Source organism: Copadichromis virginalis, linkage group LG7 (assembly GCF_057382275.1).
Source record: "Copadichromis virginalis isolate Kocher_CV1m ecotype Utaka linkage group LG7, C_Virginalis_male_GT1.1, whole genome shotgun sequence".
NCBI classification, from domain to species: Eukaryota; Metazoa; Chordata; class Actinopteri; order Cichliformes; family Cichlidae; genus Copadichromis; species Copadichromis virginalis.
The window spans coordinates 23,597,743-23,712,409 of record NC_140624.1 but is presented as its reverse complement, the minus strand read 5'-3'; the positions used below and the strand labels follow the sequence as shown (position 1 = coordinate 23,712,409).

The 114,667-nt window shown below is 39.2% G+C and overlaps 1 protein-coding gene across 2 annotated transcripts; it reads left to right on the top strand.

The window, feature by feature from the left end:
* The first annotated feature begins 504 nt into the window (after positions 1-504).
* LOC146705057 (copine-8-like) lies at positions 505-89,774 on the top strand. Of its 2 annotated transcripts, none has more exons than XM_085462596.1 (20): positions 505-783; positions 15,579-15,619; positions 22,630-22,676; positions 23,668-23,771; positions 38,822-38,861; positions 48,068-48,144; positions 54,247-54,310; positions 55,578-55,681; positions 56,333-56,437; positions 58,455-58,496; positions 59,331-59,406; positions 62,239-62,295; positions 63,849-63,910; positions 64,197-64,243; positions 68,261-68,442; positions 74,139-74,266; positions 85,510-85,612; positions 86,760-86,817; positions 87,533-87,606; positions 89,079-89,774. In XM_085462596.1, exons 1-20 carry the CDS (start codon positions 701-703, stop codon positions 89,289-89,291), a joined length of 1,707 nt encoding a protein of 568 aa, XP_085318722.1. In that variant the 5' UTR covers positions 505-700; the 3' UTR covers positions 89,292-89,774. The 2 variants fall into 2 exon arrangements, with proteins under 2 accessions (XP_085318722.1, XP_085318723.1); XM_085462597.1 differs by having other exon boundaries at positions 87,927-89,143.
* Positions 89,775-114,667: the final 24,893 nt, after the last annotated feature.

The following is a 114,667-nucleotide window of genomic DNA, read 5'->3' as shown; positions in this document are numbered from 1 at the left end:
ACAGGTCTGGCCCCCTGAGAGCTGGATTTCTTTCCCTGTGCTGTCCACACACAAACACAAACAAGCCTCCACCTATAACCCAAATTTGCCATAACCAGCCAGCCTGAACTAACTTGACATCACTGATTGGTTATCTTTTATAGAATCTGATGGCTGCCTCTCTGTGACCCATTTTTTGTTATTCTGAGCAGGATGCACACATTGAGGCTTTGCTGTGCTGAAGTCCTGACTGTCTTGGGTGTAACTGATTTTATTTAACATGTTTTATCGATTCCAGACCTTTAAAGATGATAGTTTCCCGAGTACTGCAATTTCAAACCAAAACAGAGCTTTACACATAACCCTGCACTCACCTCTAAATAGAAACGATCCTTCTTTTTGGTCCTCACAAATAGCTGTGGACTCCCACTTTGTGTGTGTGTGGTGTGTTTGTATATGTGTGTCTTCCCGCCCCTTCACACTGTCCTCTCTCCTCCGGAGCACAGAGCCGCACAGAGACCCGACTGTGGCACGCTGCAGGTCTGCGTCCGTGTGCTTTTCTCTCTCTCGCTCTCTGGTGTTTGGTTCTTCCAGGAAGCAAACGGCTCACTGAGCATCCATTGCGAGGTTTCCCCCCCTTCTATTTCTTTTACACCGCTTTTTCACATGCCGCCGTTACAGCGCTGGGGGTAGGGGACGCACTGTGACCGACCAAGCAGCGATGAATATGGCGTTTATTGGGGACGCGGACCCCTTCACCGCTTCGATACCTGCCACCAAAGTTGAACTGACGGTCTCGTGCAGGTGAGTGCTGACCACTTTTGCTTCACTGCGTTGAGATGTACAAAACAATAAATATTCCTTTCACTGTGATATCTGCCCGGGAGTTCCGTGCAGGCTGCATAGTAGGGAATAAACCCAGCACAAACTCGCTTTGCGCTCGTTGTTTCAATTTGATTTGTTTGTACAGTGCGGTGTGGAGTCACGCCACTTTTCTCTTTATACGAGAGCAGTGGCAGGTGAATGATTATATATTGGATTTGTGCAGGAAGGCACGTTTTCTTGCGCGTCTGTTGCCAGTAGTTTTCCTGTGGATGAGCGCCGGATGGAGGTCAGAGTTGACATGTCTTTACACTGCTGTCACGTTTCCGAGCTTCGGTGAAGCTGCCACTCGCAGAGCTGCAGAAATTTATGTTTGCGCCGAAGCAAAGTGACCACCTCACCACGTCATCATCCTTACGAAATATTTATTTCATGTGGGAATTTCCTGCAGGGAGGACGGGTGGAGGATGCTGGAGCAGGCTGTTTGATTCGCGCTGTGGCAGTTTTACTACAGTGGACACGTCCAGTCAGCTTTTAAAAACACACCGACCATTTTCAGGCTGCTGCTTCTTACGTGGAAGGATTTGCTGTTTGTAATGATATGAAATATGCTATATCTGTCACTCTATCCATCCAATCATTTCTCCTCTCCGTGTATCATCTGGGGTCTCTCAGCAGGACTGTCAGGACTGTTGAGAAGATTAGGATTAAATTTAGATTCAATGAAATTTTAAAGTTGAGAAAGTAAGGTGTCATCATGGGTTTTGAGCTCTTGGATTTTTTTTAAAAGCCAAGAAGACACATTTTAAATCCCATGACGCAATGAAAAGCAGCATGTGCTCTTCAATGACAAAAGTTTTTTTAAAATTGAAATATAGATCAGCGAGTAATTTTATGTTGATAGAATTGAATGTTTAGTGAACTACAAAGATCTACAGTACAGTGTGCTAATGCAGTGGATGGTAAAGCCCACTGTGTAAAGTGTCCAATCAAAGCAAAGCTTATGATTCACACATCACAGAATCTTTAAAATGGAGCAGAATGTGACTGAAGATTTACATAATAAAACAATCTGCATAAGCGCTAAATCGTTTAAGCCTCCTTTGAAGCATGAATTAAAAAGAATCAATCAATCAATTCAACACGATCAGTGCTGAATTGAAGCTGAATTTTTAATTTCTTTTTATTATGATCAAAGGTTCATTTGGTAACTTTTCAGGTGTGTGTGTGTGTGTGTGTGGGGGGGGGGGGGGGTGTGTGCATCCATTTTCTCTTCTTCAGTTTGTCGTCTGAATGTGTAAAATCAGTAACGTGTTTTGACACAATCTGGGGATTTTTAGTTATCCTGGTTTGTTTGCCCCTAAACTGAAGAGGCAGTCACGCCCCAAACAACTTTTCAATATCATAATGCTGTATAAGAGTAAGATAAGTGACAAGGAATTCAGGGCATGTCATAAAACATTTTATTTGATTTAGTCGGTCGTTCAGGTCTATGTTCAGGCTGAGATCATGTAGTCTTTAAATCTTTATTTCACTGCAAAACTTTAATTCTTGTAAACCTTATTTGAGACTTTTAATGAACAGAAGAACAAAGACTTTGGACTCATTTAAATTCCCGCTGACCTAAAATCTGCCAGCTGTTTATGCAGATGGAGCTTCTGTTGCTGTTTTAGTTCTAAGATAAAAGCTTTGCACAGCAAGTCAGCTTGGTAATGAACTTCATGATTTTGAGATCTGAACTTGTGAAGATATTTTGTGTTTGATTATGTATGTGTTTGTTTGTTTTAAGGGGAAAAAATGGCATCATAAAAGAAAAGCTCCCGCAAATTATGACTCATCTCCGCATTCTTATAAAAAGCTCTTTTTATTCATGCAAACATAATTTATGTGCTTTTCCTTATGCATATTCCTGACCGTGAAAAGGAGCAAGCAGTTATAGAAAATGGCATGGATGGAAAATGGACAAACTGCAGTGACATTTCTTTAATGCTTGCAAAGGCACTTTGAGTGACAGAGGCATTAGGTAATGCATTGTTTCTGTCACCACAAGCTTTCAAGCTTGTGGAGCCAAATGATAGACAAAATACACAAGTCACCTTTGACAAAATGAGTAAAGCTTCCAGGGAGCCAGTCGTGTATAGTGTTGGGATGTACAAGCTTTGCAGTTCACAACCAGCACAAAAATTATCCTAAAAAAGCTGTGCAATGGTGACGCATTAAACTGCACCACCTTTGGTTCGGGGCACTAACAACACTTGCAGTTTCATGTAGGCATTTGCTGTTATGTTTTTTCCTAATTGCAAAATTTCACCACTGTCTCATTGGAGCGTTAAACGAATTTTTAGGACTGACGACCAAAATCAAAAATAGATTCAGTTTTAGTGTCGTGTGTGTCAAAGAAAAAAGCCAAGTCCTGCATTGTAGGATTACTGCACTGCTTCATTGTTGTACACCAAACTGGCAGTCCTGGCATTTTCTTTTACCAAAGTTTGATATACTACATCATTTTGACACCGTTTTAGCTTGGTTTTCTTCTATGTTGATTTTAAAACAGGGGGAAAAAAACCTACAGAGACAGATTCCTTGGATGAACGCATGCATTTTGTCTGGTTCTCTGAGCAGCTGCCTTATATTGGACTGTGGCAGAAATCAAGAACAGAACACCTATCTGAATCAGGTTATAGCTTAATATTGTTTTACTGTTTTTGTTTGTTTTTTGGTTAAGTGGATATTGGCTGTTAAATGCATCTTTCGTGTGAAAATCTAGTCCAATAATTCACTGTACTAGTTCATTTTTTTTTTGACAGAACAAACATGCTTTAGCTTTTTGATCTGCCTGAGGTGAAACCATTAATAGCCACACCAAAACAAAATTTACCAGTCCTCAGCTTGTGGAGAGTGTGATTTTCCCACTTTTGTGTTGACGAAGCTACTGAAGCATTCAGCCCAGATAGAGTCCGTCGCTGAGTGAAAGCTCCCTCACTCAATAAATCCAAACCGTCTCCGGACCCGTCACATGTGCAGTGAAGCAGCAGAAGTGACAGATTGATTAACTCAAGACAAATATGGAGTGTTAGTGAGAAGAAAACTCCCGCACAGCCATTTGCCTGAGTTTCCTCACTCATGATCACGAGGCCTTGATGACACAAACACAAGTCAGTGGAGACAGTGAGCGTGGCGAGTCTGTAGAGCTGCACAGGCAAATGAACCTTGCAGACAGTTGGGCGTTTTGGGAAGTGTTTGTAGGGAATGATGTTGGTGTTCGCGTCAGCTCGGCTGTCTTGTGATCTGAGTGGTCCACAGCGGAGAGATAGTCATGACCTTTGGGCACAAAAGCTACGAAGTGTATCCCTTTGAAGAATTGACGTGCTCTGTGTAGCTGTATTGAAGCCGGACGCCGACCTGCTGAGAGGCTGGTCGATGTGTCACAGCTGATGTTGCACTTTCCACGAGGAAGGTGAAGAAAGAGACAGAAAGAGTTAGTGGAGCAGGGAAGGAAACTATAGCGTGCAGGTTTCTTAGATTTCTTTTGTTTTAGTTCTAAATACAAATGGCTTAAAACAAAAATAACTAGGTTTCTCTGGCTTTTATGAGAAGTGAAATAGCGTTGTTGTTTTTTCTCCAGTAAATTTAATGTCATTGGGAAGCACAGTTCAAGATTACTCAGCACCTGATGAAAGTGCAATCATCTGATTGGCTGCCTCTCGCAAACAGGTTTGAAATAGCAGGAGGGTGGAGCTTCTCTGCTTACAGCAGGAGCTCTGTGTCTGAAATGACCATATTAGGAATTTCCAGTGTCACCAACATCATAAAGAGGCAACAATAGAACAAAATGTGTGAAACAGTTTGAAACTTAAACTTTTGGCTGACAGGGATTTCTTTTATGCTGAATCTATTATTTTAAATGTTGTATTTAATATCAACATCCACCATAGTAACAGTAGCTGTATGACAGAAAACAGAGAAAAGTACAGCAGGTCCCCTTTAAAGCCTCTGTGTATGCTTTAAAAAGAAGCAATTTCTGGTACTGGTACTCAAATAACAGTAGCTTTCACTACCACTCTCACCCCAGGAGCCTGAGAAGAATGATGTGAAAGCAAAGAACACGCTGTGCTATTTTTCTTCAGTACGACTGTCTCATTTTCCACATACATAAACATGTAATCACACCAGCATTTTACACATTGAGGCTTTAAAGCTAGATAATGACTCCTTCACCGGAAGGCTCAGAATGGTACAGTCTCTGAAGATAAATTGTGGTTGGTGCTCTCGCTGTGGAGTCTGCAGAGATCTCCAACTGGTGCTGTGTTCTGCCAACAATTTAAACTCCTCTGTAATTACAAGAAAGAAAGCATGGCTGTGGTGAGGCTCATTTAGCAAACTAAAAGATGACACGTTTATTTGTCTGGTAACAGTGGAGCTTGATCTTTGTGTAGCACAGCTGATTGGGGCTGGTTAAAGAAATTAGACGAGGATAAATTAAAATCATTTGGTCCGGTAGAAATGAAGCTGACTGGTTTGACTGTGAATTACCTGTTAACCAGTTGGGGCTAATGATTAGAGCTAACATACAAAATGCTTTACGTCGTTGAAATATTATTTAGACATTTTGAGATTGCAGCAAAGCACCTAAGAAACAAGTTAAAAATATTAAAACATTTCAATTACATAAGATAAAAAATGTATAATTTGACCTTGACATATACAAAATGAAAAAGGCCAATTTATTTTGTATCAATATACCATCTTTCAACTTTGATAGTAAAATAAAACAGGACCAAAAAGGTACACAGTAGCCACAAAGTACAAGATAGCAGCGACATTGCTGCTGAAGATCAATCCGGTCGTTAAGTCTGACGTCACTAGCCGTGTCTGGGCCTAAACTCTGCTGCTGGTCCATATATCAAACGATCACTATGGCATTACTGAGCGTTGAAAAACTGTCTAAAGTCTTTCATCTTTAATAAAATGATCAGCGTTCTGCTCTACCAGGTGTAACAATTGAGTATAACATCCAGGCATCCATGAAAACGAAATTTATGACATTTAACAGAGTTAGAAGTTAGCAGGAAGTTAGCTCGCTAGCTTCTATCTAAATACAATATAGCATGTCCTGACTGCGGGGTTTTGGAAACAAATTAAAACGTACAGCTCTGTTATCACTTCCAACATATATGAAGACAGAAAACTAAACAGCAGTGACGTTTGTAGGGTTACTGAAGTTTGGCTAGCTGGTATATAATGATGTGCTACATGACCGCTAGCGACACAGCTATGTTAGCATAATATAAACAAGCTAACTTTTTTTCCACTCAATAAAAGTTAACGTGAGTGTTCTCGTGGTCAGGAACAAATGTAATCGCATGGCAGGATGCTGTAAAAGGACCAAACTTCAGCCAGGAGAACAACTGAGATAATCCATCCACAATACGAGGTTAGTCATTCATATACTGCTGCATGGGCTGGGCTGTAGTTACATCCTAAGGTTTTAAAAACTGAGCTTAAATAAATGATCAGCGGTAATAAAAGCCGAGGAAGGTCAACAGTGATCACTGACTGTTTTAGGAGCCTTTTGAGATTAAATAGAAGAAAATACATAGCATTAAACATGTTAACAACACAAAAGCCATATTAAACGCAGACTACTTTAGGCCCGGAAATAGGATTCGCCACGTCATCACTTAAGGACCGGATAGGGGCTTCAGCTGCCTGCTAGGATATGAATGTTCTGTGGTTTTCACAAACTGGGAAAAGCTATCAGAGAAAACAGAAGCGCTGGTCTTCATTGTTTAATTATGCATTATAATGTTCATTTACCCAGGAAATATCATAGATATCTAAATGTCAGTGGTGTGACTACACTGTATTCTACTTTGTATAATCACCATTTAGTTTACTTAACAATGAAAAGTTGCGTAAAATTATAGCTTGCCCACTTCAAATAACATCAGATCAAATGGAATGTGTTTACTATACAGTAATTACAATTTTCAAAGTCCAAAAAATGTCTGAAAAAACTGATTCAAATACAGACTAAAAGCCCAGGACTTAGTAAGCAATAAGCAAATAGTATCACATGAAGAAATAGAAAGATCAATATGGGTTTTTTTTGTAGCTTTTTTGTATAACCAATAAAGCTTTTTCCATTATAAAAGAACTGCACACAGTAGCAGGATCTCCAACTCTCACAGGTTATTTGCACATTGTTTCACAATCTAATCACAGGGCTAAAATGATTAAAAACAACAAAGAAAGTGTTGTCATGAGGGGGAGTATTTTCAAAGCAGCAAAGCTCTTTGTGGCTGTGCACACTCTTACTGTATAATGAGGTGCTAAAATTCCTTCGTTACAGTTTATGTAATTGATCATGTTTTGTACTTTTTGTTTCAGTACCCGTTATTGCATACATTTCCACTACTGTTGTTTCCTCTTAATTGCTGCTTAGATCCACTGATTGCTAGTTAGCTCTAAAGAATTACTATTAAATCTTTAGTTCAAATAAAACTCTAATGAAGCTAAATGAAATGAAATCCGGCTAAGCTAATGTCATGTTTCCCCTCTGCTTCACTTCATCCTGCTTTACCTTGTTTCTTTGCTCCGTTCCACCTAAATTGTGAAGGATTTAGGGAGCAAAGAGCACAAAGCCAACAGATCAAGTTGGTCTCAGGTGGCGAGTCCTAAACGCAGGAAGGGTCGTGCTGGGTGGCTGCATTAATGAGTTTTCTGAAGCAGTCATTTGGTCTAATGAAGGCACCAGACAGCTGTCGGCTCTCAGAGGTAACCAGCTTTACCTGGTTACCTCTGAGAGCCGACATGCCTCCATCACATTACTAACCATCCCCCTCCCTCCCCCCACCTTTGTTCCTCTGCTTTCATCTTTTCCACAGCCACTTTCCTGCATCTGCGTGATTGCTGTGGACAGATTTGAAGACATCATGTTGATTAGTGTCCAGTATTTGATGCCTTTCTACTGAGCGCAATAGAGGATTTTTATGCAGATTTATGCAGTATTCTAAGTTCTAAGAAGCATTACTTCCAGGCTGTAAATATTAAATACATTATATGGTATTTATTGCTAAAATCCATTAAAAGTCCTCTTCAGATAATATACAGATATGCACCTGTATCTATGGACTGCGTTGTTAAAGTGCGTGTATGACTGTCTCTTTGTTCTTAGATGATAAAAAGATTATGGCAGCGATGAAGAGGATGACCAGATCGGTGATCACAGACCAAATAAGACAGTTTCTAGTTTCTCGGAAGAAAATTGGTGTTGGCAGGTCACACTTAGGAAAAAAATAAAGAATCGGATAAAAAAAACAAAACTGCAATCAATGTAGCTGCATATATCAATAATTTATCAATTATTGTATTTATTTTATTTTTTGTCAAAAAGTCTATTCAAAAACCTGAAAAGGTTTCAGTTTACTTTGAAACAGGAAAACAGAAAATCAGTCCTCACAGTGGCATCCTCAGCTGGGTCTGAATATTTTGGTATTTTTGCTTAAAAATGACCTATAATCCTTAAAATGATTGCACATTAATATTCCGTTGATTGTCTCAATGGTTATTCAACAAATCGGCGGAGCTCTTCACAAAAACGGATACTCTTTCTCGACCAGTCTTAGAAACAAGTGTTGCTAAGTGCACCGAATGACCCGATTCAGTCGCTTGAATACAGATTCTTTGGCAGATTCATCATAAGCTATTATCAAAAATATATGGGCTAAAAATAGAATATGATGTAGCATGTGTGTAATGTAATTATGCAAATGACATTTAGAGGTTCTGGTGCAGCCTATAAAAAATGTCAGTACAATTAACATATAACCTCAGATTAATGTTTAGCTCCTGATTAAACTGCTGGAATCTTTGGGCTTTAAAAAACACAAAAACAAAAGTACAAATCGTACCTGAGAGGACATAAAACTTGACATTTCACAGCAGATTCACAAGAACTTGAAGGCATAAATCTTTGTAGTACCTGCCACATAGGTTCTGACCTTCACTCGAAGGAAATTTACCAGGACTTTGATCAAAAATGTAACCATCTTTTTTAAGTAGGGTGCTGTCATGGCAGCAGCTATTCTATTATATCTTGTCATAAATGACAAGGGAACCAGTTGAAATGCATAGTTCAGCTTACAAAAGTCCACAGCAGGAATGCACGCATATTGGATTGTGGTAGCAACATTCCTGCATTATTACTGGACTGAAGCTGGTTTGAAGCCGCCTCATTGGAGATATAAATGCCACCTTCTAATTGCATTAAAAAGACTGTTATCTTTGACCCCCCAAAAATCAGTTTCTCACCATTAGAGAAACTGTACTTTCACTAAAAGACATTAATAAGAGCATTGACCATGTTCTTCAGACTCATAAGTCATAGGTTAATTGTATCTTCCATCTATCATCTATAACACTCTTGTTTAATACTGGATCAATTTGTCATCTGAATTTAGGTTCCACCTTTGAACAGAGAGAGAAAATAGTTTGTTTGAAAAGTCTGGGTCCATATTAAACTGTTTTTCTTACCCACCTGTCTGGCCTGACATCCTGCCTACACTGAAGCTCTATAAAAATCTCACCTTTTATTTTGCTCCTTCTATGATCCACCGCACTCAAGTGTAGCTATGGCCCATAGGTTGTGCAAACAAACTCTGGGATCCTTAAGGATGGTCATTATAGAGGATTTATCATTCGTAGCAAGCAAAATATGCTTTGCTTGCTTTATAATAGCCATTAAAAATCTCCTTCTGTAACAATAGGAGCTTAAAGTGAAAGTGTTGTGAGACTTACTAATCTTTAGTTTGTAAAAAGCGTTCTCTTTAGTGGTAGCTCAACATTTAAAATATTAATAATGAAGCACACAACAAGGGAATTTTGTACCAGAAGAGCTTTTTTTAAAGGCATTAATTTCATTTATAACCCTATTACTATATAATAACTAATAATCGTTTGACTTTTGAACATAACAAGAAATCGGACTTTTGTCCCCAGTTGCCTGCACTGAAAACATATGAAGAAGAAATCGTTTCATAGCAAAGATAAGAGGAATGTCATTGTTCCAAAGCATTGTATGTTCACCTGAGGGGAATTTTCCTCTTATATGTTTTAACATCAGAAGAAGAAGAGGATGGATGGAACTTTGTAGTTCACATAAATATTTAAACTATGACAATGCAACACCATAGTTACAGTTTCAAATTTTACATAATTTCTTTAACACCTATTATTGTAATTATGTCATACAACTAACACAGACTACTCAAATTGTGGCTTCTTTTCGTAAAGCAGGACTCTCGTGGTTCATTATTGGGTGAACATCAGTTTCCCTTGAAGATACAAACCCCCCTCCCACTCAGAATCTGAGAAAATCGTTCATAGTTAAGAGAGTTTCTCAGGTGTTTCAAGGCTAAACTGATCAAACCAGCCGAGTAATCTCTGTAGCTTCGATTGACTGTATTGATCTGGAGTTATCCTCCTAGCAGCTTGTGCTGTTGGTTACAGCATCTTTCGTGGGAACTTCTTCATTAACTGATGTCACGGCTCTGCAGACGACTGCTGCTGCTCCGAAAAACACTCCACACTCTTGGAAGGCAGATGTCAAGCTCGTGTGCTTGCGTGAGGTTACGCTGTAAAAGTAACCACCCACTCCGCAGTTGCATGGTATCTGACTTTAAGACAGGGGTCGGCAACCCTAGGCATGCGTGCCACAGCTGGCACGCGAAGGGTTAACTGATGGCACGACCATAGCTGGACTGGCCATCCGGCATTTGCTCGGTGGGCCGATGGTGATTTTTCGTTTTTATGGGCCGATGATTTTTTTATTTTTTTTGTAACGGTATAAACAATGAAAGGTGGTGGATTGGCCAGATGCTGGCTGATGTGTAAAAATAACTCAGTTATTTGGTGGTGGCTGTGGCGGAGCTTCCACAGATTCAGTAACATTAGCAAGTGGTGGAGGCCAGCAGGTGGATGAGAGAAAGGGGAGGCAGGTGAACTGAACTTCAGGTAAGAAGTTATGACCTGCAGTCTATCTGGGTCAGATATAAACCAAGTTTAGGTGGAGTTTATTTTCGTTGTGCTGACTTTTTACCGTCAGTTACAATAACAAGTACTGCGTACTAGCTAGCATGACAGAGTTTCTATACAGCTGGGTGGGTGCTTTGATGTTATTGATAGTGAACTTTATTTTATTCATAAGGCTAATTATTAGAGTTGCCGACTGTCCTGTAAAAAACGGAATCGTCTGGTATTCAGAGAAAATATTACGTGTTTCATATTGAGCCGAAAAGGAACACAGTTTGTCCCGGACTTCAGCTACAATGAAAACGACACAAAGCTGGAGTTTTTCTGCATCTTTAAGCCGCACAGCTGCCTCTTCTTCTCTCATTCTCTCTCTCTCCCTCTCCTGTTGCTACTTCAATCATGAAACTGATCAATGATCAGCTGATCGGCTTTTCTCTCTTGTTTGTTTATCGTCCACTTTGTGCCAGAAAGAGGAAACTGCCGGATGCTAAACAACAGCAGCACGTTTAAGCTTGATCAGCTGTTGTTAGAATTTATTTAATATTACTTTCTAGTATCAGCTGATGTTTGCTGGAGCCACAGCTGTAAAAGCTGCTGGTCATGATGTTGGTTTGGATATGTGATGAGAGGGAAACATGAAGATGAAACCAGGAGATGTCCTTACTGAATCATCAGAGCTGTGATGGAGAAACAGGTTTACCTTTTAAGTGACATGAATGAGTTGAAGGGAAGTTATGAACTGTTTCTGAGAGACAAATAACACCAGGATCCTTTTCTAATTAGCTGACAGCTGGTAACTGTGCAGGGGCGGGTCTAGCAAGATGTTGCCAGGGGTCCATGTAGGGCATTAACAGGGAAAGGGGGGCACAAAGAAATACTTTCTTATTCTCATTTAAAATGTCTGGTTTTTATTAAATAATTATCTGAAGCTTACAATCAAAGTTTTTATCTGACGTAAAATGTATAAAAATCATACATATACCGACAAGACTGTACATCACTGTCACAACAGCGTTTGTTTTCATTCAAAGGCTTTATGGCTTTAATACCTGGTGGGCCGGTCTCTAGTCAAAATGCCCGGGCCGATTTTTTGTCCCAGTTCAGCCCTGGGCACGACAATCTGAGAAGGTGCATTAAAAAATACATGGCCGCAAATGAGCAAATTCGCTCGCATACACATTAGTTGTGCTGCGACTTAATGACGGTATCTTAGCTAACAACCCAGAGTACCAGATTCAACTTGTAATTGGCTAAAAATCACTTCGCCTATCGGTGAGAAGGACGTTGTTAGCTTTCTACATTCCGACACTTCAGAAGCTTCAGGAGCTTTCCGCTCAGCACAGCATCAGCACCACAGAAATACACGGATACATTTGTAGACTCGAGACAGAATTCACAATGCATTTTCAGGACTTTCAGGTGTATGGACCAATGTTTCTTTTCTGATCAAACCAGAAAGCTTTAATGAGCAGCTAGATTTGTTTCGCATTAACTGGCTGAGTTAATGCAACATTGAAGCAGCTGGAATCCACAGCTGTGCATGTTCATGGAGCTGCATTTTCACCTGCTGGACATCACTACCTGACAAGTTTAACTGTCTTCAGAACATTGCAGAGGCCTTATTGACAGTATCTCATGTTGTGACAGCCCTGTGGTCTCTCAAACTCTACGTGTACTTTTCTACTGAATTTGAGCAAGTTTTTATTTTGTTACTGTATCTGTTTATCATCTGTATCCTTAATATTAACCCCAAGAATCTTGTCGAAACTAAGGAACCATCATTTGAAGGTGAATAATAAGCAGATAAACTATCAGACTTTGTGGGAATGGGCTCTTCCTGAGGAGAGGAAGGTTTTCCACATTGCCCTGTGAACACTTTCACCATTTTATACGCTTTAAATATGGTAGAAATTGTTTACTTTGCTTTTAAAAAACCCCCCAACATCATTTGTGGTTAGAAATGCACGTGTGTCATTAGAAAAAGAATACTGGCTGATTTCCCCAGGCTAGCACTCTCACTGCTGAAGGAAAATTTAATCTCAGATGCTCTCAAAAGATGGAAGTCCCCCATCCCACCTGCACATGCAGGTATTTAAAGCTCCAGCTGCCATGTTTAGGTGCCTGTTACATAACTGGCGGGATTTCAAATGTAATTCTGGTGTTGAAGAGGGACTGCTAGCGTAAATGTTTGATGAACAACGAGGCACTCTGTTTTGACCACCCAGACGTTTGCAAGGCTGCCTGTGCAGGAAAGGGCTTTTTAAAGAGTCCCCCCTCTCTCTGAGGGGCAGGTGGAAGCCCTCGGGTGTGTATGACTCATAGGGAGGTTACCGTATCCATAGAAGTGTGTGTATGTCTGCCTACACACACACACACACACACACACACACACACACACACACACACACACACACGGTGCTGTCTTTAGACTCTTGAGACACTCTGTTTTTTTCTGCTGCTTTTTTTTCTTCACTGCATCTTGTTTCCTGCCTCCACGCGTACTCCTCTGGGAGACAATCGGGTATACTATCCTCTTTATTGGACATTTATCTCATTTGGCAGGTGAAGTTGCCCACTTCTCACTCCTACGCAATCTTCCAGACTATCTGCCAGTCATAAAATACATCCCCGATATGACTAGGCTCAGTTCCATCGCTTATTGTCATTTATTTAACATCTCAAAGCTCTCAAAGGGCCAGTGGGCATGCCCTGACAGAGAAGCAGCAGAGCGTAGCGTTTTACCATCTGGGTAGCAGTGGGATTAGCACAACACGAGTGCCTGATCTAGATACATCACTAGCCATCAATGGCTTCAAGTCACTCGCTGCTTGTCACACAGGACAGGATGGGCGACTGAGTGCTTACCCTGCAGCTAGCCCTTCAACTTTTGTTCCCTGTGAGCCGTGCACAATATGGACAAAGTCGTGCTGCTGTGATTATCACAGTTTAAATTCATACACCACACAGCCTTCTTTTAAAGAGTCTAAATCTGATTTTTGTTTCTTACGCACACGTTACAGTTGACCTCAACAATCATGCTATGACTCAGTTCAGCTTTAGTTCTTGTCAGTAATAATAGATTTCAGTGATGACCATTTCATAGTGGATCATGACCTCAAAAGCCTGTTAAAAACTTCTTTTTTTTTCTTTTCACAGCCTGAGACAGCACAAACGCTTGAGCTCATCATCCTTTTAAATCTGTCTGTAGGTGTGACTTGTTTTGTATTTATTTTTGTCTCCTATTGTATATTTGCCAGTCCCCACACTTTAGAAATGTGTAGTATTTCATTGCTCTAATTCTCTGCTAATTACAAGCTATTATTGATTTTTAAACTATGTTTTTCTTTTAAAATGCAGATAACATAATCCCATCCAACAAACCCGGTTGTTTGCTATAGACAAAAGTGTTAATCTGTCTGTGTCTCTTTGTTACACTGACTCTTGGTTTTAGATTGTACATTTGTGGGTTTTTTTCTTCTGATCATGCGAGTATTGAGCCCACATTATGCAAAAAATTGTCCAGTTTGAGAATAGAGTCGAAATTTTGAGATCAAACTCAAAAGGTTTTTCTGCAAATAAATTCAATATACCAAAAAGTCGAAATGTGGGGATCAAGTTGTTGTTCCCACGGCTGTTATACTCTCTGTGAAATGCTACAAAATACTTCAAATTTGGTTTTAGTAATAAGGAAATATTTCTCTTTTGTGCAAAGTCAGAAATGCTTTGATGCGACGATTACAGCCTCATGCCGTAAAGATGCAGTATGTTGTATCACAACACGCAGTAAGAGAGCTCTACACAAAGACTTTTGCATAATAACTTGACTTTATTCTGAAAATATTGTTCATAAAAAGCCAAGTAAACTTACGCATTACCAAGAATCTGAGTTACATTTAGTGCAAGACACTGGAAACTGGGTGGTGCTGTAAAATACTGTTGACCAGGCTACTCGTACTATTTAGCCTTTCTGGTTTGCTCAATGAAAGCTTTATGAAGTTCTAATGTAACATTTGGCAGGAGTACAAGCTGAGGGAATAAGCGAAGGGTTTGTTTTAGCCCCTTGGGTTGTTGTTGGACTTCTGACTACCTCCTCCTGAGACCTCAGGGCACTGTGAAGCAACTGACACACAGTTAAAACCACAAATGCTCCACCTCTGCTGACGTAACACGCCAGGTCTCCCTATCCTTATTCTGAGCTCGAGCTGCTTCTTGATTTCCTCATACACAGGTCTTAGGCATCTGCAACTTGTCATCTTCATTTGAATATTTAATTCCTTCAGAGCTGTCTTACTGTGGGATATCTCAGAAGCGCCGAGCATCTGCTTCGTGATGGAGCTCTTCGGTGCATTTATCCGTGCCCGTGCAGTGCTGGGAATGTCATGTAAATTTGATGGCAGCTTCCACAGTTGCTTCTGGCACTCCGGGAGAGTGCAAAAAAGTGAAAAATGCATCTTCTTTTCTGCTGCTTTTCCTGTATGTTTAAAATATAAATGGGCTGCACTTCAAGCTTGATTTGTACCGCTGCAGTGTGACTGGGTGAAATGGCTTTTGTTAATCAAGTCGTCGGAGGATTCTGAGAAAACCAGTTGTCGGGGTCAGAATGGGAGCTAATTAAGGAAAATTTAATGATGTAATAAATTTGTAGTTGCTCTTTATTTGTTGAAGTAGGACAGCTGAGTAATTAATTTTTTACGTTAATGGAAGTCTTTGTTTTCTTTCTCTCTCTGTCTTTCTCTTTTCTTTAGGAACCTGCTGGATAGAGACACGTTCTCCAAGTCAGATCCAAGTAAGCTTGTCTCTTATCACTCTCTCTGTGACACACATGTGCACACAAACAGATCAGTGCAACAGCTCCCAGTAGACCTAACACAAATCCACAGACACATATATATACGCACTCTCTCATGCACGTGTACAGGTGGATTTTAAATTCTACAGGCAAACAGACACAACCGCAGACAAACATCCACCACATGCAGGCAGATTTGGTACTGTGCAAACACAGCTTGCATGCACTACACATGGACACACACACTCTGCCTCGCCTGTGTGAATCAGTAGACATTTGCATATGTCAGGGGTCGTATTCGTCACTGTTCTCTGCTCCCAGTGTGAGTGAGGGGAACCAGATCATCTTCACACACAAACCAGCCGCTTCCCTCCTACAGATTAAACGGCACACATACACACTCCTCACTCACTTGATAGCAGGGGTTCAATTTGGCAACTGGTCCAGTGGTTTTTAAAGGCCCAGTGTGCAATCCAACAGCAATTTGCCTCAGTAGACGGACATTAAGAGCAGGATGAGAAGTCCATTTATTAAAAAAAAATTTTAATAAATGGACTTCTCATTTCAAAGAAGGGTTTTATGTTTAGGCAAACTGTTAACACACAGGCTCTCTATCAGAACTTCATTCTTTTCTGTTACTGATTGAAATGAATTGTCACATCAACACCAGTGAAAACAAGATAACCAAACAGACACGCTGCTTCAAAAATGGAAATTAATGTTGGTGGTATTTGTTCTTCATATCTCATACACTGTCACATTTGAACCCAGAGTCCTTCTATGGTGCATTTATAATATTAACGAATAGCAGGAATACAGGCATCATCTTCAGATGTACCTATAGAATTTTTAATTGGGGGAAAAACAGGCTTGGTTTTCTTAAATAAGTACTGCAGTGCATTTTTGTTATTTAGAGAAGACGAGCAATGTTGGTACAATTGCATCTTCCTATTTTGAAGTTTGGTGGGGGGGCTAAAACTATTGTTATATCAAGAAAATCAAAGCAATTCCTGTAAAATTTGGGGAAAACAAACAAAAGGAAGATATGAGCAAATGCTGGTTTGACCCTTCAATAAGCTTGTCTACATAGGGTTAGAGACCACAGGGTTAGATACCAGTCGGCAACCCCCAGCACAACCCAGTATCGTGGCCCACCGGCATGCAGAATCTGCATCAAGCTGCAGTACCAGCAGCGGTGAATGTTTTATGTTAAGTCAATATGAAAATAATGGCAGGAAAACATAAGAGACGATTAAGCCAGGTGGTTAAAATGTAAATATTAACCACAAGCATAATCGTTTGTGGCACAGAAGGACCCTGGAACCTACTTCATACTTTCCTTAGTCACGGCTGCTTGGCTATTGTTCCAATCTTGCTCTAAAAAATTAAAAAAAAAAAAGATTTCTCTTACTTTTTTATTTTTTCTATCAATTGATATCAGTATCAATTTTCCTCTGTATCAACTGGCACTGGTATCAAGTTTGAAATTCTTGTATTGTGACATCCTTGATAGGGGACGAATGGGGTTGTTGCTGTGAAAAGTGAATCCAAAGAGGAAGCACCTTAAATTTGGATTCTTTGTAACGGCTAGCTAGAGGTGACACCTCTGTTTTCAAAAAGAAGTCAGATTGCACAGAAGTCCAAGGAACAGACCAGTTTGGTTCCCTTGATCTCAGTCGAAGCTTGATGGTCTCATTCACTAGTTCCAAGTCTCCTTAAATATAACGTTTGTTTTTTAAATGATGTCTAATTTTAAAATCAAATACACAAGCAGAGTATGATTTAAGGCATTTCTGCTTTGACTGACAGTTGGATTAACAAATATGCATTTAATGACATTTACAAATCATCAAATGCAGATGGCAATGACTTGTTGATGATTGTTGTGATGGCCCATAATGGAAAGAATTGACAATATGTGATTCTAAACAATATCTGAGAAACTCAATAGCTTTGTTTGTCCTAAACACTGTGTACAGATCCTCTCATAGACAGACACACGTGCTCAGACAGGCTTAGGGATTGTAATGCATTTCCTTGTTGTTTTCATCTGTCATTCCTACTTTGTTTTCACCAGCAAACTGTGACACTCATGCCTGTTAACAGCCCGCTAAAAATAACCACGATTGAAAAAAAAAAAAACCTCCACATTTACATGAAATCTTAAAAGTTAAAATCATTTTTTAACTTCTGATCATCCGTGGTTTGTTTATCCTTCGTTTCTTTAGCTGAATTTCCTAAATATTAGCACTTTAGCACCTGAGCACTGCACAGCAAGCACTAGCATTTCTCCTTGGTTGGTGGTGTGTGAACCCATAATTGATGAGCTTCCAGAATTGCGGATTGGACCTTTAAATGTCAGATAGTGAGAAAGGAGGATGAGCATCCCTGCGTTTATGCAAGGAGGCACTTGTGCTGCGTCCATGTCTCTGCTCTGCTGACAGCACTGGCCCCAGTCACACAGCATTAGACCGCATCGGCAGAGCCACGCTCACACTCACATGCACACACAAAAGCGCACACATCCAGGGCCTCGGGCGAGCTCACGTACCATATTCATATTAGCTCATAAAACTGAACAACGGTCCAGTGTTTCTCTTTGGTGCATGCTTGTGTGCTTTTATGTGTGTTTGTGTTTTAGCAATTGTTCCCGCGGTGGGTGGATGTGCTTTGATCACACTGTTTCGACAATTGGGAAAAGCCCATTAAGAAGACGGGAACATTATCAAACTGTTTACGTTAAAAAAAGTTGCATTTGTGGTGCCTTTGTCAATCTCTTCCCCCCCTTAATTAAGGAAGAGTTAAAAGTACTGATGGTGAGGACGTATTGTGTACGGGTGTATGATCAATGGCTTTTTTTTCTCTGCACATTCACATGGAGACCATGTGTCATCCGGTCCTTCATAGCAAGATTAAAGGATGACAGTATATTCAACCAGCTGAGCCCTAGCGCACTGCACTCTGTACACTATGCAACTTATACAGACTCCAGACTGACAGACTGCCAAAACACAGCAAGTTTGAACACTTCTGCAGCCACACAGGAGGCGGGAATAAATTAGGACATGTTTTTTTTAAGTTTGTACTCAAATTCAGTGTGAAATTTGTGAGGTGGGGAAAATAAACCCATAAAATGTACAAAACATTATTAATAGCTTATCTTGATCTTGACTCGACTCCAGGTCTATTCTAAACGATTAAATGTCAGTTTTGTGGTGGGTGGGACTTTATCAGCAAATCAACCTAACCTGATGTTGCAGGAAGATTTCTAAATCTTCATTTGAAGCTAACAAAACAAAGATTTTCACTAACGGCCACGAATGCTAATGAATACATGATTGCACTAGTCATGTGATATCATCAGTTGATGACAGCTAATGCATTCACTTAGGCATAAATTTACAATTAATTAATGCTATAGTTAATTATAACGCAAGCCGTCTCAGTGGAAGGTGTTCCTTTAATAATCAGTTGTCACAAAAATAAGTCTCTGGTCTGTCTGATTGCGGTTTTTTTCTGTTATTTTTTTCCTGAGAGGACCTTTCTGTTTTTAAGCTTTTATAAATAGCAGCCTCAGACGTATTTATTTCCATCTTCACCCTTAATGCTTGATGATATCAAGAAAGTATCAGAAACTGCAAATTAATAAATATGTATACCTTCATTATATACAAATAACTGTTTATTTTACTGTATTTCATCTTATCTGTATTATGAACCTTTGAATTTAAGAGCTGTTGGTGCAAGTGAACCTCTTACAGAGTTTATATAGCTGATATATGCTTTACTTAGGTAGGTAAACTCACTGAGACCAAGTTCTCATTTGCAAGAGAGACCTGACTCAGCACATGAAATGAGAAGAGGAAATGTAGCTGTAAGCAGTGATCAGAGGGCCGACTGCATACTCCCTATCATTTTCCATGTGGGGAAAAAAGATGAAAGAAAGAAAGAGGCATATTTAAAAAAAAATGAGGATTACAATAATACTGGTCTGTGCGAATCCTGTTTGTTTCCTGAGCTTCTGGTGACTTAACTCATTTTCATTCTTGATAACATAGAGCCGTTAATGTAGAGTGCCACTGTTTCTATCTAGTTGTTGGTTGACTTTTGTCAGAGTCAAGAAAAACTTTTTTAGACACAAATAATCATGTTATCTTGTTAAATAGAGACTTCATGTTAATATTGCAGTTGGGCTGAACTCCATCTTTCTCTAGCATTAATGTTTTTGTTTAATTATTAGCCGTTAGCCAGTATATAATATTGCTAATAGTTAAACCACTAACAGTAAAACGGGAGCTGTAGTGGCCCTCAACGAATTTCTTATAAAAACTGGGGCATCAGTCCTTAACATGCTTTGCCGAGTTTGTTGCGCTGCTGTTTATGTGTTCAGCTGCTAGTGAGGGGAGGGGCTGTGTCCCCGCCTGTCTGCAGCAGTACTGTGTGGAGTTGTGTGTCAGCTGAAGGCATATCAAATAAAATAAAATAGATTAAATAAAATATTCTGTGTTGGTGTTGGTTTTGTGACATACCAATTGGAGACTTGTCAGGAGCTAGGCCTACCTTAATGCATAAACTGTTTCGTTGTTCTCTTTGAATCTAATGGAGAAAATACATTATATTTTCAAAGTGATGTTTTTAAGAGTTTTAAGTAGCGATTGAGCTTTCATCATTAGAAAAGCATTAACTGACGTCAAAAAGCAACTGAGGGTGGTTTAACGACTTCTGTGCAACCAACCAAACAGTGAAGCTTCCCCCTGCTGGCCGTTAGCAGGAATGCCAGTTAACGGCACTTTCACATCGGCTTCATTTTTCAGACCCGGACACAACATCCAACTTTTTATATACAGTCTGCATTTTTAAAATTCTGTGGTAATGCTCCTTTACTTGGTCAACCTCATCACCATGTCAGTACACAAAGCAGTTGCTGAGGTATGACCTCATTTTCAGTTTCATAGCTTTGCTGTTGGAATTGAAAACGTATCCATAACTTAAGTGCTTTGTCAGCATTAGTATTCCACCATTCAACTATTCACTCTTCAAACAAATTTACAAGTGTGTGAGCTCAGAGTTTTTATGCGCTGGTAGATGACAGGTGGGTGTAAGTACAGTATTGGCTGCTCGAATCCAAATGATATGTCATGTTATTGCTACACGATTGCCTCGCTCTCTTCCCACAAGTGGTCACTCATCAAAACACACTCAAGACTCCTTTGGATGAAGATCCTCAAATGTCAAAAGGAGGACTTTCCTGCATTCAAACTAGGGCTGAACGATTATGGAAAATAATCTAATTGCAATTTTTTGCCCCAATATTGCGATTGCGATGCGATATGCGATTATTTTTTAAGGTCTTTGTCTTCTGTATTATTAAACAAAGACAAGCAATACATCATATAGTATGGCCAATACTATATTACATTAATTTTAAACTGTTCTTTCCTGGAAGACAGACCTCTGTTATGATGACATGAGGTGATGCATGAATTGATGACTGACATTTTTATTTAACTTCTTCAATCACAACAGTATATTTGAACATACACAATAGTTTATTTTTAGCTTACAAACATCTGAGCATAAAGTGCTGACAAGGAACCCTGGTGTAAACATTAAAATGAAAGTCAGTACAATGTGCAGATTGCAGAAATATACATAAAAAAAATCAGTGGCTTTACCACACTCAGTTTTTCGACATCTGTGAACTACTAGACAGTCATTCAATTAAAAAATAATATTAAATAAATAAAACTAATAAATAAAAAATACACACATCTTACTGATCTCTGCAGTCAATAACATTACACATAAAGTGCAAACATAATAGCAATTGTATAAACACACACACAAACACGCCTTTAAAGTTTAAAGGCGTGAAATTGGACGGTCTAGCCTGCTGAATCAGAAGGCTAGTTCTGATTAGCGTCACCGCTGTCTCGGTGGAGTTTAATAAACTCGGCCGTCTGCTTCTTGCTATCTAAAATATAACCAGACACTGGTGTAAATTCTCGACTGTCTCATATTTCTGTTTAATAAGTTTTCTGTTTGACGTTTAGTCAGCTGTGTGAAAACCAAGGAGGAACCCACCCGGGGGATTAATAAAGTTTTATTTTATCTAATCTAATAACTTTAATCTCAGCCAAACCGATTTACTCACGAACAAACAAAACACTGAAAAAAGCCCAACAATAACATTTTTAGGTTGTCTAAGTGACTTATATATTACGTTTAACCCGAGCAGCGAAACTCCGCGGTGATCTGAAAATGATGTGCCGGGAGTTGTGCCGTTCTCGGCCGCATCAGTAACCCTCGAGCTCCCGGCTAGCTGTCGAGCTGGTGGGTAGCAGACGCCTCTGAAAACGTCGAAGCACTTTTACAAATATGGGATATCTTGATAAACCGAGCAGATATTTGATGTTTACACAACTACTTTCTCGCCTGAAAATATGTTAAAAGTTTATTTTGTGACCCAGAAAGATTAGTATGAGTAATTTTAAAACTTAGTAGCGGCCGCCATTTCTGGAAACTGGAGTTTGGCTGGGCCGCGCTATGAATTCTGGGATATGGTAGTAATTTGGACAGCCTTCGGCACGTCGCTGTGACGTAATCGGTCTACAAATGCGGCCTCAGGAGGATGCAGCCCATGAATTTGGACATGTCCAGAGTATAATCGCAGCCTTTGCGGTTAGAAAATTGCACTTGATCATGTCGCGATATTATCGCAAATGCGATATATCGTTCAGCCCTAATTCAAACACTCACCACTCCCAGCACCATCATCCTCATCCTCCTCTTCCCTCCTTCCTCTTCTCCTCTCTGAAATATCACCATGCTACAAGGCAAAAGTTCGAGTGACATTTAATTAGGGAGTTTTCCTCTCATGCTGGGGTCCAGAGGGGCGGACTAGCTCTCAGCTGACATCTTAGCATTGTTTTGTTCAGTGTTAAATACCCTTCAGTCAATCTGACTGTCTCCTGTCTCTTTTCCCCTCCCTGCTTCTAATTCAACAGTTTGTGTCCTGTACACTCAAGGAATAGCCAACAAGGAATGGAGAGAGGTGAGTACAGCGGTGGGATTGTGAAGGCATTGTGTATAAATGGCAGCAGTGCAGCTTTTCAGTGAGTCACGCTAAAGCCGTTTAAATCCTTTTTTTTTTCAAGTTTGCCTGTGGGCCATTTGTTGAATGATGAAACAATTGCTAGTAATGGTGTTTTTGGGACATTTGTGTTAGTTTGAATTGACCAAATTTAACCAAGCTCACTCTGTTCTTGTGCTTTCTTGTGTTAATGATAGAATCTTAACAGTTATGTGCAGACACTTCTTTTTGGAAAGCATGAAAATGTTTAATTATGTTGCTGTCATTTGGTGCGCATCCATATTTATCCATTTGTGTAATTAAACTAGCTTAGCGAGTGCTATGTGGGCTAGAGATCTTTACAGGCCATCTTTCAGGTGTCAGTGAGACCATGGCCTGATTTGGACTAATGCAATAAATCTATGCTGTAACTTTCCACATAACTTGAGATGCACTTCTCGAGAAATGTAACTACATGTCGGGTCGACGTTCAGTCTGCGACGACTGAATTACTTGTGCATGGGTCATAAAATTGTCTTTGCTACTATAAGATGAGACTATAAATATGAGTAAGGTTATGTTGCTGTGCTCCATCATTGCATGGAGATATTCCCGTGACAGTTAAGGAGAAAGGCACAGTTTCGGGAAACACTAATATGATTCCATTCACAAAACGTCTTCTTATCCCAAGTCAAATAACACACACAATATCTCATGTGACCAAGTTAGAGTTCCTGGTGAATAAATGAATGAACAAGAAAGCAGTTTTTAAAGGAGTGGCACATGTTGTGTATGTGCTGAAGGGGAAATTTAAATATTACTATAATTAGCCTAGTTTCATGAAAAAGTGTCTGACATGAAGCTGGTGTGCTTATATGCTGTATGATTCAGATTGTCAGTTGTCAATGTCAGTGTGTCCCGCCCCCTTATTGCTCCCAGTAATAAAATATCACCTCTGTCATTTCCCTTCTAGTTTGGTAGGACAGAAGTCATCGACAACACCCTCAACCCCGACTTTGTCCGCAAGTTCATCCTTGACTATTTCTTCGAGGAGAGACAGAATCTACGCTTTGACCTGTAAGTTAACAGCTGACTTATCCGTGCTAATGTGTGCGCGCGTGTGTTTGTTATTGTGTACTAGCGTGTGTTGCGCAGACACGGGTGCTGCTCTGTGTGAGGCGAAGTTGAGTTAGGACTGAAATATTCATGGCTTGCGCTGAGGGAGATGTACGTCTTCTCTCTTCTAAATAAAAGACAAGTTTTCGTGCCACTTTTTCACCAGCGTTTTCATTTTGAACTCATCCCATTTGTTCATTGCTTTGTGACAAAATAGGGCCAGATGGCCACGGTGAATCACACATTTTTTGATGTCTATGATTCGCTTGTTGTTGGTTATTTCATCTTGGGTTCTACTAAAAAGACAAGTTTGTCATAGAGATATTTTAAGAGCGTCAACATACCACATCTGCCTTTTTTTTTTTTTAAGCCCCAGCCTTATTTTTCTAAATGTGAAGTTCTGTGTGGTGTGCATAAAAGCCCTTATGAGAGTAACAAATGACCTCCTTTTAACAGCAGATGCAGAAGATTGCTCGGTCCTAATCCTTTTAGACCTAAGTGCATCGTTTTACACAGTTGATCATACAATTTTAATTGACTGCCTTAAGCACTGGGCGGGTATCTCTGGGTCAGTGCAGAGTTTCTTGCCGCTCACATAGAAGTTGTTATGCTAAAGGAGCTGATTTTTCCATCTGCCACATCAGAAAACAACCGACACCTTCCCTCAAGACCCCCTCCTGTTCTTTCCCCCTCCCACCTTTCCTGCATGTAATTTTGCACTCTTTGCAGACATAATTTGTACGCTCATTAAAATTCAGAATATTTCCTGGTGTGTGAGTTTGTGTCACAACAGGCAACACACAAATTTGACGAATACATTAATATTTTTTTAGTCCAGAGTTTTGATCTAAAAACATCGGCTCACTTTATGGCAACACTTTGAGGCCATGCTGTAGTTTTGACTCGCTGACTTTAGAGATCACACTAAACCTTCTACAAATCTTTTATAAATACATACTCCTGGGTTGGCTGTAGCTCAGGAGGTAGAGCAGGTCACCTACCGGTACTGATCGGGAGGTTGGAGGTTTGAGCCCAAGCTCCTCCAGTCTGCATGCCAAGTATCCTTGGGCAAGATACTAACCCCAAGTTGCTCTCCGTATGAATGTGTGTGAGTGTAGTTAGAAAGCACTCAGTATAGAGGTAGTGCTTGTGATAATGGGTGTGACTGGGTGAATGTGGTGTGTTGTATAGAGCGCTTTGAGTAGTCCGTTTTGAGAGTAGAAAAGCGCTATATAAGAATCAGTCCATTTACCATTTACAATATGTAATAATAAATTACCAGTGGGAAAAAGCTGACCTCAGAGGAGTGAGTTGTGGTGGTGGTGGACTGATCTGCATTGGCACACTGCATTGGTGCGGGTGGACCACAATAAACCATTTAATAAGTTTAATCCAAAGGCTGTGCTTGTGCGCATGTGACTGTGACTATGAGTAGGCATTGCTAGTCTGTTGGTAGAAAAGAAGCTGATGAATAACTGTGATTGCAAAGCATGAATCACATGGCTAAAGCAGATCATCTCTTTAAAGATTAAAAATTGTGAAACTAAATATAAAAAACCCCAAACATTTAAATCATCGCATTTATCCCTGCTGAGGCTGTGTTTTCACTGAGAGCCTTGTGTCAGGTTTGTTTCTTTGTACCAGGCTGAGTTTCATCAAACTACTACGGCCACAGAAAGAAGCCGATACGATGTGGCTCTGGATCATTTTTCTTTAACGTTGTGCTGGCTGGGTATTGGCTCTAGTGGAGATCTGCACTTTCAGAGTGCCCCTCTTTCATCTGACTCCCTGTCAGCAAGATTAGAGAAAACCACCAAGCTAAATTTAACAAAACTTGACGGAGAGGTCGAGTGTAGGCAGAGGACAAAGCCATTAAATCAGGGTGTCGAATCATTTCATTTTGTCAACCGCACACAGCTCGATTGGCTCTCTAGTGGGCTGACCAGTAAAACCGCTGCAGAATGACCGATTGAAAACACCTCTGAAGTTTTGCCTTTGTTTTAGTGCAAAGAATTAAAAGTACATGTTGAAACATTTGCATTTAATGAAGTTTAAAAAAAGTACCCAGATGAACAGCCTAAGATGTTTCTAGAAAAAAGAGAGCTCAGTCCTTTTTTTCCTCAGTCAGTCTTTTCACTTCTCCATTTCTATTGCTGTAAGTCAAAAACAGACATTTACACATCTCGGCTTAGCCACTTTACTTAAATGCGGTTTTATCTTTGTCAGTACGAGGCTGTAAAACTGATGGTTCGGACTCAGACTACCACTCTCCGAATACGAGGAGGGCCAGATTTGATCTGGTTCTGGTCCCTTTTTCTTTCACTTAATTGTGCTCTCTTTATATTTATGCATTTTTAAATGCACGTGGCTTTTTAAAAATGGTGTGGTACCACAGTATCTGGTAGAAAATACACAAAACAACACAAGGAAAATATAAAATATAGCTAGTACGTATGTCCCTCAAACAAATTTAATCAGTAGCTCAATGAACAAAAGAACAGTTTCCAAAATTTTCACAAGGCTGAGTTTTATTGAACACTTGTTTTACGTAAAGTTATTTCAGCTTAGTAAAATAGCTGGTGGACAATTGGCAGTTAGGCTTATTTGCATTATTGGCTATGAAGCCTGTGCAACAGTGTGAAAGTTGTCCTAGTTGGTTCATGAGGCATATTGACACTGACAGATTTTCTTATGAATTAGGAATCTGACAAAATCAAGCTGCTTATTATAGCTAATGGTATAACATGTACATGCTCTGTTATCCACACACATACTGTACATACATGCTGTATGCATCTCCAGCCGTGGTGTATGAAAATGAACAGAGAAATGGCATTAATAGACAAACTATCAAAGCAAGACTGCAGTGCATTTTTTTCCTATTGTGTTCAAGCCTCACACATCATCATTGTATTTTCCTGTGGTAGCTCATGAAATATGGAATGGCTCTTTTGTTTGTTCACTTGTTGGCCTGTCAGCATGGCCGCATGCTGCTCACAAGCTGTGGGAGGTTATAGTTAAGGTCAAGGAGGGATTCTGGGTGTGAGTTTGTGTGTAGATGCAAAGTGCTTGTGCAGGTAGTGTATTGTACTTTAAGTTGGTTAATGGTTTGTGTCAGACACTCTGGATTGTTTGAATACATTTAGTCATGTAGATATGCACTGTGTGTTCCACTTTGTTTGAGGTGTAAGTATTTATATGTGTGCGTTAGTGTTTTTTTTAAAGGGTACATGTTAAGAATATATGATGGGGCTGGGAGATGTATAGCTCTTTTATTCTTGTTAAAAATATTTACTGCTAAACAAAATTAAAGTAACACTTTGTAAAGACATCAGATCACAAAGGAAAGAAATATTATGCTGGATAGCTATACTGACATAGAGTGGGTAACAGTTTGGTAGAAATGAAAATGATCAGCCTACCGGCGGCTAAATTCAAAAACACCAAAAAATAAAAATGAAAAATGATGGACTAAAGCATAATGTCTCAGATATGTTCTATTGGATTTAAGTCAGGCAAGTGTGGGGGACAGTCAATGGTATCAGTTCCTTCATCCTCCAGGAACTGCCTGCATACTCTAGACCATAGGTGTCAAACTCTGGCTAATTACATTTGGCCCGCGAAGCCATACCAAATTTGCAAAACTTGTTTGAGTCCATAAGAAAAGATTCATTCTTATATCTGGAGGAATTTTTTTTTTTTTCAATAAATATTAATGTAAGCCCGCGACTTTGTTCCAGTTTTGAATTTTGGCCCACTGTGTATTTGAGTTTGACACCCCTGCTCTAGACACATGAGGCCAGGCCTTGTTGTGCACCAGGAGGAACCCAGGACCCACTGTACTAGCGTAGGATTTCATCCATGGCAGGCAGTCAGGGTGCCGCTGCCTTGCCTGTAGAGGTCTGTGCATCCCTCCGGAGATATGCCTCCCCTGACCATCACTGAACCACCACCAAACCAATCATGCTGAACGATGTTACAGGCAGTATAATGCTCTCCATGGCTTCTCCAGACCCTTTCACGGCTGTCACGTGTGTTCAGGGTTTTATATATACATATATATATATATATATATATATATATATATATATATATATATATATATATATATATATATATATATGTATGGGGTGCAACGATACTCGTATCGATATTGAACCGTTCGATACAGTGCTTTCGGTGCTTTCGGTTCGGTACGCATATGTATCGAACAATACAAAATTTGTAATTTATTTTATCAACTTTCCTTCTGACGATGCCGTCTGTGTTGAGCGCTCAGTGAATCTGCGTTCGACTACTCCGCCTAGGCTGCACTGTCGAGTGCAGATCCACTGAGCGTTCGACACAGACAGCATCATCAGAAGGAAGAGCGCAGGGCAAGCTAGCGAGACAGAAGTTAAGCTCTCCTTGCAATATGGCAAATTGAACCTTTCCCACCCTCATTCAGATCTGGCGTTTGGAATTATTTTGGTTTTCATGTGACGTATGACCCTGAAGGTAAGCGAGTCATGGACTAAAGTAAAACAGTATGTTGGATGTGCCATGCAATGCTCAATTACATGGGTGGGAGCTAGTGTGTTAGCGCAGTTAGCTCGTTAACGTGTTGGCCGTCTAGCCCCTCTGTATAGGGTAGCTTGTTAACGGAGATTTGCCGTGTTGTGGCGTTAAGGTTATTTCAACGAGATTAACCTGAAAGCACTAGTGGGAACACAACGAATATGACTGCACATTTACACCGACATCATCCTAGTGCAAAGACAAAAACAACAAGCATGCATGCTACAAACTTTAGCCGAGTCATTTAGACAGCTGTTAGCACAGGATTCTCCTTATGGAGACCTGATATGTTTAATATGCTGCTGAGAATATAGCCCAGAAGAAGCGGATAGTATAGCTTTTATTTTGGAAAGAGACATTTCTCTGTAATAAACTCTCTTTTCCAAAGATGAGTGATTCCTCAATCAGATACAGGGCTCGCAATATCGCCAGCCCAACGTCCCGGGGCTATCTCTGCCCTGCCTGTCGGGCTATTGTAGGAAGGAAAAATATATGTCAATGCTTTTGCATTCTTTCAGAAATGTAGCTGGGTAATTATGTCATTGGGTGAGCCACTGTCAATATGTGACATATTGAAATCGTGTTTGAATTTGCGCTTGTTTTTTTGCTTTCACTTTGCAATCGCGCGAACTGTGTATAGAGAGCGACAGCACTGATCTGTGAGTGATGATAATTTGTGCACCAATTCCTCTGACATCGTCTTATTAATTGTTAGCTTACTATGCAAACATGACAAGTGAAATCTCCCGCAGCTTAAACATGTGAGAGGTTGATCGCGCAGAGAATCGCTGAGCTTATGTGAGTGCGGCAGGATATATATTTCACTACGATGACCTGGATGATTGAGAACCTTCACAGACAGATATATATTTTAGTTCTGCTGAGCCAAATAAGACAGGTCAGGGTGAAGAAGTGACAGCCAAAGAAAAGCTTACCACAAAACGGAGAAGTTATGACAAATCAGACTATAAGGCAAAAAGAAAGTGCAGCTTTATGGTTTCATGGACAAAAGAATTTCTGTGGCTGCAATATGACGAGCTAAAAAACAACACGCACAAGGGTTAGGGTTAAATTTAAAAACTGTACTTTTGTGTTAAAATATATATTTATAATTTTAACACACATATATATATATGTGTATATATATATGTATATGTGTGTGTGTATATATATATATGTATATGTGTGTATATGTATATGTATATGTATATATATGTATATGTATATGTGTATATATATGTATATATATGTATATGTATATATATATATGTATATGTATATGTGTGTGTGTGTATATATATATATATATATATATATATATATATATATATATATATATATATATATATATATATATATATATATATATATATATATATATATATATATATATATATATATATATATATATGTCCCGCTCATGTATTGACCCATGTGCCTGTTCATCGGGACACAGAAAGGAATTGGCAAGAATACCAGAGGCGCAAAACACCAGCTACTGGTAGACAGAACAATCAGCCGAGACTGCAAGACCAGACTGACCCACCTGTGCACTGCCTGGATTGATTACAAGAAGGCCTATGACTCAATGCCCCACAGCTGGATACTGGAATGCCTAGAATTGTACAAGATCAATGGGACCCTAAGAGCCTTAATCAGGAACTCAATGGGGATGTGGTGTACAACACTAGAGGCCAACTCCAAGCCCATAGCACAAGTCACCATCAAGTGCGGGATCTACCAAGGAGATGCTCTGTCCCCACTGCTGTTCTGCATAGGCCTGAACCCCCTCAGTGAGATCATTAACAAGACTGGCTACGGATACCGACTACGGAACGGAGCAGTTGTCAGCCACCTCCTGTACATGGATGACATCAAGCTGTATGCCAAGAGTGAACGAGACATCGATTCACTGATCCACACTACCAGGCTATACAGCAATGACATTGGAATGTCGTTCGGACTGGAGAAGTGTAGTCGGATGGTAACAAAGAGAGGGAAGGTAGTCAGAACTGAGGGGATTGAACTACCAGAAGGCAACATTGCAGACATAGAGGACAGTTACAAGTACTTGGGGATCCCGCAGGCGAATGGGAACCATGAAGAGGCCGCTAGAAAGGCTGCAACCACCAAGTACCTGCAGAGGGTCAGGCAAGTCCTGAGGAGTCAGCTGAATGGTAAGAACAAGATCCGGGCCATCAACACGTACGCCCTGCCCGTGATCAGGTACCCTGCTGGGGTAATAGGCTGGCCAAAGGAGGAGATAGAAGCCACTGACATAAAGACAAGAAAGCTCCTTACCATGCATGGAGGGTTTCACCCCAAATCCAGCACCCTGAGGCTGTACGCTAAGCGGAAGGAAGGGGGCCGGGGACTGGTGAGTGTCAGCACCACAGTCCAGGATGAGACAACGAACATCCAAGAATACATTAGGAAGATGGCCCCAACTGACCGAGTGCTCAGTGAATACCTCAGGCAGCAGAAACCCAAGAAAGAGGAGGGAGACGAGGAACCATCATGGAAGGACAGGCCCCTGCACGGTATGTACCACCGGCAGATAGAGGAGGTGGCTGATATCCAGAAATCCTACCAGTGGCTGGACAAAGCTGGACTGAAAGACAGCACAGAGGCACTAATCATGGCAGCACAAGAACAAGCTCTGAGCACAAGATCCATAGAGGCTGGGGTCTATCACACCAGGCAAGACCCCAGGTGCAGGCTGTGTAAAGATGCCCCAGAGACAATCCAGCACACAAAAGCAGAGTGCAAGATGCTAGCAGGCAAGGCATACATGGAACGCCATAACCAAGTGGCCGGCATAGTGTACAGGAACATCTGTGCCGAGTATAACCTGGAAGTCCCGAGGTCAAAATGGGAGATGCCCCCAAGGGTGGTGGAGAATGACCGAGCTAAGATCCTGTGGGACTTCCAGATACAGACGGACAAAATGGTGGTGGCTAACCAACCGGACATAGTGGTGGTAGACAAACAGAAGAAGACGGCCGTAGTGATCGATGTAGCAGTTCCGAATGACAGCAATATCAGGAAGAAGGAACACGAGAAGCTGGAGAAATACCAAGGGCTCAGAGAAGAGCTCGAGAGGATGTGGATGGTGAAGGTTACGGTGGTCCCCGTGGTAATCGGAGCACTAGGTGCGGTGACTCCCAAGCTAGGCGAGTGGCTCCAGCAGATCCCGGGAACAACATCGGAGATCTCTGTCCAGAAGAGCGCAGTCCTGGGAACAGCTAAGATACTGCGCAGGAACCTCAAGCTCCCAGGCCTCTGGTAGAGGACCCGAGCTTGAAGGATAAACCGCCCGCAGGGGCGTGCTGGGTGTTTTTTATATATATATATATATATATATATATATATATACTAGTGCACGTGTTGTTGTTAATTTCATTAACACCAAAGCAGCTGAAACTGATTAACAACCTCCTCTTTTATTTAACTGATCAGATCAATATCCCACAAGTTTAACTGACTTGATGCTGTACTCTGATTTAAACATTTTTTTAAGCACTTCATATGCAGCCTGTCTTGACTAAAACAGATTGAGAAGTATTGGATTGAGATCTGGTGACTGTGGAGGACATTTGAGTACAGTGAACTATGCAGAACAGTGTTTTGTTCAGAAAGATATTTTGAGATGATCTAAGCTTATTCTGGTAACAGCAACCATTAGAAAATGGGTATGCTGTGGTTATAAAGCGATGTGGCCAGCAACAGTACTGTGTTAGCCTGTGGGATTTAAATTATGCTCAGTTGGTACTAAGGGGGCACTTGGAAAATACCCCCCAACCATTGATACAAAACAGGATGCATCCACTCTTACATATCCTGTCACACGTTCTCCTCTGACCTCTGGCATCAAAAGGGCATTTTCACCAGAGAACTGCTGCTCATTGAATATTTTCTCTTTTTCAGTCTATTTCTCTATAAATCCTCAAGATGGTTGTGGAAAAAATCCCAGAGTAGATCAGCATATATCTGAAGTACTCACATTTGCCTATCTGGCACTAACAACTGTTTCGTGTTCAAAGTTAACATGAAAACACATGTCGACATGCCCAGATGCATTGAGTTATGATATGAAACTAAACAATATATTGCATTGTATTTGAGTTGTAAAATACTGACTGTTGATGATAACCTCTCAACCTCACTTCATACCTTTACTGTATGAATCAAATGACATAAAGAAATGATTCTCATTTGACACACCAGTCTGTTTTAAAAGAACTGCTTGTAATATTTCTCACAGAAAATACAGACCTAAATATTCTGTACTGCACCATCTCACAATAAAAATAAGGAGAGATGATGTTCATCTATATCATTCAGCCATAGAGAATGTGTTTTTGAATGTCTCTGTTTGTAAAAGTATAAATAACTCAAGCATTTCTGTGCATGTGCTTTAACGTTTGTGTGTATATCCCTGTGGACCAGAGGAATGTAGTGCAGACTTTGCCAGAATATCATACAAGATGTTAAAAGCTGACAAGTAGTGAAGAGTGGGTGATGGGGAGTGTGTGTGTGTGTGTGTGTGTGTGTGCGTGTGTGTGCGTGCGTGCGCCGTCTAGCCGACTCCCTGTGGGGCTTCTTGTGAGTGGGTGAGCATCAGGCCCTTGTTACTGTCTTCTGGGCTGATGGTCCTGTGATCACTCGCAGCTAGGACATGGCGACGCCCACACACTGCCTGCCCTCAAACCAAGACAAATGTCCAGATACACACACACACACACACACACACACACACACACACACACACACACACACACTCATGCATACACTTTACTGCTCAAGCAGTCTTTTGCACTCATGTTGAGCTTTAACATGCATGTACACACACAGGTTCTTTCTCATTACGGGACCAGTAACTGCACTCGCCTCCTGCTTTGTCCTGAGGTCTGAAACTCATTTCATTGCTGCTCCTACACTCCTTCCTTACCTCCATCTTCTTTATAAAGCTTCAAATCCCTTCAATAGACCCATATAGCCAGCTAGCACTAAGCCCCCACAAACTGCCCTTATAGACGCTGGCCATGCCGAATGCTCCCCTACTTTATTTATTTATTTGATGGTTTGAGATGCTCCCCCTGGGTGGATGGTGGTCTAATCAAGTGTTGCAAATTGGATCAGACCTCAAAAAATGAAGTGAAATGCTCACCAAAAAAGGAATACAATAAAGATATAGCTATATAAAAATATTTAAGGTACTCAAGAATAAAAGAGTGGAACCAATTTCAAGGTCAGATTTGCTTAAATATATTAATGTTGAATATCTCCTGCAAAACAAAGACCTTTACAGAGCAGAAGAAGAAATTCACCATGAAGAATGCATGTCATGTTTCTTTTCCATTTTGGGGGAAGAAAAAAAACAATAAATATTGACTGAATTTGAACTGAAAAACAAAATAAATGATGGCACGGTGTGAAAGACACACAGCTTTATATATAAATGTAAAAGTTTGTGCATTAGAGGAAGCCTCTCTTTCACTGTGGTAATATTAATACTGCATTATTGCTGTAATCCAGAATGTTAACATTAAAATACGCTGAAAACAACAGGAAACATTGAGATTTAAAATATAGACAAGATGTGATTGGGACAAAGAAGCAGGCTGAAAACTAACATACAAACAATCCAAGATGAAAGAACAAAATATTCCCTGTGTATGTACACAAGGAATCGAACAAAAGAGTGTGAGAAGAATTGAATATAGTCTGTTTTATTCTGTGTTTAGTTGCAGAAGTTTTGAAGCCTATCCCAGCTACCATAGGGCAAGATGCAGTGTACACCCTGGTTAACATAGAGGGACAGACAAGCATTCACACTCACTCATCACATTAACATAGGAACACAGTAACAATTAACATAACAGAACCCACACGAACACGGACATGCAACTCCACACAGAAAAGCCCCGGCCAGATGGTGGAGTCCAACAAAGGTCCTTCATGCTGTGAGGCAATAGTGCTAATCGTGCCACAGTGCTGCACTGGGATGCGAACTTTTCTATCCAAAATTAATTATTTTTTGTAAATATAACATGCATGTCAATATTCTTAATCATAAAATACTTATAATGCATAATAATACGCATTTTAGAAGAAAAAACGGTGACTAGTGAAAATGCGCACATGCGTTGACACTAAAAACACTAGTAACAGTAGAAACAACAGCAAATAGAAAAATGTTGCAAAAGTACACAGAAAAATCGAGCTGATAAGCTAACAGTAGATAGACGTTTGCTAACTGTAACAAATATATAGTATTATACTTTTAAATGCAATCCTTTACAAGTTTTTTTTGACCTTTTAGAGCCACCATACTTTTCTCTAAGGCAACAGGGTCGGTGTCAAATAATGAGGTCAGTGTTGAATCTCTGAAAGCCAAAAGATCAGGTCTCAGGCTGCTTCTGAGAGTTTTTCTACTCTTGGTTTGGTATGATCTCAGTGAGCGGATATATCCTTAATGTCGTCATGGCAGACACATAACTCTGCAGCTCCACCCACCTGCTTTTTCAGAGCTTTTGTTTGTGAGGGGCAGCCAATCAGAAGAAAGCTTTCTGAAAGCAAAAGGGGAGAAAGATACAACTTAATAAAGTGGCCTTGGACTACATGAGCTGAAGGTCGGATGGTTTTTCACTTCCTTTTATAGCAGTATTTTTGGTAAAACATCATCTCGATCATGTGAGTGTAGAGGCCGCTAATAAAATATTTGTGTGATATCTTGTGTCAGTCAGCCTGAAAGCTTTTCAGTGGTTTATGAAGCTGTTAGGAAACAACGCTGAAGTGTCAGTGAGCCGTTGTCTGTTGTTTGCCTGCCTCTTCGGCCCCATTTATTTGTGCGCTGTCATTAGTCATCGTTGCTCAGTTCAAACAGAGCTCTGAGCAGCAACCCCCCACTCCCAAAGACAGACAGCGCAGGACCGAGAGAAATCCTGTCTGGCCCAGTGCCGATGCAGAGTGACGTCATCTACATAAACATTCACGCACGAACGTCCAGTCATACACAGCAAATGTGCACTCACAAGACGCCATGGGACATCTACTCTAGCACTCTTGTGTGTGTTCGTGTGTATGTGCGGGTGAACATGTGCCGCCAAATCATCATACATACATCTTTTTTTCCCCCGCTCTCCCTCTCGTGCTCCCTCTCTTTTTTTATCTCTTGCTCTCTTTGGGTCTCTTATAATTAAATAAAATTAAATGAGTCATTTATGAACCTTTGGGAGTGACAGAGGCAAGGGGTGAATAGAACATGAAGCGCACCTGTGCATTTTGCTGGCAGCGTGTTGCGTAACAGTAGCATGTCTTCCTTGCGCTTATGGAAATATATTAGTAATGGCACTGTACTCGAGCTCTCTTCCACATCCTGTAGTGACACACGGCATCTCCCCGTTTTGTCAGCAGGCGCCTTATCGTACATGGCATGCTGTCTGTAGAAAGAAACGCTCAGGCTCTTCCATTTACACACTCGGCTGCACACTGCTGCACATACACCGCACTCGCATATTGACACACACCTGACACACCGAAGGAGGTTTCGTGGTGCAGGAAATAAATAAAGGTGGATAAATTGCTCTGTGGGGAGCCAAGTAGATTAGATGGCATGCACAACATAGCTGCTGCGTTTGGTTTTGGACCAATGTTAGGATGGGCAAATACAGGAATTGCTCATTTCTGAATCCTTGAACTATCCACCATTTCAATGGTGGATAGTTACAAGTACTTGGGGGTTGTTCTTGATAAGACCCTGTCCTTTGAGTCACATCTTGCTGCTACAGTGAAAAAGGCCCAACAAAGACTGTACTTTTTAAGGAGGTTGAGAGGTTTTAATGTTTCATCTGAAATGATGACTCTCTTTTATAAAAGTTTTATTGAATCTGTTTTAACTTTCTGTATCATTGCTTGGTACGGTAGTATGTCCATGGATAATAAGACCAGACTTAACAATCTGGTTAAAGTGGCGGGCAAGATTTCAGGGAGGTCTCAGGTCCAGCTTGTGGACTTTTATAACAGGCAGGTGCTGAGGAAGGCAACCTCTGTCCTGTTGTGTTCAGATCATCCTCTCTTTAACGATTTTCAACTGCTTCCATCAGGTCGTCGTTATAAAATGACTGCAGTGAAGACAAAGCGACACAAATTGTCGTTTGTACCTAGTGCTATTATCTTAATTAACAACACTAAATTGTAAGTGTTGTTGCCATTGCACATTGCACTTTTTTCGATGGAATATCTAGGTTGTTTTATCAGGCTTATATTATATTATAGTATTTTTTTTTTTAATGAGTGTACGTGATGTGTTGGTTGTATGTTTGTTGTTTGTTTTGACATACTGCGAATCAATTTCCCATCAGGGACAATAAAGTTACCATTGATCATTGACCATTGATTGACCTTTACGAGCGTTTGTTGGGAAGCGGCAATCACAGATGGAAGTCATAAATCTGCAAGATCTGCCACATTTATTTTTTCATTTGACAACTGTAAGCTCGGTGGGCACCAGAAAATTAACACTGCATGCCTCAAGAGAAAGCCTGTTAGTTTTTAGTAAAACCTTCAACAGCATCAGAAGGAGCCAAGTGAAGCTTGTTAAGCTGCCTAAAGTGATTACATTTGAGTCGGTGTCTTTTGGGTCTGAATAAAAAGTGAAAACTGAGGGAGTTAGAACGAAGCTTCAGGGCTCTGTTTCAGGTTAATGGCTCAAGGCCACATTTCCTACCCACTAGTGTAACACAACCAAATATCCAGCTAAAAAACAAAACAAAACAAAACAAAAAATTATTGGTCCAATTTTTCCATTGAGTCAAAAAGTTTGTTATCAGATTGCCCCTGGTGGGATACTGATTTATCCAGACAACTCATTATAGATTAAGGGAAGAATGAATATTTAGTGATTGTACATCACCTTATATCATTTTCAGTTTGGACAGACTGTAAAAATGAATTGTTGCTTATAGTGCTACAGGCAGTGTCACAATCGCTCTGTTAATGTTTTTGTCATCTGGTGTTAGCATCCTCTCAGGTATTACCAAAGTCCAGGGGACTTGTGCATCCAATGCATTCTCTTACCATACATGAGATCTTGTTTGGTGTTGGTGCACTGACAGACTAGCTACAACAATACTGGGTGCCAAGAGCACTCCATCCATCCATCATATACTGCTGAAGTATGGTGGTGGTAGCAGCAGGCTAAGTAGAGTGTCCCCCGACCTGCAAGTAGGTTGCAGGTCTACCCCGTGGGGTTTCCTGTCACTTGCGTGAAGGGCTGTCAAACAAAATGATGCTCAGATACTAAATCAATACTGAAAATTACTATAAAAACTACTATATTTTAACCTGGTTCAAGTTGTTTAATTTTGACCTAATTTTTAATTTCATTTTTACTTGTTATTTAGATTTAGACACTAAATAAATTGTGTGGTTGGGTTTAGGCACTTAGATGCACTTGCTTATAGGTTAAGACTATAGTTTGGGTTGAAATACATCTGTATGAAAAATGACAAACCTAGAGTGACACGCTCATCATGTTAATACATGTACAATAACCTGATGCAGCAACAAAAACTGCAGGACTGGTGCCTCTCTGGCTGGTTCCAGACCTACCCAGACTCTACTCGAGAGTACATGTCTCGAGTAAAATCTCATTGGAGTTTCTTATTGCTTCAGTCAGTGGATTTGCGATTTAGCTGAAATAGAACAGCTAAACCTTGAGGCAATGCGGGGCCTTGTTGTGCTTTAAAGTTAACAATATTCCCAGATGCAAAAATCCTCCAAAAGCATTTAAGCACCTAATCACTATATTACTCATTATGAGTGTAAGAATGGACCACTGAGATCCATTAATCTGTGACGGGTGTGTTTGTGTATGTCTGACTGTGTGCAGGTGCATGTATGTGCATATGCATATATAATATAAATACTATAGATGATAGTTATATGAAGTTTTATAAATGTGGTGTTTATTGAATACAATACGTAGCATGCTGACTCTGGTTGATTCCCTGAATATTTCTCTGTGTTATTTCTTTCTTTTTGAAATATATTTTATGCAGTTTTTAAAATAATCTAATTGGCATTGTAGATACATACTGACTACAAACCAAAAGCTATTAAACCGTCATAATTGAAAGCTGGAAAATTTGGGTGGTAAAATTGCTGAAGCCTTCACCTGACCTAAAAGTACTGAGCCTGGTAATTATGTACCCACATGCATGAAATCGTTTTAGTGAAGCTTTTGGTCCCGCCATCACAAAACCTGTGTTAAGCATGAATAGCTTCTTTACAGTGATTAGTGAGAACTGCTGTACCTTGCATTAATGCCTCTAGATAATGAAGGCAAAAAAAATGACACTACGGTCCCCTTTCAGTCACATATCTGTCAGTCAGTTTGTGCTGCCACTGTCCATGTTCGGATATTTAATCTTTTTTCTTTTTCTCTGCAGGTATGATTTAGACTGCAAGAGTGACAACCTCTCCAGACATGTGAGTGTCTCTTTCACCTCAGCTGTTCAACAATCAGCCATGCATTCATTTAAATTTTATACAGCCACAGTTAACCTTCCAGAACAATAGCAGCCTGATTTGAATCTGAATGTTGGGGGTAAAAGTAGTGATCATAAACACACATGCAAAGCAACCAAAGAGCTTTTCAGGGTGACAAGGTGGACTATTCTTTACTGACCAAGTCAAGTAAATGATCTCAGTCTGACTGAACTTTGTTCCATTTACTGAAGGCCAGAATAAAGGCTGAGAGCCACACAACAACCAAGGGCTGAGGTTTAAAGTGTTTCCTTATGTCTGTAGGTCACCAAGACCTCACACCTCATAGATGCTGTTCATGTTTAAAAAACAAAGAAAAACAAAAAATATCAGCTGATTAGAGATAAATCAGGGCACTGAATTATGGGTGCATCTGCTACTTTGCATATACTCTTTCTTTTAATTCAAATTCAAATCAAATTCAAATTTTATTTGTCACGTACACAGTCATACACAGTACGATATGCAGTGAAATGCTTAGACAACTGCTCGTGACCTAAAGAAAAAAAAAGGAAAAGGCTATGAATAAGATAGGAAATAAATATGAAAAATTAAAAGGGGTAAATTTAACTAGGAAGGAATAAAATATAAAAAAAATTAAGGTTAAAAATGAAATAACTGTACAACACAAATTAGAATGAAGGGTAAATTTAACTGTGAAAGAATAAGATAAAATATATAAATTAAAGTTGAAAATAAAATAACTGTACAACAAAATACACAATACACAGTATAGAACTATAGAAATATAAATAAATAAATATATATATACACACAATAACAGCAGCTGTACAAGTATTAACTGGAAATGAAGAATAAAGTGACCAGTGTTGTGCAATCCACATTAAAATAATACTTTTTTGATACTTTGGGTTTTCTAGCACAAGTTAAATGCAAAGCGATCGAAAAGTTCCTGAAAGTTAAATACGAATTTATATTTTACCAGTCTTGCCGTTAAAGTCATCTTGTGCATTTTCCAGACCACGTTCAGTTCGGCTGATAATTTGAAATAGCTTTTTGGAAGCTGTGTTTTGACACATCTGGGAATTGACCGCAGTGCTTAATAAAAACAGACGGTCCCTGAAGGCAGCACATCAGTCAGGTGTTTGATTGTGAGCACACATTTGTTTTCACAAATGTAAAGAGAATCAGAGCAGAGGTAAAATGAATGATCCATGCAATGAGATCTATTGCACGGAAACAAAATATAAATGCCAGACATGCTAACATGTGAGGCGATCGTGGCTCAAGAGTTGGCCGTTCGTCTTGTAATCGGAAGGTTGCCGGTTCGAACCCCGGCTCTGATAGTCTCGATCGTTGTGTCCTTGGGCAAGACACTTCACCCATTGCCTACCCATTGTGGGTGGTGGTCAGAGGGCCCGGTGGCGCCAGTGTCCGGCAGCCTCGCCTCTGTCAGGGCGCCCCAGGGCAGCTCTGGCTACAATGTAGCTTGCCATCACCAGTGGGTGGATGACTGAATGTAGTGTAAAGCGCTTTGGGGTCCATAGGGACTAAGTAAATATGAGTTAAATACCGGCCATTTAACAAAGAGGAGCCTGAAGGGGAGATTGGACAAATTGAAATGAGGTATTGCTTTTTTATTATTTTATGGACTGATTTCCAGAACATTTTGGCCACAACTCATATGAGTTAGTGTGGCCTTAACTTCAAATAAATACATGTTGTTTGTCTTTCTTGTGATAGTACTTATGGAACTTACACTTTCTTTGAGGACTAGTTTAAATGGATAGTTATCAATCAATTTGCGCTGACCCCTAAACTTAGGCAGCAATGCTACAGAGGCTATATATCTTAAAGTTCTCATTCATGTAGGTTCCATTGTTTTGTTTCTAATTTAATATGTTGAACATGTCATCTTTATCAAAAGGTGGTTTATTAATATAACAAAGAGATTAAATTTGGAGAAAAACACTGTCCTGGGCATTAGACAGCAACTCCAGGAAATAGAAAAAGCTCAACAAAATGATCAAATAAAACGCATAAATATCAGACACAGCTTCTGATCAGCTTTGTTATTTCTGGTTTTGTTTTGTCATGCTGCTGCTGATTAAGGATTCTGCTTTTCTGAAATTTGATATATCCCTGGCTTAAAGCTACAACATTCCCTTTCAGTTCAAACAGAGGTTTGAGCAGCACTAGTTCAGTATAAAACTCTCTCTTCACCTCAACACCCAGCCCCATTTCCTATTACCCAGCTTCGACCTCACTGCCAACTGCTGGCGGAGCTCTTTTCCTCAGCCCCAACCTCAGCGTGCCCCGAGGCTTCCTCTGTGAGCAGTGAGCAATGTGAGTGCTGCAATTCACTCTAAGCATGAAGGCTGAGGACGCTTGGATGCGTCCTGTCGTCATTGTGGATGTGTGGGATAGGAGATCTGGCACACAGTGATGGCTCCATTGTCCAGTTCATTCCTAGTCGTGTGGCTAAAAATGAAGAAAAAATGCAAACGCACACAAGTACAGTATCTTTTTTGGCAGCTTCAGTGGCACCCTTAGAGGATGCCTCCCTTCTCCAATCAAAACAGATGTTTTCCCCCGTGCCATATGGTTCACATACCTTTAGTACTTAAAGCTGCAGGAAAAACAGTTCAGAAAGGGGACATACAGTAAAGTTGGATGTAAGGCTAGGGTATGACGTTCTTCCTAAGCGCTGCTTGTCACCACGCACAGTTATTCAACTCATGTTTTTTTGTGGAAAAATACACCAGTGCTTCTCACAAACAGCGGTCTCATTACAAAGTCTTTATTCAGCACTCGATGATAAGCAAATGAATCCAGGCGGAGAAATTGCTTTTTTGTTTGCAGGCAGTAATTAAATTAACTGGCTGGTGTTCCCTCATGACTGCTTGAGAGACGGCTGGATTTTACTGGAGCTTTTATTCCCTTTATTAAATGTCTTGTGGTTAGAAAAGCACATCACATCTTGTTATTTGTTTAACAGCTTTTAAAAGAATAGTGGCATTTCCTTTATTAGACTGTTCACAAGTGTGATGCAAGAAATACCTATTGAATGCAACAGGCTTAAAGCCCAAGGGTCCTTCAAACAAAGTTCTGTTCTACCTTTGGTGTTGTTTGGTGCTGATGACACACCTCTTATAGTTTTCTGAAGACTTAGGATTTTAATATTTTATGTGTATTTTTGTTTTGTTCAACATATTTTTCATATTATTCAAGCTAAATTTTTAGTCCATATTAAAACAATTTCTTGTAATGTGTGAGATTGTGCATATGATATGTACATATTGTATATACAATTCTGCCAAAATTCTAATTGGATCAGTAATATCCATCTACTCTCTTTAGATGGATGGATGAAGTCTATTCTAGCAGAATCTGTGTTCACTCTGGATAGCCTGCCAGTCCATCACAGACCAGACAGAGATAGAAAGTAATCATAATCACACCTACGGCTCAAATTAGGGCTGAACGATTATGGAAAATAATCTAATTGCGATTTTTTGCCCCAATATTGCGATTGCGATGCGATATGCGATTATTTTTTAAGGTCTTTGTCTTCTGTATTATTAAACAAAGACAAGCAATACATCATATAGTATGGCCAATACTATATTACATAAATTTTAAACTGTTCTTTCCTGGAAGACAGACCTCTGTTATGATGACATGAGGTGATGCATGAATTGATGACTGACATTTTTATTTAACTTCTTCAATCACAACAGTATATTTGAACATACACAATAGTTTATTTTTAGCTTACAAACATCTGAGCATAAAGTGCTGACAAGGAACCCTGGTGTAAACATTAAAATGAAAGTCAGTACAATGTGCAGATTGCAGAAATATACATAAAAAAAATCAGTGGCTTTACCACACTCAGTTTTTCGACATCTGTGAACTACTAGACAGTCATTCAATTAAAAAATAATATTAAATAAATAAAACGAATAAATAAAAAATACACACATCTTACTGATCTCTGCAGTCAGTAACATTACACATAAAGTGCAAACATAATAGCAATTGTATAAACACACACACAAACACGCCTTTAAAGTTTAAAGGCGTGAAATTGGACGGTCTAGCCTTCTGATTAGCGTCACCGCTGTCTCGGTGGAGTTTAATAAACTCGGCCGTCTGCTTCTTGCTATCTAAAATATAACCAGACACTGGTGTAAATTCTCGACTGTCTCATACTTCTGTTTAATAAGTTTTCTGTTTGACGTTTAGTCAGCTGTGTGAAAACCAAGGAGGAACCCACCCGGGGGATTAATAAAGTTTTATTTTATCTAATCTAATAACTTTAATCTCAGCCAAACCGATTAACTCACGAACAAACAAAACACTGAAAAAAGCCCAACAATAACATTTTTAGGTTGTCTAAGTGACTTATATATTACGTTTAACCCGAGCAGCGAAACTCCGCGGTGATCTGAAAATGATGTGCCGGGAGTTGTGCCGTTCTCGGCCGCATCAGTAATCCTTGAGCTCCCAGCTAGCTGTCGAGCTGGTGGGTAGCAGACGCCTCTGAACACGTCGAAGCACTTTTGCAAATATGGGATATCTTGATAAACCGAGCAGATATTTGATGTTTACACAACTACTTTCTCGCCTGAAAATATGTTAAAAGTTTATTTTGTGACCCAGAAAGATTAGTATGAGTAATTTTAAAACTTAGTAGCGGCCGCCATTGCTGGAAACTGGAGTTTGGCTGGGCCGCGCTATGAATTCTGGGATATGGTAGTAATTTGGACAGCCTTATAATCGCAGTATAATCGCAGCCTTTGCGGTTAGAAAATTGCACTTGATCATGTCGCGATATTATCGCAAATGCGATATATCGTTCAGCCCTAGCTCAAATCATCATTTAACCTAACAAACATCTCTTAGGGATGTGGGAGGACTATTGCGTACTTGGAGGAAACCCACGCAGGCACAGGAAGTTGTATTTATATAGCACCAATTTACAACAACAGTTGTTTTGAGAAAGGTACTGAGAGAGGAATCTTTAATGATCAGATTTTTTATGAACAAGTACTTGGTAATGTTGAGAAGGAAGAACTCCTGTTCAACAGGAAGACACCTCCAGCAGCCCCAGGATACAAGGAGGACAGGCATCTACTACAAACAATTGGAACTGAGGGGGAAGTCAAAAGAAGAGTACAGTGACCAAGGACAAAACAACTATGGAAGAAAAAGACTAAATTAATGACATGAAGTAGCGACATATACATGGGAAGATGACAAGTAATGCTCATGGGAAGTCCCCCCAACAGCCTGAGCCTATAGCCGTGTAACTTGGGAATGATTCATTCCTGACTGCAGGCAACAACAACAAAAACGTTTTTGAGGAATAATGTTATTATTGAACAACAACCATGTTCTCAATGAACCCAAAAAACTCATTAATATCAAAGCTGAATGTTTTTGGAAGTAGTTTTTAGTTTGTTTTTAGTTTTAGCTATTTTAGGGGGATATCTGTGTGTGCAGGTGACTATTACTGTGCATAATTATTAGGCAACTTAACAAAAAACAAATATATACCCATTTCAATTATTTATTTTTACCAGTGAAACCAATATAACATCTCCACATTCACAAATATACATTTCTGACATTCAAAAACAAAACAAAAACAAATCAGCGACCAATATAGCCACCTTTCTTTGCAAGGACACTCAAAAGCCTGCCATCCATGGATTCTGTCAGTGTTTTGATCTGTTCACCATCAACATTGCGTGCAGCAGCAACCACAGCCTCCCAGACACTGTTCAGAGAGGTGTACTGTTTTCCCTCCTTGTAAATCTCACATTTGATGATGGACCACAGGCTCTCAATGGGGTTCAGATCAGGTGAACAAGGTGGCCATGTCATTAGTTTTTCTTCTTTTATACCCTTTCTTGCCAGCCACGCTGTGGAGTACTTGGACGCGTGTGATGGAGCATTGTCCTGCATGAAAATCATGTTTTTCTTGAAGGATGCAGACTTCTTCCTGTACCACTGCTTGAAGAAGGTGTCTTCCAGAAACTGGCAGTAGGACTGGGAGTTGAGCTTGACTCCATCCTCAACCCGAAAAGGCCCCACAAGCTCATCTTTGATGATACCAGCCCAAACCAGTACTCTACCTCCACCTTGCTGGCGTCTGAGTCGGACTGGAGCTCTCTGCCCTTTACCAATCCAGCCACGGGCCCATCCATCTGGCCCATCAAGACTCACTCTCATTTCATCAGTCCATAAAACCTTAGAAAAACCAGTCTTGAGATATTTCTTGGCCCAGTCTTGACGTTTCAGCTTGTGTGTCTTGTTCAGTGGTGGTCGTCTTTCAGCCTTTCTTACCTTGGCCATGTCTCCGAGTATTGCACACCTTGTGCTTTTGGGCACTCCAGTGATGTTGCAGCTCTGAAATATGGCCAAACTGGTGGCAAGTGGCATCTTGGCAGCTGCACGCTTGACTTTTCTCAGTTCATGGGCAGTTATTTTGCGCCTTGGTTTTTCCACACGCTTCTTGCGACCCTGTTGACTATTTTGAATGAAACGCTTGATTGTTCGATGATCACGCTTCAGAAGCTTTGCAATTTTGAGACTGCTGCATCCCTCTGCAAGATATCTCACTATTTTTGACTTTTCTGAGCCTGTCAAGTCCTTCTTTTGACCCATTTTGCCAAAGGAAAGGATGTTGCCTAATAATTATGCACACCTGATATAGGGTGTTGATGTCATTAGACCACACCCCTTCTCATTACAGAGATGCACATCACCTAATATGCTTAATTGGTAGTAGGCTTTTGATACAGCTTGGAGTAAGACAACATGCATGAAGAGGATGATGTGGACAGAATACTCATTTGCCTAATAATTCTGCACTCCCTGTATACAGAAACATCTGTGCCGAGTATGGCCTGGAAGTCCAGAGTTCAAAATGGGAGATCCCCCCCGTAGGGTGGTCAAGAGTGACCAAACTAAGACCTTGTGGGACTTCCAGATACAGACATGCAAAATGGTGGTGGCTAACCAACCGGACATAGTGGTGATGGACAAGCAGAGGAAGACCGCCGTAGTGATAGATGTAGTGAGACCGAATGACAGCAACATCAGTAAGAAGGAACGTCACTACAAACTGCTCCCCGGGCGCTGGATTGGTAGCTGCCCACTGTTTCACTGGGCCTTGGTATAATCCCACACGTGGGACTATAAGGGGTTTGGAAGTACAGTAAAAAAAAAATATATATATAATTTTTTTTTATTAGAGAAACCCCTCAAACCTTTTCTCTCTGTACAGTGAATCTATAGCACCACAACTCCTAGCCTTAGACTTTCAATGGTGCAGCAGGCTAAGATAAGATAGAACTTTATTAATCCCTCGGGTGGGTTCCTCTGGGAAATTCGATTTCCAAAAAAGCACAGCACCGACAGAAGTTACAGAGTTATACACACACACATATATATAAATACAGAGACAATATAAATAAAATATACAAAGGGGATAAATAGAATAAATAGGAATAAAAATAAAAATACAAGTGAATTTTGCACATTTCAAGTATTGAGTCTATTGCACTGTTGACTATTTACAAAAGTATTGCACAAAAGGTATTGCACAGTGAGGTGAAGAGGCACTACAGCTTAGTTGTTGCCCCCTCCTTTGTCCTCCTGTTTCCCCTCCCTCTCCCCTCCAGAGAGGAGTTAAACAGTCTGATGGCGTGTGGGACAAAGGAGTTTTTAAGTCTGTTAGTTCTTGTCTTGGGGAGAAGCAACCTGTCACTGAACAGACTCTTCTGATTGTTTATGGCCGTGTGCAGAGGATGCCCAGCATTGTCCATAATGTCCATCAGTTTCTTTAATGTCCTTTTCTCTGCCACTGTCACCAGAGTGTCCAGCTTCATGCCGACCACAGAGCTAGCCTTCCTGATCAGTTTCTCCAGCCTGGATGAGTCCTTCTTTGCTGTGCTGCTCCCCCAGCACACCACAGCATAGAAAAGTACTCCAGCAACCACCGACTGGTAAAACATCCTCAGGAGCTTCCTGCAGATGTTAAAAGACCTCAGCCTCCTGAGGAAGTACAGTCGGCTTTGGGCTTTTTTATACAGGTGCTCTGTGTTGCATGACCAGTCCAGTTTATTGTCCACCCACAGCCCGAGGTACTTGTACTTGTTGACCACCTCCACCTCCTCCCCCTCTATCTGAACCGGCAGTGGACCTGCTCTAGACCTCCCGAAGTCCACAACCAGGCTAGGGCTCCTCGCTAGTAGCACACATGTTAAGGAAAGGCCAGAGTGTTTTTGTCATCCCTTTTTGTTTTGAGACCTCGGCTGGGGGAGAAATATACTGATATATATCAGTATAATATATCTTTGGAGCAGCTTTCTGCCCACTGGACTCAACACGACTCATCTGTCAAGCACTTTTATACGCGTGCATTCTCAGTCTCGTAGGGGAGGACTTAGTATCAGTGCATGAGCAGTCCACTTTTTATGCAAGAATTCTCTGTTTTGCTGGCCAAGGGCTCCTCATCTCTACACTGACTCCTCTCATGTGGTCACCCTGCAGTGATCAACAAGGACACTAGTCTCTTTGCACGGTGGGCTTAGATGTCAGTGTGCAAAATAAATGTGGATGGAGAAGGGAATGTGACATTTAATTTGAGTGATGTGTTTCTTTTTACCCTTCACTTTAAATCTGCTGGAGAAACAGCTTCAAATGAGATATTTCCAATGCAGGTGCAAATGCAACTTTGTTTACTTTGTTACTTAATTATTTTGTTTTACCTATAGCTTTTTGTTTTCTGTTTTCCACGTGGCGCTGCTGTGTGGTATCTCTGTATGATGGCTGTTTGTTCAGTCATGCTGAAGCCACAGCCAGTCACATAATCGGCTCAGCCTTGTTTGTTGCAGCTGAAAAAGATATTGCAATGATAAGTGGCAGGGTAAAATGGTACAAAATCCTATAATAAAGACTGAAATCACTGGATTTTGCAAGCTAAAAAATATAAGAGAATATGTTGTATTTTAGCCTATAAAATCACAAATTAATAATTAAATGTCTTGAATTAATATTAAACCGTCTTTAAGGACAGATTTAGGAAAAGGAACAAATGCAAAAGATGTATAAAGAAAATTGTAATGAATGTTCCTCTTTAACTCATAAACCTTCTTTTCCCTTGTTTAATGCAGGACTTCCTGGGCCAGGCCTTCTGCACACTGGGTGAAATTGTCGGCTCCCTGGGAAGCCGCTTAGAAAAACCTTTGACGTAAGTGGCACACACCACACAATGCACGCACAATGACCAACAGTCAGCACACTCTTGGAATATGATTTTTGCCATTTTAAAGTGATGGGCAAAAATATTTGTATTACATTACTCTAATCTGGGAGTCAATAGGTAGCTCAAAGAAGCTGTTAAAATTTTAGATCATGTAGGCGTGAACTGAAAAGCAGCATGTGATTTTAAGATTGCCATTGTTTGTCTTCGAAGTGAAGCAGCGGCATGAAAATGAGTAATGATGTTGATGAAAGCCTACGCTGCCTCCAACAGTCAAATGAGATGAACACTTTAACAGCAGTAGAGCTAATGACAGACTGCAAACATGCTGAGATGGTAAAAATCAAATATTGAAAAAGGACAGTTCACCCAAAGTGAATGTGTCAGTGATGAGCTCACACCTCCTTTTTGTAGAAGCCTTAACTGAACTTAAGACTTAAAGAATCTCATCAGAGATATTTTAAAATGAATGAATCTGTGATTTCATCTTCTCGGTTGCTAATTATAGCAGGAAAAAAAGCAGTGATTAGACCTGTAGCAGTTCATATCAGATTTACGCTCGATGGGGTGTTTATGTTAGCTTGGAAGCATCCTCTAGTGCACAGGAAGTCTGTCCCCTGCTAGCATTTTTGACAGTTTCTCTCCAGTATTAGCTAGTACTGACAAAAATAAACATAAACAGTGGAGTAGTACATTCAGAGGAAGAACCGAGCTGTTAGCCTAACTGCCAACATGCCTTCCATACTGAACAGAATTACAATTATCATCACACAAGGTTTGACATTACACAATCACAATTCAATCATCAATTTCAAAAAGTACTAACAAGTCTGGTTTGAAAACATTGTATTTTGAAGTAATGACTAATTGTCAAGGTTCCCAGCTTTTTAATCGTACTAGTTGTAGTAGGATTCATTATTCACCAGTAGATCAGCAGATTCAGGTTTATTTATCTCATAGGCATAAATTTGTTCACAACTGATCAAACCTGTGAATTGGTTCAAATTACAGGTGAAAACAACTTTGGAAGATACAGAACTATGCAAAGGTTTTAGCTACTTGAGGTATTTATATTATTATTAATCACATAATATAAAGTGTCCAAAGTATTAAAAATGGTTCTCTTTGCTGACGATACAAACATTTTTTGCTCTGGTGATGAACTGCAGAATTTATTGGAGGATATGACTAATGAAATAAGTAAAGTGAAGTTCTGGCTTGATAAAAATAAATTATCATTAAATTTGAATAAATCTAAACTTATGTTATTTGGAAATAGTAGTTTAAATACAAATGCAAAGATTCAAATAAATGGTGTTGATATTGAAATAGTCAGTGAAAATAAATTTCTGGGGATAATAATAGATGACAAACTTAACTGGAGAGCTCACGTAAGATATATTCATTCCAAAGTATCACGAAGCATTGCAGTACTAAACAAGGCAAAACAGGTATTCGACAGAACATCACTTCATATTCTATACTGTTCACTGGTTTCACCATACTTAAGCTATTGTGCAGAGGTCTGGGGCAATAACTATAAAACCACATTACATTCACTTTTTACTCTTCAAAAAAAAGCAATTCGAATCATCCACAATGCAGGTTATAGGGAACATACAAACTCCCTATTTTTGCAGTCTGAAATATTGAAAATTGACGATATAGTGAAATTCCAAACAGCACAAATTCTATTCAAAGCAAAAAATAAAGAACTGCCAGGTAATATTCAGAGTATGTTTTTTTTGAAAGAAGGAAGTTATAATTTAAGGGGTTTTTGTAACTTCAAAACAATGAAGGTACGTACTACAAGAAAAGGCTTTTGTGTTTCTGTTCATGGAGTGAAACTATGGAACAGGCTGAATATGGAATTAAAGCAATGTCCAAACATAAAACTGTTCAAAAAGAGTTATGAAAATATGATCTTCTCAAACGATAAAGACAAGGAAAATATTGAAATTAAGTGAATGTCTCTATTTAAAAACAAACAAACAAACAAAAAACTCATGATGTGATATTATAGTATAAAGTATATCAGAAATCTGTTCGCTATTTTTATTACAAATTATATCAGTAAGGAAGCTGACTAAATATTAACTGATAATTTATGGCAAAGGGGTGGGATTAAATAAGTGTGTACTTCTTCCCACTCCCTTTCAATATGTAAATTAATCAGAACGGTTTTTTTTGTATGTAATTTGCATAGTATTTTTTTCTCTCTTATTTTCTTTTCTAAATGTACTTGTATATTGTTCACTGTTTAGTGACAAGAAGAGCAAGTCCAGCAATTTCTTGGTTCAAATACAAATAATTTATCAGTATGTAGGGCAAAGGTTAGGAGAGAGGTACAACGGTGAGTATCCATAGCCATTTGTAAAACACGGTGGAGGCTCTGTCATGGTTTGAGGCTGCAATTTATCCAGCTCTGTTGAGGAGCTCATCTACTATCACACTCTGCCAATCCAGTAAAAACCATACCTGGGTAGAAAAGTGCATAATGGAACACTATCATTCATATTGGGCCTCCCCGGATCTTGGACATCAACGTAGGATCGTCTTAACAGAATAAATGGAACAGAAGGCAGCTAACATCCAGAAAGAAGTTTAATTTTTTTTTTCACGAAGAACAAAATACAATAATCAAATTGACTTCAGTGATGCACAGAATGCGTTTTAGTCTGCGACAATTTCAACTCCACGGGCACACTTTAAAAAACCATGGCAGTGGATTGTCAGACCTTTAGATGGAGTTGATCGGCTATCCAGATTTGTATCCAGATGTAAGTCTTAACTTAAATGGGGAAGTCAAAAGTACAGACATTTGCTAATATATTCTCATGAGTTTTGAATGCTTCATGGGTATTTAGAAAATCTAAAACAGTTCAAGGTTCTTTAAAAATATTTCATTAATAATACTTTAAATATAAACAAGGCGACTGCACGAATACAGCCCAATTTAAAATTACACAGAAGTGAGAGTTTTGTTTACTGCACGAAGGCTCCTCATAAATCATGGACCAAAGTTTCCTTGGAAAGCTTTCTTGTAAATTCTCCAAGAGGTCTTCAGACTTCTTTTTGGTTGTTAGCTGCATCCTGATATTATTGCAGCTTCAACCCACAGAGCAGAACTAAAGAACCTGTTCGTCTTGTTTTCATTTTCCACCAAAGACAGTGAGCCATCAGCTGTCCAACCATGGTCTGATCCCCACGTCCTCCAGTGGGTGTCCTTTTTGTGTGTGCATATGTGTGTGTTAGAGTGAGCGAAAGGGAGAAATTGAGTGAGCTGAAAGTAAGTGGCCATACTGGCATCTACATCCATTAGTGTGTGTCTCTCTCTGTCAGTGAGTGTGTGTCTGTGTGTGTCAGAATCAACGAGCGGTTGGAACTGAATGGGTTTCCTAAAGAATGATACACAAGAAATATGATGTAAGAATGTGTTGCTGTCACTAAGTTATGTAATCATCTCTGCCCGTAGTCATTCACTGTCTTTTAGATTTGTGATTGTGTGTGTTTATTTGTGTCTTTGTGCTTTCTTTCTAGCACCTACATGTTTTATTTGTAACTTTTTTAGGATTTGTGAAGATATTTTTAGATATTCGTCATTATTCTGCAATTGATATTTGCAAGTCTGGGCAGCTGTGTGTGTGTATGTGTGGGTGTGTTACTTTGTTTGTGCTCCTTCCCAAGTTGAAAGCATTTCACTCCTGCTCAGTCGAGTGGCTCTGGATCATACAAATAAAAATAAAGCAGCAACAACAACAAAAATAGAAGAACAACTGTAAACCATAGACTGTATATGGATGATGGACTATTTTTTTGGACTACCTCTTTGAACCCTTGAATGTGGCATTTTATTTGTTGTCATCTGGACTTCTGGATGCCAAAAGTGACAAAATTTGGATGAGAATGTAAAGTTATCGGCTGAAGTTAGCTTACTTTGTTAGCAAGGTGTTACGGCCCTAGCAGGGCCTCCTCCTGAAGGTGCCTGTGTGGGCGTGTCCTTCAATCTCTTCTGCCCGAGGTGCCACCCTTTCTCTTTTACACAGCTGACTCACATCAGTAATTAAAGGGATTTAAGCTCAGGGACAGGTGAGCTCTGGGCCAGAGTGCCATGTGAATGGTTACAGCGAGTGAGCTGCTCTCTCTTTTTGACTTACGTTTTACTTTATTGACCAACGCTTGAGTTTTGTTTTTCCTTAAATGGTGAAAGTGGCTTGTCCGTCTCTTTTAGCTGAATATTAATAGAAACTTTAATGAAACTCTTTAATTTATCCATTTTGCCTCTGTCTCCTTTTTCTGACCCGGACACATTTTGTTACTTCCCCCCCTCATCGCCTAGACCCCTTTTAGGTGAACGTAACACAAGGCACATCCAGCAACTGTATTGGTGTATGGCACAGATCCAGATACTTGGTAATTAAAGCTAACATAAATGTAATCATTGAAAAAGCTCAGCACAGATGTTTTGGAAAGCCAATTCCAAAAATGGAATACTGTGTAAACTGCAAATTTCATAAATCCATATTTTATTAATAACAGAACAGAAGTGAGAAAATGCACAATTTTTAAGAAGTATTTTTGGGGAATTCTTAGCCTTTATTATGATAGGAGAGTTGAGAGTGCAAAAGGAAAGCTGGGAGAGAGAGCAAGTGGAAGATGGAGAGAAAATGGCCCGGGGAGGATACAAACCCAGCTCTCTGCAATACCCTCACAGCATATGGGTCATTTGCTTAGTGACAACCAGAACATGTACCATTTTAAGAAAAATATTAGCTCATTTTGAATCTTTGTGTACTTAAGTTTGTAAAAACAGCACATGTTCACTAAACAGCCTCGATTTTGCAGCTTCTATATACAAATACACAGAAAAAAACCTGCACTTTTTATTCAAAGTAAATGTTGAGTCAATCACCATATTGATGCTACATACCCTGGGTAATTTATGTGCCAGTTTCATCAAGATTGAATCAGTTTTTTAGGAGTGAAGGTGTAGTTGCTTTATAGCATATAGCTTTATCAGTAAAGAACATAAGATTGAGGCTAATTTACACACGTGTAAGATACTGACTGTGAGCACTGAAGGGGATCACAGACTAAAATTCCATTTCAGTGACACTTGTGATGTCACGCACTGATGGTGTCAGGCTTCCTCTACAGTTTTTTGTACTCCATGATTTATGCACTGTGTTCTTCCACTGTTTCTCTCTGTGGCTCTGTCCATCTCTTTTTTGTTCTTTGTCTCACCATTTCTTCCATCTGGCCCCTTACTGAGCAATCTCTCCATGTACAGTGGCTTCATTTCACTGAAGCTTCCCTGTTCATCCAAAGATGCCTGTGAATCTCAGGCGATGGAGAAATTGTCAAAAACTTGCTTAGATCAGCCATAAATTTCTCAATTTTCTTATTTGTTTAAGGCGCTTTCTGGCATTACTGGACATTACTTAGCCAAAATAAATGATCTCTACCCTTCCTTACTCTGGAGCAGGCCCGGGGTCTGTGGCATTCATTTTGTCTATTTTTAGTGGTCAGCCTCCCTTGGCTTTATTGGCTGAATATTACGCTTCGCCTGCTCAGGATGCAAACAAACATTTCAGCTGAAATGTCACTGGATGTGGTTTGCATTACTTTGATGTTCTTTTCTGAAGGTTTTCATTCAGCATTAATTGATATTTACAAATGCAATCAGGCAGTGACTGCAAGAGAAAACATGAAGAGGAGAAATTAGATGCAGCATCTCCTGAAATTCTCTCATTTTCAGCATTTTGCTGAAACTCCTGATCAACCTTAAATATTCTTATCATAAATATTTGCCCAAAACCCCAATCTGTGGTGAAAAGAAATGCCACAGGAAGATGAACAACCAAGAATTCACAATTTCAGATTAGAATGACAAAATGCAGTTTAAAATGTAATGAGTAGTATAGATATACTAAGAAAAAAAACTAAGATGACAAATAATACTGTGAAGCACTAAATATAGTATGCATGCAGTAATAGAACAGACATATACAGTGTAAAATAGATTACATTTAAAGCATTTACACTGGAATCAATGCGGTCAATTTCCTGTTTTGTTTTTCTTTTTTCTAGTGGAATCCCAGGAAAGAAATGTGGCACTATCATAGTGAGAGCAGAAGAAGTGAGCAACTGCAGGGTAAGAGTCTGTTTGGTTCACCTGTTGGCCATTTTGAAGTGGACTTTTCGGACTTTGAGATGCTGTGCTTTATTTATCTGTATTCTCTGGTTATTTTGTCTTCTTCAAGTAAAAATCACACAGATCGAACTAAAATTGTCCAACATTTTAATATTGGTTTCACACATAGAATACACGTATTCATAAGCTTTACACACGACTTTGCACTATGGAGTTGGAAGGATAAAAAAAAAGCATTTAATTTAATGTCAAATACCCCCATCTTAGTTAGAAAGGCTAGTTACTTGTGTCGTCAATATATTCATATATTTAACAATAACTATAAATGAGAAACTGTGCTTCTCCCTCTGTGAGACACATAATCCATTGTTGGTTAATTCACCTGCTTTTGATGCTAATGAAATGAAATCCCCCCTAAAACTGGAATGCTTTTGCAGGTTTTGCAGGTGGCCACAGACCTTTGCTCTGTCCTGAATGGTGCTGAGCTGTGTGCACAATAAATGATGCTGGGACCTGATCCCATGCTCATGTAGTCTGTTTCTGACAATATAGCCAGAAACATGCACATGAGTAGTCTGCTGGAGGGCGTTTTGTAGGGCTCTGGCAGTACTTCTCCTGTTTCTCCTCCCACAAAAGAGCAGACACTGGTCCTGCTGCATGGTACAGCCATGTCCAGCGCTCCCTGTGCCTATCTCCTAGTATCTCTTCCAAACTCTTGAGGCTGTTTTGGGAGATACAGCAGACCTTCTTGCAACAGTGCAAATGTGCAACCTGAATGTGCTGCAGGCATCATCTTGTGCTCCCAGTAGTGAATCTGTCCACCCAAGCATTCAGTTAATATAGAAAGCAGATATTTCCCAAGGGAAGTTCTCTGATATTCTGGGCTCAAGTCTTTTATTTGCTGACATTTTTGTACAACATCATACAGTCAGACCCATGTGTTAGCGTCAATCCTTTAAAACCAAAGAACCATTTTGCAGCAAACTGCTACAAAGATAAATTAATTATAAAAGTGACAGAGATGCCAGTTGACTGTGTAATAAAATCAACCAATTCAATTAATTAAATCAATTCACCAAACAAAAAGCCATGGGATCAAAAGGAAAATAACACAAAACAAATATATATAACACACATGCACAAGTCTTCACCGTCCTATTGACCAATATGAATACTTTTTGTATTAATAGCAGGTCATATTTTATGTCTTTAGAGCACTTCTGAGGCAGTGTGTCATGTTTGTTTTGGTCCCTTTCTTCCTCTTTAGGAGTCAGTGATGTTACAGTTTTGTGGGAACAAGCTGGATAAGAAGGATTTCTTCGGAAAATCAGATCCGTTTCTTGTGTTTTACCGCAGCAACGAGGACGGATCGTAAGTTGACAAGTGACTTCTTATTGATATCCAGCGATTACATACTCAGCTATTATACACATAAAAACACACATGCAAAAATTTCTGAAGTACATATAGACTCCGAGCATGACGGTTAATGCTCTAAAAGCTTATACACGGAGGACGTACAGTAGGAGCTAAGCCGCCTGTGTGATGTTACATAATGCTTCCTGTTGTATGAGTGACTTATGCCTTCCATTCAGAAGCCGTAGATGCAGAGGTGAGCGGAAATAATAGCACAGAGTTGACATGAGAAACATAAAGGGAGGATGGATGGATAAGACAGTTAAGTGAAAACTGCGTGTGGAGGTTGCAGTTTCTTTGCCCTGAAGATGCTTTTATCCAAGTCGACTTCAGCGTCTCGCACTTAACACATTTTCTTTTAGTGCAGCTGGGTATTTACTGATGCAGCCTAAATGTTCCGCCGCAGGGTTTAACAGCAGCAAGCCGTGGTTACAAAGAGCCAGTCCTGATCCCTCATAAAACAGAAACTGGAAGCTGTTTCTTCAGCTAAGGGTCAAGCTTCCTGAAACGCATTTTAAATGAAGCGCTCCCTCAATGATAAGGAGATGAAGCACTGAGGGCTTTGTTTTTGTTTTGTCTTTTTCTTTAACTTTGTATGTCTCGCAGGTACACCATCTGCCACAAAACAGAGGTGGTGAAGAATACTCTGGATCCAGTGTGGCAGGCTTTTAAAATTCCCGTCAGGGCGCTGTGTAATGGTGACTATGACAGGTATAGTAGGACACACAAGGGGATGCATGAATGTTTACAGTTAAATGGAGAGAATATTAATATACACAACAGGAACAGGAATATAGGTGAGCATATTTTTAAGCAGAGTCAAGCCAAGACATGTTTGGATTTGTTTGTGTTCTTATTGCGGCACAGATGGAGAAATTCTGGGTTAATAACTTTGTTTAAAATAATAATTTGGCTGATAACTCATGTATATGCTAATATTCCTTTTTGTGTGTCTAATTCTGTTTTGGTCTGAAAGTTAAAGTTTTTAGCTCTTTATCGTCCTTTGAATACTAAATAGGCACAGACTTACAAGACTTAGGTAAACTAGATGTTTGGGCGATGTTTAGGAGCTCCTTTGTATGGAAGCCCGTTTCTGCTACTAAATTTTAAAAAAGTATCCATATCTCAAAATTTCAAGTTATCTTTCTCGCAATTTTGACTTAATAACTCGAAATTTTGATTTATTAACTCAAAATTTTGAGAAAAGTAACTCAAAATTTCGAGTTAGCGCTGCCAATCAGTAATCTATGTGGAATGCGCACTCAAAACTGGATCGCAACAAACTGGCGCTTTCGAGAGTACGTTTGTAGATAGCAAGGCCATGTGATTCAGCTAATAACACAAAGATTCCATCATTTGTGAAGCCACGATGAAAATAATTAGCAATTTGTGCGTTCATGACTGGCTGTAATACCGGTAACTTAGCTGTAGCATTTGTAGCTGAGGGCTTCAGCTTCCGGGTAACAAGGAAATGACATCAATCACGTAGATTACCGATTGGCAGCCCTAACTCAAAATTTTGAGTCAATTTTTTTGACATTTTGAGTTAATATGTTATTAGCTCAAAATTTCCAGAAAATAACTCAAAATTTTGAGAAAGATAACTCAACATATCAAGTTATGGATACTTTTTTTTTAAATTTAGTGGCAGAAACGGGCTTCCATACCTTTGAGATCCTTTTAAAAATTATTTAGTAATAAGTAGTAAGTAAGTAAAGCGCTTCCTTACTGTTAGCTTGCAGAAAAATGATGCATGCTAATGACAGTTTACTGTAGTTACCCAGGTTTTTACAATTTTAGTACAGTGTAACTCAGGTAGTGCGACAGGCCAGGAGTTAAACTAAAGAAAATGCTATAGAAGAGTTACAGAAATGACCAGGTTCTGACATGTTAGCATTAACATGAAGATCCAATCGGAAATAAAATTAGACAACTTGGATCTTCAGAAAGTCCTGACTGATACAGCTATAAGCCATTCTTTCAATTGTTTTAAAGGACTACAGTCAACAGATATGAGTGTCAAACTTTGTTTTTGCATGGATAATTTATTTTTAACCTCCTAGGACCTGGCATCCACATATGTGGACATCACATTTTGGGTTGTCTAGACCAAAATACTAAATTTTGCTCTACAAGTGCCTGATATCCTCGTACGAGGACATTATACTCCCACTGTTCTATCAAAATTTAAAATGAATTTCAGAAACAAAAATCAGGTTAAAAAAATAAATAAATCAGGTAATTCTTTGTTTTTACATTCATCAGGTCCCAATCAGCCCAAATAGCAGAGAGAAATTAAAAATGCATGCCATGAAAGAGTTGCCGTGCCATAAAAGAGCATGCATAAAAATATAACAGTAGAATGCAATACTGTTACAGTTAAATGCTTCAGAAATCGTTAGAACACAGAGCTGTAATTAACATTTTAATTTTATTTTGTTGCAGAGTGCACTCTTTGTACAGGTGTCTATTTCTAAGGTGACAGCTACAGATTAAAGATTTGGAACCTAAACCTGGATACATTTAAACATTAAAGCTTACCAGACCGTAGTCTTAGAAAGGAGATGTAGAAACTTCTTTAGTTTGTCTAGAACTTCCTCTCTTTGCTGAGGACATGTGCATTCCACAGACCAGTGGCCAGCTCTATAAACAGAAAAATAGTAAATCTGTGGTGCTGATTGATTTTTCTTAATGGGATTTCACTCAATCCACTTGTTTCTCTGCACAGGAGCATTAAGGTGGAGGTGTACGACTGGGACAGAGATGGAGGGTGAGAGAGCAATGCTTTCCTGCATGTTAAAGCTACAGTGTGTGGTGCAATGGTCCATGAATTTATGCAGTATCATTATTTAATGTATTAAAACTACATTCTAAAAAGAGAGATACCAGCGAGACTGTTATTGTGTGTTCTTAAAATCCAAAAAAGCTGCCCTGATAACATAAGAGCATATGTGCAAAGTAGGGAAGTGCTTTTGGGATTTTGCTAACAGACCACTCTCCAAAGTGGATGTCCTTATACACACTCTTGTTTTTCACTGTTAAAGAGTAGACACTGCGGAAAAATATCTCAGCAGAGCCCTGCACGTGACAACACTCCCTTCTACTTCAAATATACAACACATTAATTATTAATATTTTCTGAACTGTCTCTCAATGGTTACCTTCATGGTGTCAGGCAGGGAATAAAGATCGTGTTTATCTTTTGAAGCAAGTGAATTGCCAGTACTCAGGGGCACAGTTTGCCCCTTCATTGTTCATTTCATACACAGTTTGTGACATTTCAAGGGCGTTTTGCCCTGAGCTCCTATTAATATCTGACCCTGAATTCCAACTCTGCTGATTATCTCTGTGAAATTACATAAATGGTTTCTACACCCACGCCTACAGTAACCAATGAGCTTCTCAGTGATAGTCCTGCTCCTTGAAGAAGACTTCAAATATTATGCACACTACAAACAAATTGATCCAATCTGTTATTCTCTAGCAGGCATTTGGACCATTCCTCTTGTCATTATTATTATTTTTACTTTTCCTGACACAGCTTTACTACAGTGTTTCCTGTTTTTAGCAATGGCCTAATGTGACTCTGTGTGTGTTCTTACAGCCACGATTTCATCGGAGAGTTCAGTACAAGCTACAGGGAAATGTCCAGAAGCCAGTCACAGTTCCACGTCTATGAGGTGATAATCCAACTCCTTTTCCCCACACCTTTCATAATATTAATTATTCATTATTCTCTCATCAAGATATCTAATTCAATTCAATTCAGTTTTATTTATACAGCGCCAAATCACAACAGTCGCCTCAAGGCGCTTTATATTGTAAGGTAGACCCTACAATACATACATAGAGAGAAAAACCCAACAATGAGCAAGCACTTTGGCAACAATGGGAAGGAAAAACTCCCTTTTAACAGGAAGAAACCTCCAGCAGAACCAGGCTCAGGGAGGGGCGGCCATCTGCTGCAACCGGTTGGGGTGAGAGAAGGAAGACAGGATAGAAGACATGCTGTGGAAGAGAGACAGAGATCAATAACAAGCATGATTCAGTGGAGAGCGGTCTATTAACACATAGTGAGTGAGAAAGGTGTCTGAAGAAGAAACACTCAGTGCATCATGGGAATCCTCCAGCAGCCTACACCTATTGCAGAATAACTAAGGGAGGATTCAGGGTCACCTGATCCAGATATCTAACCAAGACATGAACCTTCAAACAGCTATTTGAGCTCATAGAGCGGTGTTAACATATTATTAATGTGAGGGGTTTACACAGCTTACGTGTCAACACTGTAAGGGTAATACTCTCTGATACACCCACTGAACGAGAATAAAACATGCTTCAGAGACTGTTACCCACTGTTGCATGCCGTTGCACAATGTTTAAATAAAACATGTCATTCAACCTGGAAACAGCAAAATGCTGTGCCCCATTTTCAAACTGAACATACCCGAGGCAAGTTGTTATTAAAAAATATCCTCACAAACATTTTAACTAGTCCATGCAGGAGATCGGGCATTTTTAACAAAGAGAATGCTTTGAAAAAAGTGGAAATAATTCAAAGGCATGTAGTTTTTCACTTGAATATAGGACACATTGTGCAACTTCAAAGCATTTATAGCGTAATCTCTGTACAACAGTTAGTATACAACAGAAGCTGCACAATAATTAGAGCAATACCAGGAGGACATGTGATCTGGAAAGCTTCTACGTTGTGGTCAGTCTACAAAAGATTAGAAAATTATTGTTGGATTCATTCACTTTTCACTGATTTAAAGTACACATTTTTCATGCTATATTTTCAAGTTGAAACCAACTGTGGTCACACAGTTTAAACAAATGATTTAGTTCATGCCATGCTCAGGACAGCTGTATTTTTCAACCTCAGTGCCATTTAAATACTTTAAATTTGGTGCCATGACAAATAAAGTAAATACTTCGATCTAATAAAATTTTATAGGCTACAAAGCACTAAATAAAAAGAAACAGCTAAGTAATGATATCAAGTCATTAAATAAAAATAATTGACATTATCATGAAAAACTGGAATACTAGAGTAAAGAACTGCAGGTCTGTGGGACTGAAGTGGGTCGGATGAGGCTCACTTCTATCTTTAATCACAGCATTGCGTCCATACAGAAGAACATTTACAGTAGTTTTTCCCCACACACTGCAGCGTGAGCACAGGCTCAAAGTCAGGAAAAGTCATTTTTTTCTGTGTAATGTGAACATAAGTTTTGTCTCTCTTCCCCCTGGGGCCAGAAAGCTAGATGAATAAAACCAGACAAACACATTCATCAGAGGTTGGAATCTGACTGCTCTTACGCTCGTGGATTGTCAGTATACGATGCATCACCTTGATCCGGTAGTTTATAATACCAGGTGCACATGTTCTGAGTTGCATATTTTACGTTATGTTTGAGTTTTGTCCGAGTCAACATTTTCTAGAGCCACCTTCAAGTGTCATTTCTCACCAGTGGGAGTGTATATTATCTTCCTATAGTTTTCAGCAGTTTTTGCCTGTCCCAAGGAGGTTTGTTTCAGGGTTCAAGGATATCTTTCTGCTTGATCGTGAGGTGGCGTTTAGGGCAAGTTAGAAGTGAATTTCTAGTCTGGATCCAACAATTTTGGCAAGAGTTCTTCAGCATTGCTTGATAGGACAAAATTGCTAATTTCACATCATATTTGAACGAGCAAATTGTAAAAAGAAAACAATGGTAGAAATAGTCTTTTCTATACAGTCTTTGATTGCTCTTGTTATTTATTTGTAGCTCACATAATGATCTAAAATGTAAAAGACTCACTTTATTGTTGTGTTCATTTGTATTCCAAAGACTGAAATGGAGCATTATAGCTGGGATTATACACGGATTCTTTAATTACAGTGATTAACAGGCTGATATACAGCCATCCAGATGGAACTCACTAATATGTGTACTGCACGCTGTTAAGCAAGTTCCCTAAAAGGCTGTGCTTCCCGCTTGTCCTCGTTGCAGTTTGCTGACTGGTGTATCAGCTGTGTTCGAGCTAAGCATAAATCACTGAAAGTTAAGAGTCAGTAAAACTATGAAGCATAATCTGGAGAATAGATGTGGGGAGAGCAGGGTGCTCTCTCCACTCTCGTGTGATGTAACTGGGGGTTATCAAATCATTTAGACCAGTGCTGTCTTCAGCTTCATCAATCCTTAGCTCAGTTTTTAATTTTCTCCAAAACAGAGAAAATCAATTGTTCCTTGAGCAGAGGACAAGTAATAGAATACAAAATGAAGTGTGTGAACATGTTCTGAAAAATGTTTGGGGAGTGTGTACACTCTGTTGGAAGCCTCTATTGGAAGCAGTGTCCTGTGGCATTTGGAATACATGAATCTGAAGAGGGAGAGTAAACAGAGCTATTTCCATCAGTAACACCCACTGCAGTGTGCTGATGGAGATTCAGACATGTTTAGTTTTAAGAAGGCATGTGTTTTAATTTATGGAATAATCTGTTTTGATGATTCAAACTGATTTCTACACAGGTGCTAAATCCAAAGAAGAAGGGGAAGAAGAAGAAAAAGTACCAAAACTCAGGAACGGTATGCTGTTATTGTTACTCAAGTTGTCCTAATATGTTGGCTGAACTTTCATGCCATGTACCGATACAAAGTGATGCCATATAAATTCTGTACTTCCAGTGTTCCCTAAAACCTTTCTTCTGCAATATCATAACAGTGCCATCCTCATTTTTATGTGCGTGAAGCATCTGATGTTTACTGTTATCATCGCTAAACTTAAGGATTAAAGTGCCCTATCAAAAATGGATTTTTTTTATTGGTGAGATGTATAGAGGATTTTATCTCAGGTTATTTTCTCAAATATCCCCCTCAATGTTCAGAAATGTTTGGTTTGTTTTCTCATATTTTCCTTACAGTGGTGCAAACGTCATATTAACAGTCCATTAAGAATCGGCTTACATCCACTGTTTTCAAGGTCAACTTAATATTTTATTAGTTAAAAAAGTCTTATAACTTAAAAACTGTAATTTTTACAAGTATATTGTCCTCATATGGAATGTACTGGATAACAATTTGAAATATTTCACATTTGACCTCTGACCTCTCCTTCAAGGTCTAAGTCTATATAATGATACTATATATATGGTTAAACTATTTCTTACTGCCATTGTTTGTTTTGACAAAACATTGGCATATAGAGAATTATATAATGATATATACTGATCCTAAATATCACATTACTTGGACTTCTTTCTTTCTTCTTCAAGGTCAAACATGTAAAACTCATAAAATGTCTTTTATGTTTAAAACTACATTTAAAATTCTGCTGACTTTGTTTTTGTTACCAACATGTAGGAAATGCTGCTGGTTTATGTGGACTCTAAATATCACATTATAGTTTACATTAAAATATCATATCATATTTGACCTCTGACCTCACTCTAACATTTCACATCTGTCTTTGTTTCAAGTTGACCAAAATTACATTATTTTTTACTGAACTACAAGAACAAAGAAAATAAAATCAACATATAGAAAATACAAGACAGTTTCCTTAAAAGTAAATACTGCCTAGAGAACGTGCTGCCTTGGTGGGGTTTTTCGCTCTCAGCACTTCTTGATTCTCCTTTATGGTTTTACCTTAATTCTGGCATCTCGACACACACCTTGTCATCTGTACCATGAGCTGAAAAAGTTCTGAGCCACCTGCACTTTGCTTCTATGGGAGCTGCTTGACATGAAGCTCCCAGTGCAGAATTTTTGTGGTGATGTTACATGCTCATCTGGGTTCAAAAGAGACCCCCCCCCCCCACCACCCCCCACACACACACACACACACACACACACGCAGATAAAAAAAATCCTAATCTGGTTTATTTTCTCTATGTCATCTCTGCATGTGTTGGTGTGTTTAGTCTTATTTAGTTTTAGCTTAATAAAATACTATTAGAATTATAAAATAGCATAAAAACCACAGTGGAGCAAAACAGAAAAGATCACAGCCCTAAAAAATAAATGTTAGAAACATTTGATCAGTGGTGTAAAAATGTCTCATCAGAGAATCAGGTGCTACAGTGACAGATTCACACTGCACAAGTACTTCCTGTCTAATTGGTGCACATGTCTGCCTGCAGGTCACTCTGCTGTCCTGCCTGGTGGACACTGAGCTGTCTTTCCTGGACTACATCAGAGGCGGGTAAGGTCACAATAATTGATAACATACAGTACTCAATTAGGCAGCAACATTAATGTCATCATTAAATTCTGAATGGCCTGGAGTTAGCAGTGTAGACGCAGCAGAGAGGACTTCCACTGCCTTTTATCTCCCACTTCCAAAATGAAGACAGACAGCTGCCGATAACCTGCTGCTTAATTGCTCATGCTGCGTGCTTTGAAACATGCTATCATATAATCTGGCTCGATTGATGGCTCTCTGTTTCTCCTCATGTGACTTATTTATTCTGTTCTTTTATTTCTTGTAGGACTCAGATTAATTTCACAGTGGCAATTGATTTCACAGCATCAAATGGTGAGTGTTTTAAAGCTCTGCCTACATATTATTGAAATCTCTTTAGTGTATCAACTAGGGCTGCCACGATTTGTCGACTAGTCACGATTACGTCGACTATCAAAATCGTCGACGACTGATTTAATAGTCGACGCGTCGTTTGAAGCTTTGTAAGATCACAAAAGACGCAGGAATAAGTGGCAGGATTTAAGAGTGTAATAACGGACTGAAACAGAAGATGGCAGCATTGCATGTACAAGGATGTCAGCTACCGTTAAACCCCGAAGAAGAAGAAGAAGCAGCTGTGTCCCAGAATTCATAGCGCGGCCCAGCGCAGTTTCCAACAATGGCGGCAGCTAGTTAGTTTTAATATTACTCTTATTATTCTTTCTGGGTCACAAAATAAACATTTAACATATTTTCAGGCGAGAATGTAGCTGTGTAAACCTCAAATATCGGCTCAGTTTATCAGGACACCACATATTTTCAAAAGCGCTCTGACGTTTTCGGAGACATCTGTTACCCACTAGCTCGTTAGCGAGCCGGGGGCTAGGCTCACTAGCGCCGTGAGAACACCGGACTCCCCGCAAATCGTTTTCAAACCCACCGCCGTCTTTCGCTACTCAGGTTAAATATATATATGAGTCACTTAGATAACTTAAAATGTTATTGTTTGGCTTTTTTTTTAGTATTTTATTTGTTCCTGAGTAAATCAGTTTGTCTGAGATTAAAGTTATAGTTTTTACACAGCTGAATAAACATCAAGCAGACAACTGATTATCAGAAGTGTGAGATGCTCCAGAATATACTCCAGTGTCCTGTTATATTTTAGATAGCAAGGAGTTTATTAAACTTCACCGAAACAATCTGCAAATTTCATTAAAATTTAATAAACTATCATCTTGTCTTTATTTTTAGTTAGCACAGACCTTAAACACTTAAAGCTGTAAGCAAATGATAGTTATATAAGAGCAGATGCTGCTGGTGCAATAAGCTGTAGTTTTACGTCCAATGGATGATGATCTGATTAGTCGACTAATCGCAAAAATAATCGGTGACTAGTCGACTATCAAAATAATCGTTTGTGGCAGCCCTAGTATCAACAGATAAAATGTTGCAGGCTAACGATCAGATCTTTATATGATTTGAACCTTTAAGAGACTGCTTATCCGCTCATTTGATGGCTCTTCACCCCTTAACTTGACTAAGAAGATAGAACAGCTGAAAGCTGGATAATTATTAGAACGCTATCTGTTGCTCTAAATCTCTGAGCTCAGCTTGATTTTACTTGTTAGCCAAAAGTTTCTGCCTCTCTGGAGAACGAAAGCCATTACTCCCACATTTTGCCCAAATTTATTTTCAGTTTAGATTGTTGTGTTCATGTAGTGGCGGTTTATAAAACCCACAGGAAAACCACATTGCATTTATCAGAACACCGTAACGTCAGACAAACAAAATGAGCTATTCTGCACGGATGACTTTGTCAGGGATGAGTAATGTTCTCATTTCAGCAAAAGATGATTTAGTGAGTCAATATATGTTATACAATTTTAGAGACTTCTTTCTGCCACAAGAGATATTAATGAGTTTCTGTGCTGCCATCAAAGCAGCTCCCACACTGTAAAATAATAGTGGTGTGATGCATCTATTTATAATGTATGCATATTATCTTCATTAGTTTTTCTTTGATCCTATTTGTAAAACAGGTTGTTCCAGACTGTTACAGCTGTCTCATTTCTTTAATAATGTTGCGCAAACAAAGCCGTAGGCTACAAGTTTTCTCAAACCCAAAGCCAACGCTGAACTCATTTCAAATGAATATTATTATTGTGACCCAAATCTAATACAGCATGTTCATCTGGGCCACAGAGCACCCTTGGTTTTCTAATTATTATTATTATTATTATTATTATTATTATTATTATCTGGCAGATGTGTCACCGCATAGTCCTGTAAGGGGTGCAAGATTTATAGTATGAGTGACCTCCTCGCCGCCACAGCTTCCAAATACTGTCGGTTATTTGGATTCATGCTCACATACACCATCCTGCTGTTGCAAATGTTAGATGGAGAACCACCTCAATGTGCATTAATCTGAAGCTGAAAGGGGCCTAGAATAGGTCCTCTAGTACAGCGGTCCCCAACCTTTTTTGCACCACGGACCAGTTTATGCCCGACAATATTTTCACAGACCGGCCTTTAAGGTGTCGCGGATAAATACAACAAAATAAAACTAGTACCGGTACCGAAAAAAAGAAGATTTATTCATAACACACGTGAAAAGACCCAGGAAAACAGAGTTAACGATAAAAACGATAACAAAATAACGCTGAAAACCGATAAAAACCCTGAAAACCATACATTTCACACCTGAGCCTCAACTCTCGCGGCCCGGTACCAAACGACTCACGGACCGGTACCGGTTCGAGGCCCGGGGGTTGGGGACCGCTGCTCTAGTACAGTCTTCACTCTACTTTTTAGCGCAGCTTCAACAACATTAATATAACTGGCTCACTGGTGTAAGGCTGTTATTTAGTCTTAAATTTGCATTTATCAGTATTCTCAGTTTTTCAAATTTCACTCTGTAATGGTGACAGTCGTTCACATACGCTGTCTTGGTAACACATTCAAGCAGTTATTTGGACAGTTCTTTCAAAGCCCGCAAGAAAATGAATAAGGGAGGACTGTAGTTGTGACAGTTGGAACATAAATGAAATAAAGATTAGCTTCAGGACTTTGGTAATGTCCACAAAAAGATTTTGTACAAAGGCCAGAAATGCGATGAAACAAAAAAGATTTGACAAAAACCTTCACCATGATAGTGAGCAGCATAACAAACTCTTGTGAACGTATGTTATGTGCACGCGTTAGTGCAGCAACACATGCTAAATGTTAGCATCTGCTTTGGTCCTCATAGTGTAACGTGCTAGTATGCTAACATTTCTTAATTAGCACTTAATACAAATATACTTTTACATTTGCAAACGTAAAAGTATATTTGTACAAACATTTACATTTGTTTGGTAATATATCAAAGTACAGAATAAATTTAATTGCATGGGAAGCAACAGTGTCTTGGATTATATCCGTGAATTATATGACAATCAGTTACTAAGAAACACGATTGGCTCTCATGTTTCCTGTTTTGCCCGCTAATTGGGTCTTTATGTGCAGGTGGGAAAGGCCACTGTCTTTATCCTCATCCTGAGTGCTGTTGCTTCTTTTATAATATCTGTGATCTGTTCTCAAGGCTGTTAAATTCTACCCAGTCCATAGAGCCTAAGGTTTTTCATTTTAGCCTTACAGTTTTGTAACTGCTTACGATTAAATTCAGTAATGTTTGCTTCAGGTTGAAAGAGCCAATAGTTTAAGAGTTAATTACTGAACTATTTAAAAATAGATCTATGTGGTAAATAAATGAATCCAAACTGCCTGACAGGGTCCATAAGTTACGAGCTAATTTGAGAAAATGTAAATATTTTTGGTTTTGATGTTCACATTGTAACAAAAATCAAATAACACATGATTTTTGGTCTTTGCTCTCGTCGTTATATTAACTTTTCTTTCATGTAGCTATTCTTAAATAAATAGGACACAATTTACGATGGGCTTTATTTAATACCAGTTTTGCCATTATTGGGTTTGATTATTTAATTGTCAGGAGTGGCTTTTGAAATTTATACACAAGAATATTGTCAGTTTTTGCTTATTTCATTAGTTTGTGCAAATTGGAATAAAGCTCTGAAGGATCGGCTCAATATCTTGTAAGTTTAAAATGACTACAGTACGTTTCATGTTGCCTATCTATCCTGCAATATTTGGGGAAATTGTATGACCCACTGAGGTGTGAGGCAGCCACTGAGATTGTTTCTTCCTCCAGTGCAGCTGTGCCTTGCAGAAATGTCTGTCTGCAATTTAACCCCTTTCACCTTCTCTCCTCCTTTTTATTTCAATATGACTCACAGCCCAGGGGGAGCAGGCATAATTACAGTGTGATGCTGATGTGTGTTTTATTTTGTTGAACCATTCGGGTCCCAGGCAACCCATCCCAGCCCACCTCACTCCATTACATGAGCCCTTACCAGCTAAATGACTATGCCATGGCACTGCGGGCTGTCGGTGAGATCATCCAGGACTACGACAGCGACAAGATGTTTCCCGCGCTGGGTTTTGGTGCCAAGCTTCCCCCAGATGGACGGGTCTCACATGAGTTTGCCCTGGTGAGGACATCGTTTTTTTTCTTCATATCCAGCCATCCATTTGTCCAGATACATACATGAAAAAAAAGCTTTGCTCCATTTTTTCTTCTGTATTATGTTTAGGCACATACAGTCTAAACCTGGATTAAACATGCAAACGTTATGTTGTTTCTTCCACGTAAGATGTTGAAAAATGATGAAGGGTTGACTGACAGTATATTGTTTACTTCTTGTTTGCTTAATAATTGACACGGGAAATTATTGGATTCCAAGTTCCATTTGAGTAACGTTTTAAGGTTTTAGTCTTAACACTGCAAAACCTTTCTTTAGGCAGTAATGAAACTTTAAATAATAAAGTGAAGCAAGGATCTAAGCCTCTATTACCAACTCTTTAAAGCTGTGCATAGACATGGCCTCAGTTTGAGCTAAAGTTAACATGTGTCATGCTAAATGTTAGCATCTGCTTTGGTCCTCACAGTGTAACGTGCTAGTATGCTAACATTTCTTAATTAGCACTTAACACAAATATACTTTTATGTTTGCTATTTGGTAATATATCAAAGTACAGGATAAATTAAATTGCATGGGAAGCAACAGTGTCTTTAATATTAGTGCCAGTCCATCTGTGAATTATATGATAATCAGTTACTAAGAAACTTGACCTGACAAGGTGAGGAACCGTCAAAGAGCGTGGTTTCATCCTCTGGAAATCTTGTCATTTTTGTAGTCTGTTGGATCTGACACTGGGCAAGAAGTGAGGCATACGCTGGAGATGTTTTCAGTCCTTCACAAAGCCACAATTCATCTGATAATTAAATCTTGTGTTATGTGAGATTCCAACCAAACAATGTTTTTGACCAAAGGAAATAAAGCCTTGCTTTGTGACGGGTCTTGTGAAATTCAGTGCTGATTTGATGAACATCATTAGAACTGGCAGAATAAAAGATTTGGCCTGTCCTCAAACTGCTGTTGAATACGGCTGCGAAAGCAAATCTTTTCATATCTTTGGTGCCAGCTGGAGGAGTCTGTCAGTCACACTGAGACCACAAGAAAACTAAAGCGACATCTAAAACATAACGTAATACTGCATGCAAGTTAAAAAAGAAAACTTTTCGAAAATCCAACAAAAAAACACTTTCAAACAGGCACTCTCTTACATACTTGGTGTTACAGTGAACAAATATATTGGTGGGTGGTCAGTGCTGCTGTCCAAAAACGTGTACACAGCATCCAAACTGCCTGCGCACTGTGGAGATAGAAGCCAAAAGAGCCAAGTGAGTTTGTTTTTAGGTGTGATAACATGCCAAGTTTATTTTTTTTATTATTTGTATAAGGCCACTGTTAGTCATACAAGAGTGACATAGTATTTTAACTGTAGTTTAATTTCTTTGTATCAATCTTTTTTCTGTTGAAAATGGGCAGATTGTAGGCTGCATTTTATTTTATTAAACCAAAGACAGTGCAAATTAACTGATTTACTATGTCTAGTTAGTGTCATGGCTGTGTGAAGGCAGGCAGGGAGGAAGAACCCAAAATGCAGGACTCGGAGGCAGATGTAAACTCAAAACACTCAGCTTTATTGCTGGGCAGAAAAGGAACATAAAGTTAACTAAACTGGGCGGGCAGGCGGGGTTAACGTGAGGGTGAGTAGACGTTAACGACGCGACACTGACACAAAGACACACTGGGCTTAAATACACTGAGGGAGTCATCAAGGAATTAGAGACAGAAGGGGAACACAGCTGGGAGGAATAAGACCTAACGAGACAGGGAGAGCAAAGCTGGAACACTGACATCAGACAGGAACAAGAACCTTCAAAGTAAAACAGGAAACAAAACACACTTTACCAAGACACGGACTAGACAGAGACAGACTTGACACTGAACAAAACTTACTAAATAATAATCATAATCAAAACAGTATCACTGATCAATCAGAACATAAATCCTAATCTAGAAAAACACCAAAATACAAGAAACAGAAAGCTGGGTCAACCTGACCCAGAACCGTGACAGTTAGCTTCTAAGGACCATTTTTAGTTTTATACCATCAACATTATGAAATTTGGTAACGTTAAGACTTTTTTGAACTGTAACTGTGATGCAGTGACTGGCACTGTCAGTTCACAGCATGAAGATTTTGGTTGGTTCTTGGTTCATGAATTACCTCATGAATCTCCTCCAGTTAGGTTCAGCGATGATTCCTTATTGGCTGCAGTTGTGCATGTCTGGGTGTCTGCCTCTGTGTTAGTACTGCGATGGACTGATGATCTGTCAGTGTCAGCTGGGAAAGGTTCAAGTCTGGAATTGATGGATGTAACTTTTGCACTTTTTTCCCAGACCCTCTCATTTGTATTGTAGATAAGATAAGATAACCTTTATTAGTCCCACACGTGGGAAATTTGTTTTGTCACAGCAGGAAGTGGACAGTGCAAAAGTTATGAGGCAAAAATTAGAATACAATAAGAATAAATACAGTACACAACTGTACAGAATAGAATAAAATAAAATACTATATACAGTAGAATAAAATAAAATAAATATACAATAAGATAAAAATAGAATACAAATACAAATACTATATACAACTGAGTAAAAATACAACGATGACAGAAAGGATTATTGCACTTAGTATTATACAGAAAGGATTATTGCCTTCGCTGAAGGTAATTTTTTGAGATTAATTTTTTAAAGGATTCTGATAAATTTACATCGATTTGTGTGTAATTGTGTCTAGGAAATTGGTACCTTCTCATAAACCTATGATTAATTCATTAAAATAGATTGGAGCAGGTTTGTACTTTGTGGAAGCTGCCATATCCCTCCACCGTGTATAAATACAGTCGGCAGGAAGAACTTCTAGTTTCTGACTAATTGTGTTTTATGTACGTGGCTATAAAATGGCTCCATAAACAAAACAAGGCAGAGGAGAAGAGAGGCTGTAGGAGTTTGCGTGCTGACATTTCAATTTGTGCCTGCACCTTCAGACTAAAGATATAAAGTAGCTCTGTTTTACCTTTGGAGAAGGAGTCCCTCTCACTAAAGAAATTAAATTGCAAAAAATAAGAAAATGCCAGTGGTATCTAAACTGAAGTCAGGGCTCTAACAGCGTGCATAAGTTTATTCCACGATATTGTCAGCAGATAAGACATGTGACCTGAACAGCTAAAAAAGAGCTGACTAAACAACAACAGCTGGTTGTAAGCTAACATTGCTCTCGCTAATGTTATAGTCAAGTGTCCTAAAAATCATACTTTCCCTCTGATAAAGAGTTTGATTACATTCTCACAGCATATGAGCATCTTACTGACAGAAAACCTCAGCATGTTCTCAGCAACTCATTTTAGCTTTGCTGTAATCGGACAGAGGTGAGCTTCTCAGACTCATTGATCTGTATCTGACTCCTTCCACAAAGTTTTACAGCCTTTTCCCGAGTAAATACGCTTCTCACCCAGCATTGACAGCTGAGGTATACAGTGGGCTGACAACAAGGTAATGCACTCAAATGGGTAGGGGCATTCTACTGACATGCAGCAGTGAAGATTTGACCTACTGTAGCTTTAAACTTAGGGTTGAGATCCCACATTGTTCATATTGAGTAGAAATAGTTGTGCTTTTGACTGTTCATCTCTCCTTATTCCACTCATCCATTTGTCTCTACCACTCTGCCAGTGTCAAGTGCTCTAGGGCTGTAGACATCCTGACCATTACTCAAGCCGCACATAATCTCTTCTTGGTCGACTCTCACCTCCAGATGTTGCTCCAGAGGCATTTACAGCCATTACAGCTGCTCAGCATCGGCTACTCCCTAAAGGCACACATGCATTAATTTAACGATTGAGGATCTGACTGAGTCAGCTCTTAAAGAGGAAGGCTACAGCTGTGTAGCCACAGTGGGAGAAGGCCACCACTGAATCTGACGTTAATTATGCAAGCTCCATTTACAAAACAATGGAGTCTCATGTGCACTGTTCGTACTCATGGGTAGCCAAGCAGAGTTAGTGAGGATGGTTTCTTACTCAGATAATTGAAAGCCTAAAACATATGGGTAGTTTAAATAATGCATTGTTTCCTTTTTTGCGACTTTCTTTTGGGCCTCCAAAAGCAGTCAACCAGGCACAGATTTAATATTTTAATATTACAGATGTGGGAGACACAGAGGAAGAAGCCAGAGGATGGGCTTATGTCAGAGTCTAATACAAATTATCATCATGTTTGATCTTTTTATAACTAACACTGCAGCTCCAACTTGCCTGAGGATACCATTTACCGAACTGATGCAAAAGAAGGATTAAAGCCTTCCTTAAACTATGTAATTTATAAGTCTAGCTGAGATTCTGCATCCTTAAAAGATCTTTTACACTTGGTGTTAATATTGGAGTATTATCGATGTTTTGGCCCCGGGTTGACCACTTTTCACGTCTCTCAATATGCTAACAGGGAATCCTGTTGTTTGACACTTTGCATCCGAACATGTTCGTTATGATAATTAATTATAACTCTGTCCCAGTCCAGGGAGATCAAATTTAATACAACTTTATATTTTGTTTCCCTGCAGCATGGTGATGTTTTTATTATTCCTTTTAGCAATAAGGAAGTGTCTTCAAATATCAAAACACTTTGCAATATAATTTCATTTAGTTTAATGCCTGATGTTAGATACATGCTACAATCGAGACACTGAGTGCCTTTGAATAAACATTGAGATCAAATCAGTGAAGGTGACAGGATGTGTAAACGTTTAGCCTATGGTGCTGTGAACATATCAACACATATCAACGAAATATATGTCAATATAATCTGTAATTAATTTGGGGCATTTAACATTTGATGTTACTGTAAACGCAGGTTTACAAATCGCCCGTTAAATTGCATCTCTTTTTGTTTTTATCCTCCTACTCTTGATCCTTAGTGCAGTTCCTTAAGATCCCTTCCTTCTTTAATGCTTTTCTGAATGACTTCCTGTCTTACAAAGGAGGTCTGAACATCAGGTGGATGGGGCTTACAGCCAGAGTTGTGTTACTTTGATTAACATGTTAAGAAAATCTACTTTTTGACATCATCGAGAGCTAAGTGTAGAAAGAACTGTCTGAAAGTGAGAATTTAGAGAACCTGCTGAGTTTTAATTGGTATCATTTTTGCTACATTTGGCATTTTTTGCAATTTATTTATTCAGGTTTTCAGGGGGAAAAAATCTAATGGTTTAGAGGTCTCAAAAACTCCCAGACTCCTGTATCAAAAACAGTACACTTTGCGTTACAGGGATAACACAAAATTGACATTGACATAGAGGCGAGACACACTGTTCAGGTTGCTGTCAGGCAAGAAAGCTAATACACAGAGAGAGAGAGAAACCTGTTCATCCACAATTTAGAATCACAAATTAACCTCACGTGTCTGTCTTTGGACTGTGGGAGGATACGGGAGCATCTGGAGAGCACCCACAAAGAGAACATGCAAACCCTGCAGACAGTCCCCAGGCAGGTTCAAACCTAAATCTTCTTGCTGTGACACAGTAGCACTATCCACTGCACTGCCAACTGTCTTAAATATGTTAAGTAGAAATTTAAGGCTCTTTTTTGCTGTGACAAGATGACTTAGACTGCATATTTGAGTTTTTTATTAGTGACTCTAAAATCTTCCAAGGGCCTTTTGTGCAGATGAAATTTCTGAATGTCTTATTGTTAACTCATTCACATCTTTGTGTTTTTGTGCAGAATGGTAATCCACAGAACCCATACTGCACTGGTATTGAGGGTGTGATGGAGGCCTATTACCAGAGTCTCAAGAGTGTACGTCTTTATGGACCCACCCACTTCTCCCCTGTTATTAACCATGTGGCCAGGTACGTCCATTATAAATACACCGAGGGATGTGAAACATGTGGTCTGACACGTGTTAATGTCATTAAGCACCATGTCACCAAGAATTGTGCAGCTCAGCAGGAAAGATTCCTAAAAGATTAATCAGCCTTGGTGAAGTTACAGCTTTAAGTGGAGGGAAAAGATGGGGATAAATGTGCTAACAGCACCATCACCTGAGAGGAATCAATACCTGCTGTGGTGGTTTGAACATGCAAAGTGGTCATCACAGTGCTTTCAGCAGAAGTCTGCTTCTAGCCTGCACAGTGGCTGATAGACTGGCTTGAGGAGCAAGAATAGGAGCTAATGAGATTTGAAGAAAAAAGAGAAAACAGCTGAGATGCACCTCTGAAGAAATGGCAGTGTGACTCAGTGTTTTCATAGTATACAAACAGTTGGCATTAAGCAGGATTCCCTTATTTAGCAGCAATACAGAAAGTATCAGCTATATGTAGTAATAACACCAAACCAAGCTGCTACATTATACAATCAAAAAGCCAGATGATAAATTAAAAAATAATTGAAATCAACTTCGAAGTTCATTCTGCATCTCCATGTTGTCAAAAGTCTATACAAGGCTCAGCATCACTTCTAATTTCATGATGGTCGGCTCATTCCATCATTCTGAAATAAACACGGGCATACCACTACTACTATTCCTACTCAGTTGTTAAAACATATATAATGAGTGCTGTAAAAATTTTAGGTTCTAATACTTTTCTGGATATATCTTTTTAAAAAATGGTTCATCAACCCTCTTTACGGCTATTCTTTTGCACATTGAAATCTGCGTCAGACTATCAAAGATAAAAGCCTGAATATGTTATTGGTCATTGCCACCATCAAAATGAATCAGGATCTGTAATTTGGTAAAGATACAAAAAATGAAGAAAAACATTCACGCTCTTACTGTAAAGTCATATAAAGACAAATATTTGAGCATATAAAGTTTTTGATTAGTATTCAGAATGATTGAAATTTACAGAAAAGCTTGAATTTAATTTATTTTTTTCAAATTTTAATCGCCCGATAAATCTTTTAATGTATAACTATAATTATCGTATAGAGTAGTTTCCTTTCTTTTTCCAAAAAGCCATCGATTGAATCATTTACTGAATCCAAAGATTAGACTTAAAGTTCTTAAACTGTTCTTTTGAACATAGTTTTAAAATAACATTTATAAGCTCAGTGCATACAGGATTATGATTGCTGGCGCCACTGCTGTGAATAACAGTAAATGTCACACCTCCTACCGCTTCACAGATATACAATAGATAAATCCCTTTCTGGCCATCCCAAGAGCCATAAATAGAAAATTCCCTATGCTTCAGTGTTAAAGAGTTCGAAACCAGATCAGCGTGAGACATACCAAGTTGACTTTTCACTGGATCAGCAAATATGCTCTTCTAAAGGTTTCAAATATTTAAAACAAGTAATACCTTTAGCAGATACTGAAAGAAGCTGTCAGCTGCACTTACTCAATTCACACAAAAAAATCACCGATAGAAAGTTACGTGCTGTTTCCTAGTTCTGTGTCTTCCAACTCCCACCTGACATCCTCTATTGCCAGATCTTGTCTCATGATCCTCAAGATTGACTGTAACAAGCACTTTCCCCCCCCTTTCATCATCGGCTTTCAAATCCCATCTCTGCAAGCGTCGTCCGCCCACTCAGCCTGAGAATAGATGCATTGTTCACTCCTCACTTGTGTGGAGCATCTGACTGAAATCCAGGAAGATGGCACTTAGAAACAGTGGCATCAAGTCACGTCAAATCACTAATTGCTTGACTGTTTTCACCTAAGAGTGTTGTTTAATGTATGGTCTCAAAATGCCATGGCACATCACTTCAAAAGTTTTGGTTCATATAACGAAAACCTCTGCAGGCATTGGCTGAATCCATCATGTTTAACAGTATTTTTTTAACTGTTATGAAGTCAATGTAATAAACTTGTTCTGCATGAAACTATATTTCAAAGTATTTATCTTTGTATATTAATTGGGTTTCTATATTAACTTTTAATGCTGCAAGTAACATGTTATACGCTATAATAATCACATACAAATAAGCATTAGTAAGCCATTAGTGTTTACTTAATCATTTATAAAGCATTACTCCTCCTTAGTATGTAATTAAATACAGGTATAAATGTGTGTTCTTTAATATATATTATCATTGTTTGTGAATGTTGTTAAGGTTCAAAATTGAGGAGGGAGAGTACAAACCACCCTTGGTCCAGAAGCTCTTGGTCAAACAATGATTTTAATGACTACACACGTGTGGGAAGACACTCTGTACGCAGACAGCCAGTAGTTCTCGACTTAATCAAAGCATAAACAGATATTTTATAGCATCAGGGTTTGATTTACTGACGCCCCTTCATGCGTCACAGATACATTTTATACATAGATCAGATCAACACCACAATGGCTTTTCACCCAGAAAATCATCTTCTATTTTCATGGCTGGTACTTTCCGTTCTTGTCTTAAAGTAAATTGTTCCTCTTTCTTGCCGAGACAACAAGGACGGTTCCTCTTTTACCGAGACACTTTTGCAGTTACAACCAGACATGACTAATCTCTCCTCTAAATAAATTTAACTCATGTGTGTGTGTCACGACCTCACATGCTCTTTCTCAATTCACCTGTTGCACTTCTGACCTTTCACCAGACCAGAGGCTCACTGAGACTATGTGTATGTCTTCTACTAAATAAATGTTTTAATCAAAAACCCCTACTAAAAGCTTAATATGAAATGACCTGATATATAAGTGTTTTGTAAGCATGTATTGCAATTTAGTATTTAGTATTTAGTATTTATTTATTTATTGTCATTGTCAAGAACAATGAAATTGCGTTTGGGGCTTCCATACAACCCCAAAAAAAGAAGAAAATAATTCCTTCTATGTTCTAGTTTTCCCTCAGCATGGATCATCTAGACACTCTCACTAGATGAAGCTTAAGACCATTAATGAACCTGAACATCAACTCAAATAAGCACAGATATGCATTGTGTATAAAATAGTCATAACTGCTTAAGGCCTTCTTAAAGCTATCTGTTACATTGTTAAAGCCTCGTCTTAGCCTGCTGCTCAAAATAACTTCCACTTCTGCAAAACTCTCCAAGCCTGTTTCCTGTCCTGTTACTTTTAGCCTTTCTGAAAGACACACTGTTTAAACCTCTAAACACAATATAAACTCCAGATTATATTATTAATGCAATGGTAATGATGACAATTATTTAACAATAGCAGTAAAATAATTTCCCTGCTCCACACTCCCTCTCTCGACCTCTGGAACACCAGAGGTCGCAATACATTGTGTCCTCGCTCAGACCCTCTCTAGCCGTCCTCTGGCTCAACCAGCTCCCATTCGAGAACACTCCATGTGTAAGCTTAGGTTTTCTCGGTCCCTCTCTGGTGGTTCAGCAGGCCTTGAGATCTCCAGGATCCTCGCCCCTCCTGTGGTTACCGAGATCGATCTTCTGCAAAGGAAACAAAACACCTTTTCCTGCATCTCCCTAACTTATCCTTTTTGGGACTCTGTAATCAAAAGCCTGATCCTAATTATGTTCTTAACTTATTGACTTATATTTATATATATTCTTCAACATTACTCATCCCTTTAAAACTCTTTAAGCCCTGCTTTCACGTCCGGTTGCTCGCTCTATTTTTCCCTTATCTGATCATCAACATCCTGTGCACAAATTGTCGCTGCTGCAAGTTCCTCTACTCTAAAAGATCCAAAAGAAAACAACCACTTTAATCAATTAAGTTTAAGCATATAAGCAATTACTCCTGTATACATTTCATCATAGCTAAATGCTGCCTTGAAACAACTCCTATGTGTTAACTTCATTTTAAAACCTCACATTTCCTATGTTATCACCTGTTTTTGGTATAGCCTTTTTATTTCATTTGCTCCTTTTAATTTAACAATACCTTCTAATTCTAATTTATCAGACTTAACCAAAACATATGCTTTCCTTCCTCTTTGGTCCTTCTTTAAGTTCAGTCAAAAAGCTAAATGAATTTGAGGCCTTTTGCCTGGAATCAATACTGTCATGTGTGTTTCTTAACTCTGTGTCTGTAAGCGTGTGCAATCCTTCAATGACTTCAATAACTCATATCAAAAAATGCAATATGTATAAAAATCATTTCTATTTATAAGCTCTCCCCTTTATCCTAAAAATACCTCCTATGTAATATCTGTATGTGTAAGCTTACATTATAACCACTACTTCTAGAAATCAAAAAGAAATCAAACCTGTTCTACTCCTTCAACCCTCACTAATTTTCCCTCTAAGATTTATTCACAGCTTTGAAAAACCGGCATTGTATCTTCTAAACAGGATTCAGTTCTGTCATGGTCCTGGGCCATGTTGGTCCAGTATTCTTGGTTCCTTGTATTTTCGCTCCTTATTTAGGCCATGTTTTCTGAGGTGTCCTGTTGTGGTGTTCCCTAAGTGTTTTTCCCTTTGTGACTCTTACCCCCTTGTGCCCCTGCGTCTCTTGTGTATTTCCCCGGACCTCCCTGCATCCTCGTTTCTGGTTTGTGTTATTAGCTTACCCAGTTTAGGTTTCCGGTTTCTTGTTTTTCCACCAGTGCTGTTTTGTGCCCACCGTTGTAAATAAATATTCACCTGCACCAGAGCTGCCGCCTTTTGGGTCCATTTCTACAACTCCACATGGCTTGCCCCGCAAACCGTGACAAGTTCACTTTAATCCTTTAACCTTAACTTAAAAATAACAGTTTCAGTTTTACCATATCCAAATGATCAAAAACCCAAAAGGTCCTAAAATGATCCTAAATTATTAAACAATTAAATTATTAAACCCTAAACCCCCCTTTATCTTGATACATTTCATGTGTCAAGATACTATACAAAACTTAAAAATGCTCAGTTTTCCCCACTCATGTTCCAATCTATATCATAAAAATAAACTTAAAACAGAACAATTATCAGTCATGTGTTTCTACAATTAATGGTAACTGAGTTACATCAAAATGTTTCCCCTTTAACATTTGGCCTTCTCCCAACAATATACTATAATCCCATAATCTAACCCCAGTCAACAAAACAGAACAGAAATTTTCTCTGGTAAAAACAAATTGTTTGTCCACATTTATTCATCCTCACATTCACTCACACATTCACTCCATATTTTTGCTAATAGTGGAGCTTCCCGCGCAACTTCTCCACCCTCAGCAAAATGAGCTCAGTCATTTTTTATTTTCCATAGGAAAATATTTCTTTATGCTTTTGGACTGGATTGACTCGCATAAAATCCTTTTTACAGGGACTTACGACCTGAATAGTCCCCAGGTAGCTTTCTCCTCAGCCAATTGAAATCTGGAAAGCCCCCTTATATTTGCTCCTCCCGAGAATTTTCAGCGCCGTTATTCACTGTTGCAGGCCTGCTTAAAACAGAAATGAAAAAATAGAGCTGATTATTAGCTCATGAGAACACAAAACAAAATCACCTGACAGGTTTTCTTTAAGTGCACTGTTACAAAATAATGGGCCCAATTTTTAGACATGTCCATGTTTCCTAAAACTCCCTCTATTAAAAACAAAAACAACAACCCAAACCTAACTGACAGAATCAACCCATCACCACAACAACCTCAACAACCTTAAACACACAAAAGTTTTGCCACCACATAATTTCACCTCCTCAATACACCGAAAGTCTCATTAAAACCACACCATTTGCACACAAAAATCACCCCCTTATGCTCTGTAACATACTTCAATTCAGCATAAAACATAACCCCCCTTACAACAACCTATCACTAAACTATAAATTTCCTACCCAAATCTGTACTTCTCTTGTCTGCCATGCTTCATCTTCTGAAAGTCACTTCCTCAGTCACACACATACAGGAAGCTCCTACGTCACCACTCACTCCAGCTAATGTGCATACTGAGTCATCTCTCAAAAAGCTGTAACAACAGAAACATATGTTTAAACATTCCCAACTCATTAAATCATTTTATTTCTTTCTACAGTGATCACTAGTGTTGATCACTCAGTACGAGAGAGCACTCCTAAGTCACTCTTTTAAAACTACTTTAATCACTTTTTGTTTACATAACTCACTCCCTTTGTCATATGGCTTCTTCTATTCCTCAATTACAAACTCAAATGCATTTTATTAAACATTCACACCATTGTATCATTCATACAAAATAGCAAGCTGTTCTTCATTGCATATGTTTGTGTTCTTAGCCAGGTTTAATCAGTGCCTATGCATTAAACTCCATGAGCTTGTCTTGTCTTTATAAGGTTAATGCATTTTCTGTTTGTGTGTGTGAATTTGCATATTTTGCTTTTGCAGTGTGTCAGACTCCTTCATAATTCTCCACTTAAGCCGTCAGTTTCTTTCCCAAATTTACTAACCCAAATTCTGATTTCCTACCTTAAATAGCAGCATTCCTTGTCCTCAGCCAGAAGTTAGGGCTCCACTTGCCACTCTCCCCCTCTGCCTCAGCCCAGCGGCTTTACCCTTGAGGTCCCGTCTTCTTCACTTCATCTCACCCGTGAGTCTGAGCTCACCGGGACTGAGTGAGGCCGAGTAATCGTGGCTGTGCCTGCCTTAGGTTGTCCCAGGGTTTCGAGGTGGGATCTTACCCGTCATGGGCTATCCAGCCTTCCATACTCGCCTGATACGGGGCCCAAGTGGGCAGGGGAGGGAACACACTGGCTCTGGAAATTAAAGGAGTATAAGCTGCTTCCTTCATTGCATCTTATATTAAACTATCTCACTTCTGATTCCTTCCTAGAATAATTTCACATATGGCACTTTGTGTATGTGTGTTTTCTATTCATTAATGTAATTGTCAGTTATTTTCTCTCTTCATTTTACCTTCTTTTGTTTGTTTGTGACGTTCTACTTTAGTTCTACTAAACCTTGATGTAAAAACAATACACCCTTATTTCACGCACACACTCTGCATTTTGCCTACGCACACACTTCTCTCTCAGACTTCCTCTGTTCACACACCACCTTGTACTCACTCTACTATCAACTTTCATAGTGTTATTATTATTTAGTGTTTTGTACACATCACACAGAATCATTCAAATCGAGTACTCACAGCATTCACATCACAACCTTCAACTTTCACTTTCAATCCTGCAAGACGCAGAGATGGACATCTCCTTCACCTAACATAAACTAAATTACCATATCAACATACAATTACTGAAATTCAAACTCAAATACACCGTCTGTTTTAATAAAGTAAAAGAGTAAACAGGTGTACCAAGTGTATGTACTTATGTGTTTTTAAACTGAAAGAAAAAGAAACTCAAACTTTAAAACATCCTACTTGACATCACCAAAGAAATACCTCTCACACCTTTATTCATCATTTAAAACCTTCTAGTCACCGCATTCACACACTTAAACTGTGACCAGAGTTGAGGAATATAACTCAAAACACACTTTCCTAAGAGTATTTTAGACATGCTTGTCATAATCAAAAAGAGCAAGTCAAAAACAAACAAACGAAAAATTGAAACCTCCATTAATTCTCACCGCACACACAAGAAATTGAAAAAATAAAACACACCAGCAACTATTGCTGGAGAGAAGTTACTACTGAAAGTAATATGTTAATCTTAAGTATACACAGTGCACTCAATATATTTATATATCTACATCCAACTTCAGTCAATTACTATACATCCCCTACGGCAACTCAAAACTTTATTTATAGTCCTCTAATAAACATAAATGGCATTTTAAACACACACTCAACAATGTTTGCAGCAGTATTTGTAAAACCAACTGTGGCTTAAACAGTTCACTGCTTACTCATTTGCATTTTCACTCACACACACACCGTCTAAAAATAGCTCCAGCATTGCCTCAGACTCCTTTCACACAGAGATCTCTTATTTTATATTACAAAGACATCTTATATTTACAACCACTGTCAGATCTGTCAGCTTTAGCGCCTACACAATTTCGACAAATTTAAAATAACCGCCCAGCAGATAAACTCCCTGAGTTTTTTGCGACCAATTAACCAGTATCTGTCCAACAGTTTCTGGCCTCATCTCTAAAGTCCCTAACTCAATTTAAAAGCGTCAACCAACCCAAACTTTGCCTGAAGCTCTATTTTTGGCATTACACAGCCAAGGCTTTCCCTGAAGTTTTAAGTTAAAGTTACACGCCCAAAGTCCAACTTCTTCTGACCAAAAAAGCGCAGGTACCGTTCCAAACGGTAAGGAGACTCTAACTCCTAGCTTCATTCCAGGATGCCCTGTACCCCACAGTTAAGCCAAACTGAACTAACCCTGTTCGCCGACAGGTCAATGTCGCGCGTCCACGACAAGGAGGGAGCATAACCTCCGGGCTCTGCGCTTCCTAGCAGACTCGAACTGCCGTTCTAAAATAATTTATAATACTTTGAAACAACAATCAACACCCAAAACAAGTGTATAACTGAGGCAGATCGACCCTGATGGACAATGGGGACTCTAACCCACAAATTGACCAACAAAGGTCTGACCTAATGACCAACCGGGACTTTAACCCACAAAATGACCAAATACCCTACCAAACTACTTGAGACTCTAACTCAATTTCTTTGGGACTTCAACCCAGTATTTAAACTTTTCCTGGCAGACTCTAACTGCTTTAGCAGACTTTACTGCTTTCATTTCTTCTTAGCAGAACTCTAACTGCTTCAACTCATGAAATTTTCATCAAAATCAAAACAGACATCCACCAGTAATTTCAGTGAGTAGACTTAAATCTTATCATGTCCAATTTGGCACACTTTGGAAATAATTCAACAGGTAGTGCCTTACCTTTTGGATAAGCCGGCTTATGCCCACTCACTTCGACCACTGGAATTCATGTCTGCCCGTCAGACCACCTCAGAGACCACCAAATTTCTCCATCTAAACCTCCAATCCTCCCTCCTCAACCACCGGACGAAGCCCCCAAATGTTAAGGTTCAAAATTGAGGAGGGAGAGTACAAACCACCCTTGGTCCAGAAGCTCTTGGTCAAACAATGATTTTAATGACTACACACGTGTGGGAAGACACTCTGTACGCAGACAGCCAGTAGTCCTCGACTTAATCAAAGCATAAACAGATATTTTATAGCATCAGGGTTTGATTTACTGACGCCCCTTCATGCGTCACAGATACATTTTATACATAGATCAGATCAACACCACAATGGCTTTTCACCCAGAAGATCATCTTCTATTTTCATGGCTGGTACTTTCCGTTCTTGTCTTAAAGTAAATTGTTCCTCTTTCTTGCCGAGACAACAAGGACGGTTCCTCTTTTACCGAGACACTTTTGCAGTTACAACCAGACATGACTAATCTCTCCTCTAAATAAATTTAACTCATGTGTGTGTGTCACGACCTCACATGCTCTTTCTCAATTCACCTGTTGCACTTCTGACCTTTCACCAGACCAGAGGCTCACTGAGACTATGTGTATGTCTTCTACTAAATAAATGTTTTAATCAAAAACCCCTACTAAAAGCTTAATATGAAATGACCTGATATATAAGTGTTTTGTAAGCATGTATTGCAATTCCTTCTATGTTCTAGTTTTCCCTCAGCATGGATCATCTAGACACTCTCACTAGATGAAGCTTAAGACCATTAATGAACCTGAACATCAACTCAAATAAGCACAGATATGCATTGTGTATAAAATAGTCATAACTGCTTAAGGCCTTCTTAAAGCTATCTGTTACATTGTTAAAGCCTCGTCTTAGCCTGCTGCTCAAAATAACTTCCACTTCTGCAAAACTCTCCAAGCCTGTTTCCTGTCCTGTTACTTTTAGCCTTTCTGAAAGACACACTGTTTAAACCTCTAAACACAATATAAACTCCAGATTATATTATTAATGCAATGGTAATGATGACAATTATTTAACAATAGCAGTAAAATAATTTCCCTGCTCCACAATGTGTTAATAAAAGTTTAATAAATACTTTTCATTGAAATGTAATATTTAGAAATGTTGTGATTACAAAAAACGTTAGAAAAAAGTCTGGCTTTCATTGAGAATAGGTGTGAAATACTTGAATGAAAACCAGTTTTTGTGCGCTTTGTGTGTTAAATACCCCAAACCTCAAACTAATTAGTGTAGCCATGCCCTTCAAATATGCCTATTTCACTTTTTACGTAATTTTTTTGGGCCTGGCAACTACACGCAGCTGTAATCGGTCCAGTTGTCTTCCATAAAATAAGATTATAATTTTATTGATCTCTGAGGGATAATAACCTAATATGAGATTTTATCTAATAAGGTGATTGCTGAGGGCAATGTGTGGGGCTTGAGACAGGGGGATTTTAAAGGGCTGCTCCAGCAAGTTAATATTGTGCTCTCATAAAATTGGATCTTCCATAAACTTGCTCCCTCTGACACATAAACTGGTAAGTGCAGTACATATTAAAACTTTAATCAGCTTCAGATGAAAAAAATGCTAATGAAATACCAACAGGATTAAAAATAAAGAAATCAAGTTTGTTAATGATGGAAGTGCATTTTGCATCTTGCAGTTACAGTTAGGATGCCATGCCGGCAGCCTCGCCTCTGTCAGTGCGCCCCAGGGTGGCTGTGGCTACGATGTAGCTTGCCATCACCAGTGTTTGAATGTGTGTGTGAATGGGTGGATGACTGGATGTGTAAAGCGCTTTGGGGTCCTTAGGGACTAGTAAAGCGCTATACAAATACAGGCCATTTACCATGGTGAAATGCTATGTTATTAGCTTATGCTAGTTAGCTTGGTTATGTAAGAAGCATTGTCCATAAACTGTATAGGTTTATTCTCCGAAACTGAAGCAGGACATAGCAAGCCATTTATGAGTCTCCAGTTTAGTGGCTACAATTAACAGAGGTGAGGCTGGGATAGTATTAACTAGACTCTGTGTTGGCATACCTGTTAAAATGGCCATGCCCCTAACTTTCAGGCCTACTAGTATTCATATGGTACTAAAAAGTAAATGCAGTTACATGCAGTTGTTATAAAGGGTGACACGATTCAAACATCATGGTTTCAACTTGGTGACTTTAACAGAGGAGCTTTTGGAGACGACCTCATGTGGAAATTATAGGAACTGCAGTTTGTGGCGCTTTGACTTTCACTTCATTTTTCAACCCAGAAGTTGATTTTTGGGGCAGTTTTTTGTCATTTTTTGATCGCCTGACCTCTGACACATCATCTCTTTGCACACCAGGTATGCCTCGGCAGTGACAGACGGCTCACAGTACTTCATCCTGCTCATCATCTCTGATGGCGTGATCACAGACATGGCGCAGACCAAGGAGTCCATAGTAAATGTACAGTAGCACTTCACATTTAACCTCTGGTCTATGTATATTTTAAAATGTTTTTCAACTTATTTAAACTGGTAAGCACACAGTGGGTTACTAAACGTGATCTACTGTAGCAGTCCGTGAAATGTGTGCTTATAATCGTTCAGTTAATTTACTGTAGAACTTGCAAGGAACCCTGAAGGTATGATTAAAACCCCAATAGAGGCCTAATAAACTAACAAACATCTAATATGAAAGCGAGAGGGCAAAAAGCAGTGCAGCTGCTATCTTTGCCTCTTCCCTCTCTTTGTCTCTCATCTTTACTAATGAGGGAAGTAATGGAAGAGAGGGTCAGTCTGGTCACCACCACGTCCCTTATCCCCACCCCCCCCCCCCCCCCCACCCCCCACCCCCAACGCTGCTATGTTCAGCTCTAATAACTCTGCTTTCTAATTAGAGTGATCAGAGTTAATGTGTGTAACGATTTTGGGCGAGCTCATATATTTGGAGCCTCGGCTGCTTGGGCTTAATGCTCCGCACGGCCTCAACGCGCATCCGCTCTCCTGCTTCTTTTTCCACTTTGCCCCCCGTGTGACGTAATGTTATTGTAAAGTGAGATTTGAGAGTAATTATTTACTAGCCCGTGGAGGATCCATGCCCTTCATATCTCAAGCAATTTGGGCGTCCGTCTAATAACCCGGGAAGTTATGAAACACTGAAAAAGCTTCATTCATCCTTCATCAATCCAACTGTACTTTGCTGTCCCACTCAACTAAGATTTAATAAACAATATTGCTATGCAGGCCTGGAGTTCAGCTGCAGCTCAGGGCAGAGGAAGATGTAAATGGGAGTCATTATTAAGCTGTCAAGCTTCGAGAGATTTAGGTTGCAGATGCATGAAATTAGAAACCGTAGATCTCGCCAGGCGAGGGGCTTTATAAAACCGGCTGCAGAGTAAGGACGTAAGGCCCCGTCTGCCTTAACAATGGTATTTAATTTTTTCTATAGAGCTTCCTTTCCTTGGACTGTAACAGTTAATGTATAGTTGGTAATTTGCAGGCCTATTTCACTGGCAGCCTGCACGGTTTAAGATAGCAAATGGTGAAAAGAATGAACGCTGCTTCTTCGCCGCCTTTGATGTGGTTATTCTGTCACTTTCCACCCTTTACAGGCCTCGTCTCTGCCCATGTCTATTATAATAGTTGGGGTTGGACCAGCGGAATTCGATGGTAAGCAGGCTGAATGTGTGTCCGTGTGCAAATACGTGTGTGTCTAAAAGCATGCAGTAATCTTTTGCCCTCACCCCTCGTTCTGCTTCCTATCTTGTCTCCCACATGGTTTAGCCCTTCCTCGTGCAGCTTTTCTTTTCTTCACTCCTCCGCTTACCCTCCCCTTAATTCTCCCTCTCCTCCTTCACAGAAGCCGAGGTAAAGGGTAAATTCTCGCTTTTCAGTCCAGTAGCACTCCTTTTTTTCCATTCTTCTTCTTCTTTATTTTAAATGCGCAAGGGCTACATCACTCTGCTGTGTTTTCTCCCTGAAACATTGGTGTTTACAGTTCACAGAGCAGTCCTCTGTTAAAAAAAGAAAAGAAAAACAAGCTCACTCACGGGGAGCAATGAGCCTGCAGAGTCAACGGGATTAGCACGGATATGAAGTCAGAGTGCGCATTCGCTTTATGTCCCTGTGGTGCTCATTGCTGGCTGTGCTTACATGTATTCGGGCACGTTCCTCTTATGCGCACAGCTACGTGTAACTCACGGCCCCGTGGCTTCACGCTCAGCCGTGCAAATTCTGTGTACTCCTGCCCATTTGAGACTATCAACACTCTAAGTGTAAGCCTGTGGCATGCTAATGACGTTGGCAGGTTGAAACACAAAAACCGTGTGTCATGTTTGCTCACCGCAACGTTGACGGGGTGTTACTGATGCACTTCCCTCCTCAGAAATGATTGAGCTGGATGGGGACGAAGAGAGGATCTCATCCCAAGGACGATACGCGGAGAGGGACATTGTTCAGGTACAGAATACTCCCGAAGACACGGCTGACTGGCTGGAAGGCTGTTCACTCAGCAGAAAGTGTTGAGAGAAATGTGGGATTTATGATTAATGGGAAAGGGTCATTGTGCTTGACCTTCTACTGTGCTCTTGTTCTGAGTCTGCTGGTTTTTCTGTCTTCTCTCCGCTGTCTCGACCCTTATTTCTTCCTCTACGTGCAATATTTTTCTCTTTGTTTTCCTCTCTTTTGCTTTCTTTTTCATAATTTTGCATAAGCGTTTTCTGTTTTTTGTCCACCTCTCATTTCCTATATTCACCTTTTCTTTGTTTCCTCTTGTTAAGGTTCAAATATTGAGGAAGGAGAGTAAAAACCACCATGGTCCAACAAGAGCTTGGTCAAACAATTGATTTTAATGAATACACGCGTGGGAAGACCACTCTGTACGCAGACAGGGATTGATCTTCAACTTAATCAAAGCATACACAGATTTTTATAGCATCAGGGTTTGAATTAATGACGCCCCTTCATACGTCACAGATACATTTCATACATAGGTCACATCAAAACCAAAATGACTTTTAACACAGTTTAAAAGAACATTGTCTTCATCTTCATAACAGATGTTTCCTGTCAACCTTTCTGATTAGCGCTTCTTCAAAACCGCAGACAATGATTTTGCAGTGAGCGAGCACTTCTGCAAGCCCACAATTACAAGCAAACATGATATCTCACGACCTTACGTGGCACTCTGTGTCACCTCTCACCTACTAACGCTCACAGTCAAACAGAGGCCACTGTCAACCTTTTACTAAAACTATAGATGTAATATAAATTGAATAAATGTTTTAACCAAGAACCTCTACTGAAAGCTTAATAAAAGAATATAAAAGTATAACAGACAATTTGAATACCCTAGTTATTCACATAGCCTCGTCTAACCAGCTCCTCAGAATAACCTGCAGTTAGATTCTGCTTTCGGTTTCATTTCTGCAAACGCTCTGCAAGCCTACAGTTTCCTGTCACTCTGACTCTGTACAAAGTGTACTCAAAATCAACAGAATCAGCACATACACACTTAAGATTATAACAACCATTCAAAAGCATTTAAGATTATAGATTCAAGCCAACAGTTTAAAGTGGTTATAACTGCACCTGTAATAAAGGCTAATTGGGTACCAAGATGTTTAAACATCTGTATGCAATATCAATACTGTAAATTATAATGCATATTATTAATGCAATGGTAATGATGATTATTATTAACAATAGCAGCAAAATATCTCTCCACTCTCAATACTCTCCTCTCCTCTTTGTCTTCATTTGTCTTATCTTTTCATCTTTGTCATTTTCTTTACTATTCTCTTATTCTCAATGTCCATGTTTCCTATTCTGTACTCTCCGCCTCTTATTTCTCTTTACATTACTTATATCTGATTTCTTCATTTCCTGTTCTCTCCTTTCCTTGTGTCCTTTCCTCTTGCTTCCCCTCTCAGTTTGTTCCTTTCAGAGACTACATTGACCGACGAGGAAATCACATCCTCAGCATGGCCCGTCTGGCTAAAGAAGTGCTGGCTGAAATTCCCGACCAGTTCCTGTCCTACATGAGAACCCGGGGGATCAAACCTGGTCCCTTGCCACCTCCTTACACTCCCTGTCCACCACCAGCTATCCACCCCCTTCTCACAAGAAGGGTAAGCCGAATTTAATGGCTTCCACCCCAGTATTGGCCAGCCGGGTCTACTGTCCTCTCTTTACGCTTCACTCTTCACTGGAAGCTCCTAAGCACATGGCAAACTTTGCCTGCATCTCGCATGTTGCACTTTTGGGAATATTTGGCCGTGAAGGGTGATGAAGACAGCCCTGAGTGCTTCTTCTGTTTAGAAGACTGGACAAAAAGGTGTGGATTTTGAAGGGCAGTGGTGGTGGCCTGAAATCAAGGAGCTGCACCAGGAAGAGTAAACGGGAAAGAAACTCGACAGACTGAATCCAAGCTGTTCCCATTTCCACTTCCTCTGTCTAAGTCATGTCACTTGATATATAAATGTTTACAAAACTGAGGAGTGGAGTGGATCTTTTATTTTCCAGGACGAAATTTATACAAATAAATGTGAATACCTTTCAGAGTCCTATTTTTCAGCTACAGAAACAGGAGATTCTGACTTTGTACAAAAATGTTTAGGCCCCAGTGCCACACACACTTATATATATATATATATATATATATATATATATATATGATTTTTTTTTTTAATAGAAATAGAGCATGTGCCAGTTTATGAAAAATAAAGCATGCACTGTTGTCCTGCACTCAGGGCTTTGTCCCTACCACACACTGCCCCACCACCACTGCCATGTTCCATCATGAACAAACCCACCGGAAATCGTTCCACGCTCCTATCGTCTGCTCCATCCACCTGCCTTGACTCGAAAGGAAGCTGTGCTCCTTGGGAGTCTGGTCAAATCAAATGCAACAGGGACTTGAACCAGCCTTACTTTTTTGTCAGAAAACATTACTGGCACAATGGGTTATGGAAACGTGGATTTCTCCAAGCCCAGAAGTCAAAAACACACATTTCACTACCGAACCTGACTGTGTTGTTACATTTCAGAGTCTTGTTATTTTCATGAAACAACACTGTACTTCAGAAGCATTTCTGGTTTTGGTTTTTGGTTTACATTTCTCTACCTCTCACATTGTTCAGTATTGCCAAAAAATATTGTTAAAAAAAACAGCAAGTGTTGTAAGTGATATTTGGCAAGTCTGTGGTCCGTCACACAGTTTTACCTTTCTCACCGCGTATACATCATGTTTGCCAAACTGTACGTTGGGAAGTATAGCATTTTGGTTGCTATCAGATTAGATGGCTCACACCTTTGTGGTAGCAACACACTTTTGATATGAAATTGAATTTGAAAACAGGTAAAAGTGCAGATTGCTTTTCTTTTAACAACTGTCTGCATGGATCAAAGTAATGACTGTAACAACAGTGTTTGGGTCCATGTTTGTGCATCAGTATTGTAATTAAAATTCCTAAAGTTTCATATATCTCCTTAAATTCAGACTCCACAGAAAACCCATGTTTCATCATCAAATACTCGCATCCTGAAGGCTTTAAAGGTGACAGCAGCTGCTCTTTGCTTAGATTCACAGCAGTGGTTTCAATTAACACTCTCTCTTTTTCAACATGGCTGCTAATAAGTTACATAAATTTTCTTCTTTGTTATACTTATTGTTAGCAAGAACAGTCAGCATGGCATCTAATAAAAGTTAGCTTAAAATTGGAAGGAATTTAATTTGTTTCTTTGGCTTGCTGGACTCCATATTAGCTGTAGCCACCTTAGCTGCATAGAAAGACATTGCCACTACAAGAAAGTGACCCCCTTACTCTGTTTATACATTTTGGACCCCTCTGTGCTGTGAAATAGTGTCTTTGATACGTCACACTAAAATATATTCCACCTCTCATCAGTCTTCAGTTACCTTCATCAGAAAAAAAAAAAAGGATATAGAATTTGTCTCTATTGGTAAATAAATGCCCAAAAAGCAATTGGCTGTTGTAGCAATAATAATAATATTAATAATAATGTCTGATGTACTTAAAAAATCCAACTATACCATTGGTTTAGATACAGCAAGTGTTCTATATATTGGGGCGATCGTGGCTCAAGAGTTGGGTGTTCGTCTTGTAATTCATCTTGTAATCGGAAGGTTGCCGGTTCGAGCCCCGGCTCGGACAGTCTCGGTCGTTGTGTCCTTGGACAAGACACTTCACCCGTTGCCTACTGGTGGTGGTCAGAGGGCCCGGTGGTGCCAGTGTCCGGCAGCCTCGCCTCTGTCAGTGCGCCCCAGGGTGGCTGTGGCTACACTGTAGCTTGCCATCACCAGTGTGTGAATGGGTGGATGATTGTGTATAGTGTAAAGCGCTTTGGGGTCCTTAGGACCAAGTAAAGCGCTATACAAATACAGGCCATTTACCATATCTCTCAATAGTAACTGCACTTGTTTGATTCTGACAGACTTTTAAAAAAATGTTCTACCTAATAGTAGATCCGTCCAGCCGTCCGTCCGTCCATCTGTTCAGCAATTCTCTTCCACTTGTCGTTGTCACGGTCACGGGGGGACAAACAAGTAGGTAACTGTTACAATCTGTTGCAACTGCTGTGAATCCAAGCTAACCACAGCTGCTCTCCTTTCTAAAGAAATAAGCTACAGAACTGCTAAAGCCTATATGAATCAAGCTTAGTTTTCAGGTTATTGCACTGTCACTTTCAGATATGTTTCGGCCTTCCCGTTAATGGGTATAAGAAAGCAAAGCACAAACCATGTCCTATTAGACAAGCATCAACCACCTTGTCCAGAGGTCCCTTTTAATCCATGTAAATGTCCAAAGAAAAGCATTTTTTTCTTTATACTTTTGAGACGTGTAGTGTAGAGTTTATGTGTGTGGTAGGGCCGTATTTAGTCAAGGAATAAATATAAAAGAAGGTTTACAACACTTTTTTCTAATCTCACACCTCAAAATAACGATATACTTCTTGGCTGGTGATGCTTAATGAATATGTCTGTTATGTAATATGTTATGAACTGCTTGTAAATTCAGTTTCTTAGACGTTTCTACACTGTACAAAATTTCTGCCTTTTTGTGTATTGGTCAGTATAATGTATGTGTAATGCTGCTTCTTTCTGCTCATTTAAGTATGACATTTTATACCGAGGCCTGTAATCATATTTAAATCATGACTAACAGGCCTTATCAATGTTTATACGTAGGTTATTCATATTTAAATTATGAACGACAGGCCTGTATTTTTTATAAGCAAACTGTTAGATAGTGATGCGTGTTTAATGTGTGCAAGACATTTAAAAGCTAATGATCAAATCCACTCCGTAGCAACGTTTTTCTGCCAAATCTGAAATACTGTTAAGTGTAGCATCTCATCCCAGGATAAAAACGCTTATTCGGTTTGACTGAATAGGGTCCCTCCACGTGGAGGGGAGAGGTGACGGGATGGCGGGGACCCCGTACAACAGTCGGGATGTTGAATTGCAAAATGTAGCACTAGTTTCAAGACTGGAGCAACGTCAGCCTGAACCAGATAAGACCAGATCAGGCAGGAACAGTCTTTTTATAAGTACATGTAAATATACAGTATAATCTGTATATATTGTGCGTACGTTTTCTGGAGAGTTGACTTGCAGCAAACTGCCGGCACTCTGTGACTCTCTTCCTGAAACACAAGGCATGGCCTTTTTATTTATTTATCAAGACAAGATGTGAGCTTCATCTCACGCCCACTCTCTCGTATATACTGTACATGCAGTACATGTATTTGTGTATGAAACATGCATGACACTTACATAACAGTGAGGGTTGTATAAAGATTAAGGGTTTCCTTCTCTTCCTCCTTCTTCTTGTTTCTGTTTTGAAATGCAGCTTGTGTTTTGTTTTATTTTTCAAGAATTTATGGGCAACTCTTAAAAAATCTAAATCTGGATCTTATTAAAAATCTGCACATGATAGAGAATAATTTTACCAATTTATTTTCTTTTAGTATCAGTGCAGAAATCCTCAGAAATGCCCAACTGGCAGAGCTAGAGATCATTTAAAAATGGCTCAGGTTCCTACTAAAAGTGTTAGCATGGGAAGCATGGTTGACATTTTCACTAATTAAACAAATGGGAGAAAAATGACCAAATGCCTCATCTCTTGCCTGTTAATTCAGCATATTCATATGTAGATATCTGTTTATAGTTATTACCATTTGCTATGCTCTGACCCTTGTACTCTGTGCGCCCATTGAGCTTTCTGGTCTCGTACAGGACAATATACAATGATAACTATGGGAGGTGTAGTGCTTTTTTTGTTTGTTTGTCCCTAACAATCAGCCTCTGATTTTCGTGAAAAGTAAATGTAACTTGACTTCTCTTTCATTACACAATCTTATAAAAGGGCCATAAATATATGAAGTTTATATAGTTTGTATAGTTTCAGTTAGAGGGGAACCTGTTTTATTAAGTCCATATTTTAATCTTGGACTCTATTAAAGTAGGATTTTTCTTTGTGTGAAAGCAGCTTCGAAGTCACAGCTAAAAACCTTGTTTATCCTCCGTCAGAAAGAAACCTTTTTTTTGTTTTTAGCACACTTAACTATGCCTCTAACACATTTTTCTACTAACTGGCTGCACCTCACAAAAACAAGTTTTGAACAACAGTCGGGCTGAACCTTTTCAAAGCCAGAGCTGCATAGCTGGTTATGTTATGGATAAGAGCTGAGCTCATACGGGTTATTTGCACATTTACGTATTATTTCCACCTTTGTAAAAGTATAATAGGTACCATTTAAAATGAACTCTTAGTCAATGGGTGTGACAGGATGTATAGAATTCTTAAATAGCAGCAGTTCCAGATTACAGTGCTGCTCTCACTCTTGCTTCAATATGGGGAGAAACTCTAAAGTTGTCAAACTACAGAGTGGTTAGTTGATTTTTCTTTTTTGTTTTGTTTTTACTGACAAAAATGTTTTATGCATCGTACGTAGGTGAGCATTCAACAGTGTCTTAAACTCAAGAAATTCCATTAATTCCACAAGTCCTCAAGAATAAAATATCACATTCTACAACTAAATGACTTTAACACTATCCCATGTGAGATTATGTAGATCGTTTCTTTGGGATACATAGGTTTGCCCTCAAGAAGAAGACTTCAGAAATCACTGATTCTGTGAGGCTGTGTCAGTGTAGGAGTAACAATCAAAAGCATTTATTGTGTAGGACAGAAAAAAAAATCACTGCTGGTAAACAAACCAGCTTTAATGAAGTAGGCTTACACCTCGCTGCCTCCCACTGCTCATCGTCGCATCCACGTCACTCTGCTAAAGCAGCAGCATGTCAGCATGCCAGGCCACATGAACGCCCATGTGATCTGCACAAATAACATGAACTCTGTTTGCTGTAAATTATCTTGATAAAGTGGTTTAACTGAATGCTTGTGATGAATATCCTGTTTTATCCTGATGTTTTTTTATAGCATGGATTAAAACTGCATGTGTGCAACTTTTTTTTTTTTTTCTATCAGACATGCACCTGTGAGGTTAAAGGAAAAATTGTACTGTGACATCTTTGTGCGTTACTTCAGAATATTTAAGAAAACATTTTTGCCTTAAAAATGTCAATTGATTAGTCTTGGAAATGTGCAATGCCTTCAGATGTTTCCTTCTTCTTCTCTGATGACTTTTCTTTTCTTTTTTTTAGTTTTATCTGTCAGTACATTGATGCACGGCCACTTCTCTGTCAGACTCGTCTCGGCATTGTTCGCTCAGAGTCAGTGGTTGAAGTGATGTGAATAACAGGGTGTATGATCCAAACAGAAAAAAACAAAACTAGACGAAAAACAAAAAAATGGTCTGTCTCGCTGAGAGGACAGAATTATTGGGCTGGGGATAGTGCTGTGTGGCATCATGCAGCCATGTTTATTTACCGTGAGATAATACTGAAACTGTTCATCTGCCCCATTTTATTTCATCAGGGGTGATTCACAATTTTGCATGATGCTTGTAGTGGCACACAAGGCCAATCAAATATGATTTCTCCATTGATATATAATTATTTTAAACCAGTTCTCGAGCTTAGTGATGTTACAAGACAGCACAGGTTTTACTGTTCTAACAGGAAACATAAAGGCCACAAACAACTTACTGATAAAAATGACTGTTTCTGTAACAACTGACGTCTTTAAATAAATATCCCTATCTAAGCTTGTTCTTTGTTTATTTGTTGTTTGTGTGCTCAGAACCCATCTTCTCATGTACAGAGCTTTGAATAATCAGACCCCATTACATGGTCTATGGGAGCCTCTCCTGTGGAACCACTTCCCAGTTTGGGAAACCAGTAACCCATGTTAAAACTTTCCTTTTTGATTTTTTAATCATCAATAATTAGTACAGGATCAGGTGACCCTGAACCATTGCTTGCTTATGCTGCTATAGGCTCAGGCTGGTTCAGGGAGAAGTGTCTTCTTGTTAGGGAGTTCTTTACCACTTTCACAAAGTGCTGCTAACTGAGATTTTCTCTTTAATGTAAGCTCTTTACCTTGCAATATAAATTGACTCAATCAAACAGTTGTGAAGTGGGGCTATATGCATGAAATAAAATAAAATTTGATTGAAAATCCAATTTAGAATTCCTCAAAAGTTCTCAGGAAGCCGGCGTTGATCAAATTAAAGATCCATAAGGTTAATTTGCATAGCATTAGCATCTTTCTCCAACTGGTTCATTTTTCCAATGTATTGAATAATGCCATTTTGTCAAAATCAAGTGTAGAAAAAATATTTTTGCAGAAAAACAAAAAGCTAGCATTCGTATTAATGTTGATTGAACCTGGGATGCCTACATGACTAAGTTTTCACAAACTGTTTCACAAACATTTCCTAAACATGCTACATAATGTACCTAAAAAGTAAGCCCTACACCACTTACACTGCTGTAAAACACAAAACTGAAGCTACTCAACCCACTCTGTTATTGGACACCTGTCCTTGTCAGTGTTGCCAATAAAATCAAAAGAGCCAGCACGCTGGAATAGATTCACACCATTACACCTTTAAAGTGTTCATCTTAAAATTGAATGCATTACAGCAGAGTAACAGGCTGAAATGCTTCCAAGGAGTCCAAAAAATGTGGCTCAGAAATGCAACGTTTTGCCTGAATATTGAGAAGAAATGAGTGTAGCCCTTGCATCCTTGTTACAGTAAAAACTATAACGGACTAGCCAGCTGTGGGAAAGATAAGGGTGGTATTATTTTGTAATATAAGATAATATTAAGCCTTAAGCACCAGGAAACAAACTATGTGCAACAAATACAGTAGTTGATTACTTTGTACCCTATGTGTGGTATCAGCCTAATCCTTACTAAAACTTGTAATTTAAATGAGCCCTGGACTTGAATGAAAAATGTTTGGTTAAGCATAGAAAATGGTTGACATAGTCAAATAATTATGTTAATAAACCTGAAGTTAAGTTCATGAAATGTCCTTTTAAAGCATTTACCGAAACAGCTGATGTCACCTCACACAAGAATAATACCAAACTACGGTTGTAATAAGTTATAATTAGCAGCTTGCAGCAGGATGTTTTAAATAATCGCAACTAGTTAGCATGTTAGTATGTAAAACATTTGAATAGCAGACATGTGACAGAGTGTAGTCAGGGTAGTCGGGCACATCGTGTGCAGAAGTTGCCAATTTCCTTCAACTTTCGTCAGTTGCTACAGACCTCCTGAGGTCTTCAGATTAACTCAAGAACAGTGTGCTGAGAGCTTCTGCATAATGAGCACAGTGCAAAATGCTGGATGCAGTGGTATAAAGCATGCTGCCACTGGACTCCGGAGCAGTGGAGATATCTTCTCTGGAGTGACGAATCACGCTCATTCATCTGACAATCCAATGGATGAAACTGGTTTTGGAGGTTTCCAGGAGAATGGTACTTGTCTGACTGCATCATGTCGAGTGTAAAGTGTTTGGTGGAGTGAGAGCTATGGGGATGTGGGGGTGTCTTTCAGGGGTTTAGCTTGGCCTCTTAGTTCCAGTGAAAGACTTTTAATGCTACATTTTGGACACCTTCATTCTCCCAACTTTGTGGGAACAGTTTGGGGATGGCTCCTTCCTGTTCTAACACAACGGCACACTAGTGCACAAATCAAGCACGTTTGGTGTGGAAGAACTGGACTGGCCTGCACACAAACTGCAACCCAATACAAATTAGAGTGGAGACTTGGAGCCAGGCCTTCTCATCCAACAATGTCTGAACTCAGAAATGTGCTTCTGGAAAAATGAGTAAAATCAGTGTATTTATGGGGGGGAAATCCCATTAATACACTCCTAAACCTTGTGGAAAGCCTTCCCAGAGTTACAACTGTTATAGCAAAGTTGGGCCAACATCATATTCAACCCTATAGATTAAGAATGTGATGCCTCTCAATTTCATATGTGTGTGAAGGCAGAGTAGGAAGTACTTTTGGCAATATAGTGTATATAATGATCTCTAGGGGAGGGACAAAGAAGAGAAATTTATTTCAGTTTTAAAGTAATACCAGACAATCTGAGCAAACCAATAAGACGTGACTATATTTGGACTCCCATGAATTTTCCTGTTCTGGATCTGAAGGATTTTGAAAGGGATTAATGATGTTTTCTCATGGTAGCAGTCAGACGCTGCCGCCATCAGATACTTAGGAATTTTCCTTCTCTTGGTGGCCCATATGGAATTTACAGCATAACGATTCATCAATGCCCTCTTATTTTTGTGACAATGACCTTTGTTTCGCTATTCCATTTTATGGACTCTCTAATTTGTTATTTTGTACCACGTGGAATGTCAAAAGACCAAAGAAATGACATGGCTTTTTTTTTTTTTTTTAAATAGCTGAAATACCAACACATTATGGAACTTTCTGTTCATAATGAAGGAATTCGGACCTCTAAATTAATGTTCCACAATGTGCACAATGTGCAGTGCAGTGAATATTGTTTTATTTTGTGTGCTACAGTACTTAATCAGTGGTTTGCTGAATTGGTCATCCAGCAAGAAATGCAGAGACAGTGTTTTGTGTGAGAGTGCAGTAGGTTCCTGTCTAAAATATACAGTGCAGCGTTTCTCTTATAAGTCTGAGGCTTTCTGCTTTATTATCTAGTCCAGTTTTTACATGCTCTCACTCAAATGCCTCATGACAGATCCACTGAAAATGTCCAGTGGTTGCAGACCGCCAGCCTTGATGGATAGGAATTGTTTTCCTGCTGCTTTTCAGAGCAGCAACAAAACAATCGCTTGATGCTGCTTGGAAGTGATCTGACGCGCTCAGAGCGGGGGCTGCTTTGTAACAAGTGTCATTGTGCTAATTACAGCTAGTACACTTTTCTCTCCTCCTTGTTTCTGTTCTTTCCAAGATTTTAATGAGTCGCCGCCGCTATCTGTTCTCTGTGTTTATCTGCATATTACTTTTAACTTCATGATGAGATATTATATTATTATGGTCGCCTCCCACTTGAGGCTATAATCAGAAGCTTTAATTGGTGTTTTCAGATGCTCTCACACAAAATACTGGTAGGCTAATATCTAACCATCCATTTCTTAACTTAACTTAATAATGTAAAATAGAAGAAAAATAACAACCAGAGGAAATGAAATGCAGTGGCTGGAACTATAATTTACTGGTAGGAATGTTAGAATCACAGTACATTCGATATGACTTGATATTAGTCATGTTTGCACATATCACCTTTGATATCCATAAAGGATTCAGTTTTTATCACCATTATAGGCATTAGAATTTTGTGTGAATGATTAAAAAAAAGTAAGCTAATGCCTTATACTACACAATATTAAGAATTAGTAAGGTATTGTTTATAAAGCATTAGTCCTCCTTGGTATGTCATTTATAAACATGGATATAAGTGCATTAATGGACAATGGAATAACTGTTTCTAAAGTCTTATATGAAGTATTTATAGGTGAAGTTATTTAGGAACTGTTAATGACTGTTAATGGTCTCTTTTAGAAAGTCTAAGTATTAGAGGTTAATAGAGGTTTGACTTCTTTCATTTGTGGTTAATTCGGGGGTTTAGTTGTTAGTTCAGGGTTTTGTGTCACCTCATCTATACCTTATAAAGCAGTTATTAATGAAACTGGAAGGTCAGCAGAAAAACACAACAAGAAAAAGAAAAAGCACAAAGAGTTATATAACATACCAATATTTATTGTGTGACCCAAACACAGTTCACTTAATGTTTGCAGACTCTGTAGGTAGTGCCAGAGAAAATAAGAAATCAACACAGTGAGCAGCTGGAGCCATATAGTATTTCAGCTTAAATATATGAAAACTTGTTTTAGAGTTGAGAATTTAATTTGTTCCTCATGGTCAACTTTCAGTTGGTTTGTAGTCAGTTACCTCACTTTGTTGTAAATAACCAAAATGTAATAATAATACGTATTATTAAATATAAGGAGAAGGAATGTAGGTTAGGAATACGAGTTGATTTTCAAGATTAAAGATTTGTAAGTGTAAAATAGGCTGATTTGGACATACCTTGCAGGCATGATACTACGGTTTCTGTGGGGATGATTTAACTCAGTAAATTGAATAGTCAGTGTTTGGTGTGATCACCTTTTATTTTTCAGCACAGCCTGAACTGTCTTAGGCAAGCTTTCTCGTCATTTGTCTAGTAGTCTTCAGGAATAGTCCCCCAGGCTTGGGTGAATGCTGTTAGCTTTTGTTCAATTCTCTGCTGTTGTCAGTCAGATGCTTTCCAGTTGGTGTTGCTGTAGACTAAATTCTGACGTTTCAGCTTTTATAACAAGATTCCCAACAACACTGGCTGAAATGCAGCCCCAAACCACAACAGAGCCTCCACCATGTTTTACAGATGGCTGCAGACATTTATTGTTGTATCCGTCTCCTGGTCACCTCCATTCATAACTATTTTAATGCCACTTACTGCATTTAAAAAGACATCCCTTGAAATGTAGTCTTTTTAAGCTTTTACAAAGACTGGAATCCAGCATTATTCTAATCATTCACTAATTCATCTTCACCCACTGAAGATTATTCTTTATCGAGGGCCTAAAAGCTATGTAAATGGTACATTTAACCAATTTTATCAAGGCTAAAATTGGTTAAATTTGGTTTTTAAGAAAAGCAAAGTTCATTAGATGCCTACATACAGTAAGCCCAAACCGAACCTACTATGGGTAGACAAGAAAGTGGCCCATCACAAAACGACACTATGTGTCATGTGTGAGCTGTTTTTCTGTTCTTCTTTGCCCAGCAGCTACCCCATGCATTTATATTTTTCCCATCTTCGACTTAAAATAGCCCCGTCCCGCCTTTCACATTTCCCAAATTGCACATCCTTCCCTTGACTCCTTACCCACTGGAGACACGAGCAGAGAAAGTGGCAAGACAGTTACACGAGGAGAGAGAGAATTCGAGGGAACGCACGTTAAATGAAATGAGACACCTTTGCCTTCCAGCCATGATTTAAAGCAATGTCAGCCTCTGACACAATTGGCACAAATATGTTGGTTTTTTGTTTTCTAAATAGCCAAAATACCACCGTTTGCCACAATCTCAGCATAATGGTGACATGACAAATTATATTTACTTTTAATTCACTTCTCAGTGTTGTACAATTGGATAGATTTTTAAAAAAATCACATACCAACAAACTGAAAGTTTAAATCTTAAATAACTGAAACAGCATGAATAAAAAGAGTCCTACGCTCACCATGGATATGGTTTGTATATTGCACCTCTGTGCCATACCTTTTGTACTTGGAGGACGGAAAAATGCCAAAGGATACACCTATGGATCCTAAATTAAAACTCCGCCAGCAAAGTCTCTTCTCTCCAATCTTTCTTCTAGCAAAATGGGAAATCCTTTGCTTCAAATAAATTCAAGCATGTCTCTATTTTGTTTTTGTTTTTGTTTGGTTTGGGGTTTTTTTTTTTACACTTAATTGACTGAATTTTTGCTGTGGAGTGGTTATGGTTACACAGCCACAGTGCTGCATGTAAACTCTGTTTCTTATGTCTCATGTTCTAAATGTTGAGTTGCTCTGCAGAGCTGTTGTGACAGTCAGAACTTGCTGGTCTCATATTACGCTAGGGCTGCATGATGGAGCAGTTAGCCTCCCCTGAGAAGGTGATTTTTATCTTCTTTAACTAAATCTAAATGTTGTTCAGACCTCTGGCGCAGCCATCTTCAGCACTGTTTCATTGTGTTTTTGCTGGGTGGGATAAGAGGGATGTTGATCTTCCCAATCGTCCCCTCAGCAGGAACAGGAATAAGCATATTTCCCAAACGTCAGATCGCTCCTTTAATAAGAATGGCAAGACTGATAGTCTGAGTAAGCTGTAAAGTGTTTTAGAGGATACTTATTTGACTGATCTAATTAAATAGTACAATATCTCACAACATTATAACCTAAATTAAGGAATCATTTCCCCAAAGATAGTTTTCACAGTTTCACTGGAATCCCCATTTCTATCTGTCCCACTAAAAATGACTTTTTTATAGGCACCTCTAAGGGAATCGCATTTCCGGGCCTTTCTCACTATGGGGACTGATTGCGATGAGTGCTGAGACTCTAAAGCTGCCTTGAACAAGCTCAGCTTGAGCCTAATATGACTTGATCCAATATGCGGAGCTACAAGTGTCTCTGAGCTGCCGTTTTCGCCACTTTTATTTCCCTCGCTCCCCCTTTTTAAGCTTATCAACTGCGAGATGCCTGCGTGCTGAAATAGGTGGTGATGAGTAATGGAATAAGGAAGTGTGCGTAAAATTTTGATGACACACCCAGAAAACCCTGCAGCCAGCGCACAAACATACACCAACCCTGCAGAATGCAGCGTCTGTCCACTCGACTCAGAAAGTACAAGGGTAAAAGCGTGCTGGCAAGTATGAGGCTAAGTATGGATATGAAACGTCTCTGCTGCTATTCTTAGACCTGGATGGAGGTTGGGAGGGTGGGGGGAAGGCGGGGAGGAGGCGGTTTGTTGCTAAAAATTGCCAGATTGTTTTGTGCCTACCAATCTATTTTTACACAATGCTGAGGCCTTCCTGGGATGTTGTGGTCTCTTCTTAGTCTATTATGTAATGAACCAATCTCAAGGCATGATGCAATGATGCGGAGTCTGACACAGAGTGAAGTCCCCCATCATCCAATCCAGACTGAGGAATCTAAGTCCAATACTAGATAGGTTTTAAATGGTTTTGATGCAGGATGTATCTTGGGGATTTCTGGGCAGCAGTGAAGCAATGAAAAAAACAACAAAAAGAAAAACAAGCCTAATATGTGCTGGAATCTTGACAGAGTTAAGCAGCCCAAAGGACAGTTTGTCAGCTCGCTGTGAGCTCAGACGCTTGACAGGGAGGGATAGGTAATGAGTTTGTCTTCGGGGAGATATGTCGCCTTGAGTATGCAGAAGTAACAACATTTAAAAGGGGGGGAAAATGCTGATTTTCAGCATTAAAATATGCGCCTTGGGACAGTTAACATTCACAGTTCGTCCTCATTTAGTGAGAACAAGCTAGCAGAGCCAGACTTTGCATCTGTGATGTCTCACAGATGTACAGCTCCATCAAGACTCAATTGGCAAAAATGGAGAATATAAATGTGACAGTGCCATAGAGGATTTTCTAGAGATATGGCTCGGTTTCAGAGCTTATAAAATCTTTATGCAGATCAGTGTAAACGCCTGAATGCATTTTTTTTAAAAACAAAGTCGATGTGAATGGAAATTCCTGTCAACAAAGAAGCTGCGTCTCTGTTTTGGAGGTTTGATTATATTTAGTACATTAATAGATGTTTTCAAATCAGCAGCACCTTGATGATTGAGTGCACCTTAATGCATCCTTCATTAATTCTCGAACAGAAAAATAATGTGTAGATCCAGGACAAGAACTTTTGATGGGAAAATGATCGATTTTTTTTCCTTTTTGTTACAGGAAAAATGATTCTATGTTTCTTTACCTTCTTTTAAATGTACAAAGATGCCTTTTGTCTGCCCTCTGCCTATGGTTAGATTAGTTTAGAATTATCTTTTTAGAGACTTTCCCAGCAAACACATCTTGTTTCTGGGACATATTGTTTTAGATTGTTTTATCTTCCCTAGCTCTCTGCTGACGAGACTAGCACCATATATGGAGTTGTTTTATTTTATCTGTTTATTATTTGTTATCCTGTTCTCACTGTCTCTGTGCTCTGTGCCTATAAAAATTACCAAGCCACTGTGCATGGTGTGAGTTGTTCTTAGCAGCTCACCCGTGTACACGTTTGATAAAGAAAGTAACTTTGTCTCATTGTGTCTTTATTTCTCCTGGGTCTTTTACAGAGTTTTCCCCCAACATTTCTTGGTCCTTCGAGCCGGAGCGCCTCCATCGTGTCCCATCTCCGTGACCAGTCCACGTTGTTCGTCTGTCGACAGCCCACACACTAGGTGTGTGGTCAAAGACCAAGGGCGTTAAATTCGAGTCTTGGCCAACGTTCTTAGAAAGCGACCCACGGTGGTGGGACCCGATCGAGGTGGACCAGACCCGGCGACACTGACCAGGTAGATACAGACACACTGACACAATCTTGCGTAAAAACGTATTTTAAATTCAGGGAATTTAAAATAGCGAAAGTAGCTCGTCGCGACTGGAAGCTCCCCACTTCTGTGGGTTTAAAGTAGCTCGTCGGCTGGTAGCTTGGAGCTCGTCGACTGGAAGCTCCCCACTCTTGTGGGTTAGGTTTGGAGCTCTGGGTAGCTCCCCCAGCTGGGTCAAGGGAATAAGTAGCTCGTCTACAGAAAGACTGGCAGCTCCCCTTTATTATAAGGGTTCCGATCGCGCGAATAAGTGTGAATGTGAATGTATGTGTGTATTGTTGTAACTAACGGAGCAAGCTGAATTTTCACGGTCCAATAAGAGACTGAGCTGCTCCTACTGTGTTTTTCTTTTATTGCTGTTCACTGACGTGCTGGTGAGTTGAGAGAACGGTCGAGTTCCGTCTCGTAAAGTTCACACCGCTTTTGGAAATAGTCCGAAAGTAGAAGGGCGTGTGAGCAACCACTCTCGTCTCTAATACCAGCGAAGGTGATAGCAGCTGTATTGTGTATATATTACTTAAACAAAAATAAGTAAATACATAAATAAGATGGGTAATCAAGCAAGTGAAATTAAAACTCACTCCTGCTGACGAGCAGTGGTGAGAAAAGAAAAGTCCAGACGCCGGACAAAAACAGTGTCTGTCAACTGAGAGATTTAAGAAAACAAAATATAAACGGTCAGAAGAATAGAACTCAACTGCCAGTTTAGTAAAACCAGAAGACGAGACACTGTGCAGTTCCCACAACCCTTTTAGTAAACCATCACCCATTCCTGCAGCCGCATCTGCAGCAACACCCATATCAGGAAGAACATAATCCCTTATTAAGTGAAAACTAGAGATCAAAGTAGTTTGAAGTAGTTTAAAAGGGTTGAAAACAGACCCCACTGAGTAGATATAAATATAAAAAGTACGAAATAAAGATAAACAAAGGGAAAATTACAGTAGAAATTATCTTTAGAATATTTGAAATTAATAACAGCAAGGATAACAACCTGTAAAGTGATATTAACAATGAAACACAGTTGGCATGATGACCATGCCCAGCATGTATAAAATGAATATAAAGCAAATAATTCACACGAAAATATTTTACTAAAATACATAAGGTATATTAAGGCTGTGTCATTGTTCAGCCAAGGACAGTGTGTGAAAAGGTAACTGTCTCCACCCTGGGAAAAGGATGATTCTGCAGGTCATCTGAAGCCCTTGATGGATACAAAATGAAATATAAATAATATATTATAATAGAACTGCCTGGTCCGCCATGCAACAGAGAGAACAAATGTGACCGCAGATTGGATGAATTCAAAATTATCTGTTTGCTGAATAAGATGATCCTAACTATCAAATTGGCTCAGGAGTAGTATAATGGTACACACTGATAAAATATTATGCTATTGCTGTTATATAAGACAAAGGGTATAATATTAACAATGACATAATATTAATATGAAGAGGCACCTTAATCGGTTATGATGTAAGGTGGATAATTGTTAAGCAGTAGTCTGCATCAAGCTTAAGGTTTGCTAAAACTCAGTGTAATGACATGTGAGATGAAGACAATACAGAGAATAACTAAACTAATGAAGTGCATAGAGGCACTTGACCAGCTTGAAACCTATCATCCTAGAATGACACATTGCTGAGATATAGAGCACACCTATAATAACAACCAATAAGCAAAACCCTGTAGACAACAGCTAAAACTACAGGATTGAGAAGCTGAATTAAATATGTAGACACTGCTAAGCTGATGAGCATGTTCCACATTTTCTTTTCTTTTTATTTATTTGTTTCTTTTAGAGCAGAAGCTGCTGTAACACACCCAAAGAAAGACTCTAGGTCTGACCAACCGTCTCAGTCGTGGGCAAAAAGATGACAGTCAATAAAATTCTAAAAGATAATTTGTTGACAAAAAATATATCAAGAGATAAAAGATAAAACAGTCCAGTGTCCCACTTATGAATTGTATAAAAACACACAGTCCCAAGGCCAGAGCCAGCTATGCCACACAGCCAAGTTGCACTCCACATGTTGCCTTTAACAGGGTTAGAAGTTGTCCTTGGAGACCCACCACCCTGCAAGCATATAGTCAGTGGTCACTCAAGCCTCTGCAACTCTGCTGCCTTTAGGCTGTGGCATATAATAGGCCCTGGCCTGCACAGAGAGACAAAACGACACACCTAATATAAAATTCATAGGGCAAAACCCATCCATCCCAAACATATCTGATTTCATCACATTACATACCTGCACAGAGAGACAAAACAACACAGCAGTGTTTGTAGTGTGGGCTATAAGTAGACCAGTGTATCAGTGCAATCAAGTACACCTGCCTCTAATTAGTCCAACCCCATTCCAGCCATTGGCTCACCAAAAATGTGACACACACAAAACCACTCCCAACCCAGTGCAACTTCACACAATAATATGGAGCTGAATTAACACAGGCACATTAGTCTACCATGTTACAAGCTGCATGCTATTACAAGCCAACATATGGAGACTTCTGCCTTGTTCGGGTGGCAGCATTTTTCTTTTTTTCTTTTGTGTCCTGACACGTTTATGTTTTTTGGTTTTGTTTGATTATTTTGTTGGTTTTGGAAATGAATTTAAACGAACTTGTGACAATACTTGAGAGTCACAATGACACATAGTGATTAGGCATATGATTGAAAAATGCCTAGGTTTAGAGCTGTGAGCTATGAGCTGTGAGCAATGCAAAGTTAAATATATATATTTGTATAAATGGGAAACAACCCTAACTTGAAAGTTTGAAATGTGTGAGATCCATGCATTGTTTGAAGAACTAGAAATTATCTAAAACTGCCTTAAGTGAAAATGTAGAGTTGCATCTATTCTCCCAAACAAAAAAACAAAAAACAAAAAAAGGGAGAAGCATTCTGTAACTTAAAAATAAGGCTGACTGTTGACAACAGACTAAAACACTAATTCGCAGGTGGCTATCAGGAACAGAGAGGCGAGCAAAGTCACAAACACCAAGGCCGCAGACAGCCACGCAGAAACAGCAGATAACATAGAGACAACGCCTGCTAGAACCGTGGAGAGGAAGGTCACTTCACACGAGATTGTTGCGCATGTGAAATACACAAAGATAAACAAATAACCATTTATATAGACAGCCAGTATGTTTTCTCTGCTGTGCATCATTTTGCAAAAAATCTGGAAAACCAGAGGAATGATTACACCAACTGGCAAACCAGCATGCCAACCTCTTACAACGCCTACTGACTCTTTCATTACTACAGGCAACAATTTTGCTGACAGAGCAGCAAAATAGGCGGCACAACAGGCAAACATCACATTGATGGCAGTAAACACACATCAGATTCCACTGGATGTGTTGAAAAATGAACAAAAAGCAGCAAGCACAGCAGAGCAGGCAAAATGGCTAAAACACAGTTCTGACAAACGACTTAATGATGTGTTATGGCAAGCCAGTGTTGCCAAAATTCCTCCACAAAATGGCGGCATTAGTGACTCATGGCTGTACGCATTTGTCATCGGGGGGAATGACCTGTATTGTCAACTCTCATTTCTACACTGTAAATTCTACACAATACTCTCATTTCTACACTGTAAATTCTACACAATACTCTCATTTCTACACTGTAAATTCTACACTGTAAATTTTGAAACCTCAGCAAAACAATTTGTCAGAACATGCATGACGTGTCAAAAATGTAATGCTCAGGGAAACCTGAGACCACACAATCCATATGGACTTTATTGAGCTAAATGAATGCCAAGGGTAAAAATACACCCTAGTGGTTATAGATGTATTCTCAAAGTGGCCAGAAATCTACCCAGTGAAAAAGGCAGATACAATTTCAGTAGCAAAATGTATGTCTAAGTTGTAGGAAAATAAAGAGATGATTGTAAATGACGAAGAATGTAATGATGTCTATCAAGTGTCTTGCAGATCACAGCCCGGTGACTGGGTTCTGATCAAAGTGCTCCAAAGGAAAAACTGGAGCTTGCAAAATAGCGGAACGACCATCTTGCATCCATCAGAGCCAGTAAGTGAAGCCATCTAAACACAGCTGACGGCAGGCTTGCCCACTTGTTGTGATCTCGCCCGGTGGAGGGGTCAGCTTTCCTGGCCGGGGGGTCTACTCGCGACAGGAGGGTGTGTCCCGTCGTCATGAGGTGGTGGCTCTTAACAACTGCAGCGGCCCTGACCATGGCCGGGCTCCTCACCTTTGCTTCCGTGAGGGACAACAAGTCACGTTATATGGAGAAAAGGCAGACACTGTATGACAAAGGAAAGTACACCAAGTTTCCCCATGGCTATGCCACTAATTTCTGGTGGCAGTTTATGAACACTACAGCTTACTTGAATAATAAAACTGACTGCTATGCAAATACATATACACTTTCTGCCCACCAAGGGACGAGAGGAAGTGTATGGACTGTTCACTCAACGAAACCTGTGCCAGTAACGCGACACTGATGAGCCTCAACTGTCGCTCCAACTACAGCTACCGAATGATACTACAAACAAAGACTCAGTACCAGACAGGATGTGCACGGACGGCACCAAGCAGTAAAGGAACCAGAGTTTCGCATCTGAGGAGGAGTGAAATTCTTACAGAGCTTGATCCCCGGCATTGGAGTTGCCGAGGTGCGGGATCATGTGGAAATCAACCGATATGCTCTGCTACGACACATCAACTTAACTAAGGCCCTGGGAACCGCCTTAGCAGGAGAACAGCAGGCCATCAGAACGATGGTGCTGCAGAACAGACTGACACTAGACCTGCTAACAGCATCACAAGGAGGAGTTTGCAAGCTGATCGGGGAAACATGTTGCACTTTTATCCCTGATGGATACGAAACTGGAGGAGACATTTATGAAACTTTGCAGAATTTGTCCATTCTGCAAAAATATGTCACTGACCACACATCTGGAGCAGCTACACCGCCATGTCTAAGAGTAATGATTTCAAAGATGATAACAACTACAATGACTGCTTATGTTGCCGTGCCTAAAGAAGAACAGCATCCCGTTGCAATTCTGTTAGAGGAGAACTTGTAATAACTGCTAATGAATGACGTGGTGATTAAAAATGACTTCTGCCTTTTTCAAGTGATCATGCACTGATTAACACATTAGTAGTTTATGCAGGTACAATATAAGGTTTTCACCCTTTTATTTTTTGAAGTTCTCATCCTTTATTTTTTGAAGTTTTCATTTTAAATATGAAGTTTTCATTATTTTACATATAAAGTTTTCAATTTAAGGTTTGCATCATTTTAAGTATAAGGTTTTCATCCTTGTATTTTTTTTGAAGTTTTCATTTTACATATGAAGTTTTCATCATTTTTAAATACAAAGTTTTCATTTTAGTTTTCATCCTTTTATTTTTTGTAGTTTTCGTTTTAAAATATAAGGTTTTTATCTTTTATTTTTTGTAGTTTTAGTTTTATTATTTTTTCTTGTTTATTCCACTTGTTATTTCAATTACTATGATTTTCATTTACTATGTTTTTCTTTTTATTATTTTCTTTTGTTTTATTCTTTAGACCAGATGACTTCCATTTCTGCTATGCTGACATTTTGAAAATTAAAAAATTGCTTAAGATACTTAATAAATAACCTTCACAGACAATTGTTGTATACATTTAAAATAAGTTAAAACAGGAGGGAATGTTACAGGAAAAATGATTCTATGTTTCTTTACCTTCTTTTAAATGTACAAAGATGCCTTTTGTCTGCCCTCTGCCTATGGTTAGATTAGTTTAGAATTATCTTTTTAGACTTTCCCAGCAAACACATCTTGTTTCTGGGACATATTGTTTTAGATTGTTTTATCTTCCCTAGCCCTCTGCTGACGAGACTAGCACCATATATGGAGTTGTTTTATTTTATCTGTTTATTATTTGTTATCCTGTTCTCACTGTCTCTGTGCTCTGTGCCTATAAAAATTACCAAGCCACTGTGCATGGTGTGAGTTGTTCTTAGCAGCTCACCCGTGTACACGTTTGATAAAGAAAGTAACTTTGTCTCATTGTGTCTTTATTTCTCCTGGGTCTCTTTGTGTGATTATCTTTGCGAGCAGGGGACAGACCACTGTGAAGCTAATTTGAACTGGAGTTACATCCGTTATTATGTTTCCAGAACTTTTTGGATCCATTTCTCTAGCGTTGTTGTTCCCACATACACACTCATACACAAAACATGACTTCCCTACAACAGTTTGCTATTCAGAGAAAGAACAAAATAAACAAAAAGAAAAAAAATAGATATCAGTTTCTGTGCCAGATAAATATAAATAATGGTTCCAGCTTAATAAATGTTGACTGGCTCTGCCTCAGTGTCAAAGTAAATAGAGAAGTAGATGGGACTTTAAAGTGCCACTTAATATTGCTTGTGCTATTAACCTTTTTCGCTGCCAACTGCCAACTAATTTTGCTTTAGGGTAAGATGAGGAAAGTAGAAAGAATACAGGTGTCTTTAATGATCTAATGAAGGTGAAAAGAGATCCACCAATAAAAGTCCAAAAAATCTACTAGAACTGAAAGACAATAATAACCAGAATGACAATGCAAAAGCAAAGAGGAGAGAGACATGAGGAGAAACTCAGGAAAGGCAACAGGATACACTACAGGTTGAATAGAGTGGCAAACACAAGGCTAAATACATTGCAATAGTTGGGAACAGGTGTAAATATTGTAGACGCTGAGAAAACAAGAAGTCCAATTTACTGAGACACAAAAGAAAACTATGTGCTAATGTAAAAGAGGAAGTGACAACAAAGAGCACTCAGAAGAACTACAAAAACTGACCAAGATTAGAAAACACAGACCGACACTGGTACTGCAAACACAAGATTTAAAGGTATGGTCAGTTTTACTTTCAGGTTATTTAATAGAAAACAGAATACTGTACTCATAATTATGGATTGAGTGTGTAATTACATCTTCCAATTAACAGCTGCATTCTCATAAGCTTAGAATTATCTAATAATAACAATAATAATGCATAGACGCACTTGCTGGTCTACGTAAGCCACCACGTTGTCCTGTTGTCTTGACTACAGCAGCCGAGATGTGGCTAGAAACCGACCACACATGGAGTACGCCGAAGGTGGAGGAGGAGAGAACTTCTAGGCAAGTTTTAATTTGTGTCTGCACCTTCAGAGGGAAGATATGATGGATCGCATCTTGATTTATCTCGGCTTTATCATCTGAAAAGGCTCCCCTTCACCAAAGAAGCCAAAATGGAAAGGAAAGAGAAAACACAAATGGCATAACACGTCATCCTCTTCCTCCTCACCTCGAGCCCCATCTCCTGAACTGAAGTCATGGCTCATGCATGCAAAAACATTCATAAATGTGCTCGCTGATTCCTGATATTGTCTTAATTAATTATTGTCAGCAGGTTAGACATGTGACCCTCTTGTCATCAGACAGCTGACAACCTGCTAAGTCACAAAAACAGCTGATTTATAAGCTAACATTATGCCAGCTAATGTTAGGCTTGAGTATCCTATAAATCACACTTTCCCTCTGATCAGCAGTTCGATTACATTCTCACATCTTTAAATTACAGAGCGTCTGAAGTGAGTTTCACTGACTCATTGTATCGGACTCCTTTCACAATCATCTTGGTTGACCGACCATAACTTGGTTGTAACAAGTGATTACTTGAATTTCTATTCATATCAACTTGAAGCCATCTGGCTCTTGTCCTGTGACCTCTGATATGAAAAAGGAATTTTTAACAAACTTGTATATTTTTTCTTTTTCTGACCATTCTCTGTAAACCATAGAGATAGTTGTGTGGGAAATCAGATCACACCAGATCAGCAGTTTCTTAAATACTCAGACAAGCCCATCTGGTTAAAAAGCATGTTACTTAAATCACCTTTCTTTTCCATTCTGACGCTCGGTTTCAACGTTAGCCTGTCATCTTGACTGTATCTACATGCCAGCATACATTGAGTTTCTGCCATTTGATCGGCTGTTTAGAGATTTATGCTAACAAGTAGTTGAACAGGGTTACCTAATGATGCAACTGGTGAGTGTATGTAGTCTTTGTGCACCCTAGTTTTCAAGACTATCTAAAAAATTTTTTTTTAAAAACCCCCAATGACATTGGATTAGTCTGATTATAAATTTCTTAGTATTGTGATATTGTTTCTCATGCTGTATTTTTTGTAAATGGTAAACATCGACAATAGACATCAAAAAGACTCATTACCATTTGAAAATGTTCTGTGACATCTGCTCATAAATGAGATGTACAAATGAGCAATACAGTAAATAAATAATGATCAATTTACCGGTGAACCTCAGAAATGCTGAGAGGCTGCTTACCCATGGGATGCAATGTCAATGGATCTATTTATAGCCCAGCAAAGGAGCTCATGTAGAGCAAGCTGGCTGGGAGTTGCCTTGTTCATATATCTTTTAGCAGCAAATGACAGCGGACAAAGAGATGGGGAAGCAAACTACACCCACATTTGCATGTAGAGCCCCTTAAAGTTTTAGACACACACGGCAGGAATAGCAATAAATAATTTCCATGGCAAGAAAGATGGAAAGTCCCAGCTCACTTCCCACACCTATTAAACCCCCTCCTCTCACGTTGTCTCGTGGGATTGTTTGGGAGTGAAATGGAAGGGAAGTGACATGTTAAAACCTCTTTTTATTAATTCTGAGAGTCAGGGAGGGTTTGGCGGGATGTCACAGCAGCTGATGTGAGTAGGGAGGCTGAGTGATGCACAGCCTGATATCAATGCTGCGGATATCAGCATGAATAAGTTAATGCCAAACCCCAAATCCTCTGCGAACAGTATAAAATATGATTGTGTTTATCCCACTCGAGAAATGCTGGGAGAGATGCTCAGGAACAATATTGCAGCCTGATTTCTTAAAAGAGGAGTTGGTTATTAAATATTACCAGAGTAAGATGGCCATTGAAATAGGTCAGTGGATGGCACGTAAACTATGTTTGAAAATTAATTAGCTGACCTATATTTCAGGTCTACCATGAGTACTTTGGAGATGTTTAATTTGATACATTTCAGTAACATCAGCTGGTTACATTTAATGATGTGGATGTTTCAAGTCTGCAACTAATGTATTTTTTCATAATTTGTTTATCTACCAATCTACCAATTACTACAATGATTTTTTAAATATCAAACAAAATGTAATACAACTATATTTGCAAAGTATTCACATTTAAAAGGTGGATACTAGTTTTGTTGCTGTTTTTTTATGCTGTATTACAACTCTGCCCTTTCATTTTATGCACATTATAAACTATGCTATAAGTCAAACGAGGACTGGTGAAAACAACAAAAACAAAAAGTTCCTCAGCTGGAGATGAATAATTTAAGACTGAAGGTAATTCCATCCTGACATCACTCACCCTAGCTATAAATGGTAGTTTCCCATGTTGTTTTATTCTAGTAATGCACTGCCATCTGCTGGTTAGTTTGTGCATATGCAAGTATTTATTACTTAATCTGTCGTTTTGTTAAACCGGCTGATGCAAAAAAAAAAAAAAGCCTGTCTGTCTAAGCATCCCAGAAACGATATAGAAAAGCATAAAGCCAAACACCAGTACAGGATCATAAGGCCCTGAAGGTAAAAAAAAAAAAAAAAAAAAAACCCTGCATAGTTCGTGCTGACATCTATTCCAACGTAGGAAGTGTAATGAACAGCTGAACGTGTTTCTGGAATATTATGTTTTTGTTGTTGCAAATGCTTTTTATGCAATTTTTGCAAAGCTATATGTGGAAGGAAACCTTGACTTAGGACAAGCTGATGGCATAATATGTAAGTACAACTCCTCCGGTTTCATATGCAAAACAAAATTATTGCGCTAGTTTATGTGGTTGCGGTTCTAGAGGGATTTAAAATTAGTTACACAAAACGGAGCGTGCCCGCTCTGACTGGTTTTAAAGGTATGACTCGTTTTGGTTTTCTGGTGAAAAAAAGTATCTTGTCTTATTTGCAACAGTGTTTGATTTTACTGTTATATTCTTTATCATTTATATTTTTCTATCACTATTTTCCCATCTTCTGATCATGTGGGCACTCACAGGGATCACTTCTTGTGGAAGAAGAGTCATGAGACGCCCATTTTCTTGTGAGCCCACAAAGAACCTAAAGAAGAAAGGAAACAGAAAATTTGATAAAGATTGTGATAACTGGAGTTTCAGGGTTTTTTTTAAGCCAGTTAAGCCAAAGAAAGCTTGGCTGTGTTGAGCTCTCTAGGGCCCTGCCTTTGGGACAAAAGTAAACATGGATCAGGTTCCAAAAGAGAATTACGACTGGGAGGCAACTTAGCTGTTGCCTCCCTGCTTCCAGAGAAGAGCAGGAGGGCCCCACGCTGTCAATCCAGCCCCTCTTCACACATGGCGCCTGGATGTCTCTGGCCTACTCACAATGGCCTCACTGTGGAAGTGTGATAAGCATAACTTCAGTTGTGATGCTATTCTATATGTATATATAACTAAGTGACAAAGTAATATTACTATTACTAAAGTGATCAATACATAAAATAAAGAAATTTCCATTACAATAAACTGGGAAATATGACAAATCACTATAATTAGTTTGGATCTGTTTTTTGTGTATTTACCTTTCAAAAACTAGAAGAAATAAAAGTGCAGTGTAACAATGAAGGATTACTTTTTGACTGAAACTTTCACATCTAACCTGCTAACAGCAATTAGCAACATGCATACGTCGTTTTAGGCCAAAAAAACAGAAAGACATCGTCTGTCACACAATCTGAACCGTTTTTCATTCAGTCAGTCTGTGTGTATAAAGGCTTATTATTCATGACTAACCTCTATGATCCAGAACAGTGATATTCAGATAATGACAGTTAATGTGCCTTAATCTGTGGGCTGCTTTCCAAGTGACACTCTGCATATGATGACTAGAGTGTATAA

Coding starts and splice junctions, on each gene's coding strand:
- LOC146705057 (XM_085462596.1), top strand. CDS start 701: ATGAATATGGCGTTTATTGGGGACGCGGACCCCTTCACCGCTTCGATA. Junction 74,267..85,509: donor GTTATTAACCATGTGGCCAG/GTACGTCCATTA, acceptor TTTGCACACCAG/GTATGCCTCGGCAGTGACAG. Junction 86,818..87,532: donor TGGACCAGCGGAATTCGATG/GTAAGCAGGCTG, acceptor TTCCCTCCTCAG/AAATGATTGAGCTGGATGGG.